This window comes from Phragmites australis, chromosome 5 (genome assembly GCF_958298935.1).
Source record: "Phragmites australis chromosome 5, lpPhrAust1.1, whole genome shotgun sequence".
Classification (NCBI taxonomy): Eukaryota; Viridiplantae; Streptophyta; class Magnoliopsida; order Poales; family Poaceae; genus Phragmites; species Phragmites australis.
The window spans coordinates 29,692,613-29,833,423 of record NC_084925.1 but is presented as its reverse complement, the minus strand read 5'-3'; the positions used below and the strand labels follow the sequence as shown (position 1 = coordinate 29,833,423).

The 140,811-nt window shown below is 41.3% G+C and overlaps 13 protein-coding genes, 2 long non-coding RNA genes and 2 pseudogenes across 25 annotated transcripts in view; 9 read left to right on the top strand and 8 right to left on the bottom strand.

Annotated features, from left to right (window-relative positions):
* The window catches only part of LOC133919170 (uncharacterized), a 2,814-nt gene extending 1,235 nt beyond the window's left edge, over nt 1-1,579 (bottom strand). The window contains exons 1-3 of the long non-coding RNA XR_009909899.1: nt 1,493-1,579; nt 876-1,138; nt 3-46 (exon numbers count right to left, since the gene is read on the bottom strand). This is a non-coding gene — a long non-coding RNA (uncharacterized LOC133919170). The remainder of the gene's footprint in view (nt 1-2; nt 47-875; nt 1,139-1,492) is intronic.
* The window catches only part of LOC133919168 (protein FAR1-RELATED SEQUENCE 5-like), a 5,661-nt gene extending 1,560 nt beyond the window's left edge, over nt 1-4,101 (top strand). The window contains exons 2-9 of one of the 3 annotated variants that reach the window (XM_062363463.1): nt 1-95; nt 206-316; nt 396-476; nt 611-661; nt 902-973; nt 1,061-1,153; nt 1,261-3,715; nt 3,813-4,101. The exon at nt 1-95 is cut by the window's left edge and continues 139 nt beyond it. In XM_062363463.1, coding sequence (XP_062219447.1) covers nt 1-95; nt 206-316; nt 396-476; nt 611-661; nt 902-973; nt 1,061-1,153; nt 1,261-3,715; nt 3,813-3,883 — 3,029 coding nt within the window. In that variant the 3' untranslated portion in view covers nt 3,884-4,101. The remainder of the gene's footprint in view (nt 96-205; nt 317-395; nt 477-610; nt 662-901; nt 974-1,060; nt 1,154-1,260; nt 3,716-3,812) is intronic. The other 2 variants (XM_062363464.1, XM_062363465.1) reach the window with 2 other exon arrangements.
* LOC133919169 (uncharacterized) lies at nt 3,980-4,815 on the bottom strand. Its single transcript, XR_009909898.1, has 3 exons — nt 4,708-4,815; nt 4,451-4,628; nt 3,980-4,335 (listed from the first exon to the last, which is right to left on the bottom strand). It is a non-coding gene; the product is annotated as an uncharacterized LOC133919169 (long non-coding RNA).
* A 225-nt stretch (nt 4,816-5,040) lies between these two features.
* LOC133919164 (protein FAR1-RELATED SEQUENCE 5-like) lies at nt 5,041-8,836 on the top strand. Of its 2 annotated transcripts, XM_062363458.1 has the most exons (6): nt 5,041-5,212; nt 5,347-5,397; nt 5,638-5,709; nt 5,796-5,888; nt 5,996-8,450; nt 8,548-8,836. In XM_062363458.1, the coding sequence occupies exons 1-6, from the start codon at nt 5,114-5,116 to the stop codon at nt 8,616-8,618; spliced, it is 2,841 nt and encodes a 946-aa protein (XP_062219442.1). In that variant the 5' UTR covers nt 5,041-5,113; the 3' UTR covers nt 8,619-8,836. The 2 variants fall into 2 exon arrangements, with proteins under 2 accessions (XP_062219442.1, XP_062219443.1); XM_062363459.1 differs by lacking the exon at nt 5,638-5,709.
* On the bottom strand, nt 8,715-13,683 carry LOC133919165 (uncharacterized). Of its 3 annotated transcripts, XM_062363460.1 has the most exons (14): nt 13,414-13,683; nt 12,758-12,909; nt 12,552-12,656; nt 12,421-12,463; nt 12,272-12,325; nt 11,971-12,191; nt 11,749-11,871; nt 10,854-11,164; nt 10,598-10,769; nt 10,428-10,520; nt 10,215-10,346; nt 9,443-9,549; nt 9,186-9,363; nt 8,715-9,070 (listed from the first exon to the last, which is right to left on the bottom strand). In XM_062363460.1, the coding sequence occupies exons 1-14, from the start codon at nt 13,481-13,483 to the stop codon at nt 9,032-9,034; spliced, it is 1,800 nt and encodes a 599-aa protein (XP_062219444.1). In that variant the 5' UTR covers nt 13,484-13,683; the 3' UTR covers nt 8,715-9,031. The 3 variants fall into 3 exon arrangements, with proteins under 3 accessions (XP_062219444.1, XP_062219445.1, XP_062219446.1); XM_062363461.1 differs by lacking the exon at nt 11,749-11,871; XM_062363462.1 differs by lacking the exons at nt 8,715-9,070; nt 9,443-9,549 and having other exon boundaries at nt 9,300-9,363.
* LOC133917942 (uncharacterized) lies at nt 13,543-17,680 on the bottom strand. Its single transcript, XM_062361751.1, has 8 exons — nt 17,599-17,680; nt 16,947-17,012; nt 15,408-15,554; nt 15,236-15,298; nt 14,167-14,313; nt 13,995-14,057; nt 13,687-13,836; nt 13,543-13,596 (listed from the first exon to the last, which is right to left on the bottom strand). Exons 3-8 carry the CDS (start codon nt 15,552-15,554, stop codon nt 13,543-13,545), a joined length of 624 nt encoding a protein of 207 aa, XP_062217735.1. The 5' UTR covers nt 16,947-17,012; nt 17,599-17,680.
* Nucleotides 17,681-46,526: 28,846 nt separating this feature from the next.
* On the top strand, nt 46,527-50,801 carry LOC133919163 (protein NRT1/ PTR FAMILY 6.4-like). The gene is made up of 4 exons (XM_062363457.1): nt 46,527-46,785; nt 46,894-47,232; nt 47,345-47,895; nt 49,614-50,801. Exons 1-4 carry the CDS (start codon nt 46,558-46,560, stop codon nt 50,509-50,511), a joined length of 2,016 nt encoding a protein of 671 aa, XP_062219441.1. The 5' UTR covers nt 46,527-46,557; the 3' UTR covers nt 50,512-50,801.
* A 3,035-nt stretch (nt 50,802-53,836) lies between these two features.
* Nucleotides 53,837-59,982, bottom strand: LOC133919162 (uncharacterized). The gene is made up of 5 exons (XM_062363456.1): nt 59,790-59,982; nt 59,527-59,700; nt 54,888-56,058; nt 54,324-54,790; nt 53,837-54,221 (listed from the first exon to the last, which is right to left on the bottom strand). Exons 1-5 carry the CDS (start codon nt 59,802-59,804, stop codon nt 54,195-54,197), a joined length of 1,854 nt encoding a protein of 617 aa, XP_062219440.1. The 5' UTR covers nt 59,805-59,982; the 3' UTR covers nt 53,837-54,194.
* A 66-nt stretch (nt 59,983-60,048) lies between these two features.
* LOC133917941 (prohibitin-3, mitochondrial-like) lies at nt 60,049-74,035 on the top strand (annotated as a pseudogene).
* Nucleotides 74,036-79,153: 5,118 nt separating this feature from the next.
* LOC133919161 (uncharacterized) lies at nt 79,154-89,890 on the top strand. The gene is made up of 2 exons (XM_062363455.1): nt 79,154-79,756; nt 89,530-89,890. Exons 1-2 carry the CDS (start codon nt 79,358-79,360, stop codon nt 89,689-89,691), a joined length of 561 nt encoding a protein of 186 aa, XP_062219439.1. The 5' UTR covers nt 79,154-79,357; the 3' UTR covers nt 89,692-89,890.
* A 2,970-nt stretch (nt 89,891-92,860) lies between these two features.
* Nucleotides 92,861-97,129, top strand: LOC133919160 (protein FLX-like 3; annotated as a pseudogene).
* Nucleotides 97,130-97,423: 294 nt separating this feature from the next.
* Nucleotides 97,424-101,464, bottom strand: LOC133919157 (14-3-3-like protein GF14-E). Of its 4 annotated transcripts, none has more exons than XM_062363451.1 (7): nt 101,381-101,440; nt 99,591-99,675; nt 98,938-99,388; nt 98,780-98,858; nt 98,527-98,649; nt 97,845-97,961; nt 97,424-97,754 (listed from the first exon to the last, which is right to left on the bottom strand). In XM_062363451.1, exons 3-7 carry the CDS (start codon nt 99,345-99,347, stop codon nt 97,695-97,697), a joined length of 789 nt encoding a protein of 262 aa, XP_062219435.1. In that variant the 5' UTR covers nt 99,348-99,388; nt 99,591-99,675; nt 101,381-101,440; the 3' UTR covers nt 97,424-97,694. The 4 variants fall into 4 exon arrangements, with proteins under 4 accessions (XP_062219435.1, XP_062219436.1, XP_062219434.1 ...); XM_062363452.1 differs by lacking the exons at nt 99,591-99,675; nt 101,381-101,440 and adding exons at nt 99,877-100,123; nt 100,203-100,374; XM_062363450.1 differs by lacking the exon at nt 101,381-101,440 and adding an exon at nt 99,877-100,366.
* On the bottom strand, nt 99,896-101,442 carry LOC133919159 (F-box protein GID2-like). Its single transcript, XM_062363453.1, has 2 exons — nt 101,381-101,442; nt 99,896-101,159 (listed from the first exon to the last, which is right to left on the bottom strand). The coding sequence occupies exon 2, from the start codon at nt 101,073-101,075 to the stop codon at nt 100,404-100,406; it is 672 nt and encodes a 223-aa protein (XP_062219437.1). The 5' UTR covers nt 101,076-101,159; nt 101,381-101,442; the 3' UTR covers nt 99,896-100,403.
* Nucleotides 101,465-102,666: 1,202 nt separating the features above from the next.
* LOC133917939 (uncharacterized) lies at nt 102,667-103,718 on the top strand. Its single transcript, XM_062361750.1, has 2 exons — nt 102,667-103,004; nt 103,466-103,718. The coding sequence occupies exons 1-2, from the start codon at nt 102,667-102,669 to the stop codon at nt 103,716-103,718; spliced, it is 591 nt and encodes a 196-aa protein (XP_062217734.1).
* An 18,208-nt stretch (nt 103,719-121,926) lies between these two features.
* On the top strand, nt 121,927-125,911 carry LOC133919156 (uncharacterized). The gene is made up of 6 exons (XM_062363448.1): nt 121,927-122,710; nt 123,726-123,909; nt 124,000-124,224; nt 124,344-124,460; nt 124,800-125,033; nt 125,194-125,911. The coding sequence occupies exons 1-6, from the start codon at nt 122,187-122,189 to the stop codon at nt 125,401-125,403; spliced, it is 1,494 nt and encodes a 497-aa protein (XP_062219432.1). The 5' UTR covers nt 121,927-122,186; the 3' UTR covers nt 125,404-125,911.
* Nucleotides 125,912-127,423: 1,512 nt separating this feature from the next.
* LOC133919155 (cell number regulator 2-like) lies at nt 127,424-128,685 on the top strand. The gene is made up of 3 exons (XM_062363447.1): nt 127,424-127,711; nt 127,811-128,095; nt 128,267-128,685. Exons 1-3 carry the CDS (start codon nt 127,528-127,530, stop codon nt 128,347-128,349), a joined length of 552 nt encoding a protein of 183 aa, XP_062219431.1. The 5' UTR covers nt 127,424-127,527; the 3' UTR covers nt 128,350-128,685.
* A 9,936-nt stretch (nt 128,686-138,621) lies between these two features.
* Nucleotides 138,622-140,811, bottom strand: part of LOC133919154 (MADS-box transcription factor 27-like) — a 9,518-nt gene continuing 7,328 nt past the window's right edge. Inside the window, exons 3-8 of one of the 3 annotated variants that reach the window (XM_062363444.1) lie at nt 140,230-140,291; nt 139,654-139,753; nt 139,526-139,567; nt 139,356-139,445; nt 139,120-139,274; nt 138,622-139,038 (exon numbers count right to left, since the gene is read on the bottom strand). In XM_062363444.1, coding sequence (XP_062219428.1) covers nt 139,020-139,038; nt 139,120-139,274; nt 139,356-139,445; nt 139,526-139,567; nt 139,654-139,753; nt 140,230-140,291 — 468 coding nt within the window. In that variant the 3' untranslated portion in view covers nt 138,622-139,019. Of the gene's footprint in view, nt 139,039-139,119; nt 139,275-139,355; nt 139,446-139,525; nt 139,568-139,647; nt 139,754-140,229; nt 140,292-140,811 lie in introns of those variants that run through there. The other 2 variants (XM_062363445.1, XM_062363446.1) reach the window with 2 other exon arrangements.

The following is a 140,811-nucleotide window of genomic DNA, read 5'->3' as shown; positions in this document are numbered from 1 at the left end:
ACCCTTATTCAGACATGCATTTAGGACTTGGTATGTCAAATTATGTCTGCAGAGATAGTGAAGAGAATCAGAATGCAATGTTCAGAACTTATCAAGTAAGTGCTAGATTAGCAATACATACAACTTTACAATTGTATCTGTTGCAAAGCAAATGAAACAGATTGCGATTAATACATGCAATAAATGGACAAATGACCACATGTAGAACTACAATGACAATGACAAACAGAAGCATCATATGAATTTAGCGCACACGCAACAATTTATTGAAGAACATATGCAGCAAAGTTTGTTCACAACACCTCCCTATCTATCTGTAAGTATATGAAATTAAAGTCGTAAGAGGTCTGCCAAAAATATAAATAATATCTAACTCAATGAGATCTGTACAACAGGGAGCAAACACAACATATACAGGAATGATGGAAGAAATAATTAGTTCACAAGAAGAAAGAAGACTACAAAAGGCATGGCAGGTATGTATTACAATTGTAAATTTGTGATGATTACACTTCATTGCTATAAAATATATAGTGTCTGAAACATTGTAAAATTAGTATAGCATAATTGTACGTGAGATAACAATATAGAAAGGATTTTTTTTTTGCAGGACGATAATATTTCATTCACACATCTACTACTTGGAAACAACAACTATGAGGTAAAGTTGGCACTCTTCAACTTTAATATGAAGAAAAAATCAGTAGCTTATAATATGTGAAATATGAAGGACATATGGTTATAGCAAATGAAGTAGAATACTATAAAGATAACTTAGTGGTAAGAACAAGTCATACTCAAGAGCTGCTACAAAAAATAGTTTTTTTGTTTATAATCATAAGTATGTAATGTAAGCACATTCCATATTAACTTACCATATGCTCATTATTTGGTTGAGCAGGAAAACATCGCAAATCTGGATAGGAACAATGATACAATAAATTACAACGATCATTCAATTTCATATCATGAGGTACATTTAAAAAAAAATAGTTTAAATTATTTAGAAACATGAGAATAGCTAAAGTCATGACAACTTATCTGTTTTTTTTTTTTGCAGGAATTTTCAGCATTCACACAACAAGAGAGAGAAGGCGAACGAGAAGACGGCAATTGGCAAATTGATATCTTTGACAATCTACAAATAGAACAGGTAGAACAAATATCTTTGAATTAGTTACTAATTCATAATGAGAAAAATAATAAAAGTGACATTATGTACTGAAAGTATAGTGATATATATTCAATCTCAAAAAATAGGTTCAGAGAGAATCAATAGATGAAGGACAATCATCAGCAGGAATTGCTACATCAACAAGCATTGAATCAGATACAGGAACATTAGAGCAGGCAACATATTCACAGATCAACAATGATGAACAAGAGAATGGTAGCCAAGAAATAACAGAAGAACAAATTGAATCGTTTTTGAAAAGTGAACTACTTGCAGCTTCAGAAGGGAACAATGCAGATATAGATAGTAAATACACACCTGTAATTGGACAGGAATTCAAGACCAAGGATGAAGCGCACCACTACTTTAGCTTCTATGCATTCCTTGCTGGATTTAAAGTTGTCATCACACATACTGTGAGAACAACAAGCAGAAAGAAAAATAATGAGATTTTCAAGCAGGAAATGAAATGTAACAAGTATGGGAAAGAATCAAAGAAGAAGAATGAGAAGGAAGAGCAACAAGAAGAAGGACAGAATGCAAACAAAGGACCAAAAAGAAACACAAATGTGGATATCAAAACAGACTGTCCAGTAGTAATGGTGGTTAAGGAAACAAATGGTATTTGGAGGGTAACAAGGCTAGATTTGGATCACAATCATGCCCTAAGTCCTGGATCAAGAAATCAACTTTTTAGTGGCCACAAATATATGACAGAAATGGAGAAATCATTGATCAGAACACTGAATAACAACAACATTGAGACTAGAAAGATGATTGCGATACTATCATGTCTTAGAGGAGGTGTAACAGTTTCTCCATATGACAAGAAAGCAATAAGCAATTTCAGAACAAAGATAAACAGAGAAGTATCTGGAAATGATTTGATGCAGACTTTTGAATATTTTAGAAAGAAGCAATCTGAGGACCGAGCTTTCTTCTTCAAATTCGATTTAGATGAAGATAAGAAGGTTAAAAATATGTTTTGGAGTGACTCATCATCAGTTCAGTACTATGCAGATTATGGGGATTTAGTAAGCTTTGACACAACATTCTTGACAAATAGATACAATTTACCTTGTAGTCCATTTGTTGGTATAACAGGACATGGGCAAACTTGCTTGTTCGGTTGTGCTTTCTTATCAGATGAAAGAACTGAAACCTTTACATGGGTGTTCGAAACTTTCCTTGAAGCCATGGGAGGCAAGAATCCAAAAACAATAATAACAGATCAAGATGGAGCTATGAGGTCAGCAATTAAAAAGGTATTTCCAAATAGTATTCACAGAAACTGCTTGTTCCACATCAAGAAGAAGTGCTACGACAAAAATATCAAGGTCTTTGGGAAAAAGGACAATGAAAATCTATGTGAAGAGTTTGAAGATATAGTTAACAATTCAGTGACAAGGGAAGAATTTGAAACATTGTGGCAACAAATGATAACAAACTATAAACTAGAGAACAATAAATACTTCAACAAAATGTGGCAGATGAGAGACAGATTCATACCGGTTTTCTTCAAAGAAAACTTTTGCCCATTCCTTCAGAGCACAGCAATAAGCGAAGGAACAAATTCAAGATTCAAGAATAACATTGGACCGACATACAGCATAATGAGCTTCCTGAAAGAATATCAGAGAATAGTAGACACAATTAATAGTTCAGAAGCATTTGAGGACAGTATTAGCAGAGAAAAAAGGCCTAAAGAGTTATGGGGAGAGTATTACATTGAAAAGCAAGGCCAGGAAATGTACAACAGAAAAATATTTAGAAAGTTTCAACTAGAAGTGAAGGCTACATCAAGACTAAGCTACAAGGAAAAAGAAGAAGGAAAGATCTATGAAGTTTATCAAAAACCGAACCATCCTCAAAAGGAATACAGGCCAAGAAAATATGTAGTGATAACGGACCTTAAAAATGAAGACTTTAGCTGCATATGCGGGAAATTCCAAAAGGATGGTATTCTGTGCTCACACATCCTAAAAGTAATTGTTGAAGAAGACATTAGCAGAATACCAGAAAAGTACATATTGGAGAGATGGAGGAAAAAGGATAAGAGGGTAATGATACATAGAACAGTTGGAACAAAAAAATCTCATCAACTATTAAGATTCAATGTACTATCAAGAAAATCAGCATTGCTATCATCAAAAGGGTCATACAATGATGATACATGTGATTACCTTGTGCAAGAGTTTGATAGGATTGAGAAAGACCTAGACTCAATGATTAATAATGAAGCAAGAAATATCATCCCTGAAGATGAACTTGAAAGTTCGCATGTGATGGATCTAACAGCACAAAGTATTTCTGACAACATAACTGGAAGAAACCAAGACGAAGCAGATTTTGAGATCCTTGATCCAGACAGAATAAAACAAAAAGGAAGACCACCAAAACCAAGAAGACTGAAAACATTCGTAGAAGAGAAGAAGGAAAAATTGGCCAAGGAAGCAGAGCAGAATGAAAGGAAAATAGCAAAGCAGAATGAAAGGAAAAAAATGCAGCAGCAATCAAAGCATAAGAAAGACGAATCAACCAGTAAAAATTATTGAGATTATTTATATTTTATCCAATATTATTTAATTTTATAATCACTATGTACAAAGAACTAAAATATGAAAACTTGTTGATGCAGGTCCTAACGGAAAGACAAAAAAGAAGAGAAAGAAAGGATCGGGCATTAGTGCAGACAATACTCAAGGATGAATGAAGGCAAAAAAAAAGGAAAATCAATTTCATGGAAGATCATGAAAAGTGACATATTTTAGCAACTAGAAAAAGAAGCATATTATACAAGTGAGGAGTCAAAGATAATCAAACATTTAGTAGATAGTAGCAAGAGCATAAAGCAGTAAGACAAATGTTCTGATATGTTCTATTACAAGCTGTATCAGCCAGATCTCTTTGTAATTGAAAATACTACTACGCGACTACTTATTGTTTTTATGAATCTATAGTTTGATAAATGTTTGGCCTAGATAAGTCTTGTAGCAACATTGACATTGACAAAATAGCAAGAAATGCAGTGAACACATTACTATCCCTTAATCTTCATCTTCCTGAAATGAGAAACAAAATAATTCTAGAGTGTTGTTGCTGCATTTTGTACAATGAAACAATCAGCTTCTACCCTCATGTCCAACTCGGAGATAATCTCCCTGTTAAAAAAATAATTGACAATGAAACAACATATAAAAAGTAAAAAAGGTAAAACACTTTATATAATTTCAAAAAACAGAATTCTCAAAAAAAATACATAAGTGGAAAACAAACCTCTTCATAGAAGTCCCTCACAACACTATTATCAACAATATTGTGCTCACTGAAAACTAGGTCGTTGACAAGTTGAATCCTGATATTGGGTATATCATCTTGAGAAAATTCAGAGCGAAGAAGAGCCTTAGGTCTCCAAAGTTCCATAAACTTCATGACAAAAACTCCACAATCAAATCTAAAAAATAATGCAAAAAGAAGATATGTTAGAAAAAACGTACCAACAACAGAAAAATAGACATTAAATTGACACATACGTATTATTCTGCTTCGGAACAGTAGGATATCCAATCCGAAAAGTGTCCAAATGTACTGGAACTGGTGTTTGGACAAACTTATTCCACACATGCTTGAAAGAAATAATCTGACAAAAACAAAAGATATGTGTATTGGTCTGAAAGTTTTAACAACAGAAAGAGAAAGAGAGAGACACACACAATAAACACACAAACACATTCATATCACATTGAAACCATGTATATCTGTACCACTTACAAAAACAGAACATACTACATTGATTCATATTAAATTCAAATAGTAAGAAAGGTAGAGACACACACAATAAACAGCAAAGTTTGTTCACAACACCTCCCTATCTATCTGTAAGTATATGAAATTAAAGTCGTAAGAGGTCTGCCAAAAATATAAATAATATCTAACTCAATGAGATCTGTACAACAGGGAGCAAACACAACATATACAGGAATGATGGAAGAAATAATTAGTTCACAAGAAGAAAGAAGACTACAAAAGGCATGGCAGGTATGTATTACAATTGTAAATTTGTGATGATTACACTTCATTGCTATAAAATATATAGTGTCTGAAACATTGTAAAATTAGTATAGCATAATTGTACGTGAGATAACAATATAGAAAGGATTTTTTTTTTGCAGGACGATAATATTTCATTCACACATCTACTACTTGGAAACAACAACTATGAGGTAAAGTTGGCACTCTTCAACTTTAATATGAAGAAAAAATCAGTAGCTTATAATATGTGAAATATGAAGGACATATGGTTATAGCAAATGAAGTAGAATACTATAAAGATAACTTAGTGGTAAGAACAAGTCATACTCAAGAGCTGCTACAAAAAATAGTTTTTTTGTTTATAATCATAAGTATGTAATGTAAGCACATTCCATATTAACTTACCATATGCTCATTATTTGGTTGAGCAGGAAAACATCGCAAATCTGGATAGGAACAATGATACAATAAATTACAACGATCATTCAATTTCATATCATGAGGTACATTTAAAAAAAAATAGTTTAAATTATTTAGAAACATGAGAATAGCTAAAGTCATGACAACTTATCTGTTTTTTTTTTTGCAGGAATTTTCAGCATTCACACAACAAGAGAGAGAAGGCGAACGAGAAGACGGCAATTGGCAAATTGATATCTTTGACAATCTACAAATAGAACAGGTAGAACAAATATCTTTGAATTAGTTACTAATTCATAATGAGAAAAATAATAAAAGTGACATTATGTACTGAAAGTATAGTGATATATATTCAATCTCAAAAAATAGGTTCAGAGAGAATCAATAGATGAAGGACAATCATCAGCAGGAATTGCTACATCAACAAGCATTGAATCAGATACAGGAACATTAGAGCAGGCAACATATTCACAGATCAACAATGATGAACAAGAGAATGGTAGCCAAGAAATAACAGAAGAACAAATTGAATCGTTTTTGAAAAGTGAACTACTTGCAGCTTCAGAAGGGAACAATGCAGATATAGATAGTAAATACACACCTGTAATTGGACAGGAATTCAAGACCAAGGATGAAGCGCACCACTACTTTAGCTTCTATGCATTCCTTGCTGGATTTAAAGTTGTCATCACACATACTGTGAGAACAACAAGCAGAAAGAAAAATAATGAGATTTTCAAGCAGGAAATGAAATGTAACAAGTATGGGAAAGAATCAAAGAAGAAGAATGAGAAGGAAGAGCAACAAGAAGAAGGACAGAATGCAAACAAAGGACCAAAAAGAAACACAAATGTGGATATCAAAACAGACTGTCCAGTAGTAATGGTGGTTAAGGAAACAAATGGTATTTGGAGGGTAACAAGGCTAGATTTGGATCACAATCATGCCCTAAGTCCTGGATCAAGAAATCAACTTTTTAGTGGCCACAAATATATGACAGAAATGGAGAAATCATTGATCAGAACACTGAATAACAACAACATTGAGACTAGAAAGATGATTGCGATACTATCATGTCTTAGAGGAGGTGTAACAGTTTCTCCATATGACAAGAAAGCAATAAGCAATTTCAGAACAAAGATAAACAGAGAAGTATCTGGAAATGATTTGATGCAGACTTTTGAATATTTTAGAAAGAAGCAATCTGAGGACCGAGCTTTCTTCTTCAAATTCGATTTAGATGAAGATAAGAAGGTTAAAAATATGTTTTGGAGTGACTCATCATCAGTTCAGTACTATGCAGATTATGGGGATTTAGTAAGCTTTGACACAACATTCTTGACAAATAGATACAATTTACCTTGTAGTCCATTTGTTGGTATAACAGGACATGGGCAAACTTGCTTGTTCGGTTGTGCTTTCTTATCAGATGAAAGAACTGAAACCTTTACATGGGTGTTCGAAACTTTCCTTGAAGCCATGGGAGGCAAGAATCCAAAAACAATAATAACAGATCAAGATGGAGCTATGAGGTCAGCAATTAAAAAGGTATTTCCAAATAGTATTCACAGAAACTGCTTGTTCCACATCAAGAAGAAGTGCTACGACAAAAATATCAAGGTCTTTGGGAAAAAGGACAATGAAAATCTATGTGAAGAGTTTGAAGATATAGTTAACAATTCAGTGACAAGGGAAGAATTTGAAACATTGTGGCAACAAATGATAACAAACTATAAACTAGAGAACAATAAATACTTCAACAAAATGTGGCAGATGAGAGACAGATTCATACCGGTTTTCTTCAAAGAAAACTTTTGCCCATTCCTTCAGAGCACAGCAATAAGCGAAGGAACAAATTCAAGATTCAAGAATAACATTGGACCGACATACAGCATAATGAGCTTCCTGAAAGAATATCAGAGAATAGTAGACACAATTAATAGTTCAGAAGCATTTGAGGACAGTATTAGCAGAGAAAAAAGGCCTAAAGAGTTATGGGGAGAGTATTACATTGAAAAGCAAGGCCAGGAAATGTACAACAGAAAAATATTTAGAAAGTTTCAACTAGAAGTGAAGGCTACATCAAGACTAAGCTACAAGGAAAAAGAAGAAGGAAAGATCTATGAAGTTTATCAAAAACCGAACCATCCTCAAAAGGAATACAGGCCAAGAAAATATGTAGTGATAACGGACCTTAAAAATGAAGACTTTAGCTGCATATGCGGGAAATTCCAAAAGGATGGTATTCTGTGCTCACACATCCTAAAAGTAATTGTTGAAGAAGACATTAGCAGAATACCAGAAAAGTACATATTGGAGAGATGGAGGAAAAAGGATAAGAGGGTAATGATACATAGAACAGTTGGAACAAAAAAATCTCATCAACTATTAAGATTCAATGTACTATCAAGAAAATCAGCATTGCTATCATCAAAAGGGTCATACAATGATGATACATGTGATTACCTTGTGCAAGAGTTTGATAGGATTGAGAAAGACCTAGACTCAATGATTAATAATGAAGCAAGAAATATCATCCCTGAAGATGAACTTGAAAGTTCGCATGTGATGGATCTAACAGCACAAAGTATTTCTGACAACATAACTGGAAGAAACCAAGACGAAGCAGATTTTGAGATCCTTGATCCAGACAGAATAAAACAAAAAGGAAGACCACCAAAACCAAGAAGACTGAAAACATTCGTAGAAGAGAAGAAGGAAAAATTGGCCAAGGAAGCAGAGCAGAATGAAAGGAAAATAGCAAAGCAGAATGAAAGGAAAAAAATGCAGCAGCAATCAAAGCATAAGAAAGACGAATCAACCAGTAAAAATTATTGAGATTATTTATATTTTATCCAATATTATTTAATTTTATAATCACTATGTACAAAGAACTAAAATATGAAAACTTGTTGATGCAGGTCCTAACGGAAAGACAAAAAAGAAGAGAAAGAAAGGATCGGGCATTAGTGCAGACAATACTCAAGGATGAATGAAGGCAAAAAAAAAGGAAAATCAATTTCATGGAAGATCATGAAAAGTGACATATTTTAGCAACTAGAAAAAGAAGCATATTATACAAGTGAGGAGTCAAAGATAATCAAACATTTAGTAGATAGTAGCAAGAGCATAAAGCAGTAAGACAAATGTTCTGATATGTTCTATTACAAGCTGTATCAGCCAGATCTCTTTGTAATTGAAAATACTACTACGCGACTACTTATTGTTTTTATGAATCTATAGTTTGATAAATGTTTGGCCTAGATAAGTCTTGTAGCAACATTGACATTGACAAAATAGCAAGAAATGCAGTGAACACATTACTATCCCTTAATCTTCATCTTCCTGAAATGAGAAACAAAATAATTCTAGAGTGTTGTTGCTGCATTTTGTACAATGAAACAATCAGCTTCTACCCTCATGTCCAACTCGGAGATAATCTCCCTGTTAAAAAAATAATTGACAATGAAACAACATATAAAAAGTAAAAAAGGTAAAACACTTTATATAATTTCAAAAAACAGAATTCTCAAAAAAAATACATAAGTGGAAAACAAACCTCTTCATAGAAGTCCCTCACAACACTATTATCAACAATATTGTGCTCACTGAAAACTAGGTCGTTGACAAGTTGAATCCTGATATTGGGTATATCATCTTGAGAAAATTCAGAGCGAAGAAGAGCCTTAGGTCTCCAAAGTTCCATAAACTTCATGACAAAAACTCCACAATCAAATCTAAAAAATAATGCAAAAAGAAGATATGTTAGAAAAAACGTACCAACAACAGAAAAATAGACATTAAATTGACACATACGTATTATTCTGCTTCGGAACAGTAGGATATCCAATCCGAAAAGTGTCCAAATGTACTGGAACTGGTGTTTGGACAAACTTATTCCACACATGCTTGAAAGAAATAATCTGACAAAAACAAAAGATATGTGTATTGGTCTGAAAGTTTTAACAACAGAAAGAGAAAGAGAGAGACACACACAATAAACACACAAACACATTCATATCACATTGAAACCATGTATATCTGTACCACTTACAAAAACAGAACATACTACATTGATTCATATTAAATTCAAATAGTAAGAAAGGTAGAGACACACACAATAAACACACAAATACATTCATATCACATTGAAACCATGTATATCTGTACCACTTACAAAAACAGAACATATTACATTGATTCATATTACATTCAAATAGTAAGAAAGGGAGAGACACACACAATAAACACACAAACACATTCACATCACAATGAAACTATGTATATCTGTACCACTTACAAAAATAGAACATATTACATTGATTCATATTACATTCAAATAGTAAAAAAACACTTAAAAATAGAACATATACACAAACACACAAATACATATACAGTACATACACACATATAAATACATACACAATAGATACACACGGAGAACATATAACATATACATATATCGATTGTGACACACACATAAATTCATACACAAATACAAACACAAATATTATCTATTGTGACACACATAAATGCATACACAAATACATACAGGTACACAGATAAAAAAAATCATAAAAAAAGTTACCAGCTTCCTTCTGACAAATATTTGATAATCATCATCCTTGGAATACAAAGAATCAAGAAAGAGAAACCAATTGAACTTCAGATCAACAACAAAAAGAAACCAGTGATCACCATGGCATATAGGGAAAATTAGCTACAAAAAAATTTAGGAATTAGCATCTAACAATTGAAATAATATAACACAAAATTTCAACATGAAGAAAAAGAGATAGACCATATCAGCCTTATGCAACGCAACAACCCTTGCAGCTCCATCAAAACATTTGTTCACATATGAGTAATCAGTGGTATCACTCAGTAGAACAGCCTAAAAACATATTATGAATTAAAAAAGAAAATTAAGACTATTCAATTGTAGATAATAAAACAACATATTTCACTTACACCAACACTGGAGAAAAAGTAATGTTTCCTTGATTTTGTAGGCCTCTCATCTAAGAAAAACTTGCGGCAAAGGGCATTTATAACAAAACTACCCACTTTCCCACCTGGCATCATAGAATTCCCAAGAAATTCATATTTCACATGGCAACCGCCAATGTCAATAGCATAATGACTGCATAGAAAAAAAAAACTCAATATTATCTAACATTAAGACATGCATAGAACAGTAAAGACTAAAAAAAGATCATTAACTTACTTGTACCATATTGTGCTAGTTGCAAGACTACAAACGGCAGCATAGTTTCTTCTCTCTTTAATAGTGACAACAAATTTAGAATCAGTATTCACAAAAACATTGGCTAAAATATCAGAAGGGGGGCCTGCATTGCTAAAGCCAGTGTGGGTGTCCTTGACACCAACAGATTGTGGGGCGAGCTTATTGACACACTTCAAAATATATTGCTGAGATATAGACGACTTGTTGTAGATATTTTCAGATTTTGAATCTAGTGCCTTTGTATTTTCATGAAATCTAATCTCACCAAGAACCTCAACATCACCATTGCCCTGACACATAAAAAGAAGCAAAATACATAAATATTTGAGTTGCACAAAATTAACCTATGTGATCCATAAGAAAAGTTCCTGAGACGACGCGCACTAAAAAATGGAACGCATGATTCTTTGTTGTGCAGTGCATGGACAGTGGCATCATATATATTGCTACTAAGATTTGCTTTTGGAGATGAATCTTGATTCTATTTTCTACAAGTGAGTTATACAACAAGTTTCAGACACAAGTGACTGCATATTAAGGGCTTGTTTATTTGTCCATTTGTTTTGGGAATACTAGTTCATGGATCAGCTACCTTGTTCCAAGATGAATAACCTTTTTTGAGCAAAAAGAGCTATACACAAATTGACCGTTTTGTATTGTCATGTGTACCATTTTTCCAGCTCAAGGAATGGAAAATTCTACACCTTGCTGACCATCGTGTAGTTAAATCCGAATGCATCATCTAAACTGTCATTGTGCTTTAAGCTAAATTTTCAAGTTGAATTGATTTGGAACAAACAAAAATAGCTCAACAAAACAAATAGAGGAAAAGGATAATTAATCAACGGTAAAAATGTTGCGATATTAAACATACATGAGAAGGTTTGGTTTTTGATTTCAAAGGATCAGTCATGTGAGCAAGCACATTACAATTAGTAGTGTCATTTTCCTTTTGGTCATCTTCAGAATCCGGTAAAATAACAACTTCAACAGGAGACTACAAGAAAAAAATGCATAAAAAATTATTACGTTGTTTGAAGATATATAACTTATGTAGACTAATACAATGTTTCAATAAATGACCAACATGTGCTACCTTCTGTTCAATGCGCTGAGAACACTTCACAGCATGATTAGGAGAGAGATTTTCCACAAAATAATCGTCTTGTTTTACTTCGGTGATACCTTTCTTGTATGAATCAGGACATTCTTTGATAAGAGAATCGCAGAATGGACTATTGAGATCAACAAACTTTAGTTTGCTATGAATATTTCTAAGCTTTGGCATAATCTTGGGCTTTTTAATTGGAGCATTATCTAAAAAAAATAGTTAGAACATAATTACATGTGATAATAATTTGTTCTGGATAAAAGAATACATATTATAAAATGATTACCATAAGAATCGATGCTTCTATTTTTAACAAATTCTGGTGTGCTCAGATCAACAACTAAAAAATATACATAAAAAAAAATAAAATCAGAAGTCCATATTTGTTAATTTTGAACAACACTGGAAATGATACACTATAACAAAAAAACTAACCTGGCTTGCATAATCTTTGAAATAGCCTCTCAGTACTAGGATCCTTAACAAAAAAAAAACATGAGATTACAAGGTGCAACACTAAAATAATTTCTGGTCGTAACACATTTTCAGAATTTTGAGAAACATACCTTCAATTCAGGTTTCTCAAAATTACTATTGCCACTTATGGTCATGAAACATTTATCACCAGTAGTTTGCTCTAATTGAGATAAAGAGTTGTGGACAGCACCAACCTGCAATCAAATGCACCAATTTTTTTTTAAAAAAAGAATCATGATAAAATTCTAAAAAAAATAGCAGCACATTTATAAATAAAAGTACCAAACAAATATACCTGAACATTATCTACATCCAGCTCCCAACCAGCCTTGAGGGACAAATTAAGATTAATATCAGAGGATTTGTCTTTACAAGCTTTTCTACATGAAACTGTTGGAGAAAGCTTCAAACTATTATTTGGATTCATATTCACACCATTGACATTGCCTATTGGAAAAACAAAAAAATAATTACATTGACTCGTATCAAGAAATATGTGAAAACACATCAATGTCTGCTGAAAATGCTGATGTGCAGCATAAAAATAACATACCTCAGGGGTAAAAAAGAGAGAAAAAAGCAGCACATAATAAGCACTAGACATTGACATAAAAAATTAAACTAGACAATTTAGCCTAATTAACGATAGCTAAAAAAAAGTTGGAGAGTTTAAGACAGAGAGATACAGATAAAGACATGGCAACCTACCTATTTTTTAACTGAATGTAATTATACATATGCAACATCCGATTTAGGATAAAAAAATATATTCACTACATCTTCAGGTTAAATAAAAATTGGCGTAGAGATAGAATAAATCATGCAGTCATGGTAACCAATATGTATTGGATTGAGTACATAACATGCTGAACAAAAAATAGAAAAAACATCTTGTCCTAAATTAAATCCAACATAAAAATGAACTCAACATCTTCAGAAAAAAGAACCAACCTAAAGAAGGATCATGTCCTCGTTTGTCATCAAGCATCTTTGATCTCGTTTCATTGAACAATGCCAACATTTTAAAAATTAAATCTTCAGAGCCCAGTTGAGTTTTCTTAGATTGTTCAATAAAATGATCTATAAAAATATGGCGTAGACCATCTTTAGCCTGTGAATGTAGGTAAAAAGGCACTGTTAAAACAATGTAAGAGTGAGGACACACAAAAAAATAAAGAAAATTGTAGTGATGAATGAAGCAAGCACAACAAGAATAAAAAAAACCTGAGATGGCAGAACAGAACAAGAGGAACTCTCAAGTTTAGACATGAAATCAAAAGATATTGAAGTTATGTCAAAACTTTTCTGATCACACATGGCGGAGAAGCGTGTGGAGGTTGGTTTTGATTTCTTGTCATGCATAATCTTTTTACTCTAAAAAAGGGAAAAAAACAATAAAGTGTAAGTGATCACAACAATTAAAAAATACTTGCACGATGCTCATGTAAGTGCTTACAAAAACACTTGAACCAAGTAGATAAATTTACAAAAAAAAATATCAGACCGCAATAACAAATAAAAAAAGAACATACCTTGACATTTCTCAGATCAGCAAGAACAGAAGCATCCAATTTCCTCTTCAACTTTTGAATTTTCTAAAAAAAATAGAAAAAGTAGCATATATAAAAGATGAAAAAAAGAGTTAACAACATGCAAAGAAAAAAGAGATTTTACAGGACAGTAAAAATCATAAAAAATGCTTACATCTTTCTTGTACAACTCAAAAATAGCATCATCTAACGCAGCGTCCTCGCTAGGATTGTTTTGATTCAGACCGTCAGATGATTTTAAATGGTCCCCATCATAACCATATTCATCAAGAATCAATTCATTTCTATCGCCGATACCCATCTAAAAAAATGATAACAAAAAATATTCTCTTACACAAAAAAAGAATCATGAATAATAAGGTCTACTAAACAAACATGTCCATAACCCACATGTATGAGTAATATAACAGTTGATATCTATAACCCAGGCACAACTACAACAAAAATAAAACATTCAACAGAAAAGAATATGGCGGAAGTCGTGCAACAAAACAACAAAGCCTGTTGGCTAGCCTTGTTTGACTCTTAATTCTGATCTATGATCAGGCAATTAGCAAGAGAAGATAATAAAAAAACATATTGCCTGATAATAGTGAGAAATGCTCAATAACACACATATTATCGAGCCGCTGCCAAGGAACCAAAAAAAATATAGCTTAGCCAACGGTCAACTACCATCAAACTAAAAAATACTAGGAGCAATAGGGGATGGCTAGCAACACAGAAGTGTCGGGAAAAAAGAGGTTGTTCCAACAATAGAGCTAAGTATATGCGAAAGAACATCAGCCCGCTCTCAAAAAAATAACAATCTATGAAAACCACAGACAATAGAGGAGCTAGTAAGCCCCAGGCAGCACCAACTGAAGAAACAATCAAAGCATAACGAAACACAAACGAAATATCTCAAAGGCGAAGACACCACAATCAGCCGATCCCAAAAAGAAGAGGCAAAAAACTTTAGCGACGGCGCCTAAAAACAGAAGGGCATCAACGGCACGCTAGAATTAATAAAGACTCAAACCATCTCATGATTACATAAATGACCTATCTTAACAGAACAACATACGAAAAGGTTAACCCAGTCAACATACACAGAATAGGTTTAAAAAATGAACTATCTAACATAACAGACCGTAATTTGTTGGTGTCAAAACACTTGAACCAAGTAAAAAAATTTACAAAAAGTATATCAAACCGCAAGAACAAAATAAAAAAGAACATACCTTGACATTTCTCAGATCAGCAAGAACAGAAGCATCCAACTTCCTCTTCAACTTTTGGATTTTCTAAAAAAATAGAAAAAGTAGCATGGATAAGAGAGGAAAAAAGGAGTTAACAACATGCAAAAGAAAAAAGAGAATTCACATGACAATAAAACTCATAAAAAATGCTTACATCTTTCTTGTACAACTCAAAAATAGCATCATCTAACACAGCATCCTCACTAGGATTGTTTTGATTCAGACCATCAGATGATTTTAAATGGTCACCATCATAACCATATTCATCAAGAATCAATTCATTTCTATCACCGATACCCATCTGGAAAAAATAATAACAAAAAATAGTCTCTTACCAAAAAAAAAAATAATCATGAATAACAAGGTATACTAAAAAAACATATCTATAACCCACGTGTATGAGTAATATAACAATTAATATCTATAATCCAGGCACAACTTAAACAAAAATAAATCATTTAACAGAAAAGAATATGGAGGAATCCGTGCAACAACATAACAAAGCCTGTTGGCTAGCCTTGTTTGACTCTTAATTCTGATCTGTGATCCAGCAATCAGCAAGAGAAGATAATAAAAAAAAACATACTGCCTCACAATAGTGAAAAATACTCAATAACACACATATTATCGAGCCACTGCCAAGGAAAAAAAAAACATAGCTTAGCCAACAGTCAACTACCATCAAACTAAAAAATACTAGGAGCAATAGGGGATGGCTAGCAACACAGAAGTGTTGGGAAAAAAGAGGTTGGTTCCAATAATAGAGCTAAGTATCTGGGAAAGACCATCAGCCCGCTCTCGAAAAAATAACAATCTATGAAAACCACAGACAATTGAGGAGCTAGTAAAGCCTCTGGTAGCACCAGCTGAAGAAACAATCAAGCATAACGAAACACAAACCAAAATATCTCAAAGGCGAAGACACCACAACCAGCCGATTACAAAAAGAAGAGGCAAAAAACTTCAGTGATGATGCTTAAAAACAGAAGGGCATCGACGACACGCTAGAATTAATAAAGACTCAAACCATCTCGTGATTACAGAAATGAACTATCTTAACAGAACAACATACAAAAAGGTTAACCCAGTCAACATACACAGAATAGTTTCTACAAAATAAACTATCTAACATAACAACACAAATGGTTCTACCAGCAACCAAAACAATTAACTCATAATGAACTAGACCGGAATTTAGCAAGTACATCACGCGTAAAAAAAATCAGTATACCACATATCACCTAAAGATATTGACATGTTGCCGAAGATCAGTAATCGGTTCACAAAAACATTACAGTCAGGTGTGATGTAAAAAAAAGCCGCATAGTTATAATCAACTAGAGAAAAGCTGAATAACTCATGATAATTCTCATTCCATAATTCACACAGTAAAATCTCACAACCATATATCACAGTAGAATGGGAGAAACATGATAGCACAACCATATAGACATGTATAATAATATAACTACTTCATGAGGAATTTGATTACCAAAATGTAAAAAGGTATTTCCAGCTGCATATGGATAAGAAAATGCAGCAGCCACATAACAAACAATGAAGCAATAGCTTGCCTTCAAATCAAGGGTCAGACTTGCATGGCCAACAGCTAAAGAGCTCGAAGCAAACCAATGGATACACCAATGAATAGGGGATACAAGGGCACAGACAACAAAAAAGCAAATGAACTTACCGAAATGTAGAGAAATCGCTAGTTGCATCTCCCCCCAAGCTTGGATGCTCGCAACAAAACCAAACCCTAACAATGAAATTAACAAAAAAAAAATGAAGAAATCAGAGGGAGCAAAAAGCGCGCGTGCGGGGTGAAATAAAATCAACAATAAACAGTATGAACTATATTCATATATGACCAAAATAGAAGGTGAAATATGACATCCATATCTTAACCAAACGAGGAATCCACATAAACAAATCCAACAAAATGACATCAAAAATTGAAACAAACTACCAAGAGGACAACTAGCTTGAAGAGGAACAGCAAAAATCCCCAACAACTCACGAAATCACTGCGCGAACTCATACTGTACAAATCAACTTGAGAGACAAAAAAATCGACATAAACAACTTGTAATAGCATCCTCATCCAACAAAATAACATCAAAAATTGAAACAAACTACCAAGAGGATAACTAGCTTGAAGAGGAACAGCAAAAATCTCCAATAACTCACGAAATCGCTACACGAACTCATGCTGTGCGAATCAACTTGAGAGACAAAAAATCGAACGCAGTTCTCACCAAGACATCACAAAATCCATGGCAAAACGAACAGATCTGGGGGAGAGAGAGAGGGAGGGAGGGAGGGAGAGAGGGAGGACGACGAACCCAAGAAATCGCAGCTCAACTCGAGAAAAATGAAACGGAAATGTGAACAGACCAAAACGCAGCGCTACTCTTTAGCCTAATTAATGTAGAGGCGCGGTTCCCAAAAATACAAAACGCACACACAAAAAAAGACATAGTCTTTATGGGCCCAGCCCACCCCGAATGAAAAAAAAAACAGCCCATGCATCAACACACTTCGCAGAATAAAATGGACGGACACCGATCCGGGTGAGAACGCCAGACAAATTGCCCGGGCAAAGTTTAGCAATTCCGTACATTTAACCTCTACTGGCATATATAACGTATTCAGGACGGACTTGCAGTGTTTCTTGAAATTCAACCTTGACAGAAACTTTTCGTCCATCATGCGTTCTGGGAGCATGGACTTTTGCAAGAGAAGCACTTGCAAGTGAGACAGGATCAGATTATGCAAAAACCTACACACCAGGAGCCTTCCTCCCATTTATATATCTAATAATGTCTTTGGGCTAATTTTCTGTCGACATCGTACACGTAGTCAGAATTTGCACGAACCATTTACCAAATTCTTGATGATTTAGACTAAATGTTTATTTGCAAATACTTGGCGTTGCACTATTCCCAGAGTATGTTTTCCCAAAATGCACCTGCAAACTCTAGCTTTCTACCCCACTTTAGTCACATCCTGCCTATTACAGGCTAGCTACTTCCTCAAGATGTAATTCGCCTAGCAAACCCTGAGCAGGTAGCATGTTGGAACCATAACCACACTGACGAACTAAGGTAGTATTTGGTTGTTTATACAAAGTTGAATGAAATATGATCCTTCTGGATAAATGGGATGATTCTGAATAAGATGATACAAGTAGTATGCTTAATTTAATGTATGGAACGGTACATAAGAGTGTTTAATTGAATGTATAGGATGCATGTATGAATGTGTTTATTTGTAAAAGATAAGCACTATATCTATTTATAACTTAATTTATTTATAATATGATAATTATAATTATAGTTATAGTTATCAACAAATTAATCTAATTAATACTAATATTTACTAATTATAATTACTACTAATATTTACTAATTATAACTTAACATGTCACTATTCATCACTAATTATCCCACGGTAATACTTAATTATAATTAATAACATCTAATTGTAACTAATGCATAACTAATTTTCCTTAATTCTCACTGATCATCAGTGAGTACATACAATTACAGAAGCTGACAAAGCATGTACCATGTCGTTCGACCAATTTTTCTGTATAAGTTGGTTTGATATCTTGATAGAATATTTCTAGAATCTGTATCACCTTGACCTAAATGAATTAGTACCGTTCATCCAATTAAACACAAATATAATAGCATATCACGCATCATCCCATACATGTACCACGGAACCAAAGACTACCTAAGCTACTGCACGGCAAACCATCACAGACATGGCATCGCAAAGTTTCACAATATTTGCACACAGAGACGAATTAAAATACTACACGGCAAACCATCGCAGACATGGCATCACAAATTTCCACAAAATTTGCACAGCTGATCTAACGAGGACATGAATTCACTGAATTTGTCTCTGACATACCCATGACGTAAGAAGCTGACAGGGTCTATAGTGCTGTAATATTATGATGCTAACATGAAGTCTGTATAATCTGATGGATATCTTCAAAGAAGGCCCACAGCTCAACGGTTTACCATAAGCACAACAGCCTCACGCTCCAAGTTAAAGGCCTATAGCTTCTGCATGATCACGGAGTTTGCCAAACCAGTTTGCTCGACAGTCTACGTGGGGTCATTCAGCTGCTTAGGTAGATAGGCTCTTGCACCTCTGAGTAGCGGATCCAGCTTAAAAATATAGGTAGGACGAAGTCATCCGTTCTGCTATGAATCAGTGTCGTTAAAAGTAAAAATCACGATACAGAGAGATCAGCGTGGAGATCTCGCCACTAAAAAGGTAAGATGACCGCCCTACTCGTCCTATTAGTTGGTCCACCTATGGCTCTGCCCAGGATGCGTCAATGAAGTCCCTGATATCGTCGGCGGTGTGGTGCATGTGGAACCGGGCAACCATGCGAGCGCCGTCCGCCAACGTTAACTGTATCGAGGGGCACGGCAGGCAGTTATCCACAGCGAAGTCAGAGGACCTGGGAGCAGGCTGAGCCCCTTGAACAGCAGGTGTTGGTGCTGAACTCTCGCCCGCTGAGGATCACCAAGGGTTCTCCCAATTGTCCTGGAAAGGTCCTGGCGGCCTGAAAGGTTCCTGCAAACAAGTACACAGAAGAGTTACTAATGAAGCCAGAGCATCGCATCAAACAGAGGTAGATGGCTCAAGCACATGTTTGAGTTGCCATGCAAAGAGGGTAAAGTAGTCAAAGCCTCACCTGGTAATCTTGATACATTTTTATAATATTCATGACAACACTTTTGCTAGTATCTTCAGTCCGCAGTTCCCTGGGACACTCGGACTTTTTGATGCTTTGGAAAACCAGAATGAACAAAATTTAGGGTGCACTCAACGTGCAATGATAAATCATAATGGGGCGCCAGCAAATTTGCTTCGTATTTCACTCAAGATTCAGAATTGAACTGCTGGTAACTTCCCAACGCAACAACAAATTCAACACTGTACTATTTAGTAACCAGATTTGTGTGGTAAGCAACTAATCAGAAAAAACAAATCAAGATTATTGCATGTTCATTTTTTTTTCTAGTATACTGCATGTTTTACTATGAATAGACCCTAGATTAAAGTTGGAAAGTTCACTAGGAACTGACTATTTACGACATTGGCCCTTGTTGCATTTCAAAGTAGTCTTTCACAAACTACCTAGTTTCATCATACTACTGAAAACAATTAAAAAAAAGAAACATAACTTCGTTATTCCAGCTGGTCTCCAGCTAAGTTCCAGTAACTTCTATTTGGATTTTAGGGTAAATACCAGCGGGTCATGCAGGTCCAGTCCACAACACTCCACACTATAGCAAATGTAGGGGAGAATCATAACAGTAACAGTGAGCAAACTCTCAATGGACATACAAGAACTATATGTTACAAGATGTGTCATTTTGTCAAGCTTTAAAACCACTAGTGGCTTGAGTGCGCCCCTACGCGTTGGCGAAAATTTTCTGAGCAAACCATCGACATACGCGTTGTATTAAAATATTTCAATAAACTGTTTCAAAATATGAATGTTTAACTTGGCAAATTATATTGCAAGGTGCTTCTAAGGTTGGCAGTTATATTTAATTCATGTTTAACTTGGTAAATATCTTGATGCATTGCAACAGATGAGTGGTTAGTGTGATTAGATTAAATATCCTAGCATAACATGAATGGCTGCAAAAGGAAGCATGTCACATTCCTATCCCAAGAACAGCGATGTAATATGCATTGGCGGCTATAGAAAGGAACTAAAGAAGGAAAGAAGATCAAAATACCATTCTTTTATTCCACCATTGGTTAGTCATCGTTAAAAACTAGGAAGCAAGCCTAACATGGAAGGAATAAATCATTATTCCCTAATCAAGGTTATGAAAAAATTGGGAAGCAAGCCTAACATAGATGGTATGAATCATTATTCCCTAACCAAGAAGGCAAGAGGACAAGCCTGGATATTTTGCCTAATATGTATAGTTGAAGCGTAAAAAGGACATATGTTCATGGTGATTTCTTAGATGAAGAGATCACCATTCAGGCATTAACATGTCCATGCAAATCTACCTTTCATTTAAAAACCTAGACTACATGAAGAGTAGCACCTGACTTGAACCATGGGAGGGGAGAGGTCTGCACATCATTGACCAAACAATATGTCCACATAGCGGTTGTCACAATATATATCATAGTAAGGCTGCACACTAAACAAAGTATTATAATATATCAGAACACCTAAAAACTACCAGCATGAAAAGCTAGCCATGGGAAAACATAACACAAGGCTGAGATGAGAGAGCACTGTTCTTATACCACCCAAAGTAAAATAAATAACAAATAAATAGAAATTAGAAAATAGTCTATTTTCGGTACCTCAACTATAGCCTCCGTTTGATTTTCGTCCCTCAACATCAAAACCAGAAATCTTACATCTTCGATCTATCAAAACCGTTTACAACTCATCTCTAGGCACTCTGGACGGCTATTTTGCACATGTGGCCGGGCTGACTTATCACCCATCCCAAGAATGCCTCCCTCTGCTCCATCACGCCATCCCGTGCGCCACCAGCCGCTGGTCCGCGTCGTCATGCCGTGCCGCTCCGCTCGCGCAGGCCGTCCTGAGCACCACCGTGTCGTGCTCTTCGCCGTTGCAGCACCCCATCCATCGCCATCGCCGTGAGCTCCGGTCATCTTCGGTGAGCACCCCCTCCCCTTTCTCCCCTCCTCCCTCTGCTTGCCCGCGTACAACCACCCGCACATCCTCCCTCGCTGTCACCGCGCTGCTCGGTCGTCGTGCTGCCCGCCCGCACACAACCCCTGGCACAACAAGATCAAGCTGCGTAGCCCGGTTGGCGCGCACCATGTAGCCTGGCCGCCCCTTCTCTAGTGAGCCATCGCGAGCGCGCTGTCCCAGCTGCCCCAGCCTTTGCCGTTGTGCCCCTTCTATCCTTCCATCGCCGTGTTCGCCGTCGGCCCTCTCCGTCGCGACATGCACGCTTTCTAGCACATGCCGTCGATGCCTCCCCAGGCCAACCGCCCTCCAGCCTGTCCTCCTCTGGCACCGCCCTCACTTCCTCCTGCCGCTACGCCGCCTGCTACTCGACCATGAGCATGCCATGGTGCAGCCCACCCATGTCGTGCCCTGGGTCGCCACTCGCTTGAGCGCCGCCGACCCGTGTCGTGCGCGCAGTCGGGCAATCCCGCACACGTCGTCCCCCGAGTGCCCATAGCTCTTCCCGGGGGCCCTTCTCTCCACCGCACCTCTCCCTTCTTCCTCTACCCCGTCTCCTCTTCCCTGCCTAGCCTCGGACCACCGCCGGTGAGCCGCCTCCCCGGCTGGCCCCATCCCCTCCGACCGCTCCCCCCCCCTCTCTCTCTCTCTCTCTCCGTGCCTCATGGGCACTCACGGACCACCGGCCAGCCTTATCCTGGCTCAGACCGCCAGGTGGGCCTAACATGTCAGACCAGCCTAGTCAGCCCAACCACGTGTGCAAAAGAGCCCTCTAGAGTGCCCTGGGATGAGTTGTAAACGGTTTTGATAGATCGGCGACGTAAGATTTCTGGTTTTGAAGTTGAGAGATGAAAATCGAACGGAGACCATAGTTGAGGGACGAAAAATAGACTATTTTCTAGAAATTATAAATTCTAATATGCAAATAAAGGTCATGCTTCTCCACAATTTTCTTGAAATAAATTATAACTGCGAACCCAAGGAGCTTGTTGCAATATAATTTGTCAAGTTAAACATTATTGTTTTGAAACAGTTTATTGAAATGATTTAATGCAAGGAAGTCCAAAACATAGAAAAATATTTGTAAATGAAGAACCCGGAACTCAGATATTGGAACAATAACCTCATCCCAATAGCTCACAGGATACATGGTTTTTGTTCTAGAATGTTGTTGCTTCTTGATCTAGTAGGCTTACCAGCTTAAGCCGAGTCTCCTCACAGAAGGCATCACAATAATTACTTCATTAAAATATGAAAATAAAAGAGCATAAAAGGTAAAGGTAGGACTTTATGTTCATACAATTGCTAAGGATTAGTACTCCAGCAAACAATCAGCACAATGAATTTATGTTGACTCAAATGCTATATTTTTCAATGCTTTGTCTTGAGATCCACTGAACTCAAGATGAACCAACTTTGTTCGGAGTTGGAAACTAAGTAAATTAAATATGAGAAAACAAGCAGTGTATTTTAACATTATCACCAAAACTTGGATATAACCATATGCATAAATATCATCTATATGTCTACATAATCAAAATAGCACGCAATACTATTTTTGTTGCAATGGGCAAACATAGCCACATGATGGATGGGTTAAACTATGCATCTTCTCAGTCAGACTTAATAAATTGATCAAGGTGATAAAGCAGTAGCAAGCAGAGATTACATATATATCAATAATTTCTCTTGATTGCTTCGAGATGCACATTTAGAATGTGAAATCTCATTGCCCTCTACCCTTCTGTCCAAAAAATAAACCTCCATGTTGTGCCAAGATGAACAAGGCTTTATCACACGAAAAAAACCGAGCAATGCAACATTACTAATTAATGGTAGCCCCATTAGCTCTAGGATAGAAGCATGAAAAAAATTCTAGCATGAGTGTTCGCATTGATGATGCATTGCAACAGATGAGTGGCTAGTGTGATTAGATCAAAATACCTTGGTCCGGTGGTCACCGAAGCAAGGCCAAAATTAACTTACGTTGTCAAGTTACATATGTAAAGAAGACCACAGAAAATAGAAATCAGTGTAAACCATATTAGGGATCACGGGAGAGGAACCCAAATGTACCTTGAGGCAAATTCCTCACCACAATTAGCACCAAAGAGGTTTAGGGTGCCTTGGGTGTTTGGGATTGCAACTGCATCTCCATGAAAGTCAGGGCACCACGGCTACCTAGGGCGGGGGCGAGGAGAGGTGGAAAGGTGGATGAGATGATGCGAGGAGCATGAAGAACTCAATGACATAGCATCTTTGAAAAAAAAAGGAATCCGGTGACATAGTAGATTAAATTGAGATGCATCACAGAGAAGGATCAAATATACCTCCATGATGCAACAACTGTTTCTGCAAGCTTCTCCAATTTTAGCCTTCTGTTTAGCAACATGAATCATGCTCCATGCAACGATGCATTTGGATGGATGGAAAACAGGACTTTGAGATGGTGAGAAAAACTAAGATGCAACTCAGAGAAGGAACAATTATATTCTTCTGCTTAGCAAATAGCTAAGTAAATAAAATATCCAATGATGATTACAAATGATTCTTAAATAGATATTTCATGAAATCAAATCAAGTGAACACATAAGGTCTCATGAGCTATCATGAATGCATTGGTGATCATTAGTTATGATCGCTGACAAATGGCCCATGAGCAAGTGCAAGATTTGGTCATAATTAACACTCTTAGCAAAACTAAAATTAGTATGAAGAAATTACAATGCAGTCTGACACCGAAGTAGTTTTTCTCGGAGAGTATTTTATGAATAAGCTTAATTGGCAACTAATTTCATATCATAATACAAAATGTAGACCACAGTCATTAGTTGCTTCATAAAAAAATGAATAATTTAATTGCATGATATGTTTAAAACAAAAATTCAAGTCTCACACACCTTAATCCGTTGATACCCTCGACATAGCCCTCACAATACTGCATGGCCTTTGGAAGCCTTGATCTTTAAAGAGCATGCAAATGCTTATATCTCACAGAAGCAAAAATCTAACAAACCAGACCTTTTGATCTTAGTTGCTTGCTACAGAAGTAGCTGGTGTCCAACTACATGCCATTTCAAGAAAACCATGATCAATTCAATCCAAAAATGCAAGAGGGAATTCACTGACTAACAATGAAGAAATTTCTAGCGCATGGTTTGAGGTTATCCTTGCATCAAAGAGCAACCAATAACTTACAACTAAGTAACAACAATCGTGCTAGTTTCATCGTTTCATCATTCCCAAGTGAATACATTACAACATCTCTTGAAGCTTCATCAATCATGGATGCAAATCTCTTGTCCCTAAATGAAGCAAAAATCTGGATACTGATTACATGACGCCTACATTGTTATGAGCAATGTACCAACTAATGAAATTATCAACTTTCCCTAAACATGGACCAACTTAATCTATTTGAAGGTAAAAGATCGATAAACTTCTCTAGCTGCCGACTAGCATGGATGAGCTAGCAGCAAACATGGGAATTCATGGCCCAACAAATAAACCATGGTGGCCTACAAGAAACAATAGTACAACAACAAGGTAACTAAGCCCAAATCACATTCTAATTAGCAAGGTCATGCAACAGCTTGCTCAATGATAGCAAATCATAAACACATCGAGAAATTAGAGGAATAGAGAAAGGGGCTCACTCAGTAGCAGGCGAAGAATGAATGGATAGAAAATGGTGGTTATAGATTGAATCAACAGGTCGATTAGCCTTGACGAGGAAGGATCTGTTGCTGTCCGGGAGGAAGGAGAGGACTGGAGAGAGCAATTCGGTGGTGGCAGCAAGGAGCAAAGAAGGCGGTGGTGGTTTCTCAAATGGGTGAGCAGGTAGAGATACATAGAGCAAGGAGGGAGGAGGGTGGCCTCATTGGCACTCTGCAGGGGCGAAGGTGGCCGGTGGCAATGGATTTTGCAATGGTGAGCTTCTCCCCAACTCTGGCCTCGCGGATCCAATCCAAGCAGGTTGGCAAAGAGGTCCCCGAGGTGGATCCGGCGATGCTCCTGGGCTTCCCCTTCCTCGACGGCTACCGGAAAAGGGAGATGCGGCAAAGGGCGGTAGGCACGCACGATAGATCTGGCAGGGGGAGAGGAGGGATTTGCTGAGGCGGGTCACATGACAGCACTGGTAGAGCAGAGGCATGAATCGGCGCTCAACATGCGTCCCGCACCGAGCAACCGTGGAAAAAATCACGAGCCCCCACCTAACTCCGCCCCCAAATGCAATGAGGACCGGGTCAGCGCTGGACGGGGAGGAAAATCGTACGGGGAAGAAATTCGAATGATGTGGATGCCACGGCTGGCCTTCAAGCCATGCTGCTCTAATATATAGTAATGTGAACTTGTTCAGCTTGTTCTCCCACAGGCTATTGGCATGTAGGGCATTACCCTCATCACACTATAACTGGAAGAATTGGACATGGGCAAAGGGTTGGTGAAGCTAATGTAATCGAGAAGTTCATATCATAGACCTTCCAACCATCATTAACTACCACACCTTAAGATATCGGAACATTTAGATTGCACTCCAAAGCTTTCACAAGAAATCGCAAATCATTGCATAAGTCGATAGCAATACTGCATGGAAGTGATTTAATATTGACATGTTAGCCTAGTCTTTCCTTTGTGCAAATAAAGTAAACTTCATAGAAGCAATGCCAAAAGGCATGGGAAATTTGAAGACAGCAACACCTGCTCTTGAGTTGCTGTTGGAGTCTTGGAGATAACAACTCCAGACAAGTGATTTACTTTTGTACACATCATAAATATTATCACTTAAAGAAGCTTCACCTGTAAAAAGTTAGCACTTCGTGGATCGTCAAAACTTCTTAGTGGATCATCATCTACAGTGAACCCATTGTTCCAGAAACGAAAGTTGTGGGCCACGCCTTGAGGTAGTTGAGGGGGCCTGAGAGCAGTCCACCAGTTCCTATAAAACTTCTTGACTGGGAAGATTGACCATGAAGAACAGCAGGGGTTAGACTTTGCAGAGCAGCCATCTGTCTAGCTTGTCCAAAATTGAGTCAGCTTCATTCCTATTTGTCGGATCTTGAACAAGCATTCCACTGCACAGTGACAGGAAAAAAATACCAAGAAAATGAGGTTTTAATAAATGCAAGAAAAAACCTACATATGTTTTCAAGCAAAGAAAAGTAAGTCAAACATATCTAATTCAGGAATTCTAATGGGATTATTAACTGCAACCATAAAGCTTTAGTTCTTATGGTCAGGTCTAAATTAACTCTGTTAGAAATAAAACACGATAGAATCAAACATGAAATACTATTTTTATCTGAAAAACTCTTACGGGAAAAAATCACAGGCACCAATCGACAATCTTTACTATATCAGGGATGCGTATAATACAGGGGATTACAATGAGCGTCTCTACTCTTCTTGTAGCTTACATGATATATTTCTATGGATTGACACATACGACTCGAGTCTAATACAGATTGTTTCGAAATATGGGCCGAAGACGTTCCTTATATGGCGCAACAAGAATTCGAATCACAATCCAGCAAACTCCACCTTGAGACGAATTTCATCTTATAGCAAATGAAGAATCATTAATGAACTCCATTCAATAATAAATATCATTAGCGTCAAAAGTTTCTAGGACTCAAACTGTGACACCAACTAAACTTGAGCATAGCTCAAATTTAGTAGTAGGAACTGACATTGTCATCATATCAGCAAGATTATCATGATTGCTTATCTTTCATATTTTAATATCACCTTGAGCAATGACATCTCGAATATAATAATACCTCATATCAATGTGTTTTGTTCTTTCATAAAACATATGATCTTTTGTAAGGCAAATAGCACTCTGACTATCACAGAAAATATTAACACGCGAATTATCTCCATAAAGCTCACTGTACAAACCTCTCAGCCAAACAACTTTTTTGTATGCTTCAAAAATTACTATATATTCATCTTCAGTAGTTGATAAAGCAACAATAGCCTACAAACATGCTTTCGAACTAACATCATATCACTAATGTGAAAACATAACCTGTGAGAGATCCTTTCTTGTCCAAATCACCAGCATAATCTGATATAACCAACAAGTCCATCTCCAGATTTTCCAAACTGTAAACAAACATTAAAAGTACCACATAGATATATGAAAATCTATTGAACAACTTTCCGATGCTTTTTGCCAGAATTAGCCATGAATCTACTAACAACACTCGGTGCATGAGATAAATAAGGACGAGAGCATACCATATCATACATAAGTGAACCAACTGCACTTGAATATGGAACTTTAGACGTGTACTCAATATCATACTCTGACTCAGGACATAGAGCTGAAGATAATTTGAAATGTGCAGGTAATGGAGTACTCATTGGTTTTGTATCATGCATATTGAAACGACGAATGATATTTTCAATATAGCCTTACTGACTAAGATATAACTTGTCAGCTTTCCTATCTCTAATGATCTACATGCCAAGAATTTTTTTTGCTACACCTAAATCCTTCATCACAAATTCATTACTCAATCTTGCTATTCCTAATTTATCCTTTGCAACAATCAACATATCATCGACATAGAGAAGCAAATAAATAGCTGAACCATTAACAATCTTCAAATAGACACAACTATCATAATCAGAACGCTTAAAACCATTAGAGAGCATAAAGAAATCAAATCTCTTATACCATTGTCTAAGGGATTCTTTCAAACCATAAAGAGATTTCTTTAATTTACAGACAAGATATTCTTTTTCAGGAATAACAAAACCTTGAAGTTTATTCATATAAATGTCTTCATCTAACTTCCCATGTAAAAATGCAATTTTAACATCTAATTGTCCATGTTCATAATGACACATAACAACAATACTGATTAAAGTGTGAGCAGAACTATGCTTCACAATATGGGAGAAGAGATCATTATAATCAATACCTAAAATATGGCTATAGCCTTTTGCAGCCAATCTTGTTTTATACCTTGCTACTTTATTAGGAGAAATACTTTCCTTTCTTTTGAAAATCCACTTGCAACAAACATGATTTTTCTCTTTTGGCAATTTGACTAAATCCCAAGTACCATTCTTTTCAAGTGACTCCATCTCATATTGCATTGCATTCATCTAATTATTGCAATCAGCAGAAGTAATAGCCTCATTGTAATTAGAAGATTCTGCATGACCTTCAACTTCTTTTGCATAACTCAAAGCATAAGCAACAATATTACACTCCTCAATTAATCACTTGGGTGGATTAATTTGGCTTCTAGACCTATCAACTGCAATAGAATGTTATGTAGGCTGCACAACAGGAGAAGAAGGTGGAACACTAGATGAATCGTGATCAATAAATAAATTTTTGGCAACATGTGCATCTTGGACAGCAACATCTGATGTACTTTCTGCATTAATAAAATGCTCCATCTACACGCTAGAACTATGCTGACTTAACACAGCAGATTCATTAAAGACAATATTCATGCTAATTATCACCTTTTGTGTTGCAGAATTCCACAATTTATAATCTTTAACACCAGATTTATAACCAAGAAAGATGCACTTAACAACTCTAGACTCCAATTTATCATTGTCAACGTGAGCATAAGTAGGACAACTGAAAACTCTCAATTCTGAATAATCACTTGGAGAGCTAGACCATACCTCAATTGAAAATTTCTTATCAATGACAATGTTAGGTGATCGATTAATAAGATAGCAAGAAGTGGAAGCAGCTTCAGCCTAAAAACGCCTATGCATACCTGCATTAGACAACATACAACGGGCCTTTGAGATGGTAGTTCTATTCATACTCTCAGCTACACCATTTTGTTGTGGAGTACCAGAAACAGTATAGTATTTTACAATGCCTTCAAACTTACAATATGAATCAAATTCACCAAAACAGAAGTCCACCCCATTACCAGTGCGAAGCTTCTTTACCTTCTTTTTGGTTTTTCTTTCAACCATAACCTTCCACTCTTTAAATGTTTTAAATGCTTCTAATTTATACTTCAAGAAATAAGGTCAAACTCTCCTCAAGTAATCATCAATAATAGTTAACATATAACGAGAACCACATAGTGAAGGTCTACGAGATAGTCCCCATAAATTAGAATGCACATAATCAAGAATATCTTCTATTGTATGAACCGAAGTGTTAAATTTTAACTTCTTATGCTTGCCAAAAATACAATGCTCACAAAATTTTAGCTTACCGATGCTATGTCTATCAAGAAGACCTCTATTGCTCAATTCTGCCAAACCAAATTCACTCATATGACCGAGACGCATATGCCAAAGATTAGTAGCATCAAAATATGATAATGAATGTAAATTTATAGTGGCATAAACTGCGATTATAGTGCCTCAGAGATGATATAAATTGGCATAATTCAAATCGTTCTCTTTTTTCACCTTCAAAATACCATCCCCACCTGATTAATCATACCCTTTATTATCAAGAGTACTAAAAAAAACAAGGTTCCTTTTCATACCTGGGGCGTCCCTCATATCTATCAAGATTCTAACAATGCCATGATGCATCTTTATCATAATTGATCCAATTCCAATAATTAGACGTGGGTTGTCATCATCCATCCTAATAGAACCAGCATCTTAAATATAATTATAAGTGATGAATCGATCTCTATGTATGCATATATGGAACAACACATCAGAGTCAATAATTCATTCATCACCACTACTTGCACATCCAGTAAAAGCAACAAAAATCTCTGCATCAGAACTATTATCGAAAGCTGCAACAGAAACTTTACTTTCTTCATTAGATTTATCTTTCATCTTTTCTTTATTCTTTAACTTTTACCATTCAGATATGTCATAATTATCTTTCTTATAATAACTGTAGAATTTTTTTCTTGCCTATGAACTTTGAACGACTCTTATAACCATTTGAACTTTTACCTCTTTGACTATTATACAAATTCTTTTCCTTTTTCCTACCACTCACAATCAAACTTTCTCCATTAGAATATCTTTGAAGTTTGTAAAAGAACTAGGCAATAAGCATAAAAGAATAAGACTCAAATCTTTATCATCATATTTTACCTCTATAGATTGTAGATTGGCAAAGATCTTCTTAAAGGCTGAAAGATGATTCAACATAGAACCACCCTCTTATAATTTGTGTGTAAACATCTTAATCTTTAAATGTATTTTACTGGTCAGATCCTTGATATACAAATCGATTCCAGCTTTAGCTATAAAGCAACAATGATTTTCTCCTGCAAAACCTCATGCAAAATATTATTTGATAAATGAAGATGAATTTATGACAAGGTCTTATGATTCTTTCTCTTTTTTTATCAGATTAGGATTTTTGATACTTGTTTCTAAAATTATCAAGCACATCCTTAGACCAGTATGCGCAAAAATAGCCTACATTTTGATTTTTCATACAGAAAATCTTATATCATAGTTTAGCAACAGAATATCATATTTTATAGAAGAAATGATAAAGAATAATCAATAACAAAATAGCCTGCTGCGCCTCTGGCGCAGCTTGTGTGTACGTGCAGCAATCGAAGCTAAAATAGGATTTTCTGGTACAATTTCTTGTGTGCGCGTAGCAAAGACCACGAACATTCTCCTTCACGTGACTGCAGAGGCAGAACGAACGGGAAAGCCTTCTCCTCGATTTCCGATCTCCTGTTTGATACTCCGCGACGCAAGGGCTGTTGCAACGGAGCAACTTCAATTTCAATCTGCAGCGGTGTAGGTGCTGCAGCTTTTGTAGATGGAAACTCGGCGACTTCAATCAAGAAACGGACCCCGATCCGTGTGTAACTCCGGTGCCGTTTAGATAGGATGTGATTTTAGAATTTTTGGTTAGTTGAGGAAGTGGTTCTAATTGCTGAATTTTAGTGATTGATTTTTAAATAAATTTTTAGTTTTTTTAGCACATTAAAATCTAGAAAAGCTCATTTCAGTCTGTTTCTCAGTTTCTAGTTCATTTCAGCCCATTCGCTTTCTTAGTCAGTCAAAAGTCATAGAAATCGGGACAAAAAAAGTCAGTCGCTTGAATAGCTTTTAGCTTTTTTCAGAAAAAAAAAGCATATCCAAATGGGGGATCCGTGTGGATGACTCGTGAAAAACAACACGGTAGTCAAAACAGAGTACTGGATCACCGAGTTGGTGATGGGCTGATCCGTCCAGCGACCGTGATGGGAGGAACTTCGATCCAGATTGCCGCTGGCCCTAACCACATCATGACGTACAACGATGACAAAAACCTATTTTTTTTTCTCATACTCTCGTGTATCAATTCAGCTCTGATACTAGTTGTTAAAAATAAAGGACGATATGATCAACACGAGACATAATTTTTACGTAGAAAACTATTGCGAAAAAAACCACCGACGCCAATTGGTAGTCTTCACTGTATCAGGAATGTGTATAATGCAACAGTTTACAATAAGCATATATACTCTCCTTGCAATTTACAAGATATATTTATGTAAGTGGACACATACGACTCGAATCTAATACGAACTATTTCGAAACGTAAGCCAAGACGTCCCTTATATAGTCTAACAACAAATCATATCACAATCCAACAAACTCTATCCCAACCTAAACACTGAACACAAATTATTCATGGACTTCTCTTTATGAGAATAATATAAATTAAGTTAAACTAAATCAGCTCACACAAACCTTTTATGAACATGTTCAAGAGTTCACAAGTGGCCATTGAAAATGGTTGAGCAATAGATAAAAGAAGCACTTTTTTAAAAATGTATGCAGAATAACAGTTCAACAACTTGAAATAATGAACTTCACAGTTATTACCATATGCAAATTGTCAGACATTTCGAGTGACTGAAAGAAAATGTAAACAAGCTGTCAGAAGAACACCATCACTCAGATAGAAGCTTTACCAAATTAATTAACAGGCATAACCTGATTACACCATGTTTTACTATTTGAGACCGTATGAAACTGCCTCACGATACTTATATATCAATCCTAAATAAAGAAACCAGAGCAGTCACCATATAGCAGTAACAGACAATCTAGTATGTATATGCACTTGCAAGAGTCTGGAAATTCCAACATCACATATTGTTATAATGTACGAAACTGAACTTATCAATCATTAAAAAACAAAAATAATATAATAACTAGCTGGAACCCATCATTCCATATTCAAAGATACTCAAACACCACACTTCCTTCCACAATCTTTGTAATAGTGCAGCATAGCAAATTGTAACCAGCCTACTTAGAAATATTGACCTTAATTGGATGTTACTTGTTGTTAGAACCTAGGACACAAACGGCGCAGAATCAGTTAACCATCTAAGGTCATCTTCAACAGCTATCTTAAATTTTCATCCTAAAAACACTATTACAACATCCCCTATCACTATTACAGTATCCCTTATTTTTTCATCTCCAACAGCTACCCTATTTTTGACCTTCTACTCCTCTTTTCCTCTCTCCGGACCCGCTGTCAGCTCTGTAAACAGTACAGCTACCATGTGCTACAGTACTGCTTCGGTATGGCCATATCCAGCGGCTATCTCAAATTTTCATCCTCTAAAATACTATTACAGCATCCCTTATTTTTTCATCTCCAGCAGCTACCCTATTTTCTACCTTCTACTCATCTTTTTCTCTCTCCGGGCCCGCTGTCAGCCTCTGTGAACAGTACTGTAGCAGTGGGCCCGGCTACAGAAAACAATGTCTGTACTGTAGTAGTACTGTTTACAGAGGCTGACAGCGGGACCGGAGAGAGAAAAAGAGGAGTAGAGGGTAGAAAATAAGGTAACTGCTGGAGATAAAAAATAAGGGATGCTGTAATAGTGATAGAGGATGCTGTAATAGTATTTTTGAGGATGAAAATTTAAGATAGCTGCTGGAGATGGCCTAACAGATGCAGCTCCGCAGATTTGCAGGTCCATTTTCTCTCTTTACAGTACTGTAGCGCACTGTAGCATCGGATACCGATTCTGCTGGAGTTGCTAAAGTTCGTGGACAGTACCGCAAAATACTGTAGCACCCGAAACTGCAAATTTGCTTCCTCTGCTGGAGATGGTTAAGAGACATATCTCCCAGGACACTGCAAACCTAGATCCTTGGCATGGATATTCGTACACGGTGATTGGACACCTAAACATGCAAACCATAGAGCATCCAAAACAAATAGTACGTCACCGCACAACTCCAACCATAAGTAGAGGTGGGACTTGGGCCGGGTCGGGCCGGCCCGACCCGACCCATTCGGGCTTCGGGCTTTTCGGGCTGTGCTTGGATGGCCCGATAAACTATTCGGGTCGGGTCGGGCTGGCCCAATCCTCCTTCAGCTAGGCCCAAACCCGGCCCGAATGCACGATGGGCCTTATCGGGCCGGGCTGGCACGGGCCCAGTACCACCACATTCCACCGCATGTGAGGTCGCGAATCCATTTTTTACCGGGCCAGACCGCCCATTGGGCTCCATATCAAGGCCCGGCCCAGCCCATAAATCGGGCCGGGCTGACCCGGCCCATCAGTGCTCGGGTCGGGTCGGGCTTAAGCTTCACCGGGCCGTGCTGGGCTCGGGCCGGCCCAAAAAATATGGCCCAAAGTCCCAGCTCTAACCATAAGTCACCACATGAGATCACAAGCAATCTCCCTAAACCATACCTCCACGCAAGCATCTGAACTTGAAGCATCTCTACAGCATTGCCCGAAAATTCAAATCGCGTCTTCCACAACAAAGTGCCAAAAAAAGTTTAAACCTAACTATTCTGTGTCACAATTCAACACAGCACCACATAATTTCCTCTGGTGCCCTACTGACAGATCACGCCATGCTAGCGGAGCACTCGAGCGCAATCGGATGGATTCAGTGGAAGAACATATGAAATTCGCAGGCGAAAAATTGGGGAAGTTCCTAAGTACGGCTACTGTATTCTATTACTAGAACTTAGCAAAATGCTTCAAGTCTGGAATGTTCTCCCTTCACCAACCCCGGCTGGTTATATTGCTCAGTCCGAATACCAGTTTTACCGCGTTAATACAGAAGTTAACTGAATTAAACGGGCAGCTAAAGCTGCATTAATTGTGCCTGTCCGACAAGCTTAACAGGAAGGTAAGAAATAAGCGCGACGCTTCCCAGCTGAAGATCTCCGTCAATCCCAGCCGTCCATGTGGTTCACTCTCTTAGTCCTCAGCATCTGGGTCATGACACCTACACTCCGAACAGTCTCGCACAATCAAAATCCCACCCAGCGCAAACCTCCTACGCACGAACCGATCAACCTAGCCCCAACCCAACGAACTCGAACCCTCGCAACTCCAATTTCTCAATTCCGTAAACGGCACCACCGATCCAATCATAAACCAATGGTGCCAGTATACTTGGCATTATTGGAGACAGGGAGGTACCTCCTCTGGTCGCCGGTGTAGTACTGCTGGGGCTGGTCGGCGTCGGGCAAGCTGGGGACGGAGGGGCGGCGGTTGAGGTCCGCGATTGTTCGGATGACAAGGCCACCCATGCCGCCGACCGCCGGCTTCTTGCGTCCGGTGGAGGAGATGCTGAGGTGGAGCCGGCGGCTCGTCGCGGGCCAAGTTGGGGTTCTATGTGCGGCGCCTTGTGGGTTTGGTCACGCGAGGCTTCGGCCTTTGGTGGGCATGGTCTGTATACGTATATCGAACGTGCTTCTATACTGTGCCATGCATCGATACGGCCATGTATACGTGCCAAGTATAAAGATCATTGCCAATTTCCTACTCCTTCTGGTCATAAATGCATGTTGTTTAAAAAAATATTTGATCAAAAATTTAAAATTTTAACTAATAATAACTTCCAAAATATTTAATTTAGAAACCTTAAAATCATATATGTAGATTTGTCTTAAAAAATTCTTTAATAATATCACAAATTCAATGAATTTTATAAATATATTCTAATATAAAATAGTTGTCAAAACTATGTATTGAAGACCTTGTTTTTTATCCAAAACGATATATATTTATAACTGGATGGAGTAATAGAGTATAGGAGAACTTGTAACTGTCCAGTTTCAAGCAATTTTTTAAAAAAATTATCAATAACCCTCTCCAAACAGGGTTTTAATGAACGCTTTTCACTAAGCTTTGTTTGTAAGATTGGCTGGAGTGGTTGAGAGACTGTTATAGCTATACAAAATTTGTATTGATCCTAAGGTCTGGACTGTGCAGTTTAGAAGGAATTTGTCTCCAGAAAATATAGTTATGTGGCAGCAGTTATTGGAGAGATTGGATGAGGTAGAGCTGAATGATGAACCTAACCAAGTGAATTGGGCCATGGAGAAACATGGGTATTTTTTGACGAAATCTTTGTACACATATATGTGTTTTGGAGGTGTGATCAGTAAGAGAATTACAGAAGTTTGGAAAACTAAGTTACCGCTTAAAATCAAGATATTTCTCTGGAAAATGTTCCATGACAAGTTACAATCTATTGAGTTGCATGAACTGATCAACTCACTCAAAAGCCTAAATTGATGGAGAAATGGGCAATTCACTTTTAAGTTGTGCCGGTCTCATGTGGAGATTTCCTCAGGCCTCAGACATGGAATAGTAGTCGGCCACAAATTTTTTTTATTTGAATTATGCCGGTTAGGACTTGGACTCGAGCTCTCTGACTCTGATACTATATTGAGCTACATGCAATTACCTACTTACCCAAAAGCCTAAACTAATGGAGAAAGATGTGTAATTCACTTATACTTTGATACAATCGATAATTCAACTGAAGAAGAGGAACTAGCCAGGAAGTGTGAGTTTTGTGATGTGTGGATGTCAGGAAGATCTGAATAATATTATGTTTAAATGTAAGATGTCGATTTTATGTGGAATTGCACTAAGGAAGCTTTGGATTGGAATAGGTATCCTATTTCTTTGGAAGATTTTGCGGTGGTCTGGCTTAACCAATCAAGCTAGGAAAATAGTTTGGTGTTGTTTGGGCTTGGGGTTGTATGTTGGGCTTTTGTGGAGAGTGCAAAATAAAATGGCAATTGAAGGAAAACTTGTCTGCAAACCTGCTGATGTAACCTTTAAAATGATATCTTATATGTAGCAATGGCAGCCTCTTTTGAGATGGAGAAGAGAAAGGTGGTGGATGGCGATGTGGAACGACTTCGGGACAAAGTTAAATCTCTAAGCGTCTGGTATTAGGGCTGGGTCTATGAAAATGTTAGAAACTTTTGTCTGCACGTATGGTAGTAGTTCTTGATGCTAGTTTAAGTAGCTGTGTTGGTTGTCAGTATCTTCGAGCTCACAGAGCTATGCGATGTATCAGCTTTTATTTCGTCTCCCCCCTAGAATAATGCAACACTTTAGTTTTATAATGCAACATTGTTACACTTTGAGTTACAGGGGTTGTAAGAGAATAATGTAACATCATTTCTTCTTTGTTTTGGAATCGATTTTGACATAAGGATAAGCAGATAAACATATGCTCCTTCGGCTACAATAGAAGATAGATGCTCCCATTAGAATGGGTTGCCATTCTACCCCATTTCGCAGAATATAAGATGTTGTAATCATGGCAGCATCGGAACTTTGGCTACCATCACCATTTTTTATTGGGATGGTTCCAGCATTCCTTCCAATTATTCATCCTCTCTCTTCTTAGGATATTTTGATATGGGTACATGGAAACCCATGGTTTTGTGGGTGAACAAAAAACTTTTACCTACTCTTTCCAGCCCATGTAACTTTAGAAAATACATAGAATGTTGTTAATGTGATTATACAGCTAAGCTATCATATGACCTTATGTGATTTTAAATTAACTGGGTGATTAATTGGTTAAACTAAGGTCTATTTGGCAGGGTCCAGCTAAGATATAGAGTTTGTAGGCTAAAGTATAAAGTGATTTAAGTCTCTATTTTTAATCTAAAATAAAAATAAAATGACTCACTTAAACATTATATATTTACCTACTATGGAGTTAAAAGCTCTACCAAACAAGTCCTAAGTAAGATTTTTTTTTCTCGTATGAACAAACAACGCGTGTTTTTCAGAATCACCTCTTAGAGAGTGGAGTCTTCCTTGTAATGGGAAAAAAAATGCATTGTGTTTCTTTTTTAGGACATGTGAACAAAGAGCTAACTTTCGCTTTCCCATTTTAGCACATATAAAATTTATGGAACGAATTTCATCATCCAGAAGCTTGGACGAAAAGATATGATCACGTAGTATAGCATATGATACTTAGAACAAAAAAAAAAATGAAAGATGGCTCCAGCTCTTGATGATCAACCAATTGAAGCATGGCGCTCTTCAAATCTTGGACCAAGTTTGACCCTCTATTGACCCATATCAACTGACGAGCCATGCCACACACGTATCCTGTTCCAAAAGTGGAAGGAAGGGCTTATCAACATGTGCCAACCTGATCAGGAAGGGATTCTAGATGGGGTAATGTGTCCATGATGAGAATATTTAAGAACACTTGCATCACGATTAGGCCTCTTCTTTAAGATATATAAGTGCTCCACGGGAAAAGGTTTGTGATAAGAATCAGGACAGGCGGTGTTGGAAGGTACAGATTGAGTTATCGTGTGTGTCCCAGCCCTGCCAGCAGGAGACGATTGGCAGCTGACAAGTGTGCAAAGAGTCAGCCAAAGTTGTCGCTTCTGTTTCTATTATGTTGTATCTTTACCTAGAAGAAAGTAATGGGAACCGTCTAAATAATATTTTAATTAATCATAGGAGGATTATTATTTATAATCAGTACCTTAATGATTAATTAGAATATCATCTTGATACTCCCGACACGTATTTTGTGTCCAAAATTAAAATACATATCGGATAGTCCGGTGATAGAGATAAAGTATACATCGAAATGTTCGATGTTCATAAAGGCTTGAGTGAGGTTCTAATGGCTAGTTTGTGAGAGTGTACTCACCATATGATACGGTGTTAGTATAATTGTTCTTATCGGATCATCCGGTGTTAACAACTTTTCAAAATTGTTGGGTTAACGGCTAGTGCACGAGTTTGAGGCTATAAATACCCACTCACTCGGCCATTTGAAGGTGCTGGAGTCCAAAGAAGTTCATGTACACCTGAGAAGACATCCAAGCCACCTAAGTTCTTGAAGTGATTATTCAAGATGATTAAGCACATTATTAGAGAGTGATTAGTGTTTATAGGCTTAGAGAGAGTGTTGCTAGGTGATTGTTTCCTAAGAGTGGATCAAGGAGTGATCCAACCTTATACCAAGTGGTACACCGGCAACTTAGAGTCTTGGTGACTCGTCGGCAAGCTTGTTGACCCTCCGACTTGGTGTGGAGCGGCGGCAAGGTGATTGTGCGGGGACACGGAGACCCTTGCCTTGGTGGCTTAAGCTCCGAAATGATCACGGCAGCAAGGAACCAGAAGAGAGGCCAATGGTGAGACCTTACCTTTGTGGCTTGGTGGCTCATCCATGTGGAGACCTTGTCTTTGTGACCTTGTGGCTCAAGAGCTGTGATCGAGTGCTGACCAGGAGCATATCTTTTGTGGAGCTCTAACGTAGACTAGGGGTGGCATTCATGCCATTAACACCACAGGAAAAAAAATCTTTTGTGCCGAGTTTGCTCTCTCTACTTTATTTACGTTTTCGTATTTATATTTTTGCAATTTACCTTCTTAGATACGTTGCAAGCGCTTTGATCGGCAGAGTAGACACACTAGATAAACCTGGAGCATATTTAGATAGAAATTAATATAAATTTATCTTGTGTTGTTTTTGGAGCCAAAATAGTTCTAAGTGTCTTAATTCACCCCTCTCTTAAGACGTCACCGATCCCTTCAAGTGTAACCTCGCACACGCATCAGGAAGGGACGACATTGCACCTCTGTTGTGGCCACCACTTAGAACTCCATATGTCTATGTACGCTAGTGATGCGGTCACCTTCGTGTCCCCAACAACCAGGGATGTCTCAACCTTTGCAAGTATTCTGAACTCTTTCAGGAAAGCAACGAGCATGAAGACCAATTTCGCTAAAACATCCGTCGCTAAGATAAAATGCTCCAGAAGAAACATGGATGAGGTCCTTGTCGATTTACCGGCCGTTCGCATGAACTTCCCACTTACTTACCTTGGCTTACCCCTCTCCACGAGATGTCTCAAGAGATCTGATATTCAGGCTTTGGTGGATAAAGCTATTGGAAAGATGATGGCTTGCAAATGAAAGCTTATTGCCCCTAGCGGTTGCTTGACTCTGGTGAAATCAGTGCTTTCTTCACAGCCAATCAACTTCCTCACAGCTATTAAAGCTCCCAAAGGAACACTGAGAGAAATTGAGTCTGCTAGGAGGCGGGTTCCTTTGGTCTAGTTGTCAAAGCTTGATAGGTGAAACCTGCAAAGTCAACTAGGAACTAGTCTCCATACCAAAATGCAAAGGTGGACTAGGTGTTCTACATCTCACTGCATTTGGTAGGGCGCTTCAACAACGGTGGTTGTGGCATGAATGAAAGTCCCCGCATAAGCTGTTGGTGGGGTCCAAAATCCCTTGCAATAATACCAACAATGGTGAATCCATTTCTTTATGGCAATCCACTTGGGTCACTGGCCGCCAACCTATGGACATTGCCCCTCTCATATTCATGGCTTCCAAAGTGAAGTGCAGGAAGCTCAGAGAAGCTTTAGAAACAACTCTTGGATCTATGATATTGACTTCATCAAAATTAGGAGCCAACAGCACATCCACCAGTTTGTCCTCATTTGGCAGGCAGCACAACATATGTCCTTACAACCCCAGACACCAAACAACATTGCCTAGAAGCTTTACCCAAAAGGAATACACCACGACTTCAGCATACTGAATGCAATTTTAGGGATCGACGGACACCAATTACACAATCATCTTCTAGAAGACCTAGGCACCACCAAAATGCAAGTTTTTTGCTTGGTTGGCTAACCAAAACAGACTATGGACCGCTGATCAACTATCTAAAAGGGGTTGGCCTTGCAACTCTACCTGCTGCCTCTATCGACGGACCCCAGAGACATGCCTCCATCTTCTGGTGGAATGTGGATACACTCAATGGGTATGGGGCCAAATCGTTGTGTGGTTGGCTCAAACCGCCATCAACCTAGGAGAATGGCCGCAATTGGAGTTTGTCCACGAATGGTGGACAACCTTGGCCAACGCTCCCTAGGCTCCATGAAAAGGAATTAGATCGCTCATCATGCTCATCTCTTGGGAGATCTAGAAGTAAAGAAACAGCCATATTTTTTACTACTAGGAGTAGCCCGGGCCAAATCATTCAGTAGATCAAGGAAGAAGCCACCTTTTGAACTTCCACATGTGCGCCACCTTGAGTGCCTCATAGCATGAGAATAGGCCACCTTGTTTGGGTTTGAGGAATTGTAGGCTTGATTCTCCGACCCTATGTTTTGTTTGGTTTTTGCTCTTTTTTTAACTCTATTCACAGCCCTTTAGGCTTACTCTTATGTTTAATACAATGAGCAGTTTTTCTATCAAATTTCTTAAGAAAAATATCTTCACCGAAAAAAGAAAAGGAAGTAAAAGGGAATAAAGTAATATTCAATGCTTGTTCTTATCATGAGCTTGTTAGCACCTGTAAAATCCAAAATTCAGGGGCTAGAATCCCCCCTCGTGTAACTCGTTTCGGCGACGTTGCAATCGTGAGTTGCGCATTCTCGCAGGGACACGTGTCCATCCTGGAATATCTTGAGGAAACTAGCCAGCACTCAGCAGCGTCGGCCTAAATAGGGTTAGCACAACTGGTTACGTGTGGCCACGATCAACATACTCTCCATCGATGACAGAAAGAGGGTGAGCAGATCGACACGAAGAGCACGGAGAGAAAAGTAGTCGTCTTGCTGTCATACTGAAGCTGTGCAATGCAAGCCTGTGCCTGATTTTGACAGATCGAGTCCTCGGGACTTTTTCAGCCGTAAGCGTGTGAGGATTATAAGCTTATTCCGGGTGATGCTGCGCGTGCACAACAATTTAGTCGTGTTATATACATCCCTCCTTTATACTCCTTGAGTTCAAGAATGTAAGTTCAAAAATATAAAACATAATTTATTTTAAAAAGACATAAAAAGTAAACTTTGATGGTTAATTTTTTATAATATATTATCAATTCTTATAAAATTAATATCATATTAAAGTGCTTTAAAATATAAATATATTGAAATAAATTTTTATATTAAATATGTATATAATTTAACTAATTATCGATCAAAACTAATGAAGTTTGATTTTTTAAAAGCAAAATGTGTCTTGCGTTTTTATCGGAGGAAGTACCCTTTTCTTCGTTTGGACGGTGTAGAGTAGACTTAGCGTCGTCATTTAGAATAATACTGAATACAGGATTACGGTAGAAATTTCATTAGGAACCCCATAGGCTAAGAGTTCTATTATCCAACGAAATTATAGTGATATATCCGGACGAGACCCTGCTTTATTTATGTCAAAAACAATAATCTCCACTCACAAATATGCTAAAAGAGTAAACATTGAAAACACAAACAGGCTGCCAAATTAAAGGCGCGACGATTTGCAAAAACACATGCCGAACGAAACCCTGCACGGCCACGCAAATTCGGGGGCGGCTCAGGTCGTTGGCTCGATGCTATTCACTAGCGCCACGTCAGCGCCCAGGTCCCATGTGCCACACGCCAAATCAGTTCATTGCTTGCAGGACGGCGCAGTCCACGTCGTCCATGCCCGGGCCCGCCGGCCATCGGGGGCCAACGACGGCACGACACGTCCTCAACGACGGCGGCCGTTTTGGACGGGACCGAGCGGGTGGGCTGCCGTCCCCGACTTTCATGCGCGGGCCGGCTGGCCGCGCGCGGACACGTCGACGACGGGCGCCACGCGGTGGCCGGGCCGTGTGCCGTCGCCATCGCCATCGCCTCTCTACATGGCCCTCGTGAGAGCGCACGCATCGCGTCGAGCGGCGCCTCTCACTTGTCCTCCTATAATTGATCGGATTCTTCTGCGCCGAACTGCCCGTGTGGGCAAATCTGATGCCGACGGCACAGATGCGCAAGGGTGAGATATCTCCTTTTGGAAACTATCAAAGCTAGATTCATCACTGAGGGATTTGTGATGCCCTTTTTTTTGTGAAAGAGGGATTTGTGATGCTTAAAGCCTTGATGCAACCTAATTGCATATGTTTCACTAGGCAGATTGGCTTGCTAAGTTTCACCCATTCATACTACAGTGTAAATGGAGGTGCGGAAGGAAAAATTATATGTAAAAGTAATTGAATAGCAGTACAGCATATATGTTCGTTGTCTAAAATTATTATTTCGTGGAAAATATGTAGCACATTAAGGATTAATAAAAGTACTATTTGAAAAAATAAGGCCACGAGGATTTTTTGGCTAGTGGTTGGAGTTTCCGGAGGAAGACGCTGAATTTATCTGGTCTCACATATACGAGGGAATAAATGAGCGAGGTACAAAAGAAAAAATTACATACAGAGGTAACTGAATAGCAGCATAGCACACAAGTTTATTGTCCAAAATTATTTTGTAGAAAACAGGTCGAAAGTATTAATTTGGAAGAAAAAAAAATGAGGTCACGAGGATTTTTTGGGTCGACGACTGAGTTTCCGGAGGGAGACGTTGGATTTCTTTGGTCCCATGTGTATGAGGGATTAAAGGCAGAAATATAAAAATAGGCAACATACGTCACCGTATTTGCTAAAATAGACAGCATATCGGTATATTTACAAATCTAGTATATGTATTCGGCACCTCAAACACCAAAAATCGATTACGGTATCTAAGGTATTGAAAACTCCTGTATTCGGCACCTATTCGGCACTTAAGATGCTGAATACGGTACTATTCACCGTATTCGACACCTCAGGTACCGAAAATTCCCTGTATTAGGCATCTTAGGTGCCGAATACAGGTCGATCTTGCTCATGTTGCGTCGTATCGCTATTTTTAATGCGTCTGATCACGTTGTGTCGTTGTTTCACTTTTATCAGTTTTTTGAACTAATGCGCTGCTGTCCTGCGTTAATTATCTAGCCCCCTGTGCTGCCATGTTTCGCTATAAAATGAGAGTGAGCTGTTAAGGAGCCGCAACGTGACTAGAGAGGAGACGAGCAACGCGAGCAAAGGAGGAGAGGAGAGCAGAAGCAGCAGCACAATGCGTTAAGATGAGAAGCAGCGCGAGGTGTGCAGTAGTAGCAGCGCGAGTTACAATAAGTACTTAAATTATGTATTTAATTAATACGTACATCAATAATAATAATTAGAGTAAGTAAATTGTTTAATCTATTTAATTACATTTGTATAATTATTTGCTTAGTTTGATTATATGAATTTAACTATTTGTTTAGTCAATGTAATAGTAATTAGCGTGAATGTGTATAATAGTAATTAATGTGAATTTGTATAATAGTAATTATTTGTTTAGTCAGGGTAAGTAGATTGTATAATAGTAATTAGCATGGATTTGATTAGTCAGTTTAATTAGATTATTTAATTAATTTAATAACATGATGACTTAGTGGTGGCACTTTGTGCTAGTGGTGGCGTAGGGTGGTAGACTAGTGCATGCATGTTCTCCATATATGTAAGTAGGGTGTTGGTGTAATGAGAGAAAAGAGGGAAAAAGAAGGATAAAGGATAAAAAAATAAATTTCAGAAATATTAAAAAACTTGAGTTAGGCAAAAAGATTTGATAAAAATTACAATGCATCAAAAAAATTACCAAATTAAAATTTTTAATTAATAGTGATGTGCACATATTTAATTAGTATTTTAATTCAATCTATTAAAATAGTTGTGCCCATAAGAACTCCTACCCTTAGTTAAATAAAACAAGTAGGTATGAAGTCAAATAGAGCAATATTTTTAGTGTCTTCTACTCATCGTGAACTGGTCTATTTCTCTGTTCAGCTCACTCGGCATAAAGAAATTTATAAATAGATTAATAGTTCATTGTCAAATGTGAGCATTAAAATTTTGCTAAGAACTATAAGCATATTATTATTGACCATAAAAAGGAGATGCTTACCCGGGTTGAGAGCGATATACTAATGCTTCTGACTTTTGAAAAAGTAAATGTAGTGCAAAGGAACATAACAATAGCTTTCAAACTAGTTTCAAAGTCAATTTATAATGAGATTGAATATTTGGCCAATATAACTTTCCAATTAGTTTAATTAATATTTTAATTCAATATTAATTATTAATTATTTCATTTGAATTCAATATTGATGACTTAATTAGCATTGTTAATTGCTTAAATATTTAGTATGGTTAAGTATAGTACTATTTAATTTGTATTATTAATTTATTTATTATTTATCGAGGGATGTAATTAGATGTGTATTGTATATACATCTAGATAGTTATTTTATTAGATGTACCTTTGTTTAACAGATACAATATGACTTTCCATATTTATTACAGAGAATGTCCTGCAATTTTGCACAGAAAGCTCGTAACAATTCATAACTGCCAGTACATAGAGAGTTCGATTGAGGTACTTAATAACATAGATGGCCTAAAAAGAGGAAAATTACATACAGAGATAATTGAATAACAGCACAACACGTAAGTTCATTGTCCAAAATTATTTTGTAGAGAACAAGTAAGAAGTATTAATTTGAAAAAAAAAATGAGGCCGTGAGGATTTTTTGGCTGGTGACTAGAGTTTTTGAGAGAGATGTTGGATTTCTCTAATCCCACGTGTATGAGAGATTAAATGATTGATGTATTTTATTGTTATTTTTTAATGAAATAAATATATTTTTATTTTTTGTTAAATATATGAGAACAGTAGCTACAGTGTTACACGTTGCTACTAGAGTATATACAGTGCTGCTGCAGTCGGAGCCCACGTGTTAGTGAGGGAAAGGCCTGAGAGCTCACCTATCTCTGACCCTTTAGGGTATATATATAATATTTTATATCATAGGTATAGTATATTATTTTAACATACTAGACAAAATTTTAGTACTAGTAAAGATAATTTCAATAATAAAATATGATTTAGTAATTACTATTAAAAATTTATTTAATAGGTATGAAAGAATAGTACGCTATACCATATGTGTATAATAACACTACCATATATGTATATACACCCGTGCTATGCTATTTAACTTTTCCGATACTATAAACATGTTTTCTTGATTCAGGATCGGAGCGTCAAACGCAAAAAGAAACGTTGAAGCATCGTGTCCATCTGTTTTAATGAGCCAAATGACACATGTGACACAAGTCTGTTGTTCTTTTGAGTACAATCTCGAAAGCAAAAATTACGCGAGCAACATGGACACGAGGCTTTACTCAAGATACACTTAGATAGCATGAGCAAGATTTAGACACGACTAAAACAGTTGATACGGCCGACAAGCAGAGGCGGAGCTAGCGGCCGAAACCAAACCATCTCCTTATCTGAAAAGAGCATATGCGCTGCGCAGAGGATCCTCCACAGCAACCTTTGGCCCAAATTTTCCCTTGACCACATACCAGAGATATTGCCAGGCCACCATCCGCCATAGAAACCCGCCAGGTCATCACTTATTTGTCCGTTCCGGGGGCCAAACGCGCGGGCAGCACAGTATCTCGCATCTCTGCCCGATGGCGGATGTCGTCGTCTTCATTGTGCCCATCTCACCCTACCCAAATACAGCAACTAAATGTGATTAAAAAACAAGTAACCTATCCGTTGGTGCCCAGCTCTATAAATCCCCTCCCCCTCCCTCGTCGTCCTCTCGGCCAAGCTCACAACACAAACGTTCCTCTCCTTCCTCACTCCCTGCTCCCTACGTGCACACAGCAAGCTAGAGCAGCAGCAGGACAGCACCAGCAAATGGTAACAACTGCCATGCCCATGCCCATGCCCCATGCCATGCGTGCTTTCGAGATCTCGTGATGGTTAGTTTCGCTGGTTGCTCGGTTTCTTACGTATGTGGACGTGCAGGTTTCTGCCGGAGGCCATGGTGGTTACGGTGACGCCGATGACGGCATGGCCGTCGACTTCCGGGGCAACCCGTTCGACAAGTCCAGGACCGGAGGGTGGCTCGGGGCCGGGCTCATTCTGGGCGCGGAGCTGGCGGAGCGCGTGTGCGTGATGGGCATCTCGATGAACCTGGTGACGTACCTCGTCGGCGAGCTGCACCTCTCCAACGCCAAGTCCGCCAACATCGTCACCAACTTTATGGGCACGCTCAACCTCCTCGCCCTCGTCGGCGGCTTCCTCGCCGATGCCAAGTTCGGACGCTACCTCACCATCGCCATCTCCGCCACCATCGCCGCCACCGTACGTACCACCTCATGATCAATCTTGTCACAAGCATATACCGGCCGGTCTGGCAAAAAGCACGTACGTGTCTTTCGTTGCATCAATAAATGCGCGGCTCGTTAACTAACAGGGCGTGAGCATGCTGACGGTGGACACGACGGTGCCGAGCATGCGCCCGCCGCCGTGCGTCGACGCCCGCGGCGCGCGCGCACACGAGTGCGTGCCGGCGCGCGGCGGGCAGCTAGCGCTGCTGTACGCGGCGCTGTACACGATCGCGGCGGGCGCGGGCGGCCTGAAGGCGAACGTGTCCGGGTTCGGGTCGGACCAGTTCGACGGGCGCGACCCGCGGGAGGAGCGCGCCATGGTGTTCTTCTTCAACCGCTTCTACTTCTGCATCAGCCTGGGTTCGCTGTTCGCGGTCACCGTGCTGGTGTACGTGCAGGACAACGTCGGCCGGGGCTGGGGCTACGGCGTGTCGGCCGTCACCATGATGCTCGCCGTCGCGGTGTTCATCGCCGGCACGCCCAAGTACCGGTACCGGCGGCCGCAGGGGAGCCCGCTAACGGTTATCGGGAGGGTGCTCGCCACGGCTTGGAGGAGGCGCAGGCTGCCGCTCCCCGCCGACGCCACCGAGCTCAACGGATTCCACGCGGCCAAGGTGGCTTACACTGACAGGCTCAGGTAATTTATGCGACTTAAATCTTACTGCTACAGAACATCTCTCTCCTCTCCACCATCACATCCATCACTAGCAATGTTTTGTCTTGTGTAGCGACTGATGTATCACACATGCTAGGGTCTGAGTTATCACACAATTTACTTTTTTTTCTGCGAATTATAATACTCCCTCAATTTACAAAAGAGTGATGTTTGGGTTATGCTTTTCTGGGTTATGGAATTATAATACTCCCTCCTTTCACGAAAATTGCTGGAAGAAAGGGAAAAAACCTTATGGCTGAGATGCATTGGGTTTTTTTTTTTTTGTGAGGATTGGATGCATCAATTAGTTGATGTACAGCACATGACTCGTACATCATATACACAAGGACAATGATAGCACGACATGCTACAGCAGTACTACCTGCAGATTGCATGCATGTGGTTGCTGATACCATATATCGTTGCTGTGTCTGATAAAATTGCAGAAACCATCACAAATGTTACTTGGGTTTTGATTTTTCACCCTATAAAAAATTTTGTTATAAATGCCTTCCCAATAATTATGTATGATTCAGTTTTCACACATATTATGTAAATGCTCAGCTAACTTGGTCGATTTTCGTTGACGTGGAGTTGCATCGGTCTAGCTTGGCTGACCAACAATGCAAGTCACGGATGGCACGATCCGTCACCGTTGCAACAGATCAGTTAAGGATTAGAGGTCATAAGCCCATTCTCTTAATTGTCGTCCTGCACAAGATAGATGCCCCCGTCACGCTAGATCTAAACCATCCTTGGCTGAGGTGACCCTGCGCTGCTCTGTGTCAATGGAAATCGATCGAGTCAGCTGAGTACATGTGCGGTGGAGGTGAAAACTGAACCATACACAATTAGCGGTGTGACATTTGTAGCAAAATTAGTTATGGAGTGAAAAGTCAAAATTCAAGTGACATTTGGGATGGTTTTTGTAATTTTGCCTTGATGTGTCCTTGTTGGTCCCATCTTTTTTCATTTGAAAATAGGATAACATTTTGAGCTTCACTTGGCGTCGTGTTCCAACCCCCAGCCACATGAATTTTCCATGGTTGGCATTCGAGTCGATAGGATCTGAGATATGAAGTGTAGCTAGGCTCGAGAGTTGGGGCACGAGTCTATTATTAGTACCGGCATGCCAGCTGTCTGCTCCTCTTGTTTGTCAGTCAGTGTCAAGGCTGAGATGGACAGGATGGAGAAGCTACAAACGGCAACTCACAGTCCTTGCGAACACAGCACGCAAAGAGAAACCATGCCGGAGAGGGAATGAACTGGAAGGATATCGATCAGGGCAAAAAACAGATTTCGAAATTCGAAGAGTATCGAAATATCGGATGTGTGAGTCAGGCACACTTCACACGAAAAAAATATATGCAGCGATACTGTATAGACGTATATTCCTAACATGTATCTCAAAGTGGTAGATCTCAATTAAATATAAAATTATCTTGTAGGCCCGTTACATGACATATATAATTCGAGTTGAATAAATCTTATTCACTATTTAAGATGTTCATCTAGATAGTATTGTAGGAGAAGACATCTGCAACACGACCATCCACACAGTGTTGCGTAGCCGAGTAATCAGATTGGTGCACTGCACTGCGCACCGGCCTCGCTAATGATGAAACGATGGATCTGTCATCTATCTCTATCATGTCTAGTGTAGTTCGTGCTCACTCACTTGTTGTATATGTACCATGCAGGTGCCTGGACAAAGCGGCGATCGTGGAGGCCGACCTGTCCGCGCCGGCGGCGAAGCAGCAGGCGTTGGCTTCGACGGTGACGGAGGTGGAGGAGGTGAAGATGGTGGTGAACCTGCTACCCATCTGGTCCACGTGCATCCTGTTCTGGACGGTGTACTCCCAGATGACCACATTCTCCGTGGAGCAGGCCACCCGCATGGACCGCCACCTCCGCCCCGGCGCCGCCTCGGGCTTCGCCATCCCGGCGGGGTCCCTCTCCGTGTTCCTCTTCCTCTCCATCCTGCTCTTCACCTCCCTCAACGAACGCCTCCTCGTGCCGGTCGCCAGCCGCCTCACGGGCCGCCCGCAGGGGCTCACCTCGCTGCAGCGCGTCGGGACAGGACTCGTCCTCGCCGTCGTCGCCATGGTCGTCTCGGCGCTCGTCGAGAAGAAGCGCCGCGACGCCGCCAACGGGCCCGGCCACGCGGCCATCAGCGCGTTCTGGCTGGTGCCGCAGTTCCTCCTGGTGGGCGCCGGCGAGGCGTTCGCGTACGTGGGGCAGCTGGAGTTCTTCATCCGCGAGGCCCCCGAGCGGATGAAGTCCATGAGCACGGGGCTATTCCTGGTGACGCTCTCCATGGGGTTCTTCCTCAGCAGCTTCCTCGTCTTCGCCGTGGACGGCGCGACTCGGGGCACGTGGATCCGGAACAACCTGGACGCCGGGAAGCTGGACCTCTTCTACTGGATGCTGGCCGTGCTCGGGGTGGCCAACTTCGCCGTGTTCCTGGTGTTCGCGGGGCGGCACGAGTACAAGCCCAGCAACGTGGCGGCGGCGGTGGCGCCCGCCGGTGGGCACCCGGAGAAGGAGATGGACGACTTCATCGCGGTCAAGGAGGCCGTCGACGGGATGGACGTGTAGTGTCGCTAGCTAGCTAGGGAGTGCCCGGCACGTTGGGAATGCATGCACATGTGCAAATGATCCATGAGCATATATTGCGCGGTGTGTACGTATGTTGTAGTACGGCGTTGGGCTTTGGCTTTTGGGGTAGTCTACGGCGACTTCATTTTTATTTTTTGCTTGTCAATTTTTCTGCTTAATTTGCTTCTGCCTGCTCTCCTGTAGATAACAAAGGAGACGATGAATTGAAGCGAAGTTTTTTTTTATCGAGTATAGAAAAAGAAATGCTGAAAATAGCTTTTCCGAGTCTATTGGGAACTGCCTCTTCATTCTTACGGTGTACTGTAGTGTATACCACTCATGTTTCGCCAAGCTAAACTCGAATAAAGCATACCAAAGCAATAGTAGGCCCGGCCTGGCCCGGCCCGGTCTGACCCAACGGGCTGACACGGTTTTTTGGGCCTATAAGGCTGGTGGCCCAAATGCAACTGCAGGCCATCAGTAATAATGGAGTACAAGACAATGATTAGTTTTCGTTGATATGACTAAAAGATAAGTGCTTTTCAAAACCACAATAATGGCAAGAGAAGCCTGCAAAGTAGGTCGAGAACAAAAAAGCTTACGCTGCAAAGCACGGCGCCAACAAAAAAAGAATTGTTATGTATGAGCAACTGTAGCAATTGTTTGCCCACAGACAGCATCGCATTTTATGTATGTGAGTGAAGACTTCAGGTAACTTAAACTCAATGCTAAAATCCTTCCAATTAGAGGACTGAAAAGCAACCCAAATATTTACGGACGTGCTGGGGCTAACGTTGAACCGGACGGAAAGAAAGCTTAGAATGTGGAGGCCCTAAATGAACGGGACGGAAAGAAAGCTTAGAATCCCTTTTTCGCTAAATTGGGATCCAGAGCAGTTTCTTTCAAGAAAAACATTTGGGCCCTAAATGAGCTCAAATCTAGATTAAAGATTAATACATTGCCTCTTATATTTTGTTGTGGAAAATGCCTCGTCTTGTTTGGAGTACTTTTCTCACTTGGATTATGGATCTTGCTTTTACGGTGAAGCAAACGCTACTCAATAAGTAGAAGCCAAAAACCATAAACAAACTGTTTGATTAATTCTCAGAAACGCTGTTTTTTAGAGAAGCATTAACTACTCCCAAAAAAAGGATTTGTTTTCCCCTTCACACCTCTCCACCACGCAAGCCACCCTTTAACTATTGTACCCTCCTCCAATCTTGATTTCTCACTAGTGGACACCTATTTCATTTATTGTTGCCTAACTTGGAGTTTTTCGGCATCATTGCTTCCATCTTTTGCTTCCTTGGTTATAGATCCAACTTTCCGGCATAGGTGACAAAGATGAGCACGATTGAGGTTCATTCTAGTGACAAATGTAGAGGCCACAATCATGGATAGCAGTCCCTCAATCCCTATACGATGGATATGGAGTTGGTGGATGGTGGAGGAAGCTCTTCCCAAAGTGGAGCATCAATAGGCAACAAGCACAATTGTAGAAGCAGTGATTACCTAACAAGTGAACATGTATGATCTTTTTCCCTTTTCTTCTTTGAGTGTTGCATTACTTTCTCTATTTGTTCTAATGTTTGGAACCACATCTTAGATCCTATCCTCTCAGCGCCAGATTTTTAACAGATGAGCTAAATCTTATTTGGTGATTTTCTAGCCGCCAGATCTATGTTGTAATTGGTGCGTAGGTGAGTTTTCCCTAACTCCGATGAGGTTAGGGTTAGCATTTAAATAGTTAGGGTTCGAGGTAAGGGTTCTCTAGGAGCCAACTGGTTTAGAGAGAACCAGAGAGACATGATGGTCTGATTGGTGATGGGTTGTGAGCAACAGGTGGGGGCAATGAGACGGTGAAAGTGTCATCATCCATGGTGGGTAGGTTCAGGGCGGAGGGGGTCTAATCGGCATCCTGTTTGAGACGGGATGACGCGGAGTCAGGAGGCGGTGGGGAGCCATCCAAGATGAAGGATGAGGGTGGGACAAGGGTGGAGACTCAATAGAGGGGTGTCATGACATGACCGGCAGTGGAAGAAGAAGGTTTGGAAGAGAAGAGGAGGTGTTCTATCAAAGATCGATAGCTCAAAAGAACCGGTGCTTTGACCCCTAAAACACTCGAGTGATATATAATCGGTTCCACTTTTTAATACATTGAAGATCCATTAGTGTCAGTCTCATCGGAGCACCTAGAGAAAGCCACAAGATACACACCACAACGACATCTCATTCTCCGAAGCATTGTAGTAGTTGAAAATTGCTTAGGAGATCTTGGCCGCTATTCTTTGAGAATTTCCCTGTAATCTAAACTAGGCAAATACATTAGTAGAAGTAATTATAAGTAATTAGAAAAGGCTTCCGGGTTTTCTCACTTTTTTTTCCAGAGAACTAAGCGCTGTGTTCTGCGCAATGCTTCTCAGCTGGGGATCCCCTTGACCCTCGTAAGCATTATTGTGCTTATAATTTTGCAACCGGAACTGGTCTCGAATGGGACATTTGATTCACTTAAACAAACGGGTTCACTGAGTTCATGTTGCTCTTGCTGAAAGCCGTTCCAGTGTCAGCCTTGGATGCCTAGTGTTTCACCTTATTGATGTCTTGGTGGTTAAAGCCGCAAAATTGCGAAAGTTGAAACTCCATCAGAGGGGTTACTTTCGAATGTAGCTATCGCAGGCTTAAGCTTAATCCAAAAACTCCGTTACAGAAAGAAACACAGGCTGTTCTTGTTTAGATTGCCTCTAGGGATAGGGCACGGAGGAACTTACAAGAGCCACTAAGCAGGAAACAACCAATCCAAATATTAGGCATGCATCTTATGATACAATAACAGGAATGAAACAAGGGGTATAAACAGATGAAAGTTGGCAACAAATACAAAATACGATGAGGATATACAACGAGAATGGCGTTCCAAAGGACAAAGGAAATTCAGGGAAAAAGAAGGCTAGGAGACAGAGGTTGCTTTGAATTACTCTGTGCTGCTCCAGGGAGCAATTCTTTCCGTTTTGAATTTGGATGACTCGATAACATAATAAATAATTCAAAATTTATCACCTACTTAACTTAAAGCAGTAGTTCCAAATTCATCATCAACTGAATAACAATTCCGAACTTACTGCCTAATCTGTACACTCTACTACAGTAACAACCTTTTGGTTGAGGTGGTTTCTTTATCTATACACTCTGCCACTAAACAGGACACATATACTGTATTAGTCATGCACCTTATGATACAATAACAAGAATGAGGATATAAATAGATAAGGATATACAATGAGAATGGAGCTCCAAAGAACAAAGGAACTTCAGGGGAAAAGAAGACTAGGAGACAAAAGAGATTGCTTTAAATACCTCTGTTCTTTAAATACTTACCATTTTGAATTTGGAGCTTGATAACATAATAACAACTCAAAATCTATCACCTGCTTAAAACAACAATACCAAATTCATCATCCACTAAAATAACAATTCCGAACTTACTGCCTAAACTATACAGTAACAACCATTAGGTTGAGCTGGTTTCTTGATCTCTGTTGTCACCACAGGAACTCTTCTCTTCATCCATGGAAGAACTCGAGTGGATTAAGGATATTACAAAATTCACTCATCCCGAGTATCACTTAAATATTATATCACTGAACCAATCCTTTCTAATAGCTTTATGTATTACAAAACTCTCATCACTTTCGCTCTGACAACAAAATGAGCTGCAAAACAAGAGAAATGGTTCAATACTGGCATGCTAACTGCTGGTTTGATGTTGACTCATAAGTGCACACATGGCGCTAAATGTAAAGAAAATTGCATACCTGTTGGGCAACCTGGACTAGACTGTCGCATTGAGGAGAATCTATCAAATGATCTTGTGCCTCAGTCTTTGGATGAGGCTCTTGCTTGTTAGGTGGACTAGCCAGGTCGCTGCTCTTCTCAGGGACAGCACACTGAGGAGTGTTGTCTATAGACATGCACTTGCGCTTTCTGCGGTTGAATGTGTATTTAATATGTCTTGCACCTTCAGCTTGCATGGAAGCTCCAGAAGATGCCTTTGCATGATCTTCTTCGTTCAGGGAGCTGCCAATTGAAGCATCAGGTTTCTCTGAAGCTTGCATGGGAAGTCCAGAAAGCGCCTTCAAATGTTCTTTGTCCAGGGAGCTAACAGTTGAAGCATCAGCTTTGTCTGAATCCAAACTATAACTTCCATTCTCATTGACTTCTTTCCAGATTGCAGTATTATTATATGGTGTTCTGTGCTCCGGCTGGTCCACCAGTAAGCTACCTGCATCATGTTAAGAATATTTGGGTTCAAACTTCAAACCACATTAAAAAAAAATGAAAGGGTAGATCATGTAAACATAAAAGGATTCTGAAGGTACCATAATCTATAATTTCACTTTTGGTAGATTGAAGGAGCACAGCGGAGCTGTTTTCAGACTCAAATTGACCATTATTTGCATCAATCTGATGCATCAAGTTTTCGGTAGTACACTGCATAACGGGACCATTGTTTCTGGTGAGTGTATCAGAGCGATTCTCTGCCGTCTCTGAGATCAATTCATTATCAGACATGCTTTTGTCACTGGTTGACCTTAGCAGGGTGTTACCAGATTCAGGAGCACTTTTGGAATCAGAAAAATCAACTTCCAAAACCCTAACAGTCCTTGATCTTTTTCTTTTGTGCACTTGCGTGTTGTTGACTGCAAGTAAATCAATCAGTTTGGGGGAGGCAGGATCCCTCCTGCTCATGTGTAAGTCATCCTTCAGGTCAGTTAAGGCCTCCCCATCATGTCCACCGGACACCTTTGGAGGTGAAAGATCTTGTTCGAGTGCCTGAAGTAGCAGCAAACACCCATTTCCATTAGATGTATCAGATAACTTATATTCTGCTTCCCCATGCTCAACAGAATTATCATGCTTATAACTAGGCCTGCTTCTTCTGCCTCTCTTGCGCTTGCACTTGCCCAAAAATTTTGTTTGAAGTATCTGTTCCATGATGGACCTTTTGTCGCGTGGGTTTTTAGCAACACCATTCTTTCCTGTCTCTGAACGGTTATTTAATGCAGCCTGCTTGCAATTTTGTACCAGGGACGCATCTGCACCCTGAGTCCGCTGTTTAAGTGCATGAATACGCTGTGTACACCTATTATGATACAACTTAGGTTTCTTATTTCTTTCCATAAATGATGGCAGATCAGGACTACAACGATATTTGTTCTCCAAGTTTTGCACTGCTCCATCCTCCTCTGCAGTTATAGAAACAAGGCAAGTGTCGTCTGCAGTTTCTTTATTCTTTAATGACATAATTCCGCCTTGGAGATGCGTCTTAGAATGGGCACTGGTATTGTTATTAGAATCAATCTTATTGCATGTAGAAAGGCTATGTGTTCTTTCCTCAGCTAAGGTTTTCCTAGTCTGCTCTAATTCAGTATTTGCTCTCTGCAGCTCAACTTGAAGAGAGGCTACAGTACTTTGAGCACCATGCAATTGCTCTTCTAGTTCCTTGTTCTTTTTAACATGCGCCAAAGATTGCAGTTCTACCTCTTTAATCTGCACACATGCAAACAAGTTTCAGGAATACATCCATTACAAATAAGATAACATATAAGAGTAAATTTTGTTAAGATTATAAACATATTGAAGGATTAAACAATGTACTACATTATAACAAAAGCTCAAAACTAAAATAACTGGACAAACGCTGCTACATTGTGTTACATGGACACGGGTGCGGGTGTCGGAGTCCGACTCGTGTTGGGGTGTCCCATTCGGCAAAAAAATTTGGGACACGCCAAATACCACTTGGAATCCGACACGGATACGAGAGTGTCCGACTCGGCAAAAAATTTTGGACACGGACGTCCGGGTAACACAGCTGCTACATGTATGGACATTTTTTTAAATGAATCGCCATGGTGCAATTCATTCTATACAACTTGTTGGTTTCATAAAAAAAAATTGCTCAAACATGAAGGCCTTGCGTAACTAGCTGACCCAGCTCTGGAATAAGGACATAGGGCAGCCGGTCTACCTACCCAGGGCCCGGCAGGGGAAAATTGCTCGCATGCCACTAATTTAGCTGTGTTTCGAAGATTTGCCATTCTGGCCCACATGTCATTGACACAGGTGGTCCCATGTGTTAGTGAGAGAGGGGTGGCATTTTGTCGAAACACCAATGTAAATAGCGGCACTGGGAGAGGAGCAAATCCCCAGAGCTTTGAGATTCTAGAGCTTATAGACAAGGTCAGTCCATTGGACAAAGGCAGATATCATATCAAATGGATAGCAGTCTTCTCCACCTTCCCTCTGAATGCTTTACTCAATTAACATTTTAGGAAGAGTTATTAGTGAATACTGAATTGTGATAGGATAGGAATGTGTACCAAAACTGCAGTGGAACTAAAATTAACTCAATGTTTTCTTGGAAAGCATATAATATGGAATAAATTATGATCCTTATCGCCAGATTTTACCAACCTTTCATACTTTAACGCCATTCAATGTATAGGCTACTTGTTGGGTTGTATTTCATGTATGAGCACAGTACTGAAACGATTTCTAGCATATTGAATCTGCTTTTTTGAATGATTGTCATGAATAGTAAAAAAAATTATGAGAATTCTGCAAAATTCTAATTTCATTTGTGAACACCTAGTTATTATAAGCATTTTGTGATTATACCTCCAAGTCAAAAAAATTAGGGGATGGACAGATAGGTTACACCTTTTATTTTTATTTTTTTACTTTTTAGAAGTAACCTTGGAGACCCCTCTTAGTCTCAAGTTTCGCTCAGATGAGTTTGGAATATGTAGGAATTCCAGCCTAGTCGTGGTGAGGAGCACTAATCATGTTTGTAAATAGATGTTCTTACCATAAGTATTCTGAAAACAAATATCACAATAAAGGGTCCTTTTCTACTTCATTCTAGGATGAAAAATTGTCTGGGTAGCCTCTTGTAACTACTAACTGGACAAGATGATAGCACTAAACCAGCTATGAAAAATTGATCAAAAGAGTAGGCTGGTTGAAAGCTGCAGTTGCAGAACTGTTCTCTTATTGAATATCGAATATGCATTAGCATAACTATGGAAAAGAAGTATGCTTCTTATTGTTTCAAGCTTCAGCAAGAGCCAGTCATTCTTCCTTCGCACCTTATTTTTTAAAATAAAAGGCTAATCAAACAATGTTTGTATATATGGATGGTTTCTGTTAGAGATATACCAAGTTGAGAGCAATAACTTGTAAGAAGAATACTATATAAGTAGTAGGGAGTTTCTAACTTTAATGGCAAAAACTTTAGCTAAGTAATCTACACATCATATCATTTCTACCCCATCCTAAAGCAAGTGGGTCTGAGAATTATGAATTTACAAATTGCCAAAGACCTTATACCTCAGATCTCAAATTGGTAACAATGGTAAAGTGTGATTTCTCAGAACACACAATGAATGGGACAACAAGACAATTAGTTCATCACAGTTAACTTTTGTAAAGTGGAAATATTCGACACCACTATCTGGATTATCATAATCCATATAATAAATTTGGGCTTTACACAATATGAAAGTAATTTTACTGTTACTATGAACCTTCACAATCAGAACTGCACCGATGCACTGAAGGTAGCATGAAACAACTGCGGACCCTGTCTGTAGCGGACTTGGCCCATAACACTGCCAATGCCAATCTGATGCATTACATGGAAAGAAAGTCGACATAGAGGTTTTGAAAATAGTCTGCCATGAAAATCAACCCAAGAAGAAGAGGTTAATGCAACAATTTGCAATCGAAGGCACGCAAAAATTGCAAATATATCTTTATGTAGTTTGATTACCAATCGAACAAGCATAAAGCCATATGCCAGTATATCGTGTGCTAGCATTTTTCTATTTTATACTCTTATGCAGTGGTATATTTGTCACCGGCAATATAACTAAATATTGAAACGTACAAAGTATTTTCCTTACTCGAGACATAAAATATTGGTTGTATACGAAATCACCAATAGCGGTTAAATGCTACACTATGTTTCGAGGAAGACAGCATCATACAGAAATAGCACATTCTAACACAGCAGAGAAAAACAGAACGGAAAAAAGAGTACGGTCAAGAGAAATGCAGTAAATAAGTTAAGACACAGTAGCAAAGGCACATCAAAAGCCTATTATCATTGAAACCAGTGCTTCCAATTTCATTGTGACGGTTCCAATAACCACAGTAGTACCCTCGTCGTCGTCATCATCAGAAATAAAAGACTAATAATCTGAATACCCCTTCAGATACTTGAGGCCTCCAACAACATCAATAGATTGAACAGCATGCCCCCGTGAACTTAGAAGCACAAAAGCTAACAATATAAGACAAAGCACATGCAATTGGGCATTTTGTATCTGTTAATTAGTTACACCTTGACTATTGCACAGTCACAGTCGTGGCAAATCTGTAATGCTAACTGCATGAAGAGGGAGAAACAATCGGGAACGCACGAAAATTTGTTTTCCAAACAGAATTGGTGATACCAAGTCTCCAAGCTGCTTGATGACCCTTCTCCCCACCCACGCAGCAAGGGAACGCACTAGTTATCCCGGAGGCTGAAAGAATCGACTGGGGAACGGATCCCCTTTGAAGTTTGAACAATACAACGTTATCTAAGTTCTAACCACTGCGCAAACCAAAATGCAGAAGCACGAAATCGGGCCAGCTCCAGCTTCCGCATTTGTGAACGGAAACCCCTCTCCTACGAGCTCCAAATCCCAGTCATTCGGAGGAGAAATTTGAACCTGACTACCACGACCAACATCCCGCGAATAGAAACCAGAATTCCGAACTCCACGCAAAACAATCACTCCCAAAACCTCCCGAAAAACGAGGAGACTCGCACCCACCAATCCAAACTGCTCAGACGCGCACCAGCAAAATCCAAAACGACCCCAAAGCCACGATTCACGAAGCATCCATCCAACGAGTAACTCGGCCAAAGCGAGCGGTTCGAACAGAGAGAGGGAGCGAGCGCCTTACCCTGTCCTCCATGATGCCTTTGAGCCGGACGAGCGCGGCGACGCCGTCCTCCTTCGCCGCCGCAAGACCCCCCGCGAGCGCCGCCGCGCGCCGCTCCGCCGCCAGCACCCGCGCTGCCGACTCCTGCGCCATGTTGAGCATGATCCCCGCGTACGCCCTCCTCATCGCCTCCACCTGCGCGAAAGCCAACTGACCCAATCAGCCGAAGCAGCGGATGACGGCGGCGGCGGCGGCGGCGGCGGGTTCCGGGAATGGGATTTCACCTGGGAGTCCGCCATTTTGGAGCGGAAGAATTTTGGGGGACGGGGGGGCGTTGGTTGTTGCTGGTGTTGGGCTGTGGCGGGTGCAACAGAGGGGGTGGGCGCGGCAGGCGCAGCCGCGGCAGTCTGCGCTGCGCTCGTCCTCGCTTTTTCACTGCCCGCTGGCGTCCGTTGGGGGGCCTCGATTCCAATTTTTGGGAGCGGAAGCGGAAGCGGAAGCGGAAGCGGGGTGGAAAGCCACAACTACCCTAATGTTCCAGGGATGGCGGAGAGCACCCTCGGTTCTGGGGAATTTGCGGAGCGGGGGATGGTGTGGAGCGCCCACCAGGCGCACATAGGAATTTTGCAGTGGATGCCGGTTTTGCCAGCCTGGTTTCGACTGCTGGTAACTGAAATGGTACTATGGCATTTGTGAAAATTTTAGAAGTAATTAATATTTTGTTTTTTTTTGAAATTTTGGAGTTAATAAACGACTGGGACTATTTTCAGAAAAGTTGAATGTCTTTTCCATACATATTATTAGAATTTTTGTTTATTGTCTCCTTGTATCATCCGCTTTGCGTATAAATAGACCAAGCGAGAAATCCTGGTAGCCCTCACACCCAACCTGACTTGACAAGCTATCGCACGGTGGTATTGGTGTGGCTCGCTTTTTTAATCGCCACCTAGCCTAGCACCACTGTTATCATCGAATCCTCCCCAACCTTTTTCTCGCCTCTAATGGCCTACCACCACCAGATCCGCAACCCTGAATACCTCCTATCTCCTAATGTCGAGGTAAGGATCAATCATGCCGTTGCACTGCGGTTAGCATCGCCTACCATCATACTTCTAATGGCCCCATCCTTCTACATCCATCCCAAGCATCTGTCCTTAATGGAACTCAAGTCTCAAACCTTAAACTCTCAAAGATCACATGCATCACCAGAGAAGAACACAACCGTTGTTGCAAGACGTATCTTTAAAGGATCCAAATATGAGAATTCAAATCGTTTTTTACCTAAAATGTTGTCTCATGTTGTTTAGAATTTTTTTTAAAAGATGTGTATTGTGACGATATGTGGCCATTAATGAATAACCATAATCAAAGTTTTCTAGTTGTTTCTAGGAAATGGGTTTTCAGTGCAATAAAAGTTAGTATTTCATAGTTGCATGGTAACCTAAAAGATTTAGCATGTTTCACATTTAGAGGGGAAAATCCAAATTGAATTTTACTCTATTCTAGTATTTTTAGAGCATCTCTAACAATATAGTTTGTTGTTATCTATAAGAGTTATATATGTAACTAATCTTTAAGGGATTCAAAGATGAGAATTCAAAATGTTTTCAGCCTAAAAAGTTATCTCGTGTTGTTTAGAAATTTTGTAAAAGATTTGTATGGTGGCCAGATGTGGTCATTAATGAAGAACCAAAATTAAAGTTTTCTGGGTTGTTTCTAGGAAATGGATTTACAGTACAATAAAAGTTAGTCTTTTATAGTTGCATGATAACCTAGAATATTTAGCATGTTTTACATTTAGAGGAAAAATTCAAATTAAATTTCACTCTATTCAAGCATGTTTAGAGCATCTACAACAACATAGTTTGTTGCTATATATAAGAGTTATATATGTCACTAATTTTTAAGGGGTCCAAAGATGGGAATTCAAACTGTTTTCTGCCAAAAAGTTGTCTCATGATGTTTAGAAGTTTTGTACAAGATTTTTATGGTGATGAGATGTGGTCATTAATGAATAACCATAATCAAAGTTTCCTTGGTTGCTTCTAGGCAATGGGTTTTGTGTGCAATAAAAGTTAGCCTTTTATAGTTGCATGGTAACCTAGAAGATTTAGCAGGTTTTACATTTGGAGAAAAATCCAAACTGAATTTCACTCTATTCTAGCATATTTAGAGTATCTCCAACAATATAATTTGTTGCTATCTATAAGAGTTACACATGTCACTAATTTTTAAGAGGTCCAAAGGTGAGAATGCAAACTATTTTCTACCAAAAAGTTGTCTCATGTTGTTTAATAATTTTGTAAAAGATTTGTATGGTGATGAGATGTGGTCATTAATGACTAACCGAAATCAAAGTTTTCCTGATTGTTTTTACTAAATGGGTTTTCAGTACAATAAAAGTTAGTCTTTTATAGTTGCATGGTAACCTAGAAGATTTAGCATGTTTCACATTTAGTGGGAAAATCCAAATTGAATTTCACTCAATTCTAGCGTGTTTAGAGCATCTCCAACAATATAGTTTGTTGCTATCTATAAGAGTTATGCAAGTCATAATTTTTTAAGGGATCCAAAGGTGAGAATTCAAACTATTTTCTACCAAAAAATTGTCTCACGATGTTTAGAAAAATTTGTAAAAGATTTTTATGGTGACAAGACGTGGTCATTAATGACTAACCAAAATCAAAGTTTTCTGTGTTGCTTCTAGAAAATTGGTTTTTGATATAATAAAAGTTAGTATTTTATAGTTGCATGGTAGCCTAGAAGATTCAGCAGGTTTTAAATTTGGAGAAAAATCCAGACTAAATTCACTCTATTCTAGCGTATATAGAGCATCTCCAACAATATAGTTTGTTGCTATCTACTAGAGTTATACATGTCATAATTTTTTTAAGGGATCCAAAGGTGATAATTCAAATTGTTTTCCTCCAAAAAGTTGTCTCACAGTGTTTAGAAATTTTGTAAAAGATTTTTATGGTGACTTGATCATTAATGACTAACCAAAATCAAAGTTTTTTTGGTTGCTTCTAGGAAATGGGTTTTCAGTACAATAAAAGTTAGTCTTTATAGTTGCATGGTAACCTAGAAGATTTAGTAGGTTTTACATTTAGAGAAAAAAAAAATCCAAATTGAATATCACTCTATTCTAGCATATTTAGAGCATCTCTAATAATACAGTTTGTTGCTATCTATAAGAGTTATATATGTCATAAATTTTTAAGGGATCCAAAGGTGAGATTTCAAACTGTTTTCGACCAAAAAGTTGCCTCACATTGTTTAATAATTTTGTAAACGATTTGTATGGTGACGAGATGTGGTCATCAATGACTAACCAAAATCAAAGTTTCTTGTCTACTTCTACTAAATGGGTTTTCAGTACAATAAAAGTTACTCTTTTATAGTTTCATGGTAACCTAGAAGATTTTGCATGTTTCACATCTAGAGGAAAAATCCAAAGTGAATTTCACTATATTCTAGCGTGTTTAGAGCATCTCCAACAATATAGTTGTTGCTATCTGTAAGAGTTATGCATGTCATAAATTTTTAAGGGATCCAAAGGTGAGAATTCAAACTATTTTTGGCCAAAAAGATGTCACAAGTTGTTTAGAAATTTTGTAAGATTTGAATGGTGACAAGTTGTGGTCATTAATGACTAGCCAAAATCAGAGGTTTCTTGTCTGCTTCTACTAAATGGGTTTTCAGTACAATAAAAGTTAGTCTTTTATAGTTGCTTGGTAACCTAGAAGACTTACCATGTTTCACATTTAGAGGAAAAATCCAAATTGAATTTCACTTTATTCTAGCGTATTTAGAGCATCTTCAACAATACAGTTTGTTGCTATCTATAAGAGTTATACATGTCATAAGTTTTTAAGGGATCCAAATGTGAGAATTCAAACTATTTTCGTAAAAAAGTTGACTCACGTTGTTTAGAAATTTTGTAAATGATTTGTATGGTGATGAGATGTGGTCATTAGTGAATAACCAAAATCAAGTTTTCTTGGTTGCTTTTAGTAAATGGGTTTTTAGTACAACAAAAGTAGTCTTTTATGGTAACCTAGAAGATTTTGCATGTTTCACATTTAGAGGAAAAATCCAAATTGAAATTCACTGTATTCTAACATGTTTAGAGCATATCAAACAATATAGTTTGTTGCTATATATGAGACCTATACATGTCATAAATTTTTAAGGGATCCAAAGGTGAGAATTCAAACAGTTTTTTGTCAAAAAGCTGTCTCATGATGTTTAGAAAATTTTGTAAAAGATTTTTATGGTGACGAGATGTGGTCATTAATGACTAACCAAAATCAAAGTTTTCTTGGTTGTTTAGAAAATGGGTTTTCAGTACAATAAAAATTAGTCTTTATAGTTGCATGGTGACCGAGAAGATTTAGCATGTTTTACATTTAGAGGAAAAATCCAAATTGAATTTCACTTTATTCTTGTGTGTTTATGGCATCTCCAAACATATAGCGTGTTGCTATCTATAAGAGTTATACATGCCACTAATTTTTAAGGGATCCAAAGGTGAGAATTCAAATAGTTATCTGCCAAAAAGTTGTCTCACGTTGTTTAGAAATTTTGTAAAAGATTTGTATGGTGATGAGATGTCGTCATTAATGAATAATAAAAATCAAAGTTTTCTTGGTTGGTTCTAGGAAATGGGTTTTCAGTACAATAAATGTTAGTCTTTTATAGTTGCATGGTAACCTAAAATATATTTTATAAAATTCTTGCATCGGATCATCTTATTTGTTGCTTCAGATATTTTAATTGTTGCAGTAGGTTTTTTATCCAATACAATTATTTCTCGCAATAGTTTTCATATTTGTTGCAGTTGCAAACGATTTCCTCAAGGATGAAGCAGGCTGCTCGCATGGGATGTTTCAAATAAGGCATGTTTGTTTGTGGTGGATCTTTCCATCATATGTCTCTTTTGTGTTAGAGCATCAAATGGAAGGATGTTTCAGTAAGTTGTTTCATGTGTTTTCTTTGTTCTTTTCTCCTTATGTCAATCAGCAAAGAGGAGAGAGATTGCGATCTTTTCGTGTGTGTGCTGGGGATTGTGAGGTGAGTAATTCAGCTAAGATCGAGTTTGTTAGTACCATATATGTAAGTCATAAGGCACGTGCTCGTGCATGAGCATGGCTTTACTCTAGGTCCAACTTAAGCCATTAAAAAAAAGGGTTCCGGCTTCAAGATGTAGCCTTTCTTTTTTCATTTTTTCGGTGAACGTGTGGCAATGTTTCTATGTTTTATTTATTTGAATGAAGTTTCAAGCTCAAGTTGTGACATTGTTTCTGATGGTTCATTTCTGGTTTTGTAGGTTGCATTATTTTACCTTTTTGATAGGATTTGAATGTTGCATTTAGAAGGGTTTTGTTTTTATTATCAGATAGTTGCATTTTCTGAACACGGGCCTCCGCAGATGCAGTGTATCACATCCGGTTTTAAAACCAAACTGAATATAAACTATATGTATGTTAGAATCAAGTTACGTACATATAGCAACGTCATAAGTGAATAACAGATACAATATCCTTTATTACAGCGTTCAACTTATTACATCAATGACCCAAGAGCCTAAAAGAGAAGTACATAGCAATAGAAGAAGGATAGCGTGGCGCCTAACGCTCCATTGGGAAATCAACCAAAAATCCCGCACGCCTAGAACGCAGGTCCATCTTCGGGGAACTCCTCTAAATCTTCGCCTTCTGAGCAGCATCATGATGATGGAGAGCAATTGTGAATATATGGAAAACTCAGCAAGTATGAGAAATTATGACATGTGGGCCAATATCAAGATAGGTTTAACTCAGGGAATGCCATTTAGTAGTCAAATATTTATAAAGGCATTATATTTACTATGTGAAAAGTCCTCTGAGACTAGAGTCAAGGTTCCAACCACCTTACTCCACACCTAAGGTTCCATCCACCTCTAACTAAAACCAAACTCGAATCATAGCTCCCGTCGTTGTAATCCACCAAAACCAACTAAAGACCCACTCGAAACCACCTGACTAATCATGTGAGGGTCCATACCATTCATGACTATGAGCACGACTGATATAGCTATTTTCACTCTACAGAGGTTTTACATTTTACCCACAAGACGTGTCTTCCTATTTTGCTGAGTACCTGTTGGCCGACAGATGACTCTTACGCACTTTTGAGATGTGCGCTAGGAATCCACTTCAGTTCCTTTACAACACCTCTCTTAGCCATACCTACCCACTGAGGTTTCACTGTCATAAGAGTACACCCTCCACTCTAGAAGTTCTCTCTTGTGCCTCATGGATCCCAGAAAGTACACCATTCCATTTCCTATACTACTAAATGATCTATACCATGCTGAGAGGATAGCGAATTACTCGGCTAGGCATGTCCCATACCATGCTTATGGTTGTACGATTTTTATGGGTAGTCGCTCCACGAACAGATCCTTAACATAGTCTAGGCAAGACCATCATCATCCAAACAACAGAGTAATCACCATTATCACAACAAAGCCCACAATTGCTTGAAACACATCCACAGACCAACCAACATGCCAACACTTGCCCAGACCCCTGCTTTCCATGTGTTTAAGCATTTTACCAAAAACTTAACCTCATGTTCCATATATCATTATCAAGTTCATCATTTTCCTACACTACCCATGAGTAAGCACGACTAGGCATATTCTGCCCATAACATGTTAACCATACTACAGCTACAAGGAATATCAGGAAAGACTAGTAAACCCTAACATAGGTCATCACATTTGACATGCATGCATTTTATATAAAAAAAACTTTACAAAACTAGGTGCAAGATGTTCAAGGACACTTGCCTTCTCCGTTAAGCTGCTCGAAATCTTCAAAAACCTGGTATTGGAAATTCACAAATGGCTCCAAGACAGGATTGTCTACATGTAAAAAGAACAACACACTAAGAACAAGCATCAAACAAAGCTAACAGAACAAATCTAATTTTAAATAGAAAACTATTTTTTTTTGAAATGTACTCTAATTTATTTGAATTTATAAAAAGTCAAAACATTTATTATAACATAAAATAACTAAAAGATTAATTGAAAAATTTCTACAATTTATTTATATTCTTAGGAATTAAAACAAATTTTATTTGCATTAAACAGGTTATAAACATTTATTTTGTTAAAAAAACTAATTAAAACATTAAAATAATTATTCTAGATTTTCTAAAAGTATTTTCATCATTAAAACATTTATTCTAAATTCTATTTACATTTTTAACACTAAAAAGTATTAAACCAAGTTAAAAACTAATTACAGAAATAAAATAGAATTAAAAACATTTTAATAAAATAATTCTACCGTGAAAAACTTTTTTATACAATTATCTAATTTATTTACTAATTATTGAAAAATTCTATTGAGAGAAAACCTAATTTTGGATTTATCGAATTTCACAAATTATTTTTCTAAAGAAAACATATTTATTGTGCAATGGTGATGTCACTATGCTGACTGGACGCACTGATGAAGCAAGATCGGCTAACTAGGCGGCCCCATCAGATGAAATGTACACGTGGCTGAAAGTGCATCTAGCCCCTAGGTGTGGTTTTGGTAATTAATAATAATACCTATGGACTAATAATGGTGTTGAGTTTGTTAGTATGTTGTTTTATAGGTGATGCATGGATGAGAGATATGCATTAGCTCTAGATGAATGGGGAGATTAAAAATGCATCAAGATGAATGAGCTCTAGGTGATGCTCGGGTAAGTGATGACAATGGCTATGGACTAACAATCATATTGAGAATTGCTATTAGGTTATTCCATAGGATATGCATAAATGATGAAGCATGGATTCTTTGAGAAATACCAAGAGTCCAAAGAATTGCATCAAAATTCATTGAGATTTTAGTGATGCTCATAAGAAGAAGAAAAGCTTAATAAGATTAGCAATATGCTTGAAGGCTAAGTTACTTGTGGAGATCAAGTAACTAAAGGTATGACTTGTTAATAGAGTTTTATGGACTAACCCGTGTGCTATGTGTTTAAGAATGAGTAGGATTAGGTTCTATATGAAGATTGATAATATGCATGAAGGCTAATAAGTTACTTGTGGAGATCATGTAACTTAAGGTATAAAAGTTATCATTTAGGTTTTATGGACTAACCCATGTGCTTTGTGCTTGAGAGTGAGTTGGGGTTAGAATCCATAAGAAGGTATAAGTTGAATTGAAATCATATGTGCCAAGAGTGAAGAACAAGAGTGGACTCCATATTTAATAAAGTGAATTCATTAAAGATGTCGAATACAAATGGTTTCTATGGCAAGACGATGAAGGGTAAGCAAGACTCAGCTGCGATGGATCATCCGGTGGTGAAGGGCAAGCAAATGGCTTGGCGCCGAAGGACAAGACGATGGTGAAGAGCGAGTGAAGACTTTACGCCGATAGACCGTGCGAGGTCATGGAAGCTATGGATGATTCATATCAATCATATGAAGAATCAAGAAGAGATAGAGTGAAGAATATATGGAAGTTGGCAACCCTAAGGTTTGAAAGAAAGAAGTGCTACTTGAAAGTATTCAAATGCTCAAAGTGGTTCAAACGAGTTTTATATTTGAATTTGAGTATAGGTATGCCGCACTATTAAGAGAGATGCAACGTGAGCTAATTGTCGTGTCTCAGTGCTCAAGAGTTTCTAACCAAACCCATGTGAGATTTTCTTTTTAGAAATCCGGAGCGGAAAGTGTGGAAGTGTCCGTATTGGGTTTTGGAGTGTTCCTAATTTGATCCTATATTTTTTAGGTTATGAATTCATTTGAGATGTGTAGCCCTCTGAATAAGCTTTACATAGAGTCTAAAATCGTCGAAATTGGACTCCGGGATCAAAAGTTATCGCCGTTTTTCATAGGTCAGCTGTGCTGAACCCGGATACTCCGGGTTGTCTGGAGTCTTCGGGTGAGGCTCCACCAGAGAGTCTCGGGTTGGGCTGTTTCAGTTGACTCGGATACTCCGGAGTACCCCGGATACTCCAAGTCAGGCTAGAAAAGTCTCCAACGACTAGTTTTTTGGAGATAGGTATTTATATCCCCTCACCCATATCCTTTGGGGCTGCTGCAAGGGCACGAAAGAAACACATTTTAGAGTCAAAATAACTCATCCCCACTCCATTATAGTGTGTGATTTGAGAACAAAAGTGAGTTGGGTTGAGAGATTGGAAGATTGAGAGCAAGTGAGTATAAATCCCATCTTGAGCACTCGAGTGAATCTGAACTTCCTCAACAGAGATGTAGGATTCACGGTGGTGAATCTGAACTTCGGGAAATAAATCTTTGTGTCTCATCTCTTGTTCCCTTATTTTTAAGTTCGTATTCAAATTTTTGTACATATTGCTCGATCTACTTGTTTGTGTATATTTGAGCGTAGGTTCTCCGTGGATCTACTTAGAATCATTTCATGGAATATACGATATCACTTGGTTTGAGCTAAAACTTTTTAGACATCCTTTTATTTCAGTTTCGAGCTCTGTTCTGTACAAAAATCCGTAGATTCCGGATTTTCCCGAAGACTCCGGATTACCCCGGATACTCTAGATGAACAGTGATTTCAGGCGTATGAACAGTATTTTCAGCCTTTTTCAATTTAAGTTCTATTGCATATCTCTCGCTAGATTAGAGTAATTCTTGTCACCCTAGGATTGTAACCTTCACACTTATTTAGGATGATTGTGCACTAGTTGAGCCTAACATATTTAGGTTTTTCACTTGTGAAAAATCCGTTAGTTTATATTCCGCTGCAAGTTTAAGCCAACGGTAAAAGGGAACGAATTTTTGCAAAAACGCCTATTCACCCCCTCTAGGCGACATCATTGTCCTTTCAATGGTACACTGATGTGGACGCGCTCACTCGGACAACATTTATTTAAATCTAAAGTGCACGATCGGGATCAGATGGTGGAGATTTAATACACGAAGGGGTACACAGGGCTTCTAATCCTAACCACGCAACAAGGATTAGGCAGTGGAGACATACTCTACCTCGGCTCCAATTGAATCAAAGTCCACGATGACGTTCTTACGGTGGCGCTCGTCGAAGAAGAGGCAAAAATGGTGCGGCACAGCTTAGACTTCAATGACGAGCAACGAAACTTGATGATGGGATCTCGACGAGCTCATTTGATGGGTCGTTATGCACCGGGGAAGCTTGTGACGACTCAGGACGATGACGACCTTCGATGAAGCTTCGGTGGCATCTAGAGCTCAGTATGGTGACTAACCCTCAACGAGATTTGATGGCATGAGAGCAGTAGAGCGTAAAGAGGATTGAGTGGAGGGTTAGATGGCTTTATATAGACGAGAGAGGGTGTGACCAAGGCGGGTGTCGGTGACACAGGAACCAGGGGTCCTCGAGTCCTGAGGCCAGATCAGCAGTGTGTCACGTGGCGCCCTCCCGCGGGATCGCCTCCGCGAGGTGCGAGAAGACTAAGTCCCAGGAGAGGGTGCTCCGGGCCATGAACAGTGGTTCCTGAGTACCCGAGTTCCTCGATGACCTGAGAAGACCAAGCGCTGGGAAGAGAGTGCTCGGGGCCGCGAACAATGGCCCCCGAGCACTCAAGTCCCTCGACGAGCAGAAAAGCCGAGTACCGGGAAGGGTGTGTTCGGGGCTGCAAACAGTGGCCCCCGAGCACCCGAGTACCCCGAGGACCCAAGGAAGTTAGTTCCGGGAGAGAGTGCTCGGGGCCGTGAACAGTGGCCTCCGAGTACCTGAGTACCTCGAGGACCCAAGGAAGTTAGTTCCGGGAGAGAGTGCTCGGGGCTGTGAATAGTGGCCCCTAAGCACTCGGTTCCCCGAGGACCAAGAAAGGGCATATCCGGGAGAGAGTGCTCAGGGCTATGAACAGTGACCCCCGAGCACTCGGTTCCCCGACAGCCTAAGAAGTCCTTCGCCGATGGGCCCCATAGAGGTCCAGCGGTGAGGTGTCAACCGGTGAAAGACCTGATGCCGCATTTAAGAGGACGCGTGGCATGTCACTTCCAACTGCTCCTGCCATGCTCGGTGTCAGTCCCTGCCACGGCTTGGCAGGGAGGCGTGGGGACATTTAAGGCACGGGTTCCATCGCGGGACATCCGGCGCGCCTCGGGATAGCATCGCGAAGCCCAAGGCGCCCCGCCTGCGCCCTGCTGTGTCAGGTGTACAAGACCAAGCGGGCACGCCGGGCCGTTCAGTGGCTACCCGGTGGGCCCTCTCCTCGGCGCACGTTGCAGAACGGCATCATGATGAACAAGACCAGATGAGGGCGCGTTTTCAACCCTGCCTGTCACTTCGCGCAGCAGCCCATGATGGTTGCTTTCCATTTATGGTGCCTTAGAGCTCGTGCCCTCTCTTTCTGGGCACGCTACCACCGGCGAATATTTAAGGCAGGACGGGCTCCCCAGAGAAGGGCGGATTCAGAGACGACGGATTTCTCAGACTAGGAGGAAGTCGAGGAAGAAGACAGAGGTCCAGTACAAGCACAGAAGCTGAGATCACCGAAGAACAAGGATCCCAAAGCTCTAGGCTAGACAAATATTCTTGTAACCCAACAAACACTCCGAGAGTCATTCTCAGAGCATTTATAGCCTACACACAGGAGTAGGGTGTTACGCTCAGTGCGGCCCGAACCTGTCTAAAAATCTCTAGTGCATTTACTGCATTCTGCATTCGATCCTTTCATCCCACCTGCATCGCATCTACGCCCATTTATTTCATCCGCAAAACAGATTCAGAATCACCCCCCCCGGCCGAATCTCAAAGGGGGTCCCTCTGGATCCCTGCTTGAGGAGTTCACCCTTCGACAGCGGGCTAGGGTTAATACGGTAGTGGGAGAGAATTTGTGATGGTTTCCCTGTGTCTCACCCCAAATCTTCGTGCATTGATGCTCCTCTTCAATCCGGTGCCGTCAGTTACCATATGTGCGGTCAATCAATACTTTAAGGCATTGATTGGGCACGGGCTCGGTAGAATTCAGTTCGGGCTTGTCGCTGTAGAAAAGGAAGGGGATTCGGGAGGAGAGGAAGGATATGATAGGTCTGGTGGGTGGGCCTTGGTTGGCAGCGACGTGAAGGGAGATTAGAGAGAGGGAGCGGAAAATTGGGTTGTTACACGCTGGCCCACAGTCTCATAACCAACGAGAACCATCATCTGATGCAGTTTGGGCGTGACAGCATCTACGATCTCCACGTCCCACTACACGATGGATGGTGGGCAGCGCACCATCATCTTTGACCGCTTTCGCAGTGTGCTCCCAGAGATAGTGTTGAGGGCACCCACTTACTGATCCCCATCCTCCAGAAGTCCTCCTCCACACACTCCCGCACAACTTCTCATCCACCTTTGGCACCAAGGATCTCTAGATGGTCAGCCTCACGCTTCGCGTCCTCTCGCGCCTCTGAAAGTGCATCTAGGCCCCTTAAGTGGGTTGTGCTGATTAATGACAAACGATTAAGGAACTAATGAGTTTATTGAGATTATGAACAGGGTTTAGTCCCATTGATGAATTTAATGGACGTTGGCATCCCTCAAAAAGAAAAGAGAAGCGGATTGTAGTTGCTCAATAGGTTTTAATTGATTTTATCTTTTGAATTTGAGTTTAGAAATGTTGTACTATCAAGAGGGATTCATTTGATAGTCTTGATGGTTTCTTAGTGCTCAAAGTATCCTTTTAAAACCAAAAGATGAGAGACACAATCACCCATGGACACCGGGAAAAAGGGCTAAGTTGCTTGAGTCCAGAGTCTCCAGGTTGGGCTGGATACTCCAGGGTCTGGCATTTGGCCGGAGTCTCTGGGTGAGACTTCACCAGAGAGTCTCAGTTAGTCCTTAAATGTTTCATTCCGGAGTCTCCGGATTGGGCCGGATACTCCGGGGTCTAGCATTTGGCCGGAGTCTCCGGGTGAGATTCCGCCAGAGAGTCTCTGTTAGTCCTTAAATGTTTCAGTCTGGAGTCTCCGGGTTGGGCCGGATACTCTGGGGTCTGGTATTTTGGCCGGAGTCTCCGGGTGAGACTTCGCCAGAGAGTCTCGGTTAGTCTTTAAATGTTTCAGGTCGGAGTCTCCAGGCAAACTCGGAGTCTTCGGGTCAGTTCAAATTTCGTCGTAACAGCTAGTTTCTGACAACGTTCTGTGCTCGAGTTCCTGTGCTGGCCGGAGTCTCCGGGTGAGTCCAGATACTCCGGTAAAAGTCAACTAGCACAGTAACGGCTAGTTTTTAGGGGAAGGGGTATAAATACATCTTCTTCCCCTCCAATTGAATGCTGCTATTTCTGCTGAACTATTTATGGATAAACACCTTCAAAGCATTCAAGAGCCCTCCCAAACCCCATCTAGAGCCTTGCTTCTTGCTAGATTTGAATTTAGGGTTTGGTGAGTGAGGTTAAGAGCTTGAGAGCAGAAGGCAAATCTTTGAGCATTCGAGTCATCATCAAGCTTTTGATTCGCAATATTTTACTGTTGGAGCTTTGTGCTCCTAGACGGTGAGGCGTCGCTCGTAGAGCACCCAAGATTTGTGGAGTGCCACGAGAAATTTGTAATCCATCATCAAGTTGAGTAAGAACTCTAGCTTGATCTTTGTGGAGCTCTTTGTGAGCTCCTCAACGGAGACGTAGGCATTTCTTTGTGGAGTGGCCGAACTTCGGGATAAATTCTGTCTCCTTTACATTCTTGCAAAGTTACTTTGTTCAAGTTGATTTTGGGAATTTTCCCGATCTTTGTGCTTGTGAGTCTCTAGCTCCATGTTCTTGTTGAAAAGAAGCTCATACACTTGGTAGGACCTGTGGTGACCTTTAGATCATATAAAACTTCTCTCAACTTATTTTGATTTCGCGCTCCTATATAGGCCGGATAATCCGGGTTAGATCGGATACTCCGGACCTCAGAGTATTCGGACTCGACCGAAGTATCCAGGTCTGTTTTAATCCGCTGTGAAGTTTTAAATTTCAGGAACGCCTATTCACCCCCCCCCCTCTAGGCGACATCAAGTACATTCAGTCTCGACGTAGACCGCCTCTCGGACACGTTCACCTCCCTTAGTCTTGAGTACGATGACAAGGTGCTCCCCTCCATCGGCAACGAGGTGCTCAAAGTTGTCATCGTGTAGTTCAACGCCGACCAGCTCCTTACCGAGTGCCCTAAGTCTCTACGCTCATCTGCGTTGTGCGTGAGTTCAACATTGTCCTCGATGACATCACCATCATCCACCTCGCCTATGGGCCAGAGTTCGCGAAGGTCATCGAGAAGAAGTAGGTCGTGCAGTAGGAGGCCGAGCACTCCAGGTTCCTCATCGCCCATGTCAAGCAGGAGAGGCGTGCCATCATCATCCGCGTGGAGGGGGAGAGCGAGTCCACGTGCCTTATCTCAGAGGCAATGGCCGCCATGAGCAATGACCTGATCGAGCTTAGGAGGATCAAGGCGGCCAAGGAGATCAGCGGCATGCTGGCACGCTCACCCAACATCTTGTGCATTCCCTCCGGTGACAATGGCTAGATGCTGCTCAGGCTCAACACCGCCCGGTGAATGGATCATTTCTTACCCTTTAATTAGTTGTCCATTGAAATAGTTTAGTAATTTTAGATGCATTGGCATCGTTATGGTTTTGTGATATGCTTGGAGGTTGTTACAATGGTACTATGGTGCTCATAAGGTTCCACTGATGGAGAATTTATTGAACAATTCCTGCATTTTGTATCCAAAATTATGCTATGTTTGTGCTTTGTGATGATCTCTTGTTGAATTTTGCTTGACGTCCCCTAACTATTGTAGGGAGGGTATTTGGTCCTTAGCAACTTGATTTCTAAATGTGTTTGTTGTCTACTCTATATGTGGTTCGTTTGATGCTGTAAACATTCTGCTTTACCTTTTGTTGTTGTGGTTCTCTTAAGCCTGTCATATAGTTGTAAAGTTACGGAGTACTGATTCTATGTTTGGTTATTTGGTTACATTATCGTAGTATTATGTGCCTTTTTATCACATCCCACAGAAAACATTACTCTTTACTCTGTTTTTGAAAATCGGACACACGGAGTTGGGGATGTAGTTAGGAGCTATCTATTCTTTTTTAATGAACCAAGGGTTAGGAGCTACCTGTTTATTCACATATATAGTTGCTTGCAGCTAATCTTTTGCTTTGCTTTTTATTTCCTAGCTTTGCAGTTAGTAAAATACTATGAACTAATAATTTTGAACTATATAGGAAGAGACCTCAGAAGACCCATGTTTCCTTTACAAATCCTAGTTTGGTATACAATTTTTGTAGGCCCATTTTGATACCGCGGCATGATATTTGCTTTTTATGTTATCCCGAAGCATGAATATCTATTTTAATTCCTTTTTATATCATTATGAAGCATGAATGTCTATGTTTATTCCAAGGATGATGTGGATGAAAGTTTGATAATGTGATGTTGGATTTTAGTACCAGAATGTGTTCTAGATGTCTTCACAAGATCAACCTTTCTGAAAGTTTATCCTACAATGGTTGCTAATTATGGAACCCAAGCCCTATATTTACTAACGCTAACCTCACAATTTGCTCATTTTGAGCTGCTCTTGAATGTTGCATTGAATTGATTAGTGTTGTGAAGATTTTGCTTTGCCTTGTTCATGTTGTGGTTCTTTGTTTATGTGACTTTGATCACATTGCACAGCAAACAACACACTCTGCATTTTAAGAATTGGATACATGGATGTGGAGATGTAATTACAAGCTATCATGTTTTCTTTTCCTAAAAGATGTAGGTTTAGGAGCTATCTATTTATTCAATGCAGGTGATACCTATTAATCTTTTATAGATGCCTTGTTTTGAAGTCAGTACACTATTGGGACTGTAATATATAACTGTAAAGAAAAAGGCATCAGAGAACACCTATTTCTTTTACAAATCGTAGCTCGGTTTACTATTTTTAGGTCCAATATGGTACTGAAATTTGCTTTTCATATGATTCTGAAGCATTAGTTTTTATTCCAGGTATGTTATGGGTGAAGGTTTCATACTATGACATTGGGTTTTAGCTCCAGAATGTGTTTTAACTATATCTCTTAATGAGATTAGAATTTCGGTGTTTCGATCTTCCAATGGTTGCTAATTATGAACACATGTTCCATCTTTGTTTGGGCTAACCTCATAATTTGTTGATCTTAACGGTTCCTGAATGTTGCATTCAAGTGTAGTGACTTGGTGTGTGTAGTTTGGTCTTGGCCCATATGCACCTTACGATCGGTAAATCGGTATTGGTGGGGTTTCATCTTCTTGTGTTGATTGTTGATTCGAGTGTCCATCGTCTATCGTTCAAATTTACCAGGTTTATCGGTGTAGAACCAACTAAATCTTCACTAGAAAAAGATAAGCTTCCAATCTAACCATCACTTGTCAATTATTACCTAATTTTATCCCGCAAGCCTTGTTATGCAACCAAAGCCTTCACATAACTGCACTAACTCATCTAGCTGGTTGATAGAAGCACAACTTCAAATCTATTGAAAAAGGAAAATAAGTTTAAGGGGATATGTTCGAAGCTCACTTCAATGAATAACCATACAACAATCTGGTAGCAAACTCTTCTCTAAGTGTTTTCCTCATAACAACCAAGAGGAAGTCTAGAAAAAAGAAGGATGACTCCCTCAACATAATGACATACTTGTATAATATAATTCCCAAGACATGTTTGGATACCTCAATTAGTCTCTTAAATCCTCATAAATTGTTGTCAGCCTATCTACGTACTACTAAATGTTGTAAATTGATTATTATCATCATATCACGTAATGTATCTCCAAATGATACTTAATAATATTGATATGTACTCTATATCCGAGTCAAATCATATTGAATTTTGATTTACTCTATATAGATTTTTACGGGAAACAATCAGATGGAGCAGGAAACATATTTAGTGAATAGTTGCAACACTAATACAATATTAAGAGAGACCAAATACTTACAAACCATTAAAAAGAGAAAAGAAAATATTATGACCATTGCTGGACGTGATGTATTGATTGTTGGTTTAAGAAGAGCCACAATCATTTTCCCGGTAGGTACTCAAATAATAATCGAGGATGCATTCTTGTATCATGATTCTACACTTACCCTATTAAATTATAAAGATATCCGTCACAACGGTTTTCATTTGGAAACTCATAATGAAAATAAGAAAGAATATCTCTTCAGTATCAAGAATAACAGATATGACAAATAAGTGCTTGAGATAACTCATTCTTTATCATCTGAATTGTATCATACATATATAAATCTCGTACCTTATGTTGCGTTCAAGATAAAAAAAAATTAGAATCTTGATAAATTCAAGACTTGATATGATCGTTTTGGTCATCCTGGTTTCAGGATGATGAGAAAAGGTATCAGCAATTTTGTTGGTCACAACATCAATATTTCTAAATTCCTAAAATCCTCAGATTTTGTATGCACCGTATGTGCCACAAGAAAATTAATTTTAGGGCCCTCTTACGTTAAAATTGAAAATGAGTGACTCAATTTCTTTGACGTATTTAATGAGATATATGTAGCATTATTCAGTCATTATTTGAATCATAAAGGTACTTTATGGTGCTCATAGATGTATCTAAATATTTATTATTCAAATTATCAAATTAAGATCAAATTATCCTAAACATAGGATAAAATCTATTGGAATGGACAATGTCGCTAAATTCATTTCACGAACCTCCGATCCCTTGATATGGATAGAGATCTATGTAAACCTCGGGATAATGATGAAGAGATATTATGACCTAAAGTTCTATATATCATTATCATTGAAGCGCTAATGTATCTTACAGATTGCATAATGCATAATATTATATTTACAATTAACTTGCTAGTTAGATATAGAGCAGCTCCAACAAAACGACATTGGTTATGAGTAAAGAATGTCCTCAGATATCTCCAAGGTACAAATGATCTTAGCTTATTTTATCAGGAAACACAAGACATGACTATGGTTGAATATACAAACTTTATATTATTATATAGTGGAACAATTTTTTCACGGAAGTCATCAAAACAGACTCTCGTGATTACTTTCACTAATTATTCTGAAATAATTACATTATATAAAGCATCATGCTAATGCGTATGATTTCGCAGAATGATCAACCACATACAAGAATTATACGGTATTGGTTCATTAGAATCATCTACCCTTATCTATAAAGATAATGCTGTTTGTATTTTTTAAATACAAAAATGTTACATAAAGAATAATATCACAAAGCGTATTGCCCCAAAATTATTTTATCCTCATGAATTACAAAAAATAGAGAGATAAATATTTTGCAAACAAAATCACAATCTTGTAGATTTATTCACAAAGTACCAACACCTATATTCCAAAAATATATTCATAGAGTTGGTATGAGACGACTTCGGGATTTGTAAATTTTAGAAGGAGTAAACTCTTAAATTTTAACATGTTAATGATTATCAGATCATATATATTGTACTCCGTTACTTTATTATTTTTTCTATCAAGATTTCTCATAGCAATATCAATACAAGCATATATACTATATCATTTTCTCTTATTTTTCCACTTAGTTTTTAAGGAGTTTTCAATGATATATCATTAATATGTTTCTACTCATATTTTTCTTATAGGATTTTTAGAGAAGTCTTTAATTTAAGGGATGTATACAAATAGCAATATTGATCCTGAAAAAGTGTTACGAAATTTTTTCAATAACTGCATGAGACGGTTGTTCGTGTCTGCTTAGAAAATATGTCTCCCCGACTGATACTAGACTGTTCACATTGTATAAATATACATTAATGGTTCGATAAAAGATTAACAATCTCATTTTACCGAGTCGATTCTCTACTGCACTGTTCATTACATTCAAATATTCAAAGTTAATTTTACAAATCCACCATAATCTTGTCACAGACTTATTAATAACTTAAGCTCTTTCTCACAAAACTACCATTTCAATGCACTCTTCGTTCTTGACCTGATGGGACCCACTTATCAGCGTCGTGAAGAAGAAATCCCAGCTGTTTCTGTCGCCATATCATCCTGTGCACGTGCCCCGCAAGCAAGTCAATATGACTGTCTGGGCTGCTTGTGGATCGTACTCCCACCCGACTCACGCCTTACTCTGAGCTATTTGGGCTGCTTACATAGAATATACCGTTTCGTTGGAGTTAGAATTTGAACTTAAAATTCTAGAAGATTGTCAGTATAAGATGTCCTGTGTTAGATTCACACCTGCAAGATCTCTTGGGCCAGTGTGGGCTTTAATTTTTTTGCGATCCAGTCCGATTTGCAAGTAGTCTAGACAACCATGTTGGCTTGCTTGCATGGCGCACGACTAGGATGACATGGCGACAGGAACAGCTCGGATTTCTTCTTCGTAACACTGACAAATGTGTCTCACCGGGTTAGAAATGAGGGAGTACAATGAAACGATAGTTTTATAAGAAAAGAGCCTAAGTTATTGGTGGATCCGTGATACGGATAAGATTATGATAATTCCGTGACAATTAGATAGAAAACGGTGGATTTATGAAATTAACTCAATATTCAATAATCGCAGAGGTGCCCTGCGGTCAACACAACACAACACAACTGCTCCATGCAGCTCACTCGCCAGTGCGCTCGCCATCTGCGAAAAGCCAAGCGGGTCCCCGCCTCCCGAACCCAAAGAAAGCCCTGCCCGCATCAGGTACCGTGCTTTGACCACGACGCGACCACCCCCACCCATTCCCCCCTGCCGCACCACCACCGTAGAGCGCGAACCGGCAGCCAGCCAGCCAGCCATGCTCACCCGCCGCCGCCGCCGCGGGTGAGGTGGTGTTAGCCTCCCGAGACCCCGCCGCCGCGATGGATCCGGCGTCCGAGGAGCTCGAGCGCCGCAGCCGCTACCTCAGCTCGCTCATCCGCCGCACCAAGCTCAGCGCCGCCCCCGCTCCCCCTCCTCCTCCTCCGGAGCCCGAGCCCGAGGCGGCACCTAAGCCGGAGCCCAGGGTTGGGGTCGGGAAGCGGGAGGAGCTCAAGGCGGTGGTGGTGGAGAAGGAGAAGAGGAAGGTGAAAGAGGAAGGGGACGGCAAGGGGAAAGAGGTCAAGGGGAAGGAGGAGACTATAAAGGTGTCGGTGCGGGTGCGGGTGCGGGCGGCCGACATGCCTCTGGCGCTGCAGCGCCGCGCTATCCGGCTCGCCTATGAAGCCATCACCGCCATGCCGCGGCTCGACAGCAAGCGCCTAGCCCTCGCGCTCAAGAAGGTATACCACCATCCTTCAGTAAACTTCAACCAGCAGTTAATTTCTCTTGGGAAGGTAGGTTGCCATGGTTTTGTGGCTATGTCGAGATCATTTATTGTGGACCTGGTACAGAGAACGCGGCCATGCAGACGTAGATGTGGGTGTAGATTTGGATTTGATTTGGGCAGGCGTTTGTAATTTGGAGGTGCAGGAGCAAGAATGCGGCTAGTCATAACTCATAACTGACCTTGTTGGGAGGGGATTAAAATCAAAGATCCAATTCTAACGTTCGGCTTGTTGTTTCCGCTGAGATGGAATGAAATTCCTGGAGGACCTTGTTTGAGAATGGCACTGGGCATTCTTGTTTAGATGGTTAATAAGAATTACAACCAAGCTACGAGGTAGACATTGAATTGGGTACATATGTGTGCATGGGGTGCCGGTGCAACACAAGAAAATGTAGTTCATTAGCTACCTTTACATCCTGGCCTAGTAAGTCTTACTTGTTGCATGCTCTTTAGCCACTGGGTTCATTTGTTCAAATGCAGTAGAGATGATCTGGAAGAGGAGGGGTGACAGTGATACAGGAGGCTAGTCATGAAATGACATGTATGTGTAGAAACGATGACTCGTTCTCATCCTGACCGGGCTCATTCAGTTAGGATCTAGCTAGTCTTACAGAGACCCCAGGTCCATTGCCACAACCTGCTTGCATGCAGGATCTTTAGTTACTGATTCAGTTAGATGAGTGTATCACAAACTTGTATAAATTCACACCAATTACATGAATACAACTTGTGTTGCTTACATTCTTACATGGTATCAGTTTCCCTATGATCCCTCTCTCGTTCTTCCGTTGCCTTCTGCCCATGGCCTCTAGCTCGTCGTCCTCCAGCTCCTCCACCAATCCGTTTGTTCCTCCACTAGTTGCTCCAATCGCCATTGCTTGCTCCTCTGTCCAACTCATCAACATCCGTTCCCATGTGCCTATCACCTTAGATTTAATAGAGTCCAACTTCTCCTCCTGGAGCACCTTATTCATGGTTTCCTTCCGCAAATTTGGCTTGCTCGATCATGTAGATGGCTCTGTTAATGCGCAGCGGATGATTGGTGATGTTGAATGGACTCAAATCAACCAATGCATAGTCTCTTGGTTGTATTCCACGGTCTCGTCCGAGATTCTAAATATGATCATCGAACTAATCGACACCGGCTACTGCGTTTGGTCGGCGATCTCGGCCCTCTTTCTTGACAACTCCATGCAGCACGCCGTGTACACGCAACATGAGTTCCATAGCCTCTACCAAGGCTCCATGACCATCACCAAGTACCACGGGTGCCTCAACAGTCTCGCCGACACTCTACGCGATGTCGGCGCTCCAGTGACGGACCAATTGCTCATGATCAATATGTTGCGCGGTCTGAACTCCAAGTTCAGTCATGCCATATCCACGATTACTGCGCAGGTGTCGCCCATGTCCTTTCTTCGTGCTCACTCCTATCTGCTGCAAGAAGAAACTCACATCGCTCACTTTGCCAAGATGGAGGCTTCTACGACACTCCTTGCTGGTGTACCCTCCACCACGACGTCCAACTCTGCTCCAACTTCCAAGCCGAAGAAGAAACATTGCAACCGCTCCTCCCTTGGTAACACCAGTAGCGCGACTGTTCAACCTTCTGCACCCCCGACACCATGGATCTCTGGCATCAATTCATGGACCGGGGTTGGTCAGGCTTGGCCTCTGCCGCAGACGCGTCCCCCTAGCTTCTGGATTCTCGGCGCCTGCCTTGGCGCCTCGCCGCCACAGGCCCTCATGACCTCCTTTGCGCCTGGCGCCACGCCACCATCCATCATGTCGAGCCCCTACACGTCGTACCTGCCACCACTGACGGCACCAGCGATGCCGTCTACACTCTTCTCCGCACTGAACGGCATGCACACGCAGGATCCCTACTCCAGCACCGACTGGTACCTCGACACAGGCGCCACCTCTCACATGGCATCGCATTCTGGTAGCATCTCTTCCTTCACCCCCTCTTCTTCCTTTCGCATCATAGTGGGTAATGGTGCAGGCTTACCTATTCATTTTGTCGGCAATCTTTATGTTCCTACCAATTCTTCCTCTCTCACTCTCAGTCACATTCTTATATCACCTGCCCTCATAAAAAATTTAATTTATGTTCGTGCTCTCACTGAAGGAAACAATGTCTCCATTGAATTTGACCCTTTCGGCTTTTTGATCAAGGATCTTTGCACCTAGAGGGTTCTCCTCCGCAGTGACAGCTTGGGCGATCTGTACCCCTTGCGCGTTGGAGCTCTGACTGGTTCTGCTTAGTCCTCCACACCACCATCGACATTGATCTCTGGCACACACGTCTTGGTCATCGAGGGTAGACTGCTTTATCTCGCATTTTATGTTCCTTCCCTTGCTCTTGTAATAAGTCTAGCATTCATACTTGTCATGCTTGTCGCATCGGCTTCCCTTTCGTGACTCCAATAATATTGCTAGTTCCCCCTTTGCACTTTTGCATTGTGATGTCTGGACATCTTTGATTTTGAGCAATTATGGGATGCAATACTGTCTAGTAATTTTGGATGATTTTACTCACTATACATGGACATTCCCACTTTGTTCTAAGTCAGATGTCCTACCATCTCTTATCTCCTTTCACTCTTATGTCCGCACCCAATTTTAGCGACCTATTCTATGTTTTCAGACCGACAACATGAAAGAGTTCGACAATAACGCATTTCGCTCTTTTATCTCCAATCATGGCATTTTGCTTCGCCTCAGCTGCCCTTACACTTCACAGCAGAATGGCCGTGCTGAGCGTGTTCTTTGGACGCTCAACGAGTGCATGGATGCCCTCCTTTTCCACTCCTTGGTCCCCTGCACGTTCTGGCCGGACGCCCTCTCCACATCCACATATCTGATCAATATATGCCCATGCCACGCTTGCCAAAACAACAGACCGCACCAACTCCTGTTCGGCACGCCACCCCTCTTATGACCATCTACGCACCTTTGGGTGTCTCTGTTACTCGAATACTGCCGCCACAGCTCCCCATAAGCTCGCACTCCGATCCATTGTGTGTGTGTTCTTAGGATACCCGCCCCACAGCAAAGGTATCGGTGCTATGATCCCGCATCCCAACGCGTCCTCACCTCCAGACACATATACTTTGATGAAAAGGTTTCTCCTTTCAAGCATCTCACGTCCTCCTTGTCATCTCCACGTTCTATACTATCCTCGGTTCCTCAGGACATTTTGCATGTTGTTGTATCGACAATAGGCCAACCCCCTAATGTGTTTGCTCCGCCTTGGCTCATCACTCCTCCAGCCACTGCACCAGTTGCCCTTCCTTCTCCACCCTCTGTAGTGGGCGCTACACCAGCTACCTTGCCCTTGCCAAGCGTGCCTGCATCCCCTCATCACCACAACACTATCGGCGCCATATCACACGTGCAACCTGTGCTCACAACCCATCCATCGTCGCCGCCCCTAATTCAACCCACTCACCATATGATTACACGCAACAAATCAGGCATTTCAATTCCCAATCCCCGCGACGCTCATGTCGCCCAAACTGTCGGTGCGGTGCCCGCCTTTTGCGCTGCACTTCGCAATCCAGCCTGGTTCACAACGATGCAAGAAGAATTTGATGCCCTCAAAACCAATGGCACATGGCCGTTGGTTCCTCGGCCATCCCACGCCCACATAATCACAGGCAAATGATCTTTCACAACAAGCTTTGTTCAGACAACTCACTAGACCGCCGCAAGGCGTGCTAGGTCGTTCGCGGCTTCTCGCAACGGCCTGGCCTTGATTTCGACTGGACCTTCTCCCTGGTGGTCAAACCTGCTAAAATCCGGACTATGCTACATCTCGTAGCTGCACGTTAGTGGCCGGTTCACCAGTTGGACGTCAAAAATGCTTTCCTCAACGGTGAACTTTCGGAGCGTGTCTATTGTTAGCAGTCGAGTGGCTTTTTTTATCCCGAATACCCAGATCACGTCTGTCAACTCTCTAAGTCTCTTTATGGTCTCAAACAAGCACCAAGAGCTTGGTATCAGGCATTTGCTGCTCACCTTCATCGCGTCGGGTTCACATCCTCCCGCTTTGACTCGTCCTTGTTCATCTTCCGGTATGAGAATGACCTTGTGTTCCTACTTCTATACATTAATGATATTGTGCTAACTGCCTCTTCACCAACACTTCTTCGCCAGATTGTTGCCCAGCTTCATCAAGTCTTTGCCATGAAAGATCTCGGCCCCTTACACTTTTTTCTTGGCATCCAAGTTCAGCGATCACGCACGGGGTTCTATCTCTCATAAGAACAGTATGCCCTTGATGTCCTTCACTGTGCTGGGATGCTCAATTGCAAACCCGCTTCTACGCCAGTTGATACAAAACCGAAGGTCTCTTCTGTTGGCCAAGTCTTGCAGTAGTTAATTTCCTGTTTTTTCGTCAAGTTTGCTAGAGTGTGCATGGCATGTGTGTTGCCTCGTGCGCGTCTGGAGTCAGAGATGTGCGAGTTCACATCATGACCGGGTCAGTAGTAGTGGCATACATGATGCTCGAATCATGGCCTCTCACGTAGTGGTTGCGAACTCCGGTGGATGCGCAGTCGCGGACGCCATCGTCCCGGAACCGTCCACGCTCACCATCACCACCTCTGCGCCGACAGCGCCACCGTGATGACGGTGGACACAACATCGTCATGCAACGGACTGTGCGGGAGGTCGGGGGATCCGCTTCGTACTTGACATTAACGCGTACGAACTAGCGACTGAGCGCTCGTCATGAAGGTGATGCTCTAGGCGCGCGGGCTGTGGGATGCGGTGGAGTACGACAACGCCGAGCTCTAGGAGGACCGCATGGTGTTGGGGTGCCGCAGGAGATGATCGCGACGATTGCTGTGAAGGCCACTGCGAAGGAGATGATCAAAACCAAGCAGGTTGGTGTCGATCGCGTCCGCAAAGCCAAAGCACAGTAGGTCCGCAAGGAGTTCCAGGGTGTGGTGTTCCGCGATGGCGAATATGTGGATGATTTTGTCATGCACCTCACTGGGTTGGTCAACCAGCTCAACATCCTTAGTGACGAGGTGGAGGAGCCCAAGGTTGTCGAGAAATTTCTGTGCGTCGTACCGCAGAGGTTTGCACATATCGCACTTTCAATCGAAACACTGCTTGATCTATCAACCCTGTCCGTGAAGGAGGTTATTGGGTGCCTTAAGGCGGCAGAAGATAGGCTTGAGCCATCCGACTCGAGCAGTCTGGGCAACCAACTGCTCCTCACGGAGTAGTGGCTTGCCTACATGAAGGAGTGACGCCAAGGTAAAGGCTCTTTGGGCTGTAAACTCGGAGGCAGTCAGCGCCGACGCAAGCCACGCCAAAAGAAGACTGACGGCGGTGGGCGCGACACCAAGGACAGCGGGCGGGAGCTCAACTGCAACAAGTGTTGCAATTGCGGCAAAATTGGCCATTAGGCCAAGGACTGCCGCCAGGCTAAGCGCGAGCAGGCCAACCTTGCGCAAGGCAACGATGAGGAGCCAGTGCTCCTGATGGCGCATCTCTGTTCGTTCACGGACGCACCATCAATTGAGTACGGCGACCTGGCGCTTGAAGAGCCGCACACACAGGCCTATCTCGTAGTTGAAGGAGATCACCATGAGGTCGGCTGGTACCTCGACTCAGGAGTCAGCAACCACATGATCGACATGCGCAAAGCCTTTTCTGAGCTCGACGTTGCGGTAGTCGGCACTGTGAAATTCGGGGACAGCTCGCTAGTGGAGATCAAGGGGTGTGGCACGGTTCTCTTCAAGTGCAAGAACGGAGAGCACCGAGCACTGACCGGGGTCTACTACATTCCCTGGTTGCACAATGACATCGTCAGTCTCGGCCAATTGGACAAGAACGGGTGTCAGGTCCTGATCGGCCATGGCATTCTTCATATCCGTGATCGAAGTCAGAACTTCTTGGCCAAGGTAAAGCGCTCGTCAAACCGCCTGTATGTGCTAAACATTAACCTAGCACAGGCGGTGTGTCTCACGACGCATGGAGCAGACAAGGCCTGGAGATGGCATGCCTGATTCGGGCATTTGAACTTCGACGCTCTACGTAAGCTGGCGCGCCATGACATGGTCCGTGGTTTACCGGAGATCGAGCACGCCGACCAAGTGTGTGACAGTTGTCTTGCGGGAAAACAACGTTGAGCTTCTTTTCCGCGAGAAGCCAAGTACCGCGCTACCGATCGCATCGACCTCATGCACTGTGACCTCTGCGACCCGATCGCTTCGGCAACACACGACGGCAAAAGGCACTTCTTGCTCCTCATCGACGACTACAACCGGTACTTGTGGATCATGCTATTGATGACCAAGTCGGAGGTGCCGGCGGCGCTCAAACGTTGGCAAGCTCGAGTAGAGGTGGAGACTAGGCGGAGGTTGCACATGCTGCGTACCGATTGTGGTGGAGAATTCACGTCTATTGAGTTTGGTGCACACTATGCCGAACATGGTGTCGGTCGGCAGCTCATGACCCTGTACACTCCTCAGCAAAATGGGGTTGTGGAACGCCAGAACCAGATCATCGCCGGGATGGCACAGAGCCTGCTCAAGGCCAAGTCCATCCCTGACGAGTTTTGGGGGGAAGCCGTCACAACGGCAGTCTACATCCTTAACCGCTGCCCAACGAAGAGCTTGGACAGTGTGACACCATTTGAGGCGTGGCACGGACGCAAGCCGGACGTTCATCACCTCCACACGTTCGGGTGTGTGGCGCACATGAAGACCGTGAAGCGAAACTCTAAGAAGCTAGATGATCGGAACGTTCCCATCATCTTCCTCGGCTATGACACGAACAACAAAGCGTATCGTGTGTACGACTTGGTCGTCACGTGTGTCCACATAACCTGAGATGTGGTGTTTGACGAAACGATGAGCTAGGACTGATCGACCATTGAGGACAATGCCGGAAGGTTCTCAGATGCAGGATTCACGGTGGAGTTCCTTGTGCAGGAAGGAGCACAAGCCGCTGCTCAGCCGGGGTAGGATCATGCCACGGCCATGGGCATCCCGACAACGTCGAGAATGTTGCCCAGCGCATTGACACCAACTCCAGCGCCCATCGCTTCAGTGGAGTTTGTCTCACCAAGGGCCAAGGTGCTTGTGGATTTAGATGTCGACGACGACGAAGGCAGCGCCCATCGGTTTCACACCCTACGGAATGTGTACACGGCTGCCGTCGCGGTTAGCGTGGCAAGTGATGGTGAGATGCATCTTGTTGTCAGAGAGGAGTCATCCACGTTCCATGGAGTGGAACAACGTGCATGCTGGAGGCACACAATGCTTGAAGAAATGCAGTCAATCGAAGAAAACAAGACATAGTTAATTTCCCCTTTTTTTGTCAAGTTTGTTAGAGTGTACACGACATGTGTGCTGCCTCGTGCGCGTCCAGAGTCAGAGATGTGCGAGTTCACATCATGATCAAGTCAGTAGGAGTAGTGGCGTACATGATGCTCAGATCATGGCCTCTCCCATAGTGGTCTCGAGCTCATGGCGTGAGAGTCGGCCTAGTGGCCATGTTCTGTTATTAGCAGTCAATAAAAGGAGAAGAAAAACAAGAAAACGCTGGAGCTTCAACGCAACACAAACTCTGGGTGTCCACTGTCTCGCATGTGTTTCTTCAGTTTCAGCGGAGCATCCAGTGTTTGCCTCACGGAAACACGACAACAACTTTGGATGTGCTTGTCGTCAGGCTGATCTGGGTTTGGCAAGCAGCGAATTGATACCGGCACGACTAACATCTTCCTCCATGGGATCCCTTGCGCCTGATCTGTCATTCTATCGGAGTATAGTGGGCACCTTACAGTACCTAACATTAATTCAGCCCGATCTCACGTACGCTATGCAGCAGGTCTGCCGCATGTGCACGAGCCTCGCAACATTCATTGGAGCCTAGTGAAGAGGATTTTGCACTATGTCCACGGTACCACGACGGAAGGTCTCCACACCAAGTCTTCATCGGTGAGTTCTTTGGTGGCATACTTTGACGCCGACTAGGCGCAATGCCCAGATACCCATCGGTCTACCTCAGGCTTTTGCGTATTCCTCGGTGACTCCTTGGTGTCTTGGTCGTCCAAACGACAGCATGTGGTGTCCAAGTCCAGTGCGGAAGCCGAGTACCGGGGTGTTGCCAATGTTACCGTTGAATGTTGCTGGCTTTGGAACCTTCTTTCAGAGCTACACATCCCAATCACAAAGGCAACACTGGTATATCGCGACAATATTTCAGCTGTCTTCCTCTGCCAATCCTGTCCACCATGGTGGGACAAAGCATGTTGAGATAGACATACACTTTGTGCGGGAAAAAGTTGCAGTTGGACAGCTCCGGGTTCTTCATGTTCCTACTCAGCACCAACTAGCGGACTTTATGACAAAAGGTCTACTGCGTTCGTTGTTTGAAGACTTCAAATCTAGTCTCTGCATCACCACCATTTATGACAAAAGGTCTACTGCGTTCGTTGTTTGAGGATCTTTCGTTGGTGATTCAGTTAGATGAGTGTATCACAAACTTGTATAAATTCACACTGATGACATGAATACAACTTGCGTTGCATACATTCTTACAGTATGCATCGTCTATTAGAGTAATTGACAGGAACTTGTTGGAAAAAGTGGGATGGATTGGTATTTCTATACGCTAGAGATGGGCATTTGGTCCCAACATTGAAAACCTCAGACCCAGGTGCTACAAATGCAAATATGACATCGTTTTTATGTAGCAATTAGTCATATCTTATTCATGTGGACGTGCTGCATTCGGCATAGGTTAGCAGTGGAGCTAAGCAGCTAGTTGATAAGCTTAAGTTTTGCACATGTGTTGCATGAATGTGGTCTTCTGATTCCTCTTCATTTATTGTGTTTTCTTGCCATATCATTTTTTTTGTCTTGTCTAGTCACTACTATTAGTTCATTACCTACATCTGTAAATGAGGAATTCGTCTTCAAAGATGTTGGTGCAAGCATGCCGGAGGATGGGAGAACTCTGGGCAGTTATGTGCTCAGTGTTAGTGTTAACTAAAATGGATCTCTACAAAGTTGCTATCCAAACATATGAAAGTTTTTATCTGTGTGAGCAACGATGTATCTTCGCTTACATACGACTCTTAGCACTGTCCAGTCACTTTACCTTGACCCTACGAAATTATGAATAGTCTCATCTGGCTAACTCGCTAGCAATCATATGCTATAGATGTGTCACTTAGCAATCATTGGGTGTCTATCTTACCATTCTCTGTGATGTGATGTCCTCCTTTCATAGTCTTATTGGAGTGAAGATTTCTTATGGGGATTGGACATCCCTGAAAGGCTGATTTCTTGAATAAGGGCGCATTGTCTGAGTCCTGAGTCCAAATCACACACGCCAGCAGCCCAGCACTATTTTTTTTTCCTTTGAATGCTCCCTTAATATGCCCACGCGAAAGTATAAAAGTTAACGTTCATTTTCAGTGTATTTGTGACCTTGTGTAGCTCTTTTATAATGTGCTCTATAACTATAAGCTATAACTCTGAATACTAGTTTCTTATAACCCCTAAACCAGCTAAATGAAATGGATCCGGGTCCTTGATTGTATTCTGAGTAGGTCATTTCTGGATGCTGCTTTCCAGAACATTGGTTGCATATTAGTAGATTGTTTAAACCGGGCATGTAGGATGAAATTTCTTAGGCACTCTACAGTGCACCTTTCCCATGTTGTTGATATCTGATATTGTTTCCAATTGTTTGCAGGAATTTGATACGGCATATGGTCCTGCTTGGCATTGCATTGTCGGAACGAGCTTTGGTTCCTACGTCACTCACTCTTTGGGAGGTTTCCTATACTTCTCTGTTGACAAGGTCTATATTCTTCTCTTCAGAACCGCTGTCGAGCCATTAGGCCATCCACAATGAGACCTAAAATCAGTTTAGTAGCAAGTGTAGCTTGTATTCGACATTTGACATGCAGAAGGTTAAGGAGAGTAGAATGATGTCGCCCTCCCTGCAAATATGTAGAACCAATCTGCTGTAACTTCCATGTACTACGCACTCATCTGCCATGTAAACCTTGACATCCATTAACTTTCAAAATTGTACTTGAGTCTGTTCTTCAGTGCGGGGGGCATTAACTTCAGCTTCATGTAATGTTCTTGTGAATCAGTAATTCTGTATGATGGCTGAGCTTGTTCTGATGGATCTGGGATTCCATCATCAGTAAATATAGCTGTTCGGATGGATTAGGATTGCTTCCTGTTTTGGTCTGCTGCTTGACCTGTTATTCAGATTTAGAATGTTAGCAACCAAATGTTCATGAATAAATGGGTATATGGAACCTGAAATTCTCGATCTGGCTTTGACATCTAGTCTGAGAAAGCATCAAAGATCAATTTCTGCATCTATTCTGCGGTGGCATCATGGGGCTTATGGAGAGAAAATTGTTGGAGTGTTAATTGTTGCATCTAATAAGCAGCACTCAAGCATAGTTACATCTAATAAGCAGCACTCAAGCATAGTGCATTTCCTAACTATCACTATTGACCCTTCTAAAAAAAACTATCACTATTGATTAACTGAGAGGCGATTAAACATTACGACATGACACATCACTGCATGCGATGAAGAGCAGGACGGATTGGCCTGCAGCTAGTGCAAATTTCTGCGTCACAAGATCATCCAAAAAAATGCCTAAGATAGCGCAGCAACCGAGAGCATTCCGCCCAAAACCGCCGACGCGATCACGCGCCAGACGACGCTGCACCTGAACCGGTCGCCGCCCGACGAATCACCTTGGTGGTGCGGCGGCGGCGCTTCGACGACTGCATGCATGCACCAGGAGCGCTCACGGGTCATATGCCATGGATCGGTGCGTGCGTGCACTGCAGGGGAGGGGAGGGCTAATAACCGGCTCACTCACCTGGCTCGTGGGTGCCTTCCAGATGGCGGGGAGCCTGAACATCTGCTCCCTGGTGACGTTGAACGTGGCGAGCAGCTCCGGGTCGGCGAGCAGGCGGCACAGGCACGGCATCTCCGCGGCCGCGGCGTGGTGCATGGCCGTGCAGCACGTGGTGGAGGGGGTCCTTGGCGGTCTTGAGGTACGCCGTGCACGGCAGCAGCTCGTCCAGGCACCCCGGGGGCGCGGCGTCCAGGGCGCCCGCGGCGCCGACGACGGCAACGCGAGAGGAGAGGAGGAAGAGGTGGAGAGCGGCCAGGAACACGCAGCGGCGCATCGTCGCTTCAGAAGCGATCGGCGATGCGACGGTGTGAGGTTGTTGGATCCGTTTGACTTGTTAAGCCCCTGCACCTGCGCGCGCACCGTGCAGGAACGATGGCTTTGCCAGGTTAACAGGATCACATGCTGTGATCTCTTTTGAGATCAAGAGCACTTCTCTTCATTTAAACATCAGGGATGCAGTCCTCTTGCAAACACCGAACAAGGAATGACGATTGACGGTGTTTGAGAAGTCCAGCATGAGTACATTGAATCAGGAGAAGCTTGCACAGCACAAAGATGAGCCGCTAAGTTCGCCTCAAGCTTTACATGAACAATTGAAAAAGAAGGGAAGTTTAAGCTAAGCTCATGAATATCCGCCAAAATCGCCATGATCTCTGAACGGCTTTGGTTTCTTGAGTGCCATAGGTTCACCATAATCTCTGAACGGCTTTGGTTTCTTGAGTGCCATAGGTCAACCATAATCTTCGAGTCCGTCTCAACAATGACTTTAACTTGTCCCCATGAAGATATCAGCCGGAGACCATCCCTACAGGCTTCCGCTTCCGCGATCAAAGGATTAGAAACCGCCATCAGCCATCTTGATGATGCTGTAAGAAAGGTTCCATTTTCATCTCGCACCACAGCCCCGTTGCACCTTTGAATTCATTTGCCAAGAACGCTCCATTAGTGTATTTTTAGGAACCAGAATCAGGCGGCCTCAAGTGGGTAGCACCTCGTTGTCGGAAGCTAGAATTACTTTGCTGTAGAATTTTGTTCCTGTGACGTTGCCCTGCTGGAATCCGCTTGTTGGGTGCCTAGTTCTTGATATGGTTGCTATTAGGGTGGATTTAGGGCTAAATTTTCAACGTGGTTATGCTACCTCATCAAGTAAATCATCAAGCTTAGTAATTATGCTGGCAAGAAAGCGAAATTTCCTGGTCCTAGGGTAATTCGTAGTTATTTCTATCAATTATGCTCGTTGCTTGTTGTTTCTTTTTTTTTTTTGAAAATAAGTTGCTTGTTGCTTCTCACATTTGTGGTTCTGTGTGTATGTGCATGTAAACTTGGAGTGGTTTTCTGCTTAATTTGGGGGCTTTTTTTTTTTTTTTTTACTTTTTAGCACCCCTTATGATTATCTGGAGGCATGCTTACAGAAGCGTCATGATTTTGATATGAAATGCACCCATTTCTGCACTTTGGATCAGTTTGTATTCCCATATTTCACATAAGAATGTTGAATTTGAGGGATCACATATGCTTAACCTTGCTACCATATACCCCTCATTTCAAGAAGTGCACCATGCGCTCATTAATTTTTAGAGAGCAACCGATTATATGAAACTTGTGAATGTTTGCCTCCTCTAGTGTTTTAAAAAGTTTGCACTTTACAATGACCGAGCTACACGAGTTGCAATTTAGGTAAAAAATACACTAATTTCATTTTTTAGTTTCATTTGAAAATGCAGAAAATGGAATATGGAAGTTTAATTGATCCACCACAATAGATGAGTGTATAACATGACCAAACATTAGAAGCTACAGCATGGAAAAGTAAAACGATGGTCTCAAAACACTTAATAGATGGGTTTGATGGTGTGTCATGGTGGCAGAAAAAAGCTAAATGAGCTAGCCCCATTGTAGACGTGTGATGAAGATCAGAAGTTCTTTTTATCTGAGGTGTACTTGTATCATCACCGTCTATCATGCAGTTGTGTGCATCTGAACTTTGCTCATGCTTGTTTGGAAATGATTAGCTGATTTCAACTTTTGAAAAATAGCTTAATCTGTTTGTTCCATGCTATAACAATACTTGTCCATTCGTAGGTTGCAGGTCCTCTTCTTAGTCCATCTCAAGCATCATCGAATAGCCTTATGCCTTGGCAACCTTGGAGTAATAGGCCTGGTTACGGAGACGACCCTTCAAATCCATTAGCTGGAGGAGTCCCTCTACCCATGCCTCCGCTCCCTTTTCAAGAGGTGCTTGTTTTTCGTCGTGATAAAAATCAGAGAATTGCTGCTAACAATACTCTTATACTAGATTTTTTTTTTTTAAAAGAGATTACCTCGGCTTCTATTGAAAACCAATAACAGGGTACATAACAATAAACAGAAGTATATGATATCAGAAAGGAGGAGAAGAATAGCAAAAACATCAGACTGTTGGGACACTCAGCATAAACACAAGATCAAACAAATCGGGTTCTAGACGTCAGACACGGATAGGCTATTACACACGACCAAATAACACCCAATTAGAGCTCATAAACTTCAAAAATAAGGCCATCAGCAGGTGCGCATTCTTGCAGCCACTCGCAGACCTGGGAGGAGGCATTGCCCACCTTGAGCTTGTCATCTCGTCTGAGGATGATGCTTCATTTCTACACGAACGATATAGCGAGAATCAGGACATCCGCAGGCTTGTTAGGAAACTTCTTCTCGATGGCCATAGTGTTCCTTGTCCTCCATAAGGCCCAAGCTATACTTGCAAAGAGGAACATCCCTAGAGTTTGAGAGATTTTAAAAAACTTCAGAAGCCAGCTTGCCCATAAGTTAGCTACCGAGATGGGGAACCTATTCCGAGAAAATTGGGCTATCGCACAGCCAAAAAAGATATGATTGGCGTCCTCGGGTCTATTGAACAGACAACAGTTCAAGCTCCCTTTCCAACCCCTCTTTCTTAGGAAAAAGGTCACAAGAAGCTTATTGTGTAGTATCTGCCAAAGGAATACCTTAATCCTAAGAAGAATTTTACAAGAATAAATTTTCTCATCTTCCTTGATGGAAACACCTTCAAAGGTAAGAAATCTATACATCGATCTGATGGTAAATCTCCTTGATTTGTACAGGGACCAGATCACCTCATCTTCCCTATCATTCAGCTGGGTGCACTGTAGCTTGTGCATCAGCTCCTCCCACTTGAGCAAATCATTAGCAGTCAAGCTCCTTTTAAATTGCAGATCCCATTCATTGTTGACCCAGCAGTCAGATACAATGAGCTCTGGGTCAGCACACAGGTCAAAGAGTTCAAGGAATTGGGTTTTCAGTGGAGTTTCACCCAGCCACACATCCTTCCAAAAGAGCACTTTGCTACCATTATTTACTTTATACTCAGCCCCCCGATGAAAGAGGTGTTTAACCTTATGTAAGCCTTGCCAAAACTGGGAGGAGCCTTTTTGTCTGGAAGTGAAAAAACCTCATGCATGTATTTGACTCTGAATAATTTGAACCAGATGTCCTCCGACCCAGCACAAATTTTCCAAACCCATTTCAGCAACAAGCATTCACTCATGACAGTTGTATTCAGGATGCCTAGACTTCCATAGTCCTTGGGCCTGCATATAGCCTCCCATATGACCATATGGTATTTGTTCATATTGTCAGCCCCTCTCCAAAAGAATCTGGATCTGATAGTGTCCATCTTCTTGTGGATCCCTTTGGGGAGGAGGTCGATACCCATGGTATACATGGGCAAGCTAGTCAAGCAAGAGTTTGTCAGGATCAGTTTGCCCCCAAAGGTTAGGTTTTTACCCTTCCATGGGTCTAATATTTTAGTCATTTTTAAAAGGAGATAAGATGAGGCAGCAGTCCCTAGATGATGATTAGAGACAGGGATGCCTAGATATTTCAAAAGGAGTTGCCCTAGTTTACAGTTAAGCATGTTTGCCACCCTTTCCTGCCGTTGTTGGTCCATCCCAAAGGCAAAGACCTCACTCTTGTGGAAATTGATCTTGAGCCCAAACAACCACTCAAAGTAGTAAAGAATGATCTTGAGAGTGAGGATAGAGTTGTCAGTGCCATCAACCATAAGGATTGTGTCATTAGCATACTGAACATGAGTGATCCCTCCGGGATCAAGTGGTCTACAACCCCCTTAAGTAGACCTTTGGTTGCAGCTTTGGCCATCAGAGTATTTAAAGCATCAACTGAAATGTTGAAGAGCAAAGAGGATAGGGGTCATCTTGTCTTAGTCCTTTGTAGGTTCTAAAATATGGTCCCCTTTAGCCATTAATATTAATGTAGACTCTACCTCCCACAACAGATTGCATGACCCATCGAATCCACATGTGGAGGAACCCTTTCCCCCTCATGACATCTTCCAGGTAGCTCCACTTGACCTTGTCATAGGCCTTTTCAAATCTATTTTGACCAACAACCCTTGTTGTCTCTTACTCTTTAACTCATGAACTACTTCATGGAGAACTACCACTCCCTCCAAGATGTTCCTTCCTTTGATAAAGGTTGTTTGGCTTGGATCAATAACCTCCTTGGCTACTTGGGTGAGTCTATTGTTGAGGACCTTGGTAAAGCCTTTGTAATCAATATTGAGAAGACATATGGGTCTGTATAGTTTAATGGTGTTGACCTCCTTGACCCAGATGGGTATGTATATTTTAATGGTGTTGGCCTCCTTGACCTTAAGGATAAGAGTTATAACCTAATAATTTAGTCTCTTCAGATCTAGCCTTCCAACATGAAAGTCATTGAACAGGTCAAATATGTCCCCTTTGATCCAATCCCAGAACACCATGAAGAAGGTGGCAGTGAAGTCATTAGGACCAGGGGTAGAGTCTTCTTTCATATCTCTGAAGGTCTTTTCCACCTCCTTGGTAGAAAAGGGCTGAATCAGGGTGTCTAAGGCATCAGGAGGTAACTTGTCATGGTTGTCCCAGAATGAATCAGCTAAGTTCAATCCATTCCTACAATCAGATCCGAAGAGGGTCTTATAGAAAAGGGCTATACTGGATTTTTCAATGGCATTGACCCCACAATTCCGAGATGCAAGATGAGATTTCGTCATGAATTTACCTTGATGGTGCACAGGGCAAAGAGAAAATACTTTCCTCAAATTTCTCAATGGATATACTTAAGCCTGTAACTTCTTAGCTTCATTTTATTTTATTTTCCTCCCTAACTCCCCTGTACTCCTTTCTACTTCATTTAATTAATATAATCTGTAGGGACTAGATCCCTCCAGTTTCCCTCAAAAAATACTCTTGTACTGGAGGATATTTTAGGCCTTATGCAAGAACTAGCTCTCATTGAAGACGAGATCCATATACTTACTAAGCAAACCATTCCCAGGCTTCATGCTAATAATGAACTGGAGTAGGGATATTATCAAGGAGGCCTGAAATTAGAGGAAGATATGCATGCTCTTTTGTTTATCAAGGGAGAAGTGTTGTACCAAAGTTTTGAAAAGATGGAGCTGGAAGCTTTGCGTGAAGACTGAAGAGTCATCTGCGAATGTTCGATCATTATTTAGGGAGCTACAACAGATCCAGTCTGAGCACAAACAAATACCTGCTATAAGAGCAGAGTTGCATGATCTACAAGAGGAGATTTGGAGGGCCGGGTTTGTGTTTTTTGCGATTTTATATACATGTGAATGCACATGGAAAATGTCTCCTTCACAGTTCACATAGATAATTTTCTCCTCTCTTTTTTTTTTTTGCGAGGAACAGAAGATTTTTCTAATATGATGTATTAGTTAAGCAGGTGGCAACGTGTTTTCGAACGTTTTTAAGAATTAAAATCATCATATTGTAGTTTTCTGTCTTACCATGGTTCTTAGAATATTAATGCTCTTTACATGGATTTTTTTTTTCCAGGACGGCATATGAGTATGAGGAATGAGCAAAAGTTGAGCTATTTGAGCAGAGGCAGGCCATGGAGAGATTTTTTAAATATGAAAATGGAAGCAGAGAGGCTGCAGACAGTGCTGGAGAAGAGGGAAAGGAGGTCTGGTGGGTTCAAGCCTTGTGCATTTGGCTCATACTAACACAGATGGTGTATTTCAGTCCATCCTCCAACTGAAGGATCATAGAAATTGCAACTAAAATTGGAGATTGTCATGGACTCAATCGTGCGTTAGTGGGCAATCGGGGAGACCTGGAACAATGTCTTGTGACACTTCTAGTTTCTGTTTATGATGTTAGAACATGTTTTGGTTCGGCCTATCCTAGCTATCAACTTGGCTGATAAATTGTTAGCACCTAGCAATGCAAAGTTTGGAACGTAGCGTAAACGGGAAGCACATATGTAACATACTCGCATCATGTGTGTTTTTCTGGTCTTCTAGGCTGTTTGAATCATGCGTTATGTTCAATGTCACAGTTCTCATAAACTTAAAGAGTTGTGCAACGCAACATGCTTCAAGCAAAGATTTCAGCTGCAGATTTATGCGGATGATGAATGCAGTTGATGTCAATGGCACAAGAGGCTAAACCCAATACTTTGCCGCTTCATAGAAGGGCATGCGCCATCTTGTCATGGTCAGTAGTTCACATATACATCTACCACATCAAGAAATCGCCATGCCATGCTAAACCTTCAATCCAGCAGCCCAGGCTCATTCAACCCATTCAGTTCAAGAGCATGCACATAGAGGGAAAAAGTACCAAGAACTGAAAAAAGGAATTTCGAGACATAACAGCCCACAAGCAACAAGGCGACGCAGAATCTAAAAATTACAATGTAACATGAAGGATTCAAATAGTCTCTCCCTGAACCAAGTATAGCTTGATAACCCGCCTGCCAAGCACTGAGGCAGTCGCAAGCAATCCTAGCACAGCATGAATTGAAGTCTCCGATTTTGAGCTATCAGGAGAACAATACAAATCTATATTGACGGAACAGGAACCCAGAGCACATGGTAGTGTCAGTTGATCAAATACTACAATGTAATTTCTGGGCACATAGATCATCTTTACTGCCCATCTCCAGATTCGCCCTTGGGAGCCTCCTTGATTTCTTCAGTGGCGTCCTCCTATAGCCAAGCAAACGGAATTTGAATATATAGGATGACTCCAGATAAAAAAGGATGTGACGTGAAATATGCTAGGATGAGGAAAAATACCGAGATGTCAGAAGTCCACAGGGTCAAGTTGTCACGCAGAAGCTGCATGATCAGAGTGCTATCCTTGTAGGAATCCTCGCTCAGGGTATCCAGCTCCGAGATGGCCTCATCAAAAGCCTACCAAACGCAAAGTGAGTAAGACACCAAGAGTATAGCTCTACTATGTCAAATAAGGACTGAAACACTGAGGTCTCAAAAAGATTAAGGGGAAATAAGGGCCCACCCAATGGCAAATCTTAATTGGACCACAAAAATCAACTCCAACAGAGGAAATGTAAATATTATTAATCCAAAAATTGCAGAATTGTAGAAGAAATGCTGCCAAAATTGTTATGTGCAGATACTTGTTCTTTTGGTTCATCACTTGATCTAAATTTTCCTTACTCATATTAAGGAGCTTAAAAATGTTCTTTGGTTCATCATGATGCCATACCACCTATCCTCATCGGTAGTTTAGATTCGCCGCACCGTTAGTTACACTACTCAATAAACATGCTCCTGATGTCTTAATAGCTTGCCCTCGTCATTTGATTAAACCCAAGCCAAAATATATCATAACAGCTGTCTGAACCTCAGCGTTTAGAATTCCACACAGCCCGAATTCAGTTCATATTTTCATAAGGATTGCAACAAAAAGTAGCACAAAGTTCATGTTGTTGATCTGGAGTTCTAGACATCAAACCTGCTTGGCGAGATTGCAAGCACGGTCAGGAGAGTTGAGGATCTCGTAATAAAACACTGAGAAATTGAGCGCCAGCCCAAGCCTAATAGGATGAGTGGGGGCCAACTCTGCCAGTGCAATATCCTGAAAGATTTAGCAGAAAAAGAATTAGCAACACAATGCTCTTAATGATAAATGAGATATATAAAAAAGATTAATGCCCCAGATAACAAAATTAACGTGAGGACTGTGAAATGCAGGACAAGCAAATTACCTGAGCAGCTTTGTATGCCACCATGGTGTTCTCAGCTGCATCCTTCCTCTCAGATCCAGCCTTGAACTCTGCAAGATACCTGTAACACCATAGTTTCGATCAAAATGATTTAATAGTGCAACAAAATAAAATTTACTGAAATAGTATTATTGTAATACCTGAAGTAGTCACCCTTCATCTTGAGGTAGAAAACCTTGGACTCTGCAGCAGTAGTTGAGGGGACAAGGTGGGAATCAAGGAGCTTGAGGATTCCATCACAGATCTTGGTGAGTTCAGTCTCTATCTTGCTACGGTAGTCCTTGATGAGAGTGGCACGGTCCTCATTGCCACGGCCCTCTTCCTTCTGCTCAATGGAGGATATGATGCGCCATGAGGCACGTCGGGCTCCAATGACATTCTTGTAAGCAACTGATAGAAGGTTGCGCTCCTCCACCGTGAGCTCCTCAGAATCAACTGCCTTAGCCACCTTCTCCATGAACTCAACCATCTCTTCATACCTCTCAGCCTGCTCTGCAAGCTTAGCCATGTAAACGTTTTCCTCACGGGAAAGCTCAGCAGGCAGCGACATCTTTACTGTTTGTGGTTTCTGACAGTCCACCAAAGATCAAACTGGAGGATTTGAGGAAAAACTTTGGTGAGCTAAGTGCAAATTATGACAGCGAAACACAACAACAGTGGAGCACAATCCATACACTTTATCTAAAAAAATCAACTGAAATAGCGGAAAACAGGAAACATTTTCACTATAAAAGGTAATATCAGATTTTACAAGAGAATGTTTAAACAATCAGGAAGGGATAATCTCAATCACCTTAAGAAACCAAAATTCTGCAATGCACAAAGTCAGGCAAAAGTTAAATCCACAAAAGCATCGGATTGATCCAACTGAAATGACCCTACATGAGTCCAAGCACAAATGTATCATACATGACGACTTTGCCAATTTTGAATTTTCAATTTGAAAATCAAATTACGTCCAAACAAACATTGTTAATCAGTACGCAACAGTCGAATCACATCTGCAGTTTGCTTAACAAACCTAACAATAGTGTGAAAAATGCATCACTAAACTGAAATTCAGTTGCAGCAATCAATACCTCAAGTCATTCCACAACCTTGTGCTCAAACAGGTAAAGTCATTTCCCTTTCCATGGGAGTGAAAATAAGCTTGCAAGCCAAAGAAAAGCTCGCCTCAGCATGCCCTCTGACCCATGGAGAGTTGACAAATGCCATGGCAAGACAGTACATAGGGCACGGCGCTGCACTCTTGACACATATTTGCTCCATGCCTCTCATGGTAGATTGTCTGCCCATCAAGACATACGCACCTATCCACATAGTCTTCTGTGGCCACTAGTCTAAGTGATTATCAACCTTAAAACTCTTACAAATGTAGTAAAAAAGACAAAAAAAAAAATCCGACCTTGCACAACTCCATCTCCCTGTGTCCCTTATCAACAGCCCCAAAACTCTGCTATCTCTGCCTCACCACCCCTCTAGCATCTCCAGTCAGCCCAGTGGCAAGAAGAATCGATTATTAGGTCTCCAGGCCGCATAGCGATTGCATAGGCTGCTTGTGGTGATGCTGTTTGGGAGATACACTTGCTATTTTTCGCAAACTTGATCACCCGCACTGGCCACCTCCACTCTTATCGCTATCGTTATCCTTGTCTTTCTTAGGAGCAGGAGGAGCATTAGGCATCTTCTGGAAGAACGATGTCGAGAGCAGAGATAACGAGACTTGAACCTGGTCCCGGCCCATCCTCACCGGCACCTGCCGCCCCCACTGCCTGCGCGGTGCGCCAGCACCACGCCGCTGGAGCGGGCGGATGTAGAGCTCGTGCAGGCGGCGGAAACCGCCGAGCGAAAGCACGACCCTGCGAAGCATCTGCTCCGAGAAGCCAAGGTTCGCCCATTCCCGCACGCACGCCGCCTCCCACAGCCGCTCGTCCCGCGCCAGCTGCCGCCACCCCCGGCTCACGCCCGACGCCGCCGCCAGCGTCCGCGCCTCCGCCCGTCGCAGCACCTCGAAAACCAGGTCCTCCCCGAGATCTGGCAACCTCGCCTGCTCGTCGCCCCCTCCGGCGTCAGCGTCCGGCGGGGGCTGCTGCTCCCGCTGCGGCGGCTGCGGCGGAGCCCGGGAGGACGAGCACTCCCCCGCCCCGCTCGAGCTGGGGGACGGCTCCTCCGTCCGCTGCTTCTTACTCGGCTCGCTCGAGCCGCCGTCGACCGTGGCACCAGTGGGCATCGTCCGGGGATCGTCGCCTCCGTCCGACGGATCGGAGCGGCTCTTCATGGCAGAAGATTGGGAAGGGCTACGAAACCAGACCTCTTTCGTGGCTGCGGATCAGCTGCTGCTTGCGCGGAGGAGCTGATGAACCTGCGGGGAGCAGGGCAGTTTATCTCTCTACACCGCAAATGATTCGACGGCATCAACTCAACAAACACCCCCGATTCCCCCAAACCAACGCTCAGATTCAGCCGAATCAGCTCCCGGAAAACCTCGAAACACACCAGATCTGACGCGATCTCACTAGCGGCGTACCAAATTTTGGGATGGATTTGAGAAAAATCGAGGGAAATTTACGGGCGAGTAGTTACCTCGGCGCCGGCAGCTGGGGCTGGTTTGCCCTTTTCTCGAGTCAAGAGGGGAAGGGGGGGGGGGGATTCGAGGGAAGTTGCCCTTTTTGGACTCGCGGAGGCGCACCGGCAGTATAAAAGGGTACTCTCCAGCCAATCGGACCTGGACACGCCGCGCGCCTGCTCCCTACAGGATTTCTTGTGAGCTGGACTCCTCATCAGTGTGGGCCCTAGAAGCGTGACGGCCGCAGTTTTGGGCTTTGCTGCCGAGCCCAGCTGATTGGTTGCGCGATTCTGGTTAAGTGGACGCGTATAACGTGCGTTTTTTTTTCGTATTTAGACCCAAAATATAAAATTAGATAATATATTATCGTATTTACAATTTTAGCATCTATATTCAGTACCTTATTTACCAAAAACTGACTTTTGGTACACCGTACATCGAAAATACGCGGGTCCGACCATATTCGGCACCTCATATGCCGAAAATCAGGTGTATTCAACACATGAGGTGCTGAATATAGGCTACGGTGCCATATTCGGTATCTCGTGCGTCGAATATGGCATGTACCGGCTGCAGACACTTTGATACTGTTATTTTATATCAGGAACTTCATGTACATGCTAAATTTGGCATCTCATGTACCAAATATACCTGATTTTTGACATATGATGTGTTGAATATAGTCTACAGTGTCATATTTGGCGTCTCGTATGCTGAATACACCTGATTTTTGATATATGAGGTGTCGAATATAGGCTACAGTACCATATTCAACACCTCGTGTGCCGAATATGATCGGGCCCGTATTTTTTCGGCTTATGATGTACCAAAAGTTAATTTTCGGCAAATGAGGTACCGAATATGGAAGCTAAAATTGTAAATACGATGATATATTATCTATTTCGATAAATATGGTCGCATATGTTATCTAATTTTAGATTTTAGCCATTATTTTAGCTAACAAATGCAAACGTATGCTGGAAGGTTAGCCTAGTGACATAATGGATGTAGCCTTTTGTATTTGCTTATACATATAAGTTTACTTATTATTGTTATAAAATTCTCTATTACTTAAAAATACATAGTGTTTCCTGCACCGGACAGGACGTTCGGCTATCCCAGGTCTGTTGCCATGCCTCAAGATTCGTGTGCGATCATCCGACCCACCTGATTACACGATTGCCCTACCCCTCCCCGTCCAATAAATTTCACGCGTTGACGCCTCAATCCTCAACTACCCCTCGCCGCTCCGACCCCAAAGCTCCTATTGCCCAAATCACACCTAAAGCCCTAGCCCCCCGCCATGGCCGCCTCCCCCACCAGCTCCTCCTCCTCCGCCCCAACGCCTTCGCCGCGGCAGCTGCCGAGGCCACCGAAGGGGCCGTTGTGGGAAAAGTGCAACTGTATCCTACAGATGGAGGAGTCGCTCGCCGCGTCCATCGACGAGCTCGAGTGCCTCCGCACCCCTCTTGCTACCACCCTCGTCGAGGAGTTATCTTCCCGTCCCGCCCCCGCGCCAGCTGTCGCTGCTTCCTCCTCATTCTCCAACAACTCGAATTCATCCATCCAGGACCTCCTCTCGCTCGTCTACTTTGGCTCTCTCTTCGTCATGAAGTCGCAGAGCGAGTTCATCGCCACATGGTCACGCGCACCCACGAGCAGAGTTGCTGCATCACTTATGACTACGTCACGAATGACACGGCGGACCTGCTCGTGGAGATCGACCTCGACGCGGTCTCTACTCTCGCGGCCCTTGTGGCCTCGCGTCCTGCTGTCGTTACAGCTTGGACTCGGAGGACAGGTCCGACACCGATGACTCCATCAGCGAGGAGGAGGATGAGTTCACTCGGAGCAAGCACCGGGGAAAGCATCGGCGGCAATGATGTGACTTCTCTGACGAGGAGGAGGAGGATGAGTTCACTCAAAGCAAGCGCTGGGGAAAGCATTGGAGGCAGTGGTGTGACTTCTCTGACAAGGAGGAGGAATCCAGCAGCTAATCTGAGAAGGGAAAAGGTCAATCCGATGGTTAATTTTCACGGGAATGTGTTAATTTTGAAAAGCTCAGATGTCTAATCATGAGGTATTACTATTTGTGTAGCCAGTGACAAGGGCAAGCAGAGAGGCGATGACGAGGATAATGAGGAGGAGGATGCGATTGGAGGTGAAGGGTTAAGGGCAAGCGAGATGTTTAGGAAGGAGATGGGCCTCAAATGGATGCTAAAGACAACAAGCAGCAGTAGGGCTAAGGGCAGTGATGTTCAAAGTGCTGATAACGAGAAGAAGGATGAGGCTGCACATGAGGAGGACAGATCGAAATCCTCTAACTTCAGCACAGTAGAAGTCATGGATAAATAGTGAAATGTGAGAGGATGAACAATATTGTCACTTCAAACAATGCAGGAAAATGTACTATAGTATGGTATTGCAGACAAAATATTGTAGTATCAGAATTGTAGCGGTACTGTAGCATCAGATCTGATTCGTCCGCTTCGAATCCAATAGTTCATGTCAATTTGAAGTCACCTGACTTCACCAGTTGGTGAAATCAGGGGATCCCATTCCAACGAGGTTGCCCCTTTTTACATGTTACATCCCACGATTCATGCTCGTGCGCCCTCCCTTGATGCATGAACATCAAGAGAGCAAATCCCAGGGAACTAAATCCTTATTTGAGGGACAATGGGAGTGGGTACCCATAAGAGTCTACCCTTTCAAACGCGGGCAGTCAGTTACTTTCATCCTCTGTTGTGGGTGATGGAAGTGCTAGTTGGAGGCTTAAAGCTTTGAAGCGTGCAAAGGAGCAAGCAGCTCGTGAAGGAAGAAAGCTTGAGAAGGTAAGCACATAGCCACTTTGTAACTGTTGGAATGTGGCCCATTTAAAGCCCATTCATGAGAATGCAAAGCAAGAAAGTTTAGTCCCGTATTGCCAGGCAAGGGGATGTAGACCAACTTAAATACTTGAGTTCTCTCGCCTCTTTGAAATAGAGAAAATGAGAAAGAGAGAGTATACTTTTCTATATTCACATGCACGCGCGTGCGTATTCGCGTATTTTTCGCGTGAATATCCGCGTGACTTGTGACTTGCGACGCGCGGTCGTAGCGTGGCAGCACAAAATTGCAAGCCCTTTTGCTGCTCTCCGTTTTTAATTGTGATCAATGTCATAATCAGCCGTTTTAATCGCAATCAATGCCTTAATCCTGAGAGTTATTGTCAGTTATGGAGGCATAAATTAGTGGGCAATTTATGAGAGAAAACGGCTCCAAGAGGGCAGCCATTTCCTAATAAATCCTGGAGACGTCCAGGCTTTTGAGGACACATCTCTCTGCTCCACATTTTCTTCTCCACCCATCCAGATCACTATCTTGTGTGCTGTACTGCCGGATCTCGTCGGCCCTTCTCCTTGCCGTGCACAAGGTTGGAGGGTGAGCGGTATCTCCGAGCCTCTGCCGCCGTAAAGCCCGCACGAGGGACGGTAATAAGGTTTCTAGGCAGCGCACCTGCGCGACCGCTCTGCACTGCTAATGGAGCATCACCAGCCCACTAAAGGCCAACCTCAATCATATTAATGTTCAAGGTGGTGCTTCTTGTTTTATAGGATTAGTTTTTTTACTATATCCTAACTCTTGAAGGTACTATGTGTATCGTAAGAGGAATGCTTTCGTTTTGTATGAATTCCCTTATTTTATTTCTAATGAGTATGTTGAAAATTATTTTGTTTACCCTAGAGTCCTAAATCTTAGAACTACAAAAGATGTCAGTTGCATAATCCAAATATGTATAGAAATGGATTAATTATAGAGTACTTGATTAGATCAACATAGATAATTTTTTGAAGGGTTGTGGCAGGACTAATGCTCTGCTTACTTCATGCTTCTAGTTCTGCTTCTGCTACTGTCAGAAGTCAGAAGCTAGAAGTCAAAATAAATGGGGTTTTGAAGAAGTGGCTTCTGAGAAGTCAGAAGTCTGCTTCTGAGAAAAATAAATTAAAGCTGAGAAGCTCGCTGAGAGACACTTTTCTGAGAAGCTATGTGTTGAGAAGTCAAAAATTTATTGTAAAAGTTAACAAACTATTTTCAAAAACTACTTTTTAAATAAGCTAAAAGCACTGAAAAGTCCAAAAGCAGAAATCCAAACAAACATACCCTAACACTATGTGCAGCTACTTTCTCAGAGCATCACATCATTGTTCTGCTCCTCTCATTTAGCATGAATTATGCTCTATAGTTTGCTCAGCTATCAAAATTCAATTAAATAAACTCACTTAGAATAACCATGGATTATTAGTTCCTGTTAGTCACCTTGCAATCCAGAGCAGTGAAAATAGGGCTCTTGGAGGTTCCTGTCGCAGCTGTACTGACAGCTAAGAAAAGAGGCTACGAGTGAAGATGCTTTGGGCTATGCAGAGTTCATTATTTTTTTTCCTCATAGATAAATAATTTATAAATATCTCACACATCACGAAATTAGCATTACAGATTGCACATTTCAATACAGGCATGAATTTCCATTAACTTACCTTTTTCTTGGTGGTTGCTGCAATATGCACTTCTCCTTCTGTTTTTTTTTTTGTCTGCAGTATGAAACAAATATATTGAGAACTTTTAGCATGTAGACTATGACACCATGCAAATTTAGAGTAGATCATGAAAATGATTTCATCTTAGTGATAATCATAAAAATTCCTATAAAATTGATGGTTTTCATACCAGCAGCTAATTTGCTAACTATTGTCCCAACTCACTAGAATATGATACGCCAGACTGAAAATCAGTAGTTGAACTGAAGAAAGTAGTAATCACCAAATACACATGAAAATGGTCAATCATCAGATAGACCTGTTCACTTCTTATCTACTGGTGACAATGAATGCAGAATGATCTAAAAGTGCATATAACTCTTATATTTGCAGTAAAAACAGTCAGCTGCATGCAAAATTGCAAAAGGGCATGACATTGCACTTCATGGCTCGTTAAAAGAAAAGTTAATGCAAGCAGAGGCTGACAATCACAACATAGACATAATATTAATAATGGATCAAACAAAATGAACTACTCAAATATGACAGGAAACTATGGATTGATTGATCCCGGTAACCTGAAGAAATCTCGGACTGCAATCCAAACCTATCTAAGTTGAGGATCTGAAGTTAAAAAAATTCAGAATTAATTACAAAGAACAAAAGCTCCAATCTAGTTCAAAATTTGCTCTCTGCCGGAGCACATACACTTGCAATTAAGCCAATGTAAGAAAGAGTAGGAAGAACATGACCAATCCTCCTGAACTCAAGAAGCATAGAATTAAAATCACTAGGAAGAGTCAAGTACACACGTATAGTAGAGCGTACCCGAGAACTAAAACTTAGGATCCTTCTAAACAGTAGCCATCTTCACACTCACAGAGCACATTAGCAAGAACATGTACAACAGCGATCCCTATGTCCTCCTCCTCGGTACCAGATCGAACATGCACCCAATTGAAGCAACTTGCTTGCCGGGATAGTAGCCAATGCACATCCCCTTCGAGGATTAGGAGTTGGTAGAGGACAAATGCTTGCCGGAGGGGAAGATACAACGAGGAACGTGGCTCTGTCCTGTTCCTCCTCCACATGCTTCTCGGCGTAACCTTGAACGGTCAAACCTGAGAGCAATCAAAGAATGAGAGTTGTGTCAATCTCCTACTTCCTATACTTTCAATCACAACTCATATGTTCATCATTTGGGAGAAACAAATGAACTTCCCTCAGCTTCCTGTGTCTTGTCCCCTCCTTGGATGTAACCTCCCTCTCCCTTGCTTCCTGTCTGGCGACCTCCTAGGTTTAGGGGACGAGAGTAGCAAGGGAGGTCGAGAGATGGGGGCTGAACGAGAGGAGTCAAGAGATGGGGAGCGAATGGACCATACAAACGCTCACTGGCTCGGTCCCATATATTGGCACACGTGGATGAAGTACGATGTGTTCGATTCGACGACGATGCTTCCTGCGGGCGAGCGAGCACGATCGGACGAGTGATCCTGCCAACTATGGCAGACGAAAGAATTTGTGAGAAAATTTTTGAATAGTAGAGATTAGATTCACGGATTAAAAGATAAAACTCGTTATAAGTTTGATGATCAACAAGTGAAGCTTTTAATGCAGCCATTCACAGGGTGACACCTCATCATGTGTTGGCATGCGAAGCCAGCCAAAACGTGGGCGAGCATTTTCCTCGCCCGCAACTTGCCGGCGCATGCATGTGTACTTTGCGTTCGTCGGTTTGCCAAAATCTCGCGGGCTGCGAAACAAACTGTAACCAATGTTGATGGGCGTAGCAAACTTTGGTAAGGCTCACGTGGGCTGTGATCCAAACAGCCCCTATACAACACGATTGGGCCCCATGCTAGCTCAATAGCTTTGTTGGCTCCGGGGTCAAGCCCGAGCTCCGATTTGTTGCTTGCTTCTCGCCCAATTCCCTCCGTCTATCTGAGAACATGGTAGGAACGATCGTTTGTTCCATGCCCACTCGCGTTCTAGTCCTCGGCTCGACGTCGAGTCTCATCAGGGCTTGTCCCTAAAAATAAAATTGTAATCCCTCACGTGTGATATCATTTACGAAGTTTTGGTTAGTTTCGTTGATTCTTTTAATGACATTTTCTTCTAAGCTAAGTGTAGTTGTAGGATTGAGTGTAAGTGAACGTGGGTGTGTTATGTGAGAGAGATATATATATATATGAACATATAGTACCGCAGGGAGGAGTAAAAAAAAATCTCTCCGTCCGTCTAATTCTTTCCGTCTTTGAAGTTTGAACAAAAAAAAAAAAGTTCTCTCTATCCTCATTGCTACTCCCACCTTAGAGTTGATCCAACGATTGCAAGCCCATATGATCCTTCCCTACCCTGACCCTCCCCATCTATCTAATTATGTACTCTATCTGATTGTAAATTTAGGTCGTTTTACCTTCCTCAACTATTCTCTAAATATAAATTATTCTCAAACTTTTATGTATTTTTTTTTCTCTTTTGTTCCTTTCTTATCTTTGTTTAATAAATACTATCACGCTCACAAATGAATGAATTATTTTTTTCAATACAGAATAAATAAGGGACAACAAGATCATTTGATCTACTTTCTTAATCCTTATATATAAGTCTAAAACGACATATATTTACAATCAGAAGGAGTATTACCCATACCCACCGGATAATTGGGTAAAGCTAGTCCAAGGCATCATGTCACTCCCGAAAAAGAGTTCTTTGACAATTATTTTTTCAAAGAAAAGATAGAGTTCATCCACCGTCCTTTTTGTGTCGGGGTCAGCACGACGACAACTGCTACTCAGTGCCTCGGTGATGACGATTCAGGATTGATGGTATCCGCAGATATGACGAGACGGATGAAGCGATTACTAACATCTGTGGAGACCATGGCCACTTACGAGGATTAACGCTGGATGGCAGGGAGAGATGAGTGCGAAGGACAGAAAGGGGTTTGGGCGTGGCACTAGCGCCAATAATCCCGAACCAAATCTACTACCCAAATCACCAAACCGTACCGATCAACTCGCTTTGATCAGGGATGAAAACGGATGGAAACGATCAGAAAAACTCTCTAACCGTTTTTATTTTTATATTTTCTCTGTCGAACGGAAAAGAAAACAGGATAGGTAGAAACGAGGAAAAAAACGGTCGGACATAATCAGAGAGTCGAAAATGAACCAATCCGATCGGGAAAATGCCAGTATCGTTCGGGATTCAAAATCACAAAATGAAAACACCGACCTACAAAACCATCAAAACATGTCAACATGTATAAGTTTAACATTATCTTCAGATAACACTGAATTAATAAATTTAATAAACCAATCCAATCAGCAAGTCGCATTAAAGTAAAAAAATGTCATATGATTTTTCGATTCACATGACATATCATTTTTTATCAATATTTGACTCAAACAATACAAGATACAAAGATACAACAATATAAGCCTTAGGACCGAGCAATAGCTCGGTTGGTTCGCTTCCAGTGGCAGACTGACAGGGACGATCAGTCATGGGTTCGATCCTAGGATCGACCCACGAGCTTCATCGGGAGTTTTTCCTTAGTAGTTAGGGGTATGCACACACGTGCTCGTTTAGCGAGAATATATCTGTAATGTGTATGCTTAGGACATGCATGTGTGTGTGCGTGTTAGGCGTGAGTGTGATGTAAGTGGGTTATATACGTCATGTTTTGTACCTCTTTAAAAAAGAACCACATAAACTTTAACTCGATACTCGAGCATATAATAAACGTAAGTGACAAGTCTCAACCAAAGACATAAGTGAGCGTAGGGGTGAAAACGGACGGAAACGGTCGGAAAACCCCCCTACTGTTTTCACTTTCATATTTTCTCAGCCGGACGAAAACGAAAACAGGATAGACGGGAATGGGAAAAAACGAAAACGGACAAAAAAAAAAGGGATACGGCACCAGGACGGAATGTGATTTTCCCGTTCCATTTTCATCCCTAGCTTTGACTGGTGTTTGGTGTTTGGTAGCGCTAGCAAATATTTCTGTTTTTTGGGAGGCTCGGTTGTTCCGGTATTAACCGACTGGGAATCGGTACTTACCGTAGAAACCAAAGTGCAGAAAGCGCATCCTTCGATAACCCAGCAAGCACCTGAGGAACCAGTCCATCTTCCCGAGTCCTTACGAGCACATGGTTCAGCCCGGTAGCCCATCGAGTCATGTATGATTAGAGCTGGTAATTTTATCCCATTACTCATTTACTCACAGGTAAATATTCTAGCGAAAAAAATCAACCGATTGGTATATAGATACATGTATGAGTAAGACATATATATACTCGTGACACCCGTATAGATAGGCATATTCCTTTAAACCCCAACATTTCACATCCATATCACATAAATACTCCTACCTACTACCCAGGTCTCCCCTCGGCTGCCCCCTAATCATATCTGCTCTGCCCCTCACCCTGCCACCAGCACCTCTGTCGGTCACCCTGTGCCACCACTCCGCCCCACTGCCCGCCCCGCACTACCACCACGTGGTTAAATAGGTATACATGTGGGCAATTTGTTTGGTCCCCACTCTTCACCCACGTGCAGGGCAAAAATTGGTGGGTACCTGTATAGGTGAGCACTACCCGTATCTGTCATACCTGATTGTCATCTCTATATATACGTCATGTGATTGCGACAGTGAGAGGCCACGAGACTCACAAATGCCCTACACCACATGGCCGAGGACCTCGGTTGCCTTCCCGGTCGAAGCTCGCAAGGTAGTCCTCTCCTAAAGAGATGGGTATGGATCGATATTGATCCACTTTAGTTCAATTTAATCAACAAACAAGACAATATGAGCTAGAAAAATATCTAATCTCTACTATACAAAGTAGAAGTTAGTTCATATGTCATCCCTCTCCCGCTATTAATCCCCTCCAACCTAATAAAAATCAGACAAAACTGATTGGATCACCTCAAACTCATTCGCCGCCCTCACCTCTTCACTGCCACCACCAGATTCAATTGCTGTTGTCGACGATAGGTAAACTGCCAAACTAAAGAACTTGTTGAAGAAATATAGGATGCTTGAAGTAGACTAAAGTTGGCCAATTGGGCCGTGCCTATTGAGCCGGCATGAGACCCGCTACTGTAGTCACAGCCCAGGCATGACACGACCCGAAGTTAGCCTAGTCGTGCTAGGGCCGAGGCCATGGCACATCATGCTGGCATGGCCCAGCTCGACTATGAAAGGCCTGGCTAGGCACGCCGAGGCACGGACAGTACTGCACGCCAACGACCTTGCTAGCCACACCAAGGCACGGCCGATCCTAGCACGCCAGGCATAGCTTGAAGCTGTTGGCATGTGGCGCCAGCCCGGTTGGGCACAGTTGGCCCGTCAGACACGCTGGTTAACGGGTTAAATGGGTTGTGCTTAGCCCATTTAACCCATTCACCTGGATTTTTTTAAAAATTTCTAGCCATTTTGTGACCGTTTGGGCTCCAAAAAAAATTGATTTTTTAAAACAAAATTCACTATTTTTCACCTATAAATAAAGCATCATCCTGCCGTCCCATTCCACACTAGCAACAACATTTGCTCTCTTGTTTTCTCCTCTCATTCTTATCTCAAAGTTTTTGACAATTTACGATAATTTAGCATAATTAGTTTGAATTGTTGCAAAAATTTTGAGAAATTTTAACACCGTCATCCTTGTCTCTTGAAGAAATCTTAGTGATTTTTTTGCATTGATGCTCTTTCTTGTTTATTCCATTCTTTGTTTTATTATTTGATTATTTCTCTTTTTCTAACTCAAATATTTGAATTTTTTTAGTACCATCCAACATTAATCATGGATGCAAGTGATCATGATGATACGCCCATCAATCATGATTTTTTTCTTCAAGGACTCCAAAGAGACTACGACCCATTTGATAGCACTGCTGCATGTGAAGAAGAACCTCACGATGAACCTCCAGCTGGTTCACATGCAATAGTAGCTCCATCATCATGTTCTACAGGTGCACACACGTTAGCAAGCACCGACTCTAAAAGATCAAGAGCCACTACTTCTAAAGTTTGGCAAGACTTCAAAGGACCTATAGAGACGAAGACGGGGTAAGTGTTAGTAGGACACTTGAAGAGGCACACTGCAACTTGCAAGCGAAAGAGTGAAGCAGCCATAAAGCAGATGATGTTGTAGTATAACCCTGACGACTCTGTTCGTTATTGGGAGTATGACTCCGCCAATGCTCGAAAAGATCTACGCCGCTTCATTGCAAGAGAAGATCTACCACTCAGCATCAGTGTATCTGCTGTATTTGAAGATTACATTAAGCAAGCTTATAATCCTAGATTCACGCAGGGGCGAACCTAGGTTAGGAGGTGTGGGTGCATATGCACCCCCTCCTATTCAAAAATACTACTAAAATTAGCTTTGATGAACAGTAAATTACTGTAGCTCCGATGAACAGTAAAGAGCTATGCACCCCCCTCTCTCCGACGCTAGCTTCGCCGCTGGATTCACGTATGTTTCTACACAGATAACTAATAGGGATATGGTAAAAATACTACAATGCGTGTGGTAGCAAGCTTAAAGTAATATTAGAAATATGTATATTTTCATTTGCTTTGACCTCGGACAGATTGGCAGGCAGGGCTAGAGAGGATTATCTTAGTGTGGTTGCTTATTTTGTTAACAATGATTGAGAACTAGAAAAGAGAATAATAGATTCCTGGTTGATTGACAACACGTATATCGATAAAAATATTGCTGAAAAAATATCTCAAGTGGTTGAAGACTTTGGTCTCAGATATAAAAAAATTTCTATCACTTTAGATAATGCCGATGCAAACTCTAGAGTAATAGATATTCTTACTTTGTTGTTTAGTACATATGCTGAATTTTTTTTGTTACATCAATATTGTGCTTGTCATATTATCAATCTTATAGTAAAATCCAGTTTAAAAAGGTTGTCGCAATACCTAGAGAATTTTTGTACGATAATAACTTTTGTGAACTCCTCTAACTAACGAATTGCAGTATATAAGCAGTGCTTGTTGCAATAGGTATGGGTCTATGTAAGTTTATTATGGACATGACGGTAAGATGTAACTCTACGTTCTTGATGCTAAAAAATATTGTACCATATAAGAGCATATTTGGTGTGTTTATTTATACACACTATCATCTATATGGGGTCAAACTTTACTCACATAAGCGCATTGTTATGTTACCGAAAGGATATTAGAGTTTCTAGAATTTTTTTATGATTCAACTGTGAATTTAGCAGGAGTTTATTATCCAACATCTTGTTTAGTAGTGCATAATATTATTGAAATTGCTACTCTTTTAAACAAATATAAAAATGACAATCTTCTAAGAGATTGTGTAGTTCCTATGAATTCTAAAATTTTAAAATATCGAAAAGAAATTCCTTTGTTATATGCATTTGCCTTTGTTTTAGATCATATAGCTAAAATCGTAGGCTTATGTAGAGTTTTCATAATTCTAGATGATGCTCTTGGTCATGATTATTCTACTATTATACTAATATTTGTTCTATGTTATTCGATGTTTATAGTAAATATGAAATAAAGTACGGTAGAGTTTACCTGCAACGACCTACACTAACACCCACAACAAGTAAGAAGATGACAACATGTTGAGAAATAATTAGTGGAGGTTTTTCATCAAGAAGTTCAGACTATTCGTCACGATTGTTTACGAGCGCCAGAATTCCGACATCCAGAGGGGAGCTAACATCTTTTATCAATACTGACGTTATCAACCATAAACAAGAAAAATTCAACATACTACAATGGTGGTATGAGCACAAGATGAATTATCCAGTGCTTTCACTATTAGCACGAGATTTATTAACGGTTATCGTATTTCTTTGGAGGCTACCTCCAGTCTTACTAAAGGGATAATCAAAGAGAGAAGAACAAGTCTCCCTAGTGAGATTGTGAAAATACTCACCATAATAAAAGACTAGGAACAAGCTGAAGCGTGAATGCTACACACTGTAGAGAATACTGAGCTTGATGCTTCACTAAAAAATTTGTATTCAGATGTTGATGAGAGCATGTAATTTCTAATTTTCTGAGCTAGGTTGTACTCTTCTTTCCTTTGCTAGAAAGATTTTTAGTGAGGGAACCTATTAATAAAGCCCATTTTTAGAATTAATTATGTGTCCATATTACTTTGATTTTTATTTTTTAGTGACTTCTCTTGATTTTTTTCGAAAACAACCAACCACCTACCCACTCGGCCTATAAATAGCCACAATTGGCACCATCCACAAAACCACTCACGGGCTCACGGGCTCTAATTCTCTATCTTGTTTTCTTTCTTTTGCTACATGCTACTTTGCTAGCCACTTCAATAAATCAAATCCAAATTTTCATTCATGGATCAAGACACCGAGGACTCACGTGCATGGTCATCAATATGGCAACATTTTGAAAAGATCAACAGAGAAATAGATGGGGAGCATGTAATATTTGCCAAGTATAATATATGTAGCAATAAATTTTGTGCAAGATCTATAAGTGGAACAGGGCACTTGAGGAAGCACATTACATATTACAAAAAGAAAAAAAATTTGTAGTTCCTAATGAAACCGTATAATTTTCGGAGCATAGGTTGTACTCTTTTTTTTTAGTGGAAAGATTTTTAATGAGACAACCAATAAATAAAGCTCATTTTTATCTATTTTCCATATTTGTTTTTAAATTTTTAGCTATTATTTTTTAATTCTTCTATTTTTGGAGGGTTTTTTTTCCGCCAAGCCACAAACGTGCCCAGGTCAGCATGGCATAACCCGTTACCTTAACCAGGCCTGACAGGTAATGCCTTAACTGGGTCTTGCCTAGCCAAGCCGGCCCGTCAAACCCATTTGGATAGGTCTGAAGTAGAAGAATCACAAGGACACACACATGGGTTTTTAGAAGGTTCGGGTCCCCTCTCTCTCCAAAAACAGGTGTAATGACTAGTTTTTGAGTGTGGAGTATTTATACCCCACACTTCCTCTCTCTCCAAAAACCTAGCTCATTCATTTCGATCTAACTTGAGACAAGCATCTCAAGAGCATTCAAAGCTTCCCCTCACAAATCCTTTTTTGTGATTCTAGATGAAATCTTGTGTAGGATTGAGTGAGATCAATGAGTAGTGCTAGTAAGATTCAAATCCATCCTTTGAGCACTTATTTTCTTTGTCAAGTCGGTGATTTCACGTTTGTTACTCTTTGTGGTTTGTCCAACTAGATGGCTAGGCGTCACTCGTTGAGCTCCCAATCGTGATGAGCTCTGGGACGTTTGTATCACCCCTGCAAATTTGAGTAAGCAATCCTAGTTCGATTTTTGTGGTCGCTTGTGTGAGAAAAGGGTTGAAAGAAATCTAGCTCTTTTATGAGCATCTCAACGGAGATGTAGGCACTTCTTTGTAGAGTGGCCAAACTTCGCCGAACAAATCCTTGTATCTCATTTATCAATCTCTTGTCATTTATTGCATATTCTTGTTCCCGTTAATTTTTAGGGTTTTGACCCGATCTATCTCTCTGCGAGGTTTGAGTTGTAGGTACTTGGAGAAATAGGTTGGAACACATCCTCTGGTGATTGATAATTCGTGGATTTGATCCACGTTGTTGTTGCATAGACATCAATTTGAGTTCTCTCAGAAATATCCGGAGTATTCATAGATTTCTGTGGAACCTCTGTATATTTGCGGAGGTTCCAGAAAAATATATGGAGAGCCCGCATTTTGCTGATCCACTACGTTTAGTTTGTAAAATTTTCCGGTTCCACCTATTTACCCCCCTCTAGGTGACATTAGATCATTTTCAGTCCCCACCAGCTGCCTAGTTGATCAGGGTATAGATCTAGAGAAACTCAATGGGGTTTGTACTTCCATTGTATTTCTTGATCGTCCCAGGGCGGAACCTTGCCGACCAGCTTACATTCTGTAGATCCGGAGAGAAGGCCAGAAATCCATTGTGGCTCCTTGCTTGGTTCTAGCATCTCTGAGTCTTTCCCACGATGATTAGAGAGCGGTCTTGATTTGATTGATATCAGGAAGTTCCCTGATTAGATCGATGAGGGGTAGATGAAGCCTCTTCATAAGCCCCCTGATGTCTCCGCTTGTTGTCAATGACTTGACGCAAGTCATTGATCGGATGACCTTTGACCGGTGAGGTCCAGTGGCAATTGTTTGTCTAATTGTCAACCCGGGAAGCCTTGTTCCGAGGGTTACGTCTCTCCAAGTCCGATATGTCTCTCGGTGAGGGATTATCTGGTCTGCCCCAATTAGTACTATTTTTAGCTAGGTCCTGATGAGAGTTCTCGGCCTAGATGATGATCTCCTTTGTTAAGTCGACCACCAAGTTCATCCAATCCTTACCGACTGGGGTAGCCAGATCTGTGATCGGATGGCGCATGAGGGCCTCTTGTAGAAGGAGGATATTCTTAGTAGTTGTGGATTTAAAGCAGCCAGCCCCCTATTGATGTTCAAGAGATGGTAATACTGGGCCCATGATAAGGATCGGAGGTGGTGTGCCTGCATGCGGTTGACCATCGCCTGCCACCGGGGCTGGAGGACCGTGACCATTTGCAAGGTCATCGTCATGATGACCCAGATCATTACCCTCATTTCCGATAGCGAAAACTTCTCGAGGGTAATCTCTGCTAGATGAGGTGTCTAGATCCATCAAGAATGCTTCATCAGATTACTTTGGGTTGGTATCTTAAAAATCTATGTTGTCAGAAACTACGGGGATTGATCCCGACTTGCTGTGAATCGGACATTCACAGTTGTCTTTGTAGCTAAGTGGTTTGAACTTGATGCCGTAATATTTGGCACACTGGTCCCTAAATCGACTTACCTCTTCACTTGAAACATCACCAGGCAGTTCATCGCCGAAATCCACCCGATCGATCATTGATTCATCGGGAAGAGAGGTAAAGTTATCGTAGAACCCCTCATCCGAAAAACTGGTTTTTGGCGAAGTGTTAGGTGATGTCAACAACATCTCACATGTAGATTCTTTAACGCCTTTTTTTATGATCCCCACGGACGACGCCAGCGGTTGACGATTGGTGAACCACCGATCTAACGAACTTGTTGAAGAAATAGGTGATGCTTGAAGTAGTCGAATCAAACAGGAACACATAGGGGTTTTTAGATAGGTTTAGGCCTCCTAGCGGATAATAACCCTACATCATATTTGTCTTGTGTTGATTTGAGCCTGTTACGAAAGGGGGGTGCGGCTAGCTTAGATGGACCTAAACCTAGTCGTTGACTTCCTCCTTAGCTTATGTTGGCTTCTAATGACTTGTTTGGGCTTGTCTTGCTTGTGGTCCCCTTTTCTTCATAGAGCCTCTTGGCTCCGTATATATATGAGGGTGTCGTACGTCCTCTGGACTCCTCCATCATGTTCTTGGAGATAAACCTTTCCGGCTAAGAGACTTGGGTATCTGTGGGTAGTTTCCTTTCTTCTAGGGATTCCCTTCCTAAAAATAAAGATATGCCTCAAGAATTACTAGAAACCCTGGGGTAGCCAGATATGGTAACTATCCATTATTCATCATCAACTGCCCCTCGCCTCTTCAGCACGTTCATCAATTTCCAGGGCGGGAGGGGAGCCGACTAGATCTCTCAGCTCATGCGGCTACAACGCTTGGTTGTAGAGTTTGGGGAGGTTAGTTGCGATCAGAGGTTCATTTAGGGTTTTGACATGGAGGATCAGGACATAATTGAGAATGGTGGCAGGGCACTTAGCTTGAGAATTAGGGGTGTGTCTATTGACGGTAGAGTGCTGGAGAGTGGCAGTGTTGATGAGGAGGAAAATAGAAAGAAGATCATGGTGCAAGGGGGCAGCTTGAGTGGGCCAACGTGCCAGGTTGAGGGCTGTGAGATGCATGCCACCACTGTTGTGGTTGGGAATGTTGTACAACGATTCTACCAACAATGCAGTAAGTTTATCCTTGCATTTGTCTTTGGTTATGCTATTGGTACAGTTAATGTACTTTACACTAATTATGCACACTTCATTAGATGGTATTGAGTAAGGCTAGAAATAAAGCTCGAAAACGATCAGCTCGGCTTAGCTCGGAGGTCAAACGAGCCGAGCCCGAGTTGGCTCACTCGCAAGCCCATCTCAATAGCCCCGCTGCCCTAGCCCACTGTGTCTCTGTCGATGGCCGCCCGCCCGCTCGACGAGTCTCTGCCGTGGCCACCCGACTGCCGCATCTCCTCTCGCGCCGTCCCAGCCGCTGCGTCTCCGCCCGCGGCCACTTTGCTAGAAACAAATGCCTCTCAGCTCATGGCCACCGTCCGCCGCGTCTCCACCAATGGATGTCCGCCCCACCCGTCACCACGTCTCCGCTCGCTTGGTCGCCATCGTGTCTTCACATCTGTGCCCTCCTGGTCACCATGTCTCCACCCGCCCAATGCCCGATGCCTCTTCGCCCGTGATCGTCGTTCACCGTGTCTTTGTCCATGACCGCCCACCCGCCTGTTGCAACTCCATCCGTCGCTGTGTCTCCGCCCGGTGCCATCGCTCGCCATGCCACCTCTCTGCCCGGTGTCGCCGCCCGCTCGCCGCCTGTGGCCCTATGCTCATGCTTAGTGGATTGATATGTGCCTATGCTGGCTTGCGAGCCAGCAACGAGCCTGAGATGAACACATTTTTTAGCTTAGGAATCTAACCGAGTCGAGCCTGGCTCTCTCACACACAGGAGAGCTCGTTCGAACCGAGCCAGCTCGGCTCGTTTCCACCCCTAGTATTGAGCGACAGACTTTTTAAATTCCAGTGCCACAATAGCTGTAAGAGTTAATATTGGATTACATATTTGAACATGTGGATTATCAATGTTTGAAGGAGCTAAGCCATTGACATGTATACTATATGTAAACACATTAGTCCTCTATTAAAGTGGTGTGTTTTGCTATTTGCAGACGGTGGGGTGGAGTGTGCCTTCATGTCAAATTGGTGGCAATAATCAAAGCTCAGAGGGAGGGCTAGGGCAGCAGCTTGATGGATTGTTGATGGAAGTATGAGATGGAGAGGATCAGGTCAGATATGAGGGTAGTGGGCGCGCCAGCGACTGGGGCGACAAAAGTGGAGTTACGAGGAGTAAGGATGTGACGGTATATTCGGAGCCAAGAGATGCTAGATAAGGTAGTGTGTTGTGGCAGATAAATCAACGCACTATCGGAGAAAGCGAGGAACATAGGCAGTTGGGTTGTTCGGTTAGAGGGATTTTTTACCTAAAAAACTTCACTTTTTAGTCACTAAGAATATTATATACAGAAATGTTTTTTTACATAAATGTCTCTAGGATGTTATTATGAAGATGTCATTTTTGTTATATTCATGTTAGACAAGAAATCAAGAGTTATGGTATTGCTCCAATGTTGAATCTTATGTATCGTAGAATACTTTTGCTCTATGAATTAATTATTATTTTAACGTCATGTTAAGATCTATTGCAATACACGAGTATTATACTAATTAATTAATTAAGTTAAACTAACATGAGCTAGTGCATAGTGTGTTGTGAGCCCGTGATACACTGATGCAGTGACGGCCTGCGCTGCACTAGTGTTGCACTGCTGCTGCGTGCTGGTCTCTGAGCAAGCTGGAAGTAGCAGTCCGCAAGTGCTGGTGCTCTCTTGCTCGGCAAAGTGCGAAGTGGAAATGGTGTGGCTTCAAATTGACCACTGGGCTGGAAGTGTCATGACACATTCGCGTTGTTCAACTGAGCGTAAGGTGCAACCCTTTGACGTGTTATATTGTTCGAATTCGCGTGCAACTCTGGTAAAAATAGTATTAACCGATTCCAAACCTTAGTTTAAAAAATTACCATATTTTACTGATATATCGTACCTACCAAACCGACATAACCGAAATTACCAAATGAACAAACCTATTTGTCATCTGCAAGAGTTGACTGCGATGATGAATGAGCACATCACATGGCTGACCGCGGTATTAAAAGTCCTTTTTCTGCCAAGTTGTAACTAAGGTTCAGTTCAACAGGGACTATAGATTTTATTTCTCTCCATAAATCGAAGAAATCCTGCCAAACGGGTAGTTCGGTTTTCGATTCATGCAAGACAGTAGGAGAAACAATTCTGTTTTTTTTATTAACAAGAGAATCATCTAAAATAGTATTTTTCATTAGAATCACCTTCTCTCAGTACATTCTTTCAAAAATCCAAATTTACAGAAGTAGCTAAACGATTGCACAAAGAGAAACATAATCTGAAATAGAAATTGAAGAATATAGAACTCTGTCAAATGGGTCCTAACTTGAGTGGTTATTTCAAGAAAAAAAAGTTGAGAGACCCAATATCATGAAGAAAAAAAAGTGCATACCACCTGCAAGAAGATTGTTTAGAAAGATGGCACAATATGTTTAGAGAGAGTATGTTCGTGTGTGTGTATATTTCATTAGAATCACCTTCTCTCACGTACATTCTTTCAAAAATCTAAATTTATAGAACTAGCTAAACGATTGCATAAAAAAAATATAATCTAAAAGCAAAATTAGATAATCTAGAACTCTATCAAACAGGACATAACTAGAGTTGTTATTTCAAGATTAAAAAGTGGAGAGACCTAATATCATGAAGAAAAAATGTGCATACCACCTGCAAGAAGATTGTTTAGAAAGATGGCACAATATGTTTAGAGAGAATATGTTCGGATGTGTGTATATTTCATCACAATCACCTTCTCTCTCAGGTACATTTTTTCAGAAATTCAAATTTACAGAACTAGCTAAAAGATTGTAAAAAAAATATAATCTAAAATCAAAATTGGAGAATCTAAAACTCTGTCAAATAGAACCTAACTAGAGTGGTTATTTCAAGAAAAAAAATAGAGAGACCCAATATCATGAAGAAAAAAATGTGTATACCACCCGCAAGAAGATAGTTTAGAAAGATGGCACATATATGTGTGTTACATATGTCCGTGTAGATTCGAACACCTTAGTAACCAAACATTAGTAACTTCGTCCATTTAGTAAAGCATTGCTTCTTTTTTTATAAGGGATGACATTGCCTTGGATGATGAACAAACAATGAGATATCACACGAATCTCTCGTGTTCAGCCGTGCAGGTGAACAGCACAGGAAGAAAAGGCACTTCGATTCAGCTCGGCAGCGAAGACAACTGTGTCGCCGCTGGATCCAGGGCTGCAAATCGCCAATAAAAATAAAAATAAAAATAAAAATCAAACCCTAGGCATTTCCGTCGCCTCTCACATTCCCAGCCGAGCAGCCATCCTCGCTTCCAACTGTCTCCGCCTTCTAGAAGCCGCGCGCACCAGACCAAGGGGCGGGCCAAGGCCCTCCTCCCTGTCGAGCGAGTAGCGATAAAAACAGAGGGGATAAATCCCATCCTATTTTGATCCGTTTCCTATGCTTTATGAAAACAATTTTATTGTTTTCTAACTGTAGTGTTCCTATCCCGTTTTTAATTGAGAATTCCTGTTTTTTAAATTAAGACAAAACTTTACGAATTGCAATGTCGTCCACATGTCAAGTCTAGCCGACCAACCTAAATATCACCTATATCATAAATTTCATTCAGACCCTGTGGCCTAGTCTCAGTTAGTTGCCGACCTACTGATATCGGTAAACTCATACGACTGCGCTGCTTTTAATCCTAGTCTTTATGTAACTATATATTGTGTCGAGTACTCGAGTTACGATATTATGATTTTTAGTTAAGATTTATATCATTATATGATCTATTAATGTACGGTATGAATTATTTTTGTTGGTGTGAATTAATTATATATCACGTCGATACTTGAGTCATGATTTTATAGGTTGGTGTTTTCTATTTGAATTACCGATTTCTGATTGATACCGACGTGTTTATGTTAGGATTGATTTATTTTCGATATCTGATATTTCTAAGGTTATACCGTTTTCGAATTTCCCATTTTTATTCCGTTTTCAGAAGAAAGTATAAAAATAAAAACGGTTAAGGTTTTCCATCCCTACTAGCGAGCCGGTCGCGCTCCGCCCCAAAATGAAAACCCCAAAGCCAAATCCAGGCTTCCCATTCGTCGCGACGCTCCAAACCCCACACTAACCGAGCCGCCTTCTTCCCCCGGAATTCCGCGCGACGTCACCGTCACCCGGCAGTTCGTCACCGTCGATGACCGAAACGGTTACTCCCCTACCACCACCAACACCACCGAGCAGTTACCACTCTTCTCCGCGTCGCTAATTTCTCTCTCTCTCTCTCTCTCTCTCTCTCTCTCTCTCTTGCTAATCCCCTTCTCCGATAACGGCTGATCCCTCTCTAATCGCCGATCGCCGCCATGTCCTCCTCTTCCTCCTCGTGCGACGAGAGCGGGAACGCTAGCCCCCCGGCGGCGGAGGCGGCGGGGGCTGCGTCGGCGGGGGTGGCGCCGGCGTGGCCGAGGCGGCACTGCCGGGACGTGTTCTGGCTGGTGGTCTTCCTCCTCCACCTGCTTGTCTTCGGCGCCGCGCTCGCGCTCTTCGGCCTCAACCGCTTCTGCCAGGCCGACCGCTTCAACATCGGCCTCTACGCCAACCTCACCGCGGACCCGACGGTGCCGGCGTCCGAGCTCACGGAGACGTACTGGAAGTACTACGGCGCTGCAGGGGCCGTGGGGGCCGCGCTCGCGTGGGCGCGGCTGGCGGCGGCGGCCGGGAGTAAGGACGGGGGGAAGGTGGTCATGCGGACCGCCGTGCACAGCCTCACGGCGTACCTCGCCGTCGTCAGCGTGCTGTGCTTCTGGGGAAAGCACTTCTTCTGGGGCGTCGCGCTTGCTGTCGGCGCCGGCCTGCACTTCCTTTACGTCATGTCAGTGCTCGATAGGTACAGCGCACGACAACTACATTTTTGTCTGTAAAATTTGGCAATTCGATCCAATTTAAAACGAACTTGGACTCTAGTGAATGAGGGTGTGATGCTGAAACCGACTACGGAAGTGATTTCTGCAAATCACATGCAAATTTTAAGAAATTCTATTCACGATTCCTCAACTTCTTATCTGCAAATTTGAAAAATCGCACTCGCTCCTCCAGTTGTCTGCATACGCTGGCATACCTGTACTCATGAGTCAGCACGCCAATTGTCACTGCTTTCTTTGTTGACATGTTCTTTTGGTCTAGTTTATTTGACTGGAAAATGCACAATTTAAGCATGGGTTTGTGCTACTTTACGTATTAGGATCACACATTTTGGATTATTTAACTTCAGTGCTGTTTCAAGATTAATTTCATTGTAGTGGTATGAAGGGAATTCTAGTCAAATGAGTAAGCGAAGAGTAATAAGTGTACTGTGATCCAAAAGCTGTTCAGTCCTTCGTATTGTGGCTCAGATTACTGGTGTTCATCGTACACTTTCAACTGCGTTTTATTGACCAGAAGACTTGGCAGTTAGTGATACACACATAACCCGGTAGAGTTCAACTCTTTGGAAATAGCAATATCCCTTATAAGAAATTTCTTATGTTTGATAAAAAATATAACATGAAAGTCATATGAAAACTCATTTACTACTCAGTTACTGTGTGTGGAACCATCTTGGAGCCAAAAAAATTACTCCTTTTGCCTCTTAATTTAGTTGTTGGCTACTGTCTGTCTGGCCTCTGAATTTTTGTTGAATGTTGTCCCCCAAAGTTATCCTGTGCAATAAGCCAATAACCATGCCTCCTGGATTTATAATAAGTTGGGTCTTCAGGCCATATATTCTAGATCTGTTAGACTTTGATTATGTGCTGAAATCACAGAGAAAAACAGTGCCTTTATATCCACATGGGCAATGCATCTGTTGCAAAATTGCGTACTTCTTTATTTTGCATGGCAGTTACTTGGTTAATTTTTGCTAGGTTTCCTTTCACAATGCTAATATTGCAGAAGGCAGTAAGAATGGTATGGGAACTTCCTGATGTGATGAGAGTTGCATATGCATTTGTGCTAGTCATGCTTTGTTGGATGGCATTATGGTCCTTTGGAGTTTCTGGTATTGTTGCCTTTGGCATGCCAAATGGTGGCCAATGGTGGCTTCTTTTGGTGAGTGAGCAAGTTTTTATCGTTGTTCTGTATCAGATTTCAGTGTTTTATTATTTTTAGATTTTTTTTAATAATATCTCGTGTTTGCAGATTTTTTCAGTCAGTTTATTTTGGACTGGAGCTGTCCTTAGCAATACAGTCCATGTCATTGTATCAGGTATGGTATTCCTTGTTCTCATTCATGGTGGACCAACTGCTGCATCGATGCCCCCAAAACCGCTTCTAAAGTCGCTTCGATATGCTGTAACCACTTCATTTGGAAGCATTTGCTATGGATCACTTTTTACAGCTGCTATTAGGACTTTACGTTGGGAGGTTTGCACCTTTACCTCCTATAGTTGCAGCACTAAACTCAGATATTAGCTTCAATTTTTATCATTGTCTCATCCTTTTTTTCTTTTTGCCCTTGCTTTCTTTCTTATATTAAATTACAGATTCGTGGAATCCGTTCCAAAATTGGAAGCAACGAGTGTTTGCTGTGCTGTATTGATTTTGTGTTTCATATTGTGGAGACCCTTGTTCGCTTCTTCAACAAATATGCATATGTACAGGTGAGTGATGTTTATCTCCGCTGTGACTTTCAAGATGTAGATCATATCAATGTTAAAAGTCTACCTGTTCAAAGTGTTTTCTGCTTATCATTTGTATCTCTGTACTGACATCTTTTTCATGTTTTTTAAAGCTATAACCTTAATACCTGTATCAGTCAAAGTACCTTTGCATATCTGGACATTTTTTACACAAATGCATGTGATTTGTGAACCAACCACTGCTTTTATTAAAATGTGAGTTCGGTATACTAACAATTTATCTATATCCTCAGGCTATTGAATATTGATAGCTGATATCAGGTTATCCAATGTATGTCTCACATAGTTTTCCATTTTCAGATAGCTGTCAATGGGCAGAGTTTCAATAGGTCAGCTAGGGATGCTTGGGAGCTGTTTCAATCCACAGGGATCGAAGCACTTATTGCTTATGACTGTTCGGGTGCTATCCTTCTGATGAGCACCATGTTAGGTGGACTAATTACGGGAACCTGTACAGGCGTTTGGACATATTTCAAACAAAGCGGTAAAGCTGTTATGGTTGGTTCAACCTCTATGCTGATGGGTATGATACTGGTAGGTGTTTATCCTTCTAGACGAATTTATATAGCTAAAGTAACTAAGAAAAGGAAACTGCATGCTCAATTTTTTCCCCTTACTGTACAAACTTTTTCAGAGCTTTTGTTAAAAAGTTCCTGCGTAGTTATTCGATACTGAGAGTTGTTCTATTTTACAGGTTGGGCTAACTGTTGTGGTTGTGGAAAGTGCTGTTACATCAATATACATATGCTATGCTGAGGATCCCCTTTTGATTCAGAGATGGGATCCTGAATTTTTTGAACAAATGTCTGAGGCACTACACGAGCGACTGCAGTACCGAAGTGCACGTGCTCGCCAAGTACTGAACGGCCGGCTTGATCATTTGCCGAATTCATCAAGTATTTGAATTGCATGTCAGACATTGCTCATTTCTGTGAATCCACCGTAACGTAAGCAGGCATTTCCAGAAGAAAAGAAGGCTTGGATCTTCCTGCCATTGAAATATAGACCAAGGAAGTTTTTTCTCGGCCATTGAAATTTAGAGAACTGAAGTGCCCCCAGCAATCTTGGAGGCCTTCAAAAACAGCAGTATGTTCCCAAGATCCCAATGATGCAGTGATTTGTTCATGCTTGGGTATTACTGCAATGTCAGTTTTTATTTGTGTAGGCTTTGTGTGGGAAGATAGAAATTGGTAAATCCATCTTCGAGATGTAGGTTTTGTGATGCAGAGTGGGTGTGGTTCTTTATTTTAATGGAAACACTTATGCAAGTTGGTCACTGCGGCAATTTTTCTCTTTTGTAGTAAGATCTGTAGGTATGGAGGATTTTTTTCTTTCTTTGAACTTTGAAGTGTCTCAAAGTTTGAGTGCGAGTGTTTCGGCACTACAGACGCCCGCGCAAGGGTATAGCCCTGTACTTACGTTCCTTGAGCAGGTTAACGTAATCGGTATGCAGTGCGAAGTGGACCGTATGTCCTCATGCCAATCGTTAGTAGTTTCCTGTCAATTTTTTTTTTTAAATGATGGCAGTTGTGTACTCATGCCGGGGTGGGGGGTGTCACAGCAACAGCCCCCGGCTTCGCTGGGCTAGCAAGTGGCGGATGTGGCGGCGGCGGTGGGAGCCGCTGGAGGGAGGTCACGTGGATATGCTCATCGGCGGGGACTGGAGATCCATAGGAGACAGATTGGGATAAAGAGAAGATGAGATAACCTTGGATGGGTGAGGAGTTAAAATCACTATTGAATGCTGACTAGGATGGGAAGATGGACCGGCGAATCGCGAGCGCTGAGCACTGGAAATGTAAAGCTGGGGACCGGTGAGCTGGTAGTGGATAGCTGAATCACTTGAAGTTAGTGAACTTTTGGTTTAACTTTTAATATCATAGATCACTCTGCTATATAAAACATGAGTTATAAGTTAATTTCCGATACATCTCTTATTCTCCTCTCATCTAATAAAAAATTTATAAAATTTAAATAATTTACTCACTTTCATTCTACAGCCTTTCGTCACGTTATCGACTATAAATATAGGACATATTCTACTAATAAAAATAAATTAATTAATTAAAAGAAAAATTAGCGGATCATCTTATCTTTTTTTAATCCTATCTGAAATCAAACTATGATATCGCTTCTGATATATTTATTCGTTAGCGTTTCTATTATGTATTCACATCTTCATACTTTGAATTTACATTTGATGCTATCATATCTAATATTTATATTTTCGTTATAACGTAAGTACTTAGCTACTATCGGTAGACTTGGTAGTCTGTACGTACGGGTACCAAACGGAACGGAAAAAAGGGGCAGTGCACCTGTATTTTTCGCTGAAAAACAAGGGCATTTCCACGCGTACAAGATTTCGCTAAACGGCTCTTGATTTGAGCAGGAACAGATCATCCATTCCCCGCACCCGGTTTGTTAATCAAACAAGTGGCACCAAAACGACGAACTCGACAGGCTTGGGGTCTTGTCCAGCGTACACTCCAAGCATTGAAACCATATCCCAAGAGAAGGATCGTTCCATGGCACTCCGACACGGCAACATGCATGAGTTGATGCACCGCATCGCCACACTCTCAAGCGGACCACTGCACTCCCTAATCCGACCGGATGAGATCGAGCGGGTCAAACACTCAAAAACGAAGTATGCCTGCCCCGTCTTCCCCGGCGGCCGGGCGACGACTTGCCCCGCCCCGCCCCGACCCGCCGGAGTCCTCACGCCTCCCCGACGCGGACTCGCGCGCGCGTCCCCATCCGGCCATCCCCATCACGCGCCAAAAAGGTCTTCGAGCAAACCAATGCCCCGTCTCGTCATCGCGACCCCCGCCCAGGAAGGCAGGAAGCGACGCGGCCCGCTTGTTCGGCAGTTATCATCGATTGGCGCTTGCGCCCCTCGCCGATAAATACGCGTGCGCACGGATCCAGACCGCAACGCGCAACACCGCTCATCAGTCTCGCTTCTTGTCCGCTGAGACTAGAGGCTTGTGTCCCGGCCCCGGGCGGTGAGGCGCTGCCAACTGCCATGTACCCGAAGGCGGAGGAGGGTACCGCGCGGGCTCAGCCGCCGGCCACGGGCATCCCGATGAGCGACGGGGGCGCGTACTACCCGGCGGTCGGCGCCACCGCGGCCTTCGCGGTGCAGGCGCAGGCGCCCATCGCCCCGTGGTCCACCGGCCTCTGCGACTGCTTCGACGACTGCGGCAACTGTAAGGGCCCGCTCTCGCCGCCGGTCTGGCCGGTCAATTCCTTGGTTGATTTGTGGCACGCGTGCATGCGCGTACCTGATCGACTCTGATATGCTGCAGGCTGCGTGACGTGCCTGTGCCCGTGCATCACGTTCGGGCAGATCGCGGAGATCATCGACCGGGGGTCCTCGTCGTGCGGGTCGAGCGGGGCGCTGTACACGCTCATCCTGCTGCTCACGGGGTGCCAGTGCGTCTACTCCTGCTTCTACCGCTCCAAGATGCGCGCGCAGTACGGCCTGCAGGAGAGCCCCTGCGCCGACTGCTGCGTCCACTGCTTCTGCGAGCACTGCGCGCTCTGCCAGGAGTACCGCGAGCTCAAGAAGAGAGGCTTCGACATGAACCTAGGTAGAGGCTTCGACATGAACCTAGTAACCGCCATCTTCATTGCACAGGCGCAGTTAGCATGCCACTATACAGATACTGCCGGGTCACCACCTAGCCACATGAAACACCCGTCGTGCTAGTGTAACATACTGTAGTACCATGTGCTGACGGTTCCCCGACCGTTTTGTGCAGGATGGCATGCGAACATGGAGAGGCAGAAGGGGCGTACTGCCGCCACCATGCCACCGCAGATGCACCCGGCGATGACCCGTTGATGCTGCACCTCGTCGTCGCTGCTAAATCAAAGTGTCATGTGTCCCTCCATGCGAATCAGATTTGCGCTTGGGAATTTGCAAGTGGGTCTGCCTATATGGACAACTATTAGACCCACTCTAGTTCATTTGGTTTTCATTCTCATAACTAGCAACTAGGTGAAAACGCATTTCTAATTGTGTGAAGTGGGTTTCATGTCAGCCCAACTTTGTATCCCTGTTTGCGCTACTCTTGCGTGCATGCATTTCCCACTATGTCCTATGTATATTTCACAGTATGAGTTTGTATGGAAATACTATTATGTGAGAGTAAACTCTGTTTACTAGCTCCAACCTTTAGCTGAGGTCTTGAGGATTGATGCAAGGTGTTCTGACTCGGCTGGGAAATTAGAGTTGCTCGCATCCCTAGCACACAGCTAGGATTGCAGTGAGAGAATAATTCCACAAATCTCATACAGTGTCATGCTGCACCTTTCTTACTTGCACATGAGTGAAAAATGTATACTTTGGTTTCAACTCATTGCCCCACCAAGACATGGGATGGGATCTTCTGATGTACTGCACATCTATTGACATATGAGCTCAAATCCTACATGTTAGCGATCGTATAATACATCAGATGATTCTCGAGATAGGACTCCCTAAAGATCTTGGGAACCCCTAATCCGAGGTTAGCCTCAGGATTTATTTCCAATGGCACTTCCCACTGCACCGGCCAACACGTGGTGCCACCTAGCCCACGCAAAGGCTTCTTTCTTGCCCTTAGTTCCCATTACTTTCTCGCGTCTATTCCTCATGAGCGTCGTCGCGCCGCGCACCTCTTTTTTGGTTGTTGTCGTCCTCCCTTCCTCTTGAGCCACCACGTGTTCCTCTCGAGCGTGCTAAACCCCTCAGAATTACATCCTCTTCTGTTGGTACTGCTGCAAATTTCTTCAACTCAAGAAGTCATGCGTTCCCTTAGTCCATATGTACTCCTCTTCCGACAGTGCCGAGCATTCTAATTTCCAGCGCCACTCCAACTCCTTCTACGGCACGAGCAACCTGAAATCAAAAGAAAAAAGTGTTGATTTGAATCAAAAAATTTAGAACCCGATTTGAAAAGTTCTTGGATCCACAGTTTTTTAAGTTCTTGGGTGTAGATAAAAATTTATCTCACGAATCCAAGATCTTGCTCATGAATCCAAAGTATTTGGAGTTGATTGTTCTTGGATCGAAAGTTTTTTTGTTTGTTCTTCAAATTTTTTTAGTTCAGATCAAAAGTATTCCTCAGGAATCGCAAATCTAAAGCTTGCACTCATGCATGAATCCAAAAAATTTCTCACAATCAATTGTTTTTGGCATCAAATTGAAAGCTCAGATGACTGGCGTAGGGCAGAACGAGGAGGTGACAGGGAGGTGAGGGATGGTGATGAAGCATTTTCAAAATATTTTAGCCCATTACGACAACTAAACATCGAATGCAACCAAAGGTAAATAAATCTAGGACCAAGGTTTCAAACTTGGACTTGGGACCAAAAGCTAAAAAAAAATTCAACAATTAGAAATACGTTTAGTTTAAGAGTGCGTTTGGTTAGAGGATAATGTTGGATGGGATAAGACTATCTCTGTTTTTTTAATGGAATAATTCAAATTTCTATTTAGTTGGATGGATATGATGAATTAGTTTCCTGTTTAGTTAGATGGATGTGTTTGGTTGGATGGATGTGATGAGCTAAATTGTTATGATGATTTTTTGGTGAACTTACCCTTAACATTCGGAAAACAACCCCAAAATGTTCAAGTGATAGAATACAAAATGTTCAGAACATATGAAAACCAGATATTGCATTCTGACACATGAAAAAGTAATTACTCATTATGATATTATGGTGTTGTTGCAAATCAACTACACTTCTTAGAGGATGTTTTAAAGACTTAGATGTACTTGGTGATGTGTAGTATGCAATGATTTTTTTTGTTTGAACCAGAAACACTAGAGGAGGCCCCTATTGAAATTTTATTAGAAAAGAAACAAAGCACTATACACAAGGGAAAAAACAAAAAGGATCACCAAAGACCCTAAAGAAGCAAGAAGAGACAAACTAAAAAAGATCTAGCAAGAGAAGGAATCAATTTTAAGGGAATCCTTGAACCTAAAAGATGGTAAATGAGATTCCTCTGAGAAGCCAATCTTCCAAGAAGAAAGGCTAGGAAGTTGATCCTTGAAGATAAAACCATTTCACGGCTTCCAAATAATCCAGAGGCTGATTGAAATCTTGCTTAGCCTTAAAGAGCATGTCAAAGAAAGGTAGGCTATAATCCCAATTAATATAAATAGCTTCTCAACAACGTTTGCTGAAGAAGCAACCAAAAAACAAATGAAAGACAATTTCTTTAGTCTAGAGATCATAGATAATACAATTGTATTTGTTATTATTGACCTTGTAATTTCTCCTTTTAAGAATATTTCGTGTGTTGAGTCTGTCCATCAAGAGAAGCCAAGAGAAGACCTTGAGTTTGTTAGAGCATTTAGATTTCCAAATCCAAAGAACGGACTAAGGAGGCTGCAGACTTCTAAAAGGTTGAATGTAAAACTTCTGAGATTGGTATCTATTAGATCCCTAAATGTAACTCTAGATATCCTTTTGAGTATCTATAAGCCAAATATTACTTGTCCATTCTTGTAAACTTTGGTATTCCATATAAGCTTGTTCAGAAAGAGGAATGTGGAACTGATCATGGATGGAGTTGCTATTGAGAAAACCTTTGACTGAAATCTTCTTATTCTTTGCATAAGAAAAAAAAAATCTTAGATAAATGTTTTGGAGAAGCTGACCATTCCAAACATCACTTCAAAAAAGAACTATTGTACCATTACCAACGGTGCAGGAAGAAATACATCTGATCAAATCACAAAGCTTAAGGACATTCTTCCACCAAAAATAGACAACACTAATAGAGGCATGCAGAGGCACAAAATCTCTATAGTGCAACTTCCAACTCAACTTAACCCAAGGCAGATCTTTCTGATTGTAAAATTTATCCAAGTGTTTAACTAAAAGAGCTGAATTTTGAGTCCTGAGATTGATAACTCCAAGCCCCCTTTTGATTTAGGTCTACAAACTTTGCTTCAAGCCACAAGAGGTTTACCTTTTGCATTGAGATCTGTACCTCTCCACAAGTAGTGACGCCTAGCTCTATCAATATATTTAATTACTGTAATTGGAATTTGGAGAGAACACATGGTATAAGTGGAGAGGGAGGATAAAACTGAATTGACCAATTGCATTCTGCCATCCATAGTGAGCATAGAGGAGATTGAAGTAAGTCTTCTCTCAATCATATTCATAATAGGAGCATAATCATCAACTATTGGCTTTGTTGTACCCAAAGGAAGGCCCAAGTGAAAGGAAGATCCCCTAATTTGCAGCCAAAGACTTATGCTAATTGACTAGCTTTGTTCGCAGAAACATTTAAAGGAACCAAGCAAGATTTAGAATAATTAACTCTTAACCCAGTTGATTGATCAAAAGATTCAAGAATACCCTTCAGACGAAAAAGCTCTTGTTGAGAAGCCTTCATAAAGATCACAATATCATCAGCATATTGTACTACTGGAAAATCTTCAACATCAGCCAAGGGAATAGGCAGACTAAAAGGACCTTGTTGCTTAGCCTTGTTGACAATAGATTGTAATAAATCAGCACCAGGACAAACAACAAGGGAGAGAGAGGGTCTCCATATCTAACTCCCCTTTTGCAATAAAAGGATTTGCCAAGAACACCATTTAACATAATTGAGGAGGAGCAGAATCCAAAATTCTTTTAGTCAAATTGCACCAAGTATCATCAAAGCCCATATGAGATAATATATTGAGGATAGTACTATGTTCAATAGTATCAAAAGCCTTTTCAAAATCTAGTTTAAGAGCAACAATTCCCTTTTGGAGTGTTTATACTGATGGATATACTCAAAAGCTCAGGCAATACAATCTCAAATGGTTCTATTTTTAATGAAACCATACTGATTTTGATGAATCAGATGGATGATGACAGATTGTAGCCTATTGGACATGAGCTTCGTGATAAGCTTCATAACACAATTGCTAAGAGAAATAGGCTTGAAATCATTAACTCCAGTGGGGTTGTTGATTTTTGGTATAAGAGTAATGAAAGAATTGTCTGAAATCATTAACTCCAGTAGTATGCAATGATGGGCAAGCAAGTCAACCTGATGTAGAGCACACAAAACATCTGGTATGAAGTGTATATGATAGTATCAAGATCTGGATTAAATAATAGGCATTTATTCTATTTGAATAATTAAATTTTCTCATAATTATATAATTTCACATTTATGGACACATACTGAGAATTTGAGATATGTAGTGTCATGACATCAAAGAATCAGCATGAGAGGCAAAATGTACTATATTGTGCGTACATGACTCAAGTAAATTTTTTGACTTGCAATTAATGTTTGTTTCATGTTTGCAATAATGACGGACAACCTACTATTTTAATATTTTGAACAGCCATATTATACCTCTGTAGTTATCTCAAAATAATGTGATTGAATAACGATAACAATATTGAAGGAAAAAAACATGGAATGATGGCTCTCTATCTCTCCTCACATCATGCTACCATAATATTGTTTCTAGTTTGATCGTGTGTGGTGGTTTTGATTTGTGATAGATCAACTGTTGATATGACCATTTCGAAACCGGTTGCCTAGGAGACCACCCTTTTGCCAAGTAGTATTTTAAATAGCCATGTTAAATCACTGTTGTTATCTCAAAACATGATGTAATTGGATAATGATAACAAATAGAAGGGAAAAATATGAAAGGGTAGCCTTCTATTTCTCTGCCCACATCATACTGTCGTATGATGTTTGTAGCCTATTTCCGTGTGTTGGTTTCAACTTGCAATAGATCAAATTGTTGACATGATTGTCTTAAAACTAGTTGCCTAGAAGACCACCCTTTTGATGAGTTTGTGGCAGTTCTAATGTTAGCTCTATCTCATGGCATCCGCCTTTGTATAGTACCTTCATAGTAGGCTTGTCTTGGCCAATTATTCCCAAACTATGTGCTTACATATCTTGTTTAAATTGGTGTTACTTATGGTCGGCACTAGTTCAAAGATCAAGAGATACATGTGATAAATGGGTGTTCCAAATTAAAATGCTATTGGATGAGAGATTATTGAGAGACATAGGCATTGGGTGAGACCTTGAGAAGTGCCTTCCAATTGTGAGGACGGAGGAAATTAGAAAAAATGGGGGAAGAATAGCCTTGATGCCATCAGACATTTTGGCCTTAGTTTGCTCGAAAAAATGATTTCTTTGGTTAGTTTGAGTTGTAGTTAAAGCTGTGGAATTTTATGGCGGGGTTTGTTTGGAGTGGCGGGTGCCTCGTTCACCTAGAAACTTTAAAGTGTGAAAGAGAAAAGGCATGCAGAGTTTAGTTTGACGGACGACGAACTTTTGTGTGCCTAGAGTATATTTCTTTGTGTGATCCAGTATTACGTGTTATAGATCAACTGTTCTTTGTGAATTGTGTCTTTTTGTGATGTTGTTTATTTAGTAGTACCAATTACTTCAGATCCGTTTCCAAACTGTTGACATGAGTTCAACTGGATTGTTTTATGACAGATTGATGCAAGGGGTGGTGACAAGCTAGAGGTAGCAACTGCGTATCCTTACAAGAAAATTGTAAGTTACTTCATAATTACTCAGTGTGTGTCAGAAAATGCCAGTGAGTTGCAGAAGTATGTAGAATAATTATTGTGATGCATTTTAGAATTGATTTATTAAAAATGTACGTTGGTGGAATTTATCTACTAGATAATGGTGTTATTTGTATTCATGTTGTTTTAGAGATATAGTGTTATCAATGAGTTCTGAATTGTGAATTTACTAGATTGTGTTGTGTGCCATCTAAATTTCATTGTCAACGTTAAAAAAACTTGTTAATTAACTTTTGGGGTACTTTTTCTTGAAGAAGATGTATTTACTTATTTGCAAGAATACAAGGCCCTCCTTTGGATGGCCTGGATTTGGCCCAGGATAATCTCCACATGGATAAGTTACTTCATAATTGCTCTTAGTGTGTATCAAAAAATGCATGTGAATTGTAGACATATCAAGAATCATTATTGTGATGCATCTTAGAATTGTTTTATTAAAAATGTTGATGAAATTCTTCTACTAGATAATAGAATTATTTGTATTCATGTTGTGTTAGATATATAGTTTTATCAATGTGTTCTGAATCATCTATTGATTGGATTGTGTCATGTCTCGTCACTATTATAGAAAACGTCATCACTATCGGTTCAAAATTGATATCACTACCAATTTTTGAACTGGTAGTGAATTAGCAGCAGTGATAATCCATGATTATCGCTGCTAGCTTAGGAATCGACAGTGATAACCCAATGATCATTGTCGTTTCATAACATGAACCTACAATGATAACCCAATTATCACTACCGCTTCATATCTTGAACCGGTAGTGATAATCCTTCTATATTTACAAAAATACTCTATTAGGAACTCTTTAGCATGAGGATCTATCTCAAGTTCGAGAAACTCAAACTTGAGACAAAGGATCCCATGCCGAACTATTCGTGTAGAGTATTTTATACCTATATCTAGCTTGAACGAATAACAATATCTAAATCTACATTCGTAGTGATAATAGTAAGCCTAAATGAATGGCAAAAACACAATCCATCTTCGACACATTTGTGTTTTTTGCCATCTATTGCCACAATCATCTTCACACAAGATTTGCGTGCGCAGTGGAGACGTCTATCTAAATCTACATTCACAGTGGAGACAGGAAAGGAGATGAGGAGATGGGGAAGGCGCGCGGCCTCGCGGGTTGCTCAGGAGATGGCAAGGTGGCTTGAAGTTAGGCGTAGAGGATGAATTGAAGCTCGGCGCGGAGGACGAGTCAAAGCTCGGCAAGGAGGACGAGTTAAAGATCGGCACGGAGAGCGAAATGATATGGCTATGGCTCGAAGCTCGATGTATGGTGAGGTGGCTGCGGTTGGGTGAACAACGAGGACACGTTGAAACCAGATACAAGGAACAGAGGCAGCCACGGTGGAGATAGTAATCACCGCTCCACTGCGACTGCATCTGTCCCTCGGGAGTGGCTTCATGAGAACAAAATGAGATGGAGAGAATCTGTGGGAGATGGGTTCTATTTATAGAACAATTATTACTGTTGCGAGGAACGGTGACGACCTAAGAGTGGGGTGAATTAGGACACTTAGAAACCTAAACCAAATTAGCTCTAAAAACTTCATAAGATAAATCTATCTCAATTTCTATTTAAATGTGCTCTAGGTTTATTCCAACAGCTCAGAAAAGCTGTTAACTCCGGATGATCCGATGAGAATAGTAGTACTAACACCGGATCATCCGATGAGTACAAACTCAGAAACAAGCCATTAGAACTCCACTCAATGCCTCTGTGAACACCAGACACTCCAGTGTGCCTTCAAATTCATCATTGAACCTTCCGGTGCATTCATCTTCACAGCACCAGACCTTCCGGTGGATTGTTCTTTATTCTTCAACACTTACAGTCGCCTCTACAAGAAATGCTCTGGTGCTATAACCCAATGTGCACAAACAAAGCACCGGACTATCCAGTGAGTTGATCTTCAGTGTTCTGCACTTACATTATTCTCTGTAAAAAATACTCTGTTGTTACATAGTGTAGATCACCATACTATTCGATGAGGTCCTCAGCCTTCTCCCCTTTTGTCAGAAATACTCCGGTGAGTTCAACACACAGAGCACCGGAACATCCGGTGAAGTCATCATCCTTCACTTTGCCTCTGGACAATATACTCCGGTGAGTTCAACTCCTAAACACCGGACCATCCGGTAAGGTCAAAATCTTCCTGAGACTCTTCCAATTCAATCAAAATTTGTCCCGACTACGGTAGCTTCTTGATGTATTGTATCTATAAGACCTACTAACATATGTTCTTAACAAACATGTTAGTCTCAATAACTATATTGTCATTAATCACCAAAATCACAGTCATGGCCTAAAAAGGGCCGTTTTCGCTACAACTGCCGGTTTGGATTACAAATCGGCAATGACAAGAAATAGCATTGTCGGTTTGTCTTCATCAATTATTAAAGGCACGTCTTTTTAAAAAACTGCTAGAGATAAATATTATCACTGCCAGTTTGAATACAAACCAGTTGAGATAAGAATTATCATTGCCAGTTATTAAACGTACGTCTTTTTATGCTCGTCTTTTAAAGAACTGGCAGTGATAATAATATTATCAATGTCAGTTCATGTTACCAAGTGATGTAACACTACCGGTTTGTAAGAAGAATCAATAGTGATAACTACTACCACTGCCGATTCTTGGCGGCTAAACTTTTTATATGTGTCTGAAGCTTAAGAATCAGTTATCACTGTCGGTTATTATTGAACCGGCAGTAATAGTGTGTCATCTCTGAAACTCCGATACTTCAAGAAGTCATTGTATCTATATCATATACTATATCCGATACCAATATATGCTAGATACGTATCCGGTAAGTATAAAAAAATAATTATGTAAATTTCGGATACAAAATTGGATATTTCTCCGATACTTTAGGGATCCGCCCCAGCCCATTTGCTCCTGGATGACCTAACAAGTCACCTGTGGCCCCCCACGCTATCCATCGCCCGCAGTCCCCATGCCTCCTTCTCGTAAAGCCACCCACCGTCAGCATGCTAGTTGCCGCCTGCAGTCCCGCATGCCAGTTGTCGCCCGTGATGCCCTCCTAGCTGCATCCGGTGGCAGCTGTGTGTCCTCTCCGACTCTCCCTTTTTTCAGGCTAATTGGTTAACAAAATTGGTTGGTGGTTATGATTCATATGGAGTGGAAATAATTTTGCATGTTGTGAAGATGACAAAGCAAATTAGTGTTGATATTGCATAATTTGAACTAACTTTGTCATGCCATGTGTAAATTACTAATGAGTTTAATCTAGGCATATACTCTAGTTTGATAGGACATATTGGCAATAGTAGCCTCTGAGTGGTTCAGATAATATAAACATGTCATGCAAACTTATTACTATTTTTTAAATAAAACTTATCCGTGTATTGGGTTTCGTAGGAAAATGATGTATCCCCATATCCGTATCAGTTCGATATCGATACATGTATCCATATTGGTGCTGCCTATCCCATCATTATTTTGTTACCAACGTTAAATAAAGCTTGATAAATAACTTTTGGGGTACTTTTCCTTGAGGAAGTGTATTTATTTGTTTACAAGAACTCGAGGCCCTCTTTTGGATGACCTGGATTTGGCCCAGGGTAATTCCTACATGGACAAGTATGTTTCTTTTGGGTCAAAGGTTATTTGGGCTGTGTGCAGGAAAATGAACCAAAACGGCGAAACCCCTTGATTGAACCCATAGTGATCACTTCGGCCCACTAAGGCATTGTCTTAGATGCTTGGTTTCATTGGGACCTCTTGCCCCCAAATATGTTCTGTCGGACTTGTTCCATAATCTTTCTGAAGGTACAGGGATTTTGTTAAATGGGATTGCACTGCATTCCAAAAATCCCTGCCATCTTTTTTGTCATCAGGGAAGTTCTCAACCCAGAAAAGTAGGGTCTCCGCTACAGTATTCTTGAGCCTTGAAATCTCAACCATGCTTATGACGTATGATTTTTTAGCATACCATGGTTTTGGAGACTTAAACAGGACACAGGGCGGTTTCCAACGTCTTTAATATTTGAATCATATCTAACAAGCAATAAGATGTATGTACTTATTAGAATGAAAATCTCTTTGGTCACCTTTTTGGAGTATACTGGTTCAGGCTATCTTCACCCTGGCCGTCAATGCCATTTTATTGTTTATAATGATTTAAAACTCACATGGTATCAAACTTGACATCATACGACTGATGCTACTTCATGTTTTTTTTTCATACTTGGACAGTGGGACTCTGGTAGAGAACATGATGAGAAAAAGCACCTTGTGATAATGGGTTTACTGACTTCTAAAAAATATGAAAAATCTCTTTGGTGCTCCATCCTTTGGTGCGCCAAACATCTGTGGATTTGTGCTGATTCAGCACTGATAGCGCATAACTGCATTGTCATGTTATATTTATTTCCTCGTAAAATGCATGACAATATTTGTTAGTGATCCAGAACTCAGGTGAGTGGAGACTACCCTTAATTGTATTTAGCATCATAGTATATAGAAGTGCGCAGACCACGAAGGCCCCCTGTTCAACCAATTTTTTTGTTAGACATGACATGCCTGAAGATGTCAGACGTAGCAGTCTTTCTTATTTTCTGGTTTGCCTGCAGCATGCCAAGATTTAACTGGTAGAAACTAGGACGTCTGTATTTTCCTAGTATACATATCATCTATTTTTACAAGCCTAGTAAGTGTACTAACAAACTTGCACCCATTTAATGTAACAGAAGTCTTATCAAACATCAATGCAGTTATAAAACAATCATACCCTGAATTCCACAGCTCAGTTCAAGCCTGAAATTTTTTTGCAGTACATTTACTAGTTCATATCTCAAATCTCTCTGACATAAATACTAAGTTTTGTTTTGCTCTGAGTATCATCTCTTTACAATTAATAGTATCCCTTCGGCATAATAAGAATGGCAATGTCACTCTGCTTCATGGATTTAATTGCAATCTGCATGTGTTTGATGACTCATTATACCAATGAGTTAAGACTAGTTAACAAATCGAAAAATATATGGATAATAAGCGTTACCCAAGCTTAGGAGCACTCGACGGCTCAATGTTATTCTGTTGTGGTGGTGTGCTGAGTCCAAGTTGCACAGGAACATTTGTATTTTCTACTACTGCAAAGTTGTATGGAGTCGGTGATTCCCGATTGACTTCGCTTGGTCCTTCGGTCTCATATATCTGAGAACAATTAATATCATGTCAGATATGAGATTAGGTGGTTACTCTGTCTCTGATTTTCTTGTCCAACTCATCAGCTACCTTCTTATGTAACTCGGCATTTTCTTGATGCATCAGGTTGATCTTATTGTATAAGTCCATGTTTTCTTGATGAAATAGACTTGCCTGCAACTAACACAGTGGTAGAATTAGTGTTACCAAATCAAATAAAATATTTTACAAGGAACTATAAAATCATAATGCTGCACAACCTTCCGATTCAGTTCGTGAATCTCATCAATCAACAACTGGTCCTGGAAGAGCAGCAACAGTAGTAACAATCTTTAGTTAAGGCCCTTGTTAGAACAATTGTTTATAGAAATGTGATTAGCGGTCAGACCTTCTTTGAGCGGATACCACGTAGGCTTGTTTCCAACTGATTCTCTAAGGACTGCAATTCCTTAGCATTCAGCCTAGATAGATCTTCCCCCTTCAACTGCCTGTAACCAGTTAATATGCAGTACCATTTATGTTGTGTTATATTAATACAATGTCTAGACAGGATCTTTCAATATAGGAGGTTAAGCATTAGTGTTTCTCCAGTAAATATTAGAAGCATCAGAATATGATTTGATATGTATGTAGTTAATTAGTAATCTCTTATTCATAAATTTGTCCTATTTTGGTTTACAACAGCTATATTTAACTGTGAATAGTCCTATTTTGGTTTATTTACATTGGATACCTTCCATCTGCTCAACTTTATCTTGCCTCTAATAGTTTGGTGTCACTGGTAGGTGCTTCTAGCCTTTCACATAATAATTCGTGGTAGAATTGAGTCTTGCTTATCGTCTCTATTATGTGTGAATGTGCAACACAGTTGTAGCTGCATGGATATTGCATACTTGTGTCTCTGAATAAACAAGTTTCTAATGAATAATATGCTAGGAAGTTTTGCAGGGTTTTCGGACCATACCGATGATATTCTTGCAAGTTGTGCAGTTGTTGTCTCAAGCTTGCTGCCTCCCTTTGCCAAAACTATCAAGAGTAAAAGCATGGGTTATGCTATTGCTGAACTCTGGTAACAAACATGGTTCGTTATTAGTTAAAATCCTGTGGCATAAAGTAATATTTTGCGTCATGATATTGACAGTAGCTATTAGGTATAAAGAGGGAAATGACATTTATCATTGAGGAAATGCAATCTGGCTTGCCCATTTTTACAATGTGGAGGCTATCTTAATGGTTTCGTTTAGTTTTGGTGTTGGAATATAACCCATACGGCCATACTGGCCCTGTCGGCCCGGCCCTGCCAGCCCAGCCCTGCGCAGCCGACCAGCCTTGCTAGTATATGGAATGTACAGCAGCGATTAATCTCCTTCCTAGTTGATTGATCGATTACCTTGTATAGGATATCACTTACCTTGTTTTTTTTTAAACAAACCGGCAGAAGAACTGTCCGTTATATTTAAAAGCATGAGAAAAAGCCCAACTGTGCAAATTACAAGCTAGTAGCCTGTAGGTACCAACAGGAATAAAAGAAAAAGACAACTAGATG

What these genes read in the sequence shown, in the direction of transcription:
- LOC133919161 (XM_062363455.1), top strand. Translation starts at nt 79,358, where the DNA reads ATGGATCCGGCGTCCGAGGAGCTCGAGCGCCGCAGCCGCTACCTCAGC. An exon ending in TAGCCCTCGCGCTCAAGAAG is followed by an intron (nt 79,757 to 89,529) that starts GTATACCACCAT and finishes AATTGTTTGCAG; the next exon opens with GAATTTGATACGGCATATGG.
- LOC133917942 (XM_062361751.1), bottom strand. Translation starts at nt 15,554, where the DNA reads ATGGGTATCGGTGATAGAAATGAATTGATTCTTGATGAATATGGTTAT. An exon ending in CTGATCTGAGAAATGTCAAG is followed by an intron (nt 14,314 to 15,235) that starts GTATGTTCTTTT and finishes TCATTTTTTTAG; the next exon opens with ATGGGTATCGGCGATAGAAA. An exon ending in TTGAGTTGTACAAGAAAGAT is followed by an intron (nt 14,058 to 14,166) that starts GTAAGCATTTTT and finishes TATTTTTTTTAG; the next exon opens with AAAATTCAAAAGTTGAAGAG.
- LOC133917939 (XM_062361750.1), top strand. Translation starts at nt 102,667, where the DNA reads ATGGCCGCCTCCCCCACCAGCTCCTCCTCCTCCGCCCCAACGCCTTCG. An exon ending in AGCGAGTTCATCGCCACATG is followed by an intron (nt 103,005 to 103,465) that starts GTCACGCGCACC and finishes TTGTGTAGCCAG; the next exon opens with TGACAAGGGCAAGCAGAGAG.
- LOC133919157 (XM_062363449.1), bottom strand. Translation starts at nt 99,347, where the DNA reads ATGTCGCTGCCTGCTGAGCTTTCCCGTGAGGAAAACGTTTACATGGCT. An exon ending in CTTGCAATCTCGCCAAGCAG is followed by an intron (nt 97,962 to 98,526) that starts GTTTGATGTCTA and finishes TGCGTTTGGTAG; the next exon opens with GCTTTTGATGAGGCCATCTC. An exon ending in TGTGGACTTCTGACATCTCG is followed by an intron (nt 97,755 to 97,844) that starts GTATTTTTCCTC and finishes GCTTGGCTATAG; the next exon opens with GAGGACGCCACTGAAGAAAT.
- LOC133919156 (XM_062363448.1), top strand. Translation starts at nt 122,187, where the DNA reads ATGTCCTCCTCTTCCTCCTCGTGCGACGAGAGCGGGAACGCTAGCCCC. An exon ending in GTCATGTCAGTGCTCGATAG is followed by an intron (nt 122,711 to 123,725) that starts GTACAGCGCACG and finishes AATTTTTGCTAG; the next exon opens with GTTTCCTTTCACAATGCTAA. An exon ending in GCCAATGGTGGCTTCTTTTG is followed by an intron (nt 123,910 to 123,999) that starts GTGAGTGAGCAA and finishes TCGTGTTTGCAG; the next exon opens with ATTTTTTCAGTCAGTTTATT.
- LOC133919164 (XM_062363458.1), top strand. Translation starts at nt 5,114, where the DNA reads ATGAGATCTGTACAACAGGGAGCAAACACAACATATACAGGAATGATG. An exon ending in TTGGAAACAACAACTATGAG is followed by an intron (nt 5,398 to 5,637) that starts GTAAAGTTGGCA and finishes TTGGTTGAGCAG; the next exon opens with GAAAACATCGCAAATCTGGA. An exon ending in ATTCAATTTCATATCATGAG is followed by an intron (nt 5,710 to 5,795) that starts GTACATTTAAAA and finishes TTTTTTTTGCAG; the next exon opens with GAATTTTCAGCATTCACACA.
- LOC133919162 (XM_062363456.1), bottom strand. An exon ending in AAGGCATCATGGAGGACAGG is followed by an intron (nt 56,059 to 59,526) that starts GTAAGGCGCTCG and finishes GCATGTGTGCAG; the next exon opens with ATTAAAGAGGTAGAACTGCA. An exon ending in TAGTCCAGGTTGCCCAACAG is followed by an intron (nt 54,222 to 54,323) that starts GTATGCAATTTT and finishes CTTGTTTTGCAG; the next exon opens with CTCATTTTGTTGTCAGAGCG.
- LOC133919165 (XM_062363460.1), bottom strand. Translation starts at nt 13,483, where the DNA reads ATGTTGGCATTGTTCAATGAAACGAGATCAAAGATGCTTGATGACAAA. An exon ending in TCAAAGATTATGCAAGCCAG is followed by an intron (nt 12,326 to 12,420) that starts GTTAGTTTTTTT and finishes TATATTTTTTAG; the next exon opens with TTGTTGATCTGAGCACACCA. An exon ending in CGTTGCATAAGGCTGATATG is followed by an intron (nt 10,347 to 10,427) that starts GTCTATCTCTTT and finishes ATTTTTTTGTAG; the next exon opens with CTAATTTTCCCTATATGCCA.
- LOC133919155 (XM_062363447.1), top strand. Translation starts at nt 127,528, where the DNA reads ATGTACCCGAAGGCGGAGGAGGGTACCGCGCGGGCTCAGCCGCCGGCC. An exon ending in CTTCGACGACTGCGGCAACT is followed by an intron (nt 127,712 to 127,810) that starts GTAAGGGCCCGC and finishes GATATGCTGCAG; the next exon opens with GCTGCGTGACGTGCCTGTGC. An exon ending in AGGCTTCGACATGAACCTAG is followed by an intron (nt 128,096 to 128,266) that starts GTAGAGGCTTCG and finishes CGTTTTGTGCAG; the next exon opens with GATGGCATGCGAACATGGAG.
- LOC133919163 (XM_062363457.1), top strand. Translation starts at nt 46,558, where the DNA reads ATGTCGTCGTCTTCATTGTGCCCATCTCACCCTACCCAAATACAGCAA. An exon ending in CCGCCACCATCGCCGCCACC is followed by an intron (nt 47,233 to 47,344) that starts GTACGTACCACC and finishes GTTAACTAACAG; the next exon opens with GGCGTGAGCATGCTGACGGT. An exon ending in GCTTACACTGACAGGCTCAG is followed by an intron (nt 47,896 to 49,613) that starts GTAATTTATGCG and finishes TGTACCATGCAG; the next exon opens with GTGCCTGGACAAAGCGGCGA.
- LOC133919159 (XM_062363453.1), bottom strand. Translation starts at nt 101,075, where the DNA reads ATGAAGAGCCGCTCCGATCCGTCGGACGGAGGCGACGATCCCCGGACG.